The sequence below is a fragment of the Prionailurus viverrinus genome, chromosome E3, assembly GCF_022837055.1.
Source record: "Prionailurus viverrinus isolate Anna chromosome E3, UM_Priviv_1.0, whole genome shotgun sequence".
NCBI classification, from domain to species: domain Eukaryota; kingdom Metazoa; phylum Chordata; class Mammalia; order Carnivora; family Felidae; genus Prionailurus; species Prionailurus viverrinus.
The window spans coordinates 22,493,118-22,635,888 of record NC_062576.1 but is presented as its reverse complement, the minus strand read 5'-3'; the positions used below and the strand labels follow the sequence as shown (position 1 = coordinate 22,635,888).

Below are 142,771 nucleotides of genomic sequence, written 5' to 3'. Positions count from 1 at the left end.
GCTCTGGGCTGATGGCTCAGAGCCTGGAGCCTGCTTCCAATTCTGTGTCTCCCTCTCTCTCTGCCCCTCCCCCGTTCATGCTCTGTCTCTCTCTCTGTCTCAAAAATAAATAAACGTTAAAAAAATTTTTTTTTTTAAAATACAAATGTCTAGGCCCCACCACAGAGACTCTTATTTGATTGGTTTGAAGTGAGCCTGACCTTCAGAAGTCATCAACTGATAGTTTAAGGGTGAAAGTCCATTTACATTCTTGTGTAACTTGATCCATTGGATGTTTCTAAAAACTGGGAACTTATAAAGCCAATGAGGCAAAAGGTTACCAACGGTCGAATCTGGGTATAGGATATAGAAGCTCTTTGGGGCAGCTGGGTGGCTCAGTCAGTTGAGCATCAGACACTTGATTTCAACTCAGGTCATGATCTCACGGTTCGTGAGTTCGAGACCCACACTGGGCTCTGTGCTGACAGTGCAGAGCCTGCTTGGGACTCTCTGTCTCCCCATCTCTCTGCCCCTCCTCTGCTCGTGCTGTCTCTCTCCCTCTCAAAATAAATAAGTAAACTTAAAAAAGAAAAAGGAAGCTCTTCATACCATTCTTGGATTTTTTTTCTAGAGGCTTGACATTATTTCAAAATTAAAAGTTACCAAAAGGGGGGTGGGGGGGGGGGGGCGTCGGAACTTACACATAAAAGCCAGTCTCTTTAGCTTCTTTTGAAAATCAGAAAATCTGGGGAAACTGGGTCTGTATTCTTGCAGAAAAAAAAAAACAGGCCTGAGTAGTACCACCCAGACCTCTGATCGAGCGCGTCCGGACGAGGGCCTAAGCATCCGTGTTGTTGTCTAGAGCTCAGGTGAGGCTGAGAATCAGGCTTGGGAATCACTTCCTGAAGTCCTTTCATTTGTATCTATTTTCCTCTCTCCCGTTCCATCCTTTTCCAACCTCTAAGTATAGCTTGGATTATTTTTTGCCAAACGCGGCACCTTGTACTTGCCCACACTGAAGCTCATCCTTGCCCACTCACACAGCCTGGTGAGACCTTCCTGCAGCTTCTCACCAGTGGCTTGGCATTTCACTACCTGGCACAGCTAAGTGTCACAGGGAATGTGGGGCCCACACCCCTTACTCCTCCAGATCACTTAGGCAAATGTCAAATAAGACTAGTCCCAGCACTGACACCCCACTGTTTTCGATTAATTAATTAACTCACTCATGACAACCCAATCGCGTCTCTGGTTACGAGCAAAAGAAGCCAACTGTGGTTAACGTAAGCAACAGAGGAATTGCAAGAGGAAAGTCAGGGCTTTGCTCCAGCTGTGCTGTTGACATTTGGGCTGGTTAGCTTTGGGGGGGCTGGGGGGGGCGGGGAGACTGTCGTGTGCATTAGATGTTTGCAGCATCCCTGGCTTCTACCCACCAGATGCCAGTAGCACAAAGCCCCCTCCCCCCACCCGCCAAGTTGTGACAGCCAAAAATGTCTCCAGACGTCGCCAAATGTCTGGGATGGGAGAAGAGGAAGTAAAAGTCTCTCCCGAAAGGAAAACTGAAGCATCAAGTTTTAGAAAAAGTGGCAGTCTGAGTCATTCTAGGGTTCCAGACAGCAAGGACGCATAGATGGTGGCATTTGAATCCCGGCTCCTAGTTGTGTGACTTTGGAAGAGTTACTTAATCGCCATGTGCCTCGGTTTCCCCTTTCGCAAAACCAGATAATGGGGATAGGTTGGGTTACACAGTGGAAACAAACAGCCCCGAGATATCAGTAGCTGAAAACACATGCCGTGTGTCCAATGTGGTCAGCCGGGGGGCTCTGCTCACATCGCCCGCTCCAGGACACCCAAGCTGGTGGGGATATCCGTCTGGATATTGCTGGTCAAAGTGACAAGATGGAAGGAAAAAGAGGTGACAAGCTCGCTCTTAAATGTGCCGACCCGGAAGTGATAGACGTCATTCCTGCTCATGATTCATAGATCAAAACAAGTCACGTGGCTCTACTGAATTTGAAGGGAGTAGCAAAGTAAAAACCTACCATGTCCCTAGAGAAAGAAGAGGAAATACAGATTGATAAGCAGCACTAATGTTGGACACAAGTAATAATAATACTGACTTTATAAATGTGTTGGGAAGGGAAAGTAATTAACACATACAAACTTCTTAGAACAGTGCCTGACATCTATTAACTGCTCAATAAATACTGGCTTCTTGTTGCCTAATAATTCAGCAAGAGCTTTTTGAGCACTGTGACGGGCAGTTTTATGTGAATAACCCAGTTATTCCATCAAACACTAGTCAGGTGTTGCTGTGGAGAAATTGTGTGGTGTGATTAACATCTATGATCATTTGACTTTAAGTGAAAGGGCTTATTCTCAAGAATCTGGGTGGGCCTGGTGCAATCAGTTGAAGGGCCTTAAGAGCAGAACTGAGGCTTCCCTAAAGAGGAAACTCCACCCATGCACAGCAGCATCAGCCCCTGCCCAGGAGTTTCCAGCCTGCCCTTCCTTAACAGCCTGCCCTCCAGATTTCAGATTTGTCCAGCCAACCCCACACTCATATCAGCCAGTTTCCTTGCAATAAACTTCTTCATAGCTTTAACCCTTACCATCCTCTTCTCTCCCTGCCTCTTCTCCCACTCCCTACTGCCTTGTTATAAAACAATAAATCCTGGGTTTTATTCCCCACTTCTGGGGTTGATTCATCTCTGGTTGCTGACCCTCTGGGGCTGACTCCCAGCCTTCCTGATAGAAGCTTCCTGGCTTGACTCGCAAGTCTTCATCGTCCTAGTTCTTTTCCCTCTCCTGCTACCGCTCGTCTCTACAAGTCCTTCCTTTGTTGAGTGTCCTGAGGGGTAACGGGCTTGGAAGAGCGGAAATTCTGAGCTACATGACCTTGACCTCCTTGCACTTGGAGGTCTGCCCCTGCTGCCTCAACCCCACTTTCCTCTCTTTAAAACAGACCCAGTTCAAGTCCTTCTCTGTAATTTGATAGGCAAGTTACACTCTATAGCCCACTCAGCTGCGGGAGGGGCTCGGGATATGCCAAGTCAAAATATGCCCCACCCCCTAGCACACATAAGGATTATTTTGAGCTGAAGGCAATCAAGAAACAGCAGATATAAGAAAATCTCTCTACCCTCCCCCTTTCTGCCTAAAGGCAAGGCATAAATTTCCCTTTGTGAAGTTATCCCCCAAATGCCCACTCCCGTGCCACGAAAAGAAAAGGATTCTTACCACTGGAGATGGCACCAACTTGGATCTGCATAAACAAATCTTACTGAAATAACCTTCCATTAGTTACCCCGTATATTTACCTTCTTACAGTCTACTGCCATCCGAAGCCCAAACCTCTTTCCTTTTTGTTGTGTCACTTCTCCATAAACTTATCACCCTTTGTGGTCTAGCCACTTTGAGTTATTCCTTGCCTGTGAGATCTTGGAGTGCATGCAAAAAATTAAATAATTAGCATCTTCTCCCGTTAACCGATCTTTTGTCGGTTTAATTTACAGGACCCAGGGACAGAACCCAAGAGAATAGAGGAAAAGTTTTTTCTCTTCCTATATTCCAAAATGGGGTTAACAGTAGAATCCGCCTCACTGGGTGCGGTGTTTGTTTATTAACAAGGGAATGCTTGTGTGGCACTTAACACGACCAGCTCATAGCCAGTGCTTGAGAAAGGAAAACATTTAGTATTACAAAGTCCTATCCATCCTCAGCCCCAGTATCCCTGCCCCGTAAGGTCTCAGGACAATTTAGAGCAGGCAGAACAGCTGAGTTGCAGAAACTTAGTGGATTTTATTAACCACAAGGAAACAAGCAATCCCTACTTCCTGAGATGGAAAGAGAACTCCTAAAACTCCAATCTGGCCTCTGTTTTCTTCAAACCCACCCTCTCCCATCAGGTAATGAGACATTCCCATTCAGCAGGGAGCCCAGGGAGCCGGCTTGTCCCTCCCTACCCCCCACCATCCAGTCTCTGGCACCCTACGGTCAATGTGTTCATATCACCACCCCAGTGGAGGGGGATTCACAGGGAGGCTTGCGCTTTGGAGTGGGCTCGGTTTACCTCCATTTGCCGTATCTAGAGGGAAGAGGACGATCGTTATTGGCAAGAAAGATAGGGGAGTAGCAGAGGTCGAATATTCTAAAGCAATCAGTTGGGACCACAGAAGGAACAAAAGGAATGACATTATGCAAATGGCAGCCATTCCCCCCCTTGAGAAGATAATGTCCTCTTTGAACACAAAGGAAGATGGTGAAAGCAGTCCAGTTCATTCCAATTCTGTTTGAATAGTAAGCTTCCTCCTGAATAATATTAGGCCCGGGTAACATCAGTTCTGGGAACGTTAACACTTTCACATTCCTCAATAATTATGTTAGCCTCAACTGTATTAGGTTTTAAATATTTCACGTCATCGGCCGGGAATCAGTACAGTAATAAATCTTACGTTCCTCCAAAATAACTCAGAACAGGCTTAAGCCACACCTCTCTCCTATTTTGGCAGGCTTTCCCTGTGTAGCCTTTGGAGGTCTACCGATTTGATTAGGAAGTCAATCCTCAGGGAAGCAAGTAGTGTCTGATTTCGGCTGCCTTAGGAGGAAAGAAAGCTAGAGCTGAATTGGAAAGTATCCCCCTCTGTCCTTGTACCCCTCATCCATGGGGCCAGGACCCTTCCTTCTCTCCATGTTGGGAAACCAGGAGAAAACGAGATCAGAGCTCATCCTTCCTCACTGGCCAGAGTGCCGAGGACAGCGACCACCAGGATGGGCAGCTTGGGTGGCTGGGGCTTGGTTATAGGCTGGACAAGGAGAGCAGATTTTAAGGAAGGACGTCTCGGGACATAGGCAGGCTTCAGAGTGGGAGAAAATCGGGACAGGATTGAGGGCGTTAAAAAAAAAAAAGCCACGGGGCCAAAGTGGGGTCACTTGCCCCCAGGACAGCAAACCAGGACTTAATTGCAGGTTTATCCTCTCTCCAGAATTTTGAGCCAATCAACCTGGGATTTTTCTGATCAGTCCCAGTGAGGTAATCTGTCACATGGGCTCTCCGTCCTCCACGGGAAGATGAGGTAATCCACCTGCCCCCTGCGCTTCCCCCTAAGGGAAGGTGACCTTGCCCAAAACAATCTTTTCTTTTCTTTTGCTAATAACTCCCCATCCCTCCCTTCTACTTATAAAAATTTTCCATTTTGAACAACTCATCGGAGCTCCCCTCTACTTGCTGGATGGGACGCTGCCTGAGTCGTGAATCACTTAATAAAGCCAATTCGATCTTCACATTTACTCTGTTGAATTTTGTTTAACACTTGAGAAATAACAAACCTGGCCTTATTATGCTAAAGACACAGCAACCCCTTTGTCATACGATGCATTTACTTAAAGTGCCTCTCCTGACCTTCCAGATTCCTTATTCTCAACTTGGACTCAACAGTAGAACCACCTTAGGAAGTTCAAAAAGGCAAAACAAAACAAAACAAAACAAAACAAAGAAAAAAAACTATTTCCTGTCTGTAAATACTAAACATACACTAAACCTATGTCCCGGCAGTTTCCCTTCCAATTATATGCCCAACAAAAACATGTGCACCCAAAACATGAGTTACACCCAAAGATACGTACAAAAGTGACCACGGGGCTTTTGTTAGGATAGCCAGAGATGGAAAACAATCAAACTTCTATCATAAATAGAATGGATCGATACACTGGGGCATGTTCAGTCGATGGAATGAATTACTGCTGCCCCCTGCAAGGTAGATGAATTTCACAGACATTGAGAGAAAGTCACTAGATCTAAAAGACTGTGTACTGCATGGTGCCATTTAGATGAAGTTCAAGCGCAAGCAAAACTAAACGAGGTGATAGAAGTCAGAATAGTGGTATCCTGTGGGGGAGGGGCAGTTACCTCCTGGGAGAGGCATACAAGGAGTTGGGGGATGGGTGCCTGAAAGTTCTATAGCTTTATTGGGGTGGTGGTACATGGGTATATATTTCTGTAAAAATTAATTGAGCTATACACTTAAGATCTGTGTATTCTGATGAGGTTTTGGGGTGATGGGGGGAGCCGACGGCCAGGAAAGAATTCTTTGGTGCAAAACGGTGATTTTATTAAAGCACGGGGACAGGACCCAAGGGCAAAAAGAGCCTCATTATATACTATGAAGTTGGGGAGGTAAAATCAAAGGGAGGTCTCCAGAGGGACTTTGATGTGCTAAACAGGACTCCTAAGATACCCCAGGCCTTGCTATTGTCAAGCTAAGGCTGTTTTCCCTTCACTAAGGCGTTAACCTTAGTTAAATGTTACACATCAGTTCCAGGAGAAATGTTATACCCTGTATTTGCCTCAAGTATTTGTCAATGGGCTGCAGGTTATAAGGAAAGTTAATTTTCCCTGCCATTTCCTTCTTGCCTTTGTTCCCCATAACATTTTGGAGGGGTGATATTGGGGCTCCAGGAAACTGAGCCTACAGGTTTCTGGAGATTAGGCTATTGATAAGATTGCCTTTTTTTTTTTTTTTTTTTAATTTACTTAGATATTCGTAAACTGATGGAGACCCATGTCCTGTATCACTGTGATTTCTATGAGTTGGTCATTTGTTTTCTTTCCTTGTCTTTGTCCTTGGGCAGCCAGGACTGCCTGAGGAATATCACACATATCCCACCTGGTTGGGGAGTGGGGGGTGGGGGGGGCAGAACTAACCTGTATTTTGTCCTCATCCCACCCCATGCTCCCTCATCGTATTCTACTTTAAGGGGCACCTGGGTGGCTCAGTCGATTAAGCATATGACTCTTGATCTCAGCTCAGGTCTTGATTTCAGGGTCATGAGATCAAGCCCCATGTTGGGCTCCCTGCTGGGCATAAAGCCTACTTTAAAAAAAAAAAAAATAACTTCTACTGCGCCATGTCTGGGTGGCTCAGTTGGTTAAGCGTCCAACCCTTGACGTCTCCACTCAAGCCATCATTTCAGGGTTTGTGAGATCGAGCCCATCAAGCTCTGTGCTGACAACATGGAACCTGCTTGGGGTTCTCTCTCTCCCTCTCTCTCTCTGCTTCTCTCTCTCTCTCATAATAAGTAAGTAAACTTTAAGATTTGTGTATTCTAGGGGCAACTGGGTGGCTCATTCAATTAAGTGACCGACTTCGGCTCAGGTCATGATCTCACAGTTCGTGGGTTTGAGCCCTGAGTCGGGCTCTGTGCTGACAGCTCAGAGCCTGGAGCCTGCTTCGGATTCTGTGACTCCCTCTCTCTCTCTACCCTTCCCCTACTCGTGCTCTATCTCTCTCTGTCTCTCAAAAATAAATAAATGTTTAAAAAAAAGGTTTTTGGGGCACCTGGGTGGCTCAGTTGGTTGAGCGTCTGACTTAAGCCCAGGTCATGATCTCAAGGTTTGTGAGTTCGAACCCCACATCAGGCTCTGTGCTGACAGCTCAGAGCCTGAAGCCTGCTTCAGATTCTGTGTCTCCCTCTCTCTCTGCCCCTCTCCTGCTCACGCTCTGTCTCTCTCAAAAATAAATAAATATTTTTAAAAATGTTTAAGTTTTTTAAGATTTGCATATTCTACTGTAATATAACTCCATGCAAATGTTTATAAAATTAGCAAAATTATATGAAATACAAAATACCTATGCCAGGACCCACTTCCCCGAGAGTCTGATTCACTTGGGTATGGATGGGACCCAGACAAGGGGATCATCTAAGAGTCAGGGTCTGGGGGAGCCTGGGTGGCGCAGTCGGTTAAGCGTCCGACCTCAGCCAGGTCACGATCTCGCGGTCCGTGAGTTCGAGCCCCGCGTCGGGCTCTGGGCTGATGGCTCAGAGCCTGGAGCCTGTTTCCGATTCTGTGTCTCCCTCTCTCTCTGCCCCTCCCCCGTTCATGCTCTGTCTCTCTCTGTCCCAAAAATAAATAAACGTTGAAAAAAAAAAAAAAATTTTTAAAAAAAAGAGTCAGGGTCTGAGTATTCTTTTTCTTTTTTTCCAACTTTATTGAAATAGAATCGACATAACATTGTGTAAGCTTAAGGCATAGAACTTCACGATTTGATATATGTATATGTTGTGAAATGATCTTCACCCTAGGGTTAATTAACACATCCGTACCTCACAGGGTCACCATTTCTGTGTCTGTGTGATGAGAACTTTTGAGATCTACTCCCTTAGCAACTTTCAGATCTACAACACAGGATTAACTCTGGTTGCCACACTATATAGTACAGCAGGGGAGTTTACAGTTTGAGGATTCTGACCCGCATGAATGGACCTGTGCTGCGGTAGCTTCTCTCTGACCCTGCAGACCCTCTCTCCCCTCGCCATCATGGGGAGAAATGGGGAGAGTTTGGGCACGTGTAGGAATCTCTCATTAGCTGGATGGAAGGAGGACACTCGGCCTTGAGGCTTAAGCAGACCTTCTAGCTCCCCCGTGTTCCAGATCTTATCACGAGCTGATCTGTGAGCCAAAAGCAATGAGCTTGGAAGGAAGAAGAGGAGTATGCCCGGTGGGTGGGTGGGGGGCGGGGGAACCTACCCCAGGGAGGTCAGCCTCCGTTCCCTTTAACCTTTCTGCTGCAGAGGGGAAGCAGAAAGCCCCTGAGAGCAGAGCCAGCCTCCCAATCTGTAGGTCTTGCACTGGTTCCCAACCTTGGCTGCCCATTCAAATCATCTAGGGAGATTTTTTTTTTTAATTCTGACACCCAGGCCACACTGCAGACCAGTCATATCGACCTCTCTAGGGGGTGGGCATCAGCACTTTGTACAGCTCCCCGGATGATTCCATTCTGCAGCCAAGGTTGAGAACCGCACCCACCCCCCCCCACCCCACTCCCGTGAATGCCATGCTAACAGTGCGGTAGCCAAGGTCACCGGCTGAGAGTTCGACCCAGTTCTGTTAGCTTGGAGAGAGATGGACACAGAGTGAGATCCAGCCAGAGACCTCCACCTCGCACCAGCTCTGGGAAGGACCCTGCTCTAGGCGTCCTGCGGCTGGAACACAGACTCTCTCAAGGGCCCTACATCTTGGGGCTGGAGGACACGACCCCACGAGCCACAGCTGGTGGACACGGACATTTTTCCATTGTGCTGGATTGTTCTACCGTCAGCCTGGTTAGACTGGGGGCCATGCATCCCACAACCACCTTCCCTGCGTGGTTCCAGGTCCGAACTGGTGAAGCGAAGCTGTAGGTGGTGGGGGAGGAGGAGGGAAGAAGGGACACGGTACCATCGAAGGTTCCAGGTGGTGAGAGGCAGACGTTGACGAGCTACCAGGCTCCGGCTCGCCCCAGCCCTGCAATCCTCACGCCACGTCCAGCCTGAGCTCCGGCTTTGCTGATGCACAGGGACCTGATCCACCATCAGATGCTTCGGTGTGAAATCACAGAGACGGCAGCTCCGATGGGCCTACGGCCTTCCATGGTTTCTGCACCAGCCCCTCAGTGGTCTTGCTCCTCCAGCTGGACGTGACTGGCTTCCAGGCTTCCCCACACTATCTGACGTGTTCACCTGTGTCCCCGCTTCCAGGGAGTGCCTTTGCTCAATCCCCCGTGCTAAGTCTTGATCTGAGTGGTGGTTATTTGGGATCTACGTACACATTTAAAGGCTCACAAATCTTAAGATGCATACGCTTTCCCATTCATGTGCTGCATCTCAAGAAGTGTTTAGAAGGGTGACTTAAGAGACTCTACCAGCCAAATACATAAATTAAAGCACAACCCTAGGGAGACTGAATGCAAGCCCCCTGGGACGCCTGCATGGCTCACAGACCCCCAGCCCTAAGCCTGCCTGCTCACCTCCTCCCAGACCCCAGCCACACCTCTCCCTGCACCTCCTGCTGCTGAATGTGTAAGAGCCCCTGCAAAGCCCCCTCTGCCTGCTGGCTTGGACAATAACAGATCATGATTACAAACGCCTTTCGACTGGAGAAAGATCTTTGGTCTTCATTAAGGTTTATTTGTGACTGTTCCAATGGTGGTTTCTGAGAGAAGAGAAAGAAAGCCGATGGTAATTAGGCCCTCCTAATTGCAGTACTCGCTGATTGCCTGTATTAAAAACATTTGAGGAAGTGTAGCAATTAGAGCTTCGGGAAATATTTAAAAACAAAGTGAAAAGAGGCCTCTAAGTGCAAGGACACAGAGGCAGCCAGGAGCCCCTGCCCAGCTGGAGTGGACCCCAAGCAACCCTGGGCGTCTGAGTGGCTCACCCCCTGGGATGATAGCCTTGACAGGTCTGAGAAAGAGGCATGTTTCCACCCAGTCTCCCTCCAGAGGCGGCTGTGAATCAGCCCGTGCAGAGACAATTTTGCAAACAGGATAATAATGTCAGATATAGATATAGATATAGATATACACACACACACACACACACATACATACACACACTCATTAGCCTGCTAAATGCATACAACTAAGCTACAACATTGTTCCCATTTTAAAGATGAAGAAACTGAAGTCCTCATCAACAGAGAAACTACAAAACTTCCCAAGGTCACACACACAGCAGGCGGCAGACCGCAACTCAAACCCAGTTCTGCTGGATCTCAGGCCTATTACCAGTACACTATTCTGTCTTCCTTGGTCCCCAAACCCTGGATTCCTCTAGCCACCAGCACCTAGCAACGCAAGCTTGCTAGTGAGTTCACACCACGGCAACCAACCAACCCTTTACCGTGTCTCCCTCAAGAACCCACGTCCAGCCACCAAACTAGGTCACAGGTCCCCTTGCTCTCTGTCAGCCCTCCCCAGCCCTCCCCAGAAGCTCTCAGCCTCTCCTCACAAGCTCCTTGACCTCTTGGAATTTCTCCCCTCCTCTTGCTAGCCAAGATCAGGGATCTGCGGTCTTTCATTTGCCCCTACAGATCTACCTTGAAGAACCTACTCATGTTCATCGCTAATCTTGAAATGTTAACCACCGTCATCTAAACTTTCTTTTTCCTTTGGCCCCTTGGTCCTCCAATTCCCTCCAACTGGAATGTAAGAGACATGAGGGAAGAGACTTGGGTCTGTTTGGTTTCCAGCTATAACCCCTGCTCAATAAATAGTTGCAAATAAACGAGAGCTTTCTTTTATCCACCCAGAAATACATTCTCTACATTTCTTCTAGGCATCTCTTGGTATGTGATGCTTTCTTAATCGCCAGAAATCCAGAAATGCATCCTTTATGCTCTTTTTTATCAATCTCTTTCTCTAGATTCATAGCTTTGTGCCTTCCAACCTCGCCCAGCTAGATCCATATGGCTACTGTCAGAGCATAAGGAGCATTTGTACTTCTAAAGCGTGACTTGTAAGACGATGACCTCTATGTCTCCGCTCCAGGGCCACCACAGGTAGAGCTGTTCTCAAATTCACCTGTGTGGTACCCTGAAGAAAAGGGGTCTTGCCACATATTGTACTCTGTCCATCAGGGAACAAGATGAAAACTTTAGTTCCTTCTCCTAATCGGTACTGACACCCCAAGAGAAATACTGGCCCATTAAGTAAGGAATGCTAATTGCTTACTCACCCCCTGCTGACAGCAATGACAGCCTTGGTTAAGGGTTTTTATTAAGGCCCATTAAAGGGAAGACAATGCGGCAAGCTTCTGGGTTGCTTGGCCGGGAGAGCAGGCACACGAATGCGAATGCGATGTGGAGGGGTGGGGGCGAAGTGGAGGAAGGTGCAGGTGAATGGGGAAATAGACTTGGAGGAGGGAGGGCTGCTGGTAAGGTTAGATTGGCTTCAAGTAACACAGATCACATGACTTTTGAATAGTTTTGAATCTGACATGTTCACTGTTGCCTGATTTTTTAAAAATTATTGTTTTTAAGTTTATTTATTTTGAGAGAGAGAGAGAGAGAGAGAGAGAGAGAATCTCCAAGCAGGGGAGGGGCAGAGAGAGGGGGAGAGAGAGAATCCCAAGCGGGCTCAAACTCATGAACCACAAGATCAAGACCTGAGCCAAAATCAAGAGTCAGATGCTCAACTGACTGAGCCACCCAGATGCCCTGTCACTATTAAAAATATATATAATCCTTATTGATTAATATGCCATGAGTAACATCCTAAGCACCTTCTGTGCATTGTTGAATTTATCTTCATGGCAATCCCACCAGGTGAGAATTATTACCAGCCCCATTTCAAGAGTTGGAAAGTGAGGGCCAGAGAGATAAAGTAATGTTGAGAGTCCCCTAACTAGTCCATTTTTTTCCACAATACATCTCCTAAACATTATATTATGGTGGTCAGGACTGAGAGGCTAATGGGCTTTACGGTGTCCGGAATGTTCTCTACCATCCACCTGTCCCTTGATTTGATCTGAAAATAACTTCCTGAGTACCTACAGTGAACCAATTCCATGCCCTGTACTCAATACGTAAGTAGTGTGTTCGAAAGTTCCCTTGGAGATTGGTTCACATGAGAAGCTGAGTATAAGCACCTATATCTGTGTTCCCCTCAAATCCCATGAAGAAAATCTATATCAGCATGGGAAAACAGGCAAGTGTCATCAGATGGTCAGAAATTTTAAATCAAAGCTGAAAGCAGGGAGGCAGACAGCAATAAGGGTAAGCAAAACGGGAGGAAACCATCCCCAAAATCTGCAAGAGAATGTCCAGAGAAGGCGGAAATGTGGGGACAGGGACTCTGAGCTGCACGTGGATAGAAGAAGGAAAGGTGGGCCCAGGAGTACTTGCCAAGGTGATTAACTGGGGAGATAAAACAACTCTAGGAGCCCTTGTGGTAACAGTGAGCAGCTTACCAGATAAGAGCACTGGTGAGGAAGAAGAGTCAAAGAAGTCCACACTCAGATACATGATGGTGGAAACATCAAGAATAAAGAGAGGGGCGCCTGGGTGGCGCAGTCGGTTAAGCGTCCGACTTCAGCCAGGTCACGATCTCGCGGTCCGTGAGTTCGAGCCCCGCATCAGGCTCTGGGCTGATGGCTCAGAGCCTGGAGCCTGTTTCCGATTCTGTGTCTCCCTCTCTCTCTGCCCATCCCCCGTTCATTCTCTGTCTCTCTCTGTCCCAAAAATAAATAAACGTTGAAAAAAAAATTAAAAAAAAAAATAAAGAGAAAATCCTAAAAATTTCCAGAAAGATGAAAATGCTCACTTAAAATCGTTATCCCTCAGTAGAGCGCACAACTCTTGGCCTCAAGGTTGTGAGTTCAAGCCCCACGTTGGGCATGGAGCCTGAAATGAAATGAAGTGAAATGAAATGATAAAATAAAAAACATTTGTTAAAACCCTACGAGTTGGGTTTTACAGGTGAAATATCAAAGTTCAAAGGAGTCCAGATACCAGCCTACAATCACACAATGAGTGGAGGGGTAGAGCCAGAAATCATAGCCAGATCTGACTGAATCCAAAGCCCAGGATATACCTTAGGACAACTACATTAAGCCATTTCAAAACTCTTTTGCTAGGGCAATTAGATAAGAAAAAGAAATAAAAGGTAGCCAGACTGGAAAGGAAGAAGTGAATCTATCTCTATTTCTAGATGACATGATCTCATATATAGAATATTCTTAGGGATATGCAACAACTATTAGAACTAATGAACAAATACAACAACAGTAACATATAAAAATCAATTATTAAAAAATCAATTCTATTTCTATACAGCAGCAATGAACAATCCAAAAATGAAATTAAGAAAACCATTAGGGTTACAAGAGCACCAAAAAGAATAAAATACTTGAGAACAAGTTCAATGAAAGAAGTGCAAGATTTGTACACTGATTACTGAAGAACATTGTTGAAAGAATTAAGGAAGACATGGGATGCATGGGTGGCTCAGTCAGTTAAGCGGCCGACTTCAGCTCAGGTCATAATCTCATGGTTCATGGGTTTGAGCCCCGCATCGGGCTCTGTGCTGACAGCTCAGAGCCTGGAGTCTGCTTTGGATTCCGTGTCTCCCTCTCTCTCTGCCCCTCTCTTGCTTGCGCACTTTCTCTCTCTCCCTCAAAAATAAACATTTTTTAAAAATTAAAAAAAAAAGAATTAAGGAAGACCTAAAGAAATGAAAAGACATCCCAATTCATGGATCAGAAGACTTAATATTACTAACGTGACAATAATTCCCAAACTGATCTACAGGTTCAGCACAATCCCTATCAAAATCCCAGCAGCCTTTTTGCAAAAATTGACAGGCTGACCCTAAAATTCATATAGAATTCAAGAAACTCAGAATAGCTAGAACAGTCTTGAAAAAGAAGAACAAAGTTGGAAGACACACCTCCTGATTTCCAAACACACTTCAAAATTACACTATAAAGACTGTGTGATTCTAGCAAGAGGGTAAACCTAGATTAATGGAATCAAATTCGGATGCTAAAGATAAGCCCTTACATTTATAGTCAATTGATTTTCAACACCAATGCCAGGACAACTCAAATGGGAAAGATTAGACTTTTTTTTAAGTTTATTTATTTATTTTGAAAGAGAAAGAGTGTGAGCAGGGGAGGGGCAGAGAGAGAGGGAGAGAGAGAATCCCAAGCAGACCACGCAGGGCTCGAACCCACGAACCACAAGATCACGACCTGAGCCGAAACCAAGAGTTGGACGATTAACCGACTGAGCCACCCAGACGTCCCCATGGACTTTTTTTTTAAGATTTTATTTTTATGTAATCTCTAATTCCAACGTGGGGCCTAAACTCACAACCCCAAGATCCAGAGTCACACGCTCCTCCAACCTAGCCAGCCAGGCACCTGGGAAAAAAACAATCTTTCAACAAATGGTGTTGGGACAACTGGATATCCACATGCAAAAGAATGAAGCTGGACTCCTACTTCACACAAATACAGAAATAAACTCAAGATGAATCAGATCTAAATGTAAGAGCCAAAACTATAAAACTTGTAGAAGAAAATACTAGACTAAATCTTCAAGACCTTGGGTTAGGCAGGGATTTCTTAGATATGACACTAGAAGTATAAGTGATAAGAAAAAATATATATAAATATATATATATATGCATATATATACATATATATATATATCAGACATCATCAAAATTAAAAATTTGTGCTTCAAAGGACACTATCAAAAACACAAAAAGATAACCTATGCAAGGGGGGAAAATATTTGGAGATAATATAAGGGACTTTTTCCTAGACTATATAAAGGACTATTACAACTTAAGAATAAAAAGAAAAACAAATGACCTAATTATAAAATGGGCAAAGGACATTAGGATTGGAAAAGATTAGTCGTTAGAGAAATGTAAATCAAAAGCACAATGATAGAAGGACTAAAATATAAAAGACATAACAATCGCAAGCGTTAGTAAAGATACGGAGAAATCAGAATCCTTATACATTGTCGGTAGGGTTGTAAAATGGTGCAACCACTTTGGAAAACATTCTGGCAATTTCTCAAAAGTCCTGATGTGACTTACCTATTCAATGGTGACTCAGAAAGTTACCATGTGACTGAGCAATGGTACTCTTGAAATACATCTGAAAGAATTGGAAATATATCCACACAAAAACGTGTACACCAATGTGTACAGCACCATTATTCATAACAGCCCCAAACTAGAAACAACCCAAATGTCTATCAACTGATGAATGGAAAAAAACAAATACATGTCCATACAAAGGAATATTATTCAGCCATAAAAAGGAATGAAATGGGACGCCTGGATGGCTCAGTCAGTTGAACGTCATGATCTCGCGGTTTGTGGGTTCGAGCCCCACATTGGGCTCTGTGCTGACAGCTCAGAGCCTGTATCCTGCTTCAGATTCTGTGTCTCCCTCTCTCTCTCTCTGCCCCTCCCATGCTCATGCTCTCTCTCTGTCTCTCAATAATAAATCAACGTTAAAAAAAAAAAAGCAATGAAATATTGATACATGCTACAACATGGATCAATTGAGAAAACATCATTCTAGTGAAAGAAGCCGGTCACAAAGACCACATACTGCGTGAATTTCATTTATATGAAATATCCAGAATGGGCAAATCCTACTGAGATAATAGGTAGAAAATTAGATTAGTTGTTGCCAGAGACTATGGGGAGGGGGGAAATGGGAAGTACTTACTGATGGGTATGGGGTTTCCTTTTGGAGTGATAAAAATGTTCTAAAATTAGAGACTGGTACGTGGTTGTCCAACTTTGTGAATATAGTAAAAAAATCATTGAATTCTATAATTTAAAGGGGTGAATTTTATGGCATATGAATTATATCTCAATAGAGCTGTATTTTAAAAAATCAGCCTCTGGAGAGGAGGGCAGAATGGGGATGGGAGAGTGAGTATTGAGGGCTGGAGGTGAGTAATGAGGTCTGAAATCAACGGCAGTAAGCGTGTAATAGGATTGCTGAGCGGCGATAAGGCCCCTTCCGAGACGCAACACCACAAAATTGTAATGGCGCCCATCTGCGTGGTTGGCAGCGTCTCACATCTGTACCTTCCGGTCTCTAAGCCACAAGCTCAGAGGACCCAGGCACTAGAGTAGGACCCCCGGAGTGAGTGCCAAGCCTGGCAGGCTCCGGTAGGAAGAGGTGAGGCATATCTGCTGCTCCTTCCTACCCACATCCCAAACACCCCTGTCTTCACACCCAGCAAGAAGAAACGCTGAGGACTTGGCTAGCTATTTCTCAAGTGGAATTTCTAGAACAAAAATATCTCCTAAACCTGCTGCCTAAGCATCAGGCAGGGGACAGAATAAAAAGAAAAAAGGAAAGGAAGGCATTTTCCTTGTAATTAAATCTGAATTATTCACAACCTGTTAGACACTTTTTTTCCTCTGATGTAGAAGAATACATTTTCATTTCTCCCCTAAGTCCTAAATGCCTTTGCAGTCAAGTTGAACTGGGGGCTGAGGGCTTTCATTTGACAGAAGGAGCCAGGGGCAGAGACTACGTTCTCACCTTTGTCATCAACAGACCCTACTCCAGTTCAACCCCTGCCACCCCCCAAGCTGTTCGAAGAGGCCAGTTTTACCTAATGCCTTAATCCTCCCCCCTTGATTAATTCCTCCAAGGCTTGTATATTATGAGGGTTCTTTAAATTGTTGCAAGTGACCTAGTTTCAAGGAACTGAGGCAAAGTGGGGAATCTATTGACCAAAGTAACTAAACCTTGGGAAGACTAGGGATGCAACTGACTTCACGGTCAATAAAAGTGAGAACTTCCATACCTCCTGCTCTCACTGAGCGTGTGACTGCTCACTCAGCAACCCCCCACCCCCACTGTCCCCTGTACCTCCAGCACACACACACACACACACACACACACACACACACACCAGGTGGGTGGTACTTCCTTTTTTTTCAGACCTGTTTTCTCCACGAAGCTGAAAACATGGCAATTCATCACCTCTTGTCAGCTTCACCCAACGTTTCATAAGTTTTAATTCAGAAAATTGCAAGGAAGGCTCCGATTTTCTTGGTCAGGTCTGATGCCCTGAAGCCACAGGAGCCAGGCGTGTTGTGGTTGGCAATCCCCCTTAGAATGAGAGTAGGAGTTCCCCCTAAAGAAGACAGGTGATGCTCCTTGTCAGAAGAGAGTCCGGGGCAAGAAGAGCTATAGACAAGCACGCCCACGGCAGCCAGATTCCCACAGCCTAGTGGGAAGAGCTTAGGGTCTGGAGCCAGAACTCTTGCCTTTGAATATAGTTATGTCACTTACAAGCCATGTGATCTTGGGCTCGGTTTGCTTGTCTGTAAATTGGGCACAATATTTTCCTTATATGGATAATTATTCAAGGGAGCAGAGAAAGACCCCATTTTTTTGATGGCAAGAGTATGGGGGCTGACTTGGAAATCTACCAGCTTGGAATCAGCTGGAAGGGGATTCATCAGGTTGGGGGTGGGGAAACTGGGCAGGAGGGGGGAAAATGGGGTATTCCAGGAAAGATAGGACGGAGTCTAGGAGTGGAAAGAGGCGGTCAGTGACATCTGGAGCAATTGACCTCTAAGTTAAGGACAGGAAAATAGGGATGGACCCAATGAAAGAAGGGTGAGGAATGTTCTAGGCAGAGGTACTAACAGACAGAGAAATGCAAAAGCGAGGAAAACATAGTGCGTTGAGGTTGCTGAAAGTAGTTCCATGTGGCTAGAGCATGAAATACCTGTGAGTCTCAGAGGTAAGCAGGGGACTCAGCAAGTACCTTTTCCAAGTTCATGGTAACTCTGAGCTTCATCCAAAAGCAACAGAGAATTGCAGACAGTGGAGCAGGAAGAAGTATGAACAAACTTACAATTTATGCCAGTGAGATATTACTGACACGCCTAAAATTTTAAATGTAGACAATAGTGAGTGTTGACAAGGATTTGGAGCAACCGGAAGTCAACTGGAATTTTTTTTCCGGTACGGTGGCAAACTTTTGGTTTACGGTGCCTTTTCTGACAAAGTGAGATTCTGGACGTGGGAAAGATTTCTGGCTCATCTTTGTAATCCTCTCCTCCTAAGCGTGCAGCACCCACCTCAGTGGTTCTCAATGTTGACTACATCACCCGGGGAGCTTTTTAATTTTTATTTTATTATTACTTTTTTAATTTGAGAGAGAGTGTGTGAGTGGGGGAGGGGCAGAGGGAGAGAGAGAATCTTTGTTTTTGTATATTTACTTATTTGGGGGAGATCGCAAGCAGGGGAGGAGCAGAGAGGATCTGAAGTGAGCTCTGCACTGATGGGCAGACAGCAGCAAGCCCAACGTGGGGCTCAAACTCATAAACCGCAAGATCATGACCTGAGCCAAAGTCGGATGCTTAACCAACTGAGCCACCCAGATGCCCAGACAGAGAGAGACAGAGAGAGAGAGAGAGAGAATATTAAGGAGAATCCCAATCAGTCTCTATACTCAGCATGGAGGCCAACAAGGCGCTCGATCCTACAACCCTGGGATCATGACCTGAGCCAAAATCAAGAGTCAGATGCTTAACCGACTGAGCCACCCAGGCGCTCTGGGGAGCTTTTTTAAATCCCCAGGTCCACCTGCACCCAAACCAATTATCTCTCTACGGGTAAAACTCAGGCAGCAATATGTTCAAAAACTCCCTAAATTGTTCCATGTGACACCAAGGTTGAGAAACACCAATCTACCCCATTACTTATCACAGTGTTTCTCAACCCTGGCTCCATAATAGCATCATGTAAGAAACTTTTAAAATACACAGATGCCTGGGCCTCACCCCCAAAGATTCAATGCTAATTGGTATGAATTAGGACCCTTGTTTTTTTTTTTTAGTTTATTTATTTTTTTAATTAATCTCTGCACCCAACATTGGGACTCAAACTCACGACTCTGAGATTAAAAGTTACATGCTCTAGGGGAGCCTGAGTGGCTCAGTTGGTGAAGCATCTGACTTCGGCTCAGGTTATGATCTCACGGTTTGAGAGTTTGAGCCCCGCATCAGGCTGTGTGCTGATGGCTCAGAACCTGGAGCCTGCTTCGGATTCTGTGTCTCCCTCTCTCTCTGCCCCTCCCCTGCTCACGCTCTGTCTCTCTCTGTCTCTCAAGGATAAATACACATTTAAAAAAAAAAAAAAAAAAGAGTCATATGCTCTACCTACTGAGCCAGCCAGGTGCCCCTAAAAGCCCTTCTGGTGCTTTTAATGTGCAGTCAGGGTTGAGAATCACCAGCTTAGCACATGAAAAGCATTTCGACAAATGTTCACCACTGACTTCAAACAGCACTTCCATTCCTGACCTCTCTTCTGGGCCGTAGACATATCAACCCAACTCCTGCACATGTCATCCTATTCAGACTCAGTATGTCCAAGACTAAACTCAACCTCCTGGCATCCCCTGCAGGCCAATGAGGGACCCATGCCTTTCACTGGGACAGAGGTTCTGGGAGCTGAACCCAGGCTGGGTAGTACTATTACCCCGTGGCCAAGAGCAGAGAATAAAGGATAACTGAAGAGAATTTTGAGGATGGTGCAAAGCTTAAGGAGCTGAAGAATGAAGTCCCAGAGTCCCAGAGCTGGATTGCAGGCAAATAAACAGGAACCCCCTTACAAGGGAAGGACTTTCAGCCTCATAACCTCGTAGGCACCTCCTAAGTACTCAAGAAGAACTTGGTGAAAGACACACACGAACCAGAGGAAGATTCCGGAAGTGTCAGTGTGCCCACGATGGCAGATTTTACAGGAAAAAGTTAGTGGCATTTGCCCACAGAGGGAGTTCTCCATTTTAGCGCGCAGAAGAATGTTCTGGGGATCCTTCAGTCATATTGGCCTCCTCCTATTCATGGGTCACTCCAAGCAAAGTCCTTCCTCGGGGCTGTTGGGTTTTCTGTTCCCTCTGCCTGGAGCACCTTTCCCCCAGATATTCACATGACTCCTCTTCCAGTCTTTAATCAAACTTCACCTTCATACTTCCTACCCTCTCTCCCGGCTTTATTTTTCACCCTAACACTTATGACTGACTAATATGCTATATATTTTACTTAAATACCTTGTCTATTTGGTGTTTCCCCGTTAGCTATAACATCCGTGGAAACAGGGATTTTTGTCTGTTTTGTTCCCTGGCATATCCAGAGCCTAGAACAGTGCCTGGCAGACAGCAGGCCCGCAGGAGAAGAATGATGAATCAGTAGAGCAGTTAAAATTGCAGACTCTGCCCCCAGAGATTATAACCTGGTGGGCCTGGGTAGAGGCCAGGATTATACATGTGTGCCAGGTGGTTTTAAAGGAGATGGCTGGAGGCCACACACGAAGAGACATTTCTTAGAGAAAAAAAGAAACCATGGTTTCGTGTAGACACAACTCCCTTAACCGAGCAGGGAGAGCAGGAGGCTGACAACTCAGGGGCTCAGGATCCCAGCCATCTTTACCCATTTCTCTCCTGTGCCGAGACACGTCTCACATCTGGCGATTTGGCAGAGGGAAGCGAATGTGTGCAGGAGGCAGGGACGTGGGTGGCCAGCTCCTTGGAGGATGCCTCACTGTGAGAGCCAAACTGCACTTCTGGGCGAAGTCCCAGGTGAAGGAAGCCCGGTTCCAGCACAGGACAGGGCCTTCACGAGGCAGATATCCGAGCTTGGCAGGGACGGAGCTGGAAGCACCCTTTCCCCCCAAACCCTGCTCGGACAGCCAGGTTCAGCAGTGCCTCTAAATGCTTAATGACCAGCTTGGGGGCAAGGGTGAGGGAGTGCACGCGTGTATACACAAACCTAAGCTTATTACAAATTTTACTGATATAAAGAACGTGTATCACATACTTTGCAAATAATAAAATATGAAATATCTTCACTGACAATAACACATAGCCAATGGATTCTTTTTTTTTTTTTCTTTATTGCAGTGGTACGCCTGGGTGGCTCAGTCGGTTAAGCATCCAACTCTTGATTTTGGCTCAGGTCATGGTCAGACGGTTTGTGAGATCAAGCCTAATGCTGGGCTCTGTGCTGACAGCACAGAGCCTACTTGGGATTCTCTGTCTCCCTCTCCCTCTGCACCTCCCCCACTCGTGCTTGCTCACTTGCTCTCGCTCTCTCAAAGTAAAAACTAAACTTTAAAAAATAAAATGCAACAAAACACAATAAACACATTAAATTAAATTCAAATTTTATTGTAGTAAAAACATTTAACATGAGATCTGCCCTCTTAACAGTTTTAAGTGTACCACGTAGAATCATTATCTATCGGCACAATGCTATAGAGCAGATCTCTAGAACATTTGTCGAATCGCAGAACTGAAACTTGGTACGTATTGATTGAGAGCTCCCCATTTTCTCCTTCCCTCCAGCCACTGGCAACCACAGTTGTATTCTCTGCTGCTATAAAGTTTGACTCTTGTAGCTATCTCACATAAATGGAATCACACGGTCCTGGACTGGTTTATTTCACTCAGTGTCGTGTCCTCCAGGTTCAAACCGGGATTTATTTATTGCATTGTTGCATACAGCAGGATTTCCTTCTTTTTAAAGTCGAATAATACTCCATTGTATGTAGATACCACCTTTTCTTTCTCCATTCATCCCTCGAGGGACATTCGGGTTTTTTCCACATCTTGACCATTGTGGCTAGGGCTGCAAGGAACACGTGAGTGCTAATATCTCTTCAAGGCTCCTGATTTCACTTCTTTGGGATAAATACCAGAAATGGGATTGCTGAATCATATGGTAGTTCTATTTTTAATTTTTTGAGCTACGTCCATACTGTTTTCCATAGCAGCTGAACCATTTTACATTTCTAACAACGCTGTACAAAGGGTACAATTTTTCCACAACCTCACCAACACTTACTATCTTTTGATTTTTTTTTTTATAATAGCAATCCTAACAGGTAGGAGATGATATCCCATTGTGGTTTTGATTTTCATTCCCCTGATTATTAGTGATGGTAAGCAATTCTTCATATACCCATTGACCATTGGTATGTCTCAAGTCCTTAGTCCATTTTGTAATCTGGTTCTTAGTTATTTTGTTCATGAGTGGTAAGAGTTCCTTATATATTCTGGAGATTAACCCCTATTAGTTCTTTTTTTTTTTTTTAATTTTTTTTTTAACGTTTATTTATTTTTGAGACAGAGAGAGACAGAGCATGAACGGGGGAGGGGCAGAGAGAGGGAGACACAGAATCTGAAACGGGCTCCAGGCTCTGAGCTGTCAGCACACAGCCTGATGCGGGCTCGAACTCACGGACTGAGAGATCACGACCTGAGCCGAAGTCGGACGCTCAACCGACGGAGCCACCCAGGCGCCCCTAACCCCTATTAGTTCCAAGGCTTGCAAATATTTTCTCTCATTTTGTAGGTGCCTTTCACTCTACTGATTGTTTTCTTTACTGCGCACTTAATTCTTATGGAATGCTTTTGCTGGATCTTGCTGAACTCCTGTGTCTGTGCCCAGACTTTAGTTACAATTCAATCATGATGTCACAATATTTTGTGCTATTCACAGTGTAACCGCCACAGACATGACAATACACTTTTATGTTTAATCTGCATTATTAAAACTTTCTCTATCACCTTCTAAAGTCTAGACATTTAATCAACAAAACAATAAATCAACCTTTGATTTGATGTACTGGCTGATTTCCATGGCGTGAGTACTCAGTTGCAGCTGATTTCAAGCTACCGATATGATGTCATGGGATGTAGAGTTGGGGGTTGCAAGAGACATTCAGTAGTCCCCCATCTTATAGTATCTCCACAATATTTATGCAAATATATGTTAAATAATATGTAGTATAGATGTTTGATATATACATATATGCATAGAAGTACATATTTATATACTTCAAAGGCATGATAATAGCAAAATATAAAACTATCTGGAAGCAATAAGTTTGGAGTATTTGTTGCCTTTTAAAATATAATTCAGCTAATCCTAAGTTTATATAACTTAATTTTTTTTAAGTTTATTTATTTTGAGAGAGAGAGAGAGAGAGAGGGAGCACAGGCAGGGGCGGGGCAGAGAGAGAGAGGGAGAGAGAGAATCCAAGCAGAGTCTGCACGGTCAGCACAGAGCCCAATGTGGGGCTCCGTCCCATAAAGCGTGAGATCACGACCAGAGCCGAAATCCAAAGGTGGACACTCACCTGACTGAGCCACCCAACCGCCCCTATAACTTAATTTTTAATAAAGGCCGTGTGTAACAGCCAGCTTTCAAAAGTCCCGAAAACATGACCATTTCCTCTTGTGAGCTGGTACAAGCAGGCAGCAGCACAGCACGGGAGAGAGTCAGCGCTGGAAAGAACTCAGTCATACACTGGGAGGCACCAGGTCTCACTCCCTTGCGGGACTAAGGCAGGCTCACTTCAAAGCAGGATGGAAGGGGTGCCTGGCTGGTGGGGTCAGTAGAGCGTTGGACTCTTGATCTCAGGGTTGTAAGTCTGAGCCCCACGCTGGCTGTGGAGATTACGTAAACATAAAATTAAAACAAACAAACAAACAAACAAAAAAGCAGGCCAGGGTGCAGATTTGGGGTTTAGCAAATGCTGTGGTATTCAATACCCATATTCTTCTCATTGTGTTTCTCACCCAGAGCTGGCTGTTCCTCAGTCCAGAGAATCTTGGGGGATTAGGGACCCCAAGAGTGGGTTCAAACATGAATGGACAGATAAGAAAGAAGGGGGGGTCTTCCTCCATAAGGGATGTGTTGTTTTTTTTAGGATGAAGCAGAAGGAAAATGCAATAAAATTATTGCATAGCTGAGAGTATTTTTAAGGACTTAAACTGCCATTTTGTTCTAAAATTCAGGTTTTCTCGGGGCACCTGCGTGGCTCAGTCAGTTGAGTGTGTGACTCTTGATTTTGGCTTGAGTCATGATCTCACAGTCGTGAGGTCGAGCCTGCTTAAGATTCTCTCTCTCCCTCTCTCTCTGCCTTCCCCCCTCCCCCTGCTCATGCACTCCCATGCGTGCATGCACTCTCTCAAAAAAAAAAAAAAAATTAAAATTAAATAAAATTCAGGTTTTCTCAAGAGCATCTCGTAGAAGATAAAATGGCTTCAAACTTTGGCATCTGGAGACAAATGATAGTTTGTCAGGCATGGTGGGGATGGGAGGAGAAAAAGGAAGAAGGCACCTGCCTCTACAAAGAGTGTTAGCCCTACCCCAGTAAAGAGAAAGGAACCATCCTCCACAACCAATTTCACCTCAAAAAGCATAGGAAGCACCCAAGGGGATGGGGCTAGAACTCTAGAGGAAGAAGCATTGGCTTCTGCTGCAGGAATCATGTGGGCAAGAAAGAATACTCCCAGTACTACCAAAATAGAGAAAGCTTATTGAAGATTTTTTTATGTTGATTTATTTTGAGAGAGAGTGAGGGCGAGCAGGGGAGGGGCAGAGAGAGGGAGAGAGGGAGAGAATCCCAAGCAGGCTCTGTGCTGTCAGCACAGAGCCCATCACAGGGCTCAGTCCCACAAACTGTGAGATCGTGACCTGAGCCGAAATCAAGAGTTGGAAGGGGCGCCTGGGTGGCGCAGTCGGTTAAGCGTCCGACTTCAGCCAGGTCACGATCTCGCGGTCCGTGAGTTCGAGCCCCGCGTCAGGCTCTGGGCTGATGGCTCGGAGCCTGGAGCCTGTTTCCGATTCTGTGTCTCCCTCTCTCTCTGCCCCTCCCCCGTTCATGCTCTGTCTCTCTCTGTCCCAAAAATAAATAAAAAACGTTGAAAAATTTAAAAAAAAAAAAAAAAGAGTTGGACACTCAGTGAACTGAGCCACCCAGGAGCCCCTTACTGAAGATTTTAAAAGTCAAAGAACCCTCAAGGAAGACTTTAAGATACAAAGCAGATGAATATAAGGGAAGGGAAGCAAAAATAATATAAAAACAGGGAGGGGGATGAAACATAACAGACTCTTAAATATGGAGAACAAACAGAGGGTTACTGGAGGGGTTGTGGGAGGGGTGGATGGGCTAAATGGGTCAGGGGCACTAAGGAATCTACTCCTGAAATCATTGTTGCACTATATGCCAACTAACCTGGATGTAAATTAAAAAAATAATAATGAAGAAGAAAAGAAAAAAGAAAAAGCTGGAAAAAAAGAACACTCAAGAAGCCTTAAGTGAAGGTCTGTGTGGCAAGCAACTGAGGCATCCACCAACAGCCAGCACCAACTCACCAGCCATGTGAGTGAAGGGAGCCATCTTGGAAGGGGATTCTCCAGCCCCACTCAAACCTTCAGATGACTGATCTTCTGCTGACATCCCAACTGCAACGTCATGGGAGACTTCATGCCAGGATCACACAGCTCAGCTACTCCCGAACTCTTGACTCACAGATACTTACTGAGATAATAGATGTTTATCGTTATGGAAAAAAAAAAAAGCTATGGAGAAGCAGGGATGGAGTGCACCCTGTTCTTCAGGGGCTCCTGAGGGCACAACAGCTCTAGGCTGGAGAATTGTGGGAGGGAGCAGGGAGTGTCTCCAGCTTGGACAACTGTGGGAACAGGAAGGGACCTTTGGAGCAGAATGCAGAGGCCCCGTGAATTGGAGAGTAGGAAACAGTTGCATCCACTGCATCGCTGGGGAGCCTGGTGAGGATGAACAAGTGAAGTGATTCAAGTTTGAGATGGGGCTATGGAGGAGAGCAAACCCAGCAAATTGTAAGGAAAAGTTAACTTTCATAAATACAAAGCGTCCTGGTCATGAGACAGGGTGTGGCAGATGTTACAAGTACCCCTCGATGAGGACAGTCACATGGCTAGGAGATCATTTTCCCCTAGGACAGTGTCCTCATTATCCTTTTATAGAATGTTTGTCCCTGTTGGGTTTAACCTTTCTTTTTCCTGTGCCCTGCTTCCTGTCTGCGCCTCTGTGGCACATGGCTGGTGATGGAGCCACTTCGGCCCTTCCAGCCAACCCAGTAGTCTTTAAACTGTAGCAAATGCCTTTAGCTCACATGAGTGATTAACTAACCTTTCTTCATATATCTATAGATCACGCATTCTTTCCTAGAAAGAACAGAGCCCTCCTACACGTCATGAAACAGAAACTAGACCCACTTGCACAATCCCCGGGGCACTAAGGAACCAGACCAACACCCTTGCACAATGTCTGAGCACTGAGATAACCATCTAGAGCTGACACCAGTCTGCACGTAATCAAGAAATGTTATGGACCATTGCACTGCCTTTACTGATTAACTGCCTCAAACCCCTTTAAAAATTCCTGGGCTAGGCGGAAACCCCACAGTTGACCTTTGGACAAGAGGCCACCTTGTTTTCAAGTGGCCAGCCTCCCGAATAAATAAAGCTCATATTCCTTTCCAATCAAAGCTCATCTCTTAAGCACTGGCCTTTGGGCAACAGGCAGCAGAATCTGGGGTCTGGTAATATGTGTTGGGCTCTGAGAGACTGTGTGAATGAGTGGATCAATACTTACACTGTGAACTGCTTGGGAGAATCCATTCATTTCCAGGACATGTCTGTGCTTTGGACCAGAGCAGGAATCTCACTTGTCTTGTCCATCCTCTCAACCTGTGCTTGTGTAACGTGGTAACCAGCAGGCATAGGTAGGCATTTAAAGACAATTTAATTAAAATTCGATGTAATTTAAAATTCAGTTTCTTAGTCCCACTAGCTACATTTCACAGGCTCAATAGCACTTATGCTCAATGTCCTATATCAGTGTTTTCCCACCTTTTTTTCACTATTGCTTCCCCAAGAAGACTTTTCATTTAGACATTTTTCCCGATTGCCACCACCATGAAGTGTTAATAACACAGATGTAGTATGCATCTCTGTATGTGCTATATGTATATCTGTGCTTCAAACATAAAAACAGCAAGATTTCCCACCCCACCTCCAACCAGGAACCAATTTTTATCTCCTTGGAGGCAATATGGTCCCCACAGAGAAAGCATGTGCCATATTAACCAAGGCCAATATTAGGGTGAGGAACCCAAGGTCCAAAAGTTAAGGAGGCAGGATGCCTGGCTGGCTCAGTCAGTGCAACACGTGACTCTTGATCTCAGGGTTGTGAGTTTGAGCCTCACATAGGGTGTAGAGATTACCTGAAAATAAAATCTTAAAAAATATATATATTAAAGGGGTGCCTGAGTGGCTCAGTTGGTTAAGCATCCAACTTCAGCTCAGGTCATGATCTCACAGCCCGTGGGTTCAAGCCCTGCATCGGGCTCTGTGCTGACAGCTCGGAGCCTGGAGCCTGCTTCGGATTCTGTGTCTCCCTCTCTCTCTGCCCCTTCTCCACTTGTGCTTTGTCTCTCTCTTTCTATCTCTCTCTCTCTCTCTCTCAAAAATAAGTAAACATTTAAAAAATAATATGTATATATACATTTTTAAACTATGTTATTATATTAAAATATAAAATTATATATTTTATATATACATGTATTTTTTAATTTAAGGAGACACTCACTCCCAGGATCATGCAAGTGGAGAGTCTGAATCTGAAAGTAAAAGCTTCCTTAAAATTTGCCCCCTACCTGCCTCAGTTGCTTTATTCTCTTTCCAGTCCCTATACGAGTATTTCCATCATCATGGAATGTTCTATCAGATTAGGATTTTAGAAAGGTGGAACCAAGAGAGACTTGGAGAAAACCTGTTTGGAGGAGCTGTGGTGTAGCCCATGAACACGTCCAGGCCATAAGTGAGTGGTCCTCGACCCTGGCTGTCCATCGGAATCATCCTATGGGCTTTAAATCTCATGATGCCTGGGCCCTGCCCCAGGCCACTGAAGTCTGAATCTCTAGGGACAGGGCCGGGTGATGGGGCCTTTTCAAGTTCGCAGGTTGTTTTCATGTGTAACCTAGGTCAAGACTCTGCTGTGAGTGCAGAAGAAAGAGTCCAAGCCCCAGCCAGTGAATAAAGCTTGGGGAGATCCCCGCTGACTGCATTTGAGTGGAAAAAGTAGAAAAGGAGCTGTAATTACTCTGTGGGAATAAGGGATTACCTTGATAAAGGAAGATATGCAGTGTGAAAAATGTGGAGTAGTGGCATGTCTAGGGAATTTTATGTCATGAACATTCCGTGGTTTGGACCCTGTTTATTATATTAAACACTCTCTGGAGGGTCTGCCTGGACACTGTAACTGAGCTCCACTGAGATGATAATTAACCCACCAAGGCTCCCACGTCCAGTGAAGAGTATGGCCTTGTGGGTAATTCATTAACTTCTTTCCTGACCTTTTCCACAGCTTCTGGGGCCAATGCCAAAGAGACATTTTTAAAGGGCTCTTGTTAAATCTGGTGGTCACTTTCATTGGTCCCAGATAAATAGCCTCGAGAGAGTGTAGTGATTGAAGTCACAGGTCGGATTTACCTCCTCTGATGGGCGACTAAAGCGACACCACCCTTGGTTGTCCATGGTCTGGCTGTCAAACGAACTCCAGTTTGAAGGAGAATAAACTCGGGAGGGGATATTTGAATTCTAAGTGCCACCAACCATCACCCTCTCCCCAGGGCCACCTTCAACACACAGACATGCACACACATCCCAAGAGGATGAGTTTTTTGCACTAAGACCCAAGTAGTACAAGCCCCAGGGTGTTGGTGGAATGGGGGGTGGCATGAAGAAGAGAGAGCCAAGAAGTTCTTGCATCCACTTGGTGTTTGTCTCTTCTCTTGGGATTGTTATTAATGGATCCCAATCTTGGCTTATTTCTCTCTGATCCCAGGCTACTAGGGGGATAAGCCTTCTCCTAAGTAGAGGACCAAGGGGGATCCAGGGTGGGATGGAGGGAAAGGAGTCCTAAAGTAGGTTATTTAGGCAGGTGGCATGCTCTAGGCTCACATGTCTGTCAGCCTAACCCAAGAAAGGGATGACATTGGAGTCTTTGGCCGAAACTCTCATTGTAATAATAAATAATTCCCTGGGGAATTTTCATCTGTGTCTGTGGCTGGGGCAGGGGGAGGCTAACTAAGCAGGAGAGTCAAGGATTTGGGTAGATTTTCATTTTTCAGCCTTCTTTTAATTATTTCCCTAGATACAGGACAGGTATCGGTGACCTTGTATGCCTTAGCTTGGAGGTGGTTGTTAAGGAAACTGAGTTTGGACATTTATACCCCTCCTCCGGTTCCCCCCAAAATCTGTTGTTCATACTGTGTTCCCTAAATAAATGAAGGAAACCCTCATAGACTCCACCTAAGCTCAAAATCTGAAATCATCATAGACAACTCCCTTTCTATCAGATGCTTTAAGGTCTCTTGATTTGCACTCCTAAACACCTCTGCCATTTATCCTTTCCTGCCATATTACTTCTGGCCACCGTCCTCTCCCTCCTGCACTCACGACAGTCTGTTTCATTTAGTCTTTGAGAATTATTGTAAACTGCATAAAATATGAATATATTATCATTCTTTAAAAATTCAAACAATACAGATAATCAAAAATTCAAGATGTAACCATGGCAATCAGATGGGAGTGTTTTGTATATTTTCTATGTATATCTACTCAGAAAAAATCTTACTATTTTTTGTATGTTTTTTTTCTTTTTTAACATAAATGGTTCCATAAATGGTTTTGCTACTTCCTTTTTTCTCTTAACAATATGTCTTGGAGATTTTCCATGTCAGTATTCACAGAACTACCTAATTTGGGCTGCTACGTAGTATTCTGTGGTGGGACAGTCTCCCTCTAAGATAACTCCTTTCCTGTTTTCACAGCCTTGTATAATCCCCTCTGTGATCATTATGATTAATAAGAAGAACTATAGGAATGCCTGGGTGGCTTAATCCGTTGAACATCTGACTCTTGATTTCAGCTCAGGTCGCGATCCCACAGTTGTGGGATTGAATCCCGTGTCAGGCTCCATGCTGAGAATGGAACCTGCTTGGGATTCTCTCTCTTCCTCCTCTGCCTCTCTCCCCAGCTTGCTCTCTCTCTCTCTCTCTCTCTCTCTCTCTCTTAAAAAAAAAATTAAGATTAAAAAAATAAGAAGAACTATATATTTGGCCTTCATCCTAATTCTTGGCACAGAGCTCCTAAAATCCTTGGAATTTCCTATGATGACAGAGATCAAGGTGTCTTTTGTTATATTAATGAGAAGACTTTTGGAAAGGACCTAAGGATGGGAGCAGGTTGCCAGTGGAGCCAACCATGTGATTAGAAGGTTAGAAGATTCCATCCCACTGCTGCAGCCCCCAGCACCTTATCCTTCACCCCTGGCCTCCTGGGAGGGAAAAAGGGCTGGAGGTTGACTCAATCACCAATGGCTGATGACTTAATCAATCGTGGCTATGTACTGAAGCTTCCATAAAAACTCAAAAGGACAGGGTCTGGAGAGCTTCCTGGTTGATGAACACATGGAGGTGCTGGGAGGGCAGAGCACTCAGCATGGGAGATCCTCACCCCTTCCCACATACCTTGCCCTATGCCTCTCTTCCATCTGGCTGTTCTTGAGTTATATGCTTTTATAATAAACTGATGTTCAAGTAAGTATGCTGTTTCTCTGAATTCTGTGAGCCACTCTAGCAAATCAATCAATCCCAAGCAGGGATTGGTGAGAAACTGCCAATCTGTAGCCAGTCAGTGAGGAGCACAGGTGGCTAGCTGGACTTGTGGTTGGTTTTTGAAGGTGAGCGGTTGGCAGCCATGTCGTAGGACTGAGCCCTTAACCTGTGGGATCTGATGTGACCTCCAGTAGATTGTGTCAGATTCAAATTGAGTTGAGTGGTGGGACAGCCAACTAGTATTGGGTAGTTCCTTGGTGGTGCTAGAAAACCCACATATCAGAGTTGGTGTCAGAATCATGCCCTTACTTTGAGTAATTTGTTTCTGTCCAACAGCACATGGCAATGTTGAAACAGTGTCACTTCTGAGATTATGTTACAAGGGACTATAACTTCCATCTTGCTAGGTGACTCTCTCTCTCTTGCTGGCTTTGATGAAGCAAATTGCCATGTTGGAGAAACCCACATAGATACGAATAGGCATCAAGGAACAGAATCCTGCCAATGATCATGTAAATAGTTTAGGAATGGATCCTTCCCCAGTTGGGTCTTCTGATGAAACCCTAGCACTGGCTAACACCTTGACTGCAGCTTGTGGGAAATCATGAAGCAGAGTGCGAGGTTAACCTGTGCCCATAATCCTGACCCACAAACACTGGAAGATGATAAATGTACATGTTTTGGGGCACCTGTGTGGCTCAGTTAAGCACCTGACTCTTGAATTCAGCTCAGGTCATGATCCCAGCATTGTGGGATTGAGCCCCGTGTTGGGCTCCTCGTTGAGTGTGGAGCCTGCTTAGGCTCTCTCTCTCTCTCTGCACCTCCCCACTGCTCATGCTCCCGCCCTCTCCCTCTAAAATAAATAATAATAATAAATAAAAAAAAATAAAACCTAAAAAAAGGTGTATATTTTAAGCTGCTAAGTTTTAGGGTAATATATCACACAGCAATAATTAACTAGTAGACATAATATGGATAGACCATATTTTACATAATAGTTCCCCTTGTTATTTAGTCTTTTAAGTGGGGTTCTGTTTAAATGAATCACTTAAGCTTATTCCAGAAATACTTTGTAAAACATAAATCTGATAATGTTATTATTCTGCTTCAAAACTTTAGTGTGGGGGACACCTGGGTGGCTCAGTTGATTCAGCGTCTGACTTTGTCTCAGGTCATGATCTCATGGTTCGTGGGTTTGAGCCCCGCATCAGGCTCTGTGCTGACAGCTCAGAGCTGGAGCCTGCTTCAGTTTCTGTGTCTCTCTCGCGGCCCCTCTCCCACTTCTGCTCTGTCTCCCTCTCAAATATAAAACAAACATTAAAAAAAAAACCTTCCATGTGATGTGAATAAGGAGAGATGTGACAAACTAGGTAAATACCCCCAATCCCTCCCATTTGCAATCTGTCAGGGGAGTAACATAAACACCGAAGTAAGAGTTATGATGGAAACTATGTGTGTGAGGCCAGGCATTGTTCTGAGAACTCCAGAGAAGGGACAGGTATGGGGCTTCCTTTCTTGGACCAAGGTGAAGTTTTTATGGCTTCTTGAGAGGAGATGAATGATGAACATGGGGTTCCTTTGGATGCCCTTGGTGAGGATTGCCCTATCTTGTGATCCCAGCAGACCTGAAATGGAAGTATTTAGTTGGGCTGATTTGATCTGTTTGAGTGATTGAAAGAAAACCGTCTGTGCCTTCTTGGACCCCAAAGTAGGAAGGTATAGTCACCCCCTCCACAACCCCTAGTGGAGGTGAGAGCATTTATGGGCTCATTTCCCAGCAACACGCAAAACACACACACACACAAAGAAATCATTTTAAAATGATAAAGGTTATTTACCAAAAACAAGTAGCAACTTCAACATTAAGCTGAAGTCATTTCTGTCAAAATCACCATTTTTAACATTGCTTTAGAGACCTTAACCTAATGCAACACATTAAATGTTATTTATAATTATTAATTGAATACTCCATATACATATTGGAAAAATAAGAGTTAAAAACTACATCGTTTTCACCGTATATAATTGTGTTTTTAGAGAATCCAAAAGAACTCTACCAAGAATGATTTGAAATAATTACATTGGTAAGGTGAATGATAGCAGTTAAATATACAAAAATAAATAAATGTCATTGCAACCCTTATAAGAGGGAGGCAGAGTCAGAGTAGGAAATGTAGGAGTGAGTCAGGTAAGGTGCCAAGAGTCAGGAATGAAGGTGGCCTCTAACACAAGAAAAGGCAAGGAAACTGATTCACTCCTAGAGTCTCCAGAAGGAACACAGCCCTGCTGACTGCAGCCCTTGGTTTTCTGATTTCTGACCTCCTGAACTGTAAGATAATAAATCTGTGGGTTTTTTTAAACCCCTAAGTGTACGGTAATTTGTTACAACAGCAATAGGAAACTAATACATCATTTATACTAGTGATAAAAGCTATAAAACGCCTATGAATAAATTATTCATAGAAGGCACATGATCTATATAAAGAAAACTAAACTCTTATTGAAGGGCATTAAATAAAAGCTGAATAACTGGAGAGATAAACTACATTCCTGATACCTTAAAATGCCAACCCTTCACAAACTAATATATAACTTTAAGTGAGTTGCAATCTGAATTTCAAGAGAGCTTGTTTAGGGGAAAGACAAGGTGTGTAAGTGGCTAAAAATTATTCTAAATTTCAAATGGAGAAAAGAAGAATTCGAGAAGAGTCACGAAGATAATGAAAAAGTAGAGAGTGGTAGACTTACCTTACCAGACATTAAAATTTACGATAAAGTGACTGAAATAAAAATAGTACCATACACTACATCAAAAGAGAAATGAGATTTTGATATTGTGCTATAATTTTGTAAGACGCTGCCCTCAGGAGGAGCGGAGTGAAAGGAACACGAGACTCTGTACCCTTTTCACAACTACCTGTTAGTGTGTCATATTTTCACATTAAAAAGTTCTTCAAAAAAACAAAAACAAAAACAAAAACAAAAACAAAACATAGGGGCACCTAGCTCAGTCAGTTGAGCATCTGACTCTTGATTTCAGGTCAGGTCATGATCCCAGGGTCGTGGGACCGAGCCCTGCGTCAGGCTATGTACTGGGCATGGAATCTGCCTGGGATTCTCTCTCTCTCTCTCTCTCTCTGCCCCTCTTCCCTGCTCTCTCTCTCTCTAAAATAAGTAACACACACACACACACACACACACACACACACACACACAAATGAAAATCTGGGAAGGGAATGGAATCTTTGTGAAACATGTGGATAAAGATTAATGATTACTAACATTCAGAGAGCTCCTACCAATTGACAAGAAAAAGACAACTGGATGGGAAAAATGAATAGGCGATTCACAGAAGGGAGCACACGAATTGTCAATAAACATATGGTAAGATGCTCAGTGTCTGTACGAGTCAAGGAGATGCAAATTAAGTCAACACAGCCTTTTCAGGTCCATCGCATTTGCCAAAATTTACCATTGGAAGAGTGATACTGTCCAGTTCTGCCCAACAATGTTGAGAAATAGAAATTTCTACAACTTATTAGCAAGTAATCTGGACACATCTATTAAAATTTAAAAATGCAGGGATGCCTGGCTGGCTCCATCAGTGGAGCATGGGTCTCTTTTTTCTTTTTTAATATTTATTTATTTTTGAAAGGGAAAGAGAAAGTATGAAAGCGGGGGAAGGGTAGAGAGAAGGGAGGACAGAGGATCCAAAGTGGGCTCTGTGCTGACAGCAGACAGCCCGGTGCGGGGCTTGAACTCAAGAACGTTGAGATCATGACCTGAGCCAAGGTTGGATACTTAACCAACTGAGCCACCCAGGCAACCCGGGTGTGAGACTCTTGCTCTCAGGGTTGTGAGTTCCAGCCCCACATTGGGTGTAGAGATTACTTAAAAAATAAAACCTTAAAAAATTATTTTTAATGTAAACATGTATTGATCCAGATATCCTACATTTGGGAATCTATTTTGCTGAGGTGAAAGCCTCAGTCTAGCCTGATTCATCCTCAAGGAGACATTACAACAATGTTTTAGTAACCGCTAAAAACAGACAACTTGAATGCCCATCAATGAGAGAATAGTTGAAAAAATGAATGAGTTCAATCTAACTCATCTAGAAAGATGTGCCTATATTGTGAAGGGAGAAAAGCAGGTTGCAGAGGAATGACAATATTGTGCCATTTTTACACCATTTTTGCAATCCAAGCCAGATCAAATAAACAAACCAACCATCCCTGCCTAAGAAAAGAGTATGTCAGGATACCCTCCTGATCGCTAAGCCACAGCTAGCTCCAGGATAGAGAGGGCAGAAATAATGCCCCCTTTTTTCTTCCTTTTACATAATTTTTTAATTCTTTAAAACAAACATGTATTATTTTAATTCTTTCTTTCTTTTTTTTTTTAAGAGAGACAGAAAGAGAGGATGCAAGTGAGCAAGGGGCAGAGAGAGAGATAGAATCCCAGGAGGGTCAGAGAGAGAGAGAGGGAGAGAGAAGTGGGGCTCACCTGAAGCAGGGCCTGAGCTCACCCAATGTGGGGCTCAAACTCACGAATTGGGAGATCATGACCTGAGCTGAAGTCAGATGCTTCACTGACTGAGCCACCCAGGTGCCCTGTATTATTTTAATTCTTAAAAATCTAATAAAATAGGGGTGCCTGGGTGGCTCAGTCAGTGAAGCATCCAACTTCAGCTCAGGTCATGATCTCACATCCGTGGGTTCAAGCCCTGTGTCCAGACCTGTGCTGACAGCTCAGAGCCTGGGGCCTGCTTTAGATTCTGTGTCTCCCTCTCTGTCTGTACCCCGCCCTCTCTCTCTCTCAAAAATAAAACATTAATTTTTTTTTAAATCTAATAAAATAGGTGTGCCTGGCTGGCTCAGTCCACAGAGCACGCACCTCTTGATCTCAGGGTTGTGAGTTCGAGCCCCATGCTGGGTGTAGAGATTACCTAAAAATAAAATCTTAATTTAAAAAATCTAATAAAAGAAATAATGTTGATGGCTCCCAATCGCCTATAAAGGGCAAACTCCTCAGTGTAACATGGAAGGCCCCCATGGTCTAGCCCCTGCCACTTCTGTGACTGCCTCTCTGTTCAGATCCTTCCCATAGTCTGTGTTGCCACCACAACATAGGGCAGTGTACTCACTCCTTATGGTTTTCCTTTTATTTTTTTTAACGTTTGTTTACGTATTTATTTAATGTTTATTTATTCTTGAGAGAGAGAGCATAAGCAGGGCAGGGACAGAGAGAGAGAGAGAGAGAGAGAGAGAGAGAGAGAGAGAGGGAATCTGAAGCAGGCTCCAGGCTCTGAGCTGTCAGCACAGAGCCCAATGTGGGGCTCGAACTCACAGACCGTGAGATCATGACCCGAGCCAAAAGCAAGAGTCAGATGCTTAACCGACTGAACCGGCACCAGGCACCCCACTACTTACAATGTTCTAAATAGGATACATGTGTCTTCTCTATGAACCTTCACACATTCCTCCTGAAGAGCAATTCTTTCTCTTTTCCACCTGGGAAACTCTCACTCATTCTTCAACACCCAGCTTCCATGACCCCACCCTATTCTGTCTGTACCTCAGTGACAACATTTGACCTCCATTGCAATTATCTGTGTGTACATGTGTGTGCACATCTGTGGGCATCACCCTTCATTGTGCTTAGTTGGCGTAAAAAAGTGTTTAACGGTGAATAAATTAAAATTAATCGAAGTGATGTGCTACAACTTTCTGTGGCGTTTGTCCTGACCATAAGCACCATTCAGGCTGCCTTTGGATGGTTCGTCCTTTTGGTGGGCCAGTATGGGTGCAACATTTTATTAATAGGTTAATACAGGTTGATTGAATATTCTGTCAAAGGATGAGACACCTGTGAGTGTAGTTTTCTGAGTTAGCATTCATTTGTAGTTTGGGCTCAATTCCTGAGTAGGGAAGAGAATGTGAATAAGAGAATGCAGTTGTGCTGTTTGGAAAATTCAATCAGTAAACCACTTCCTTTCCGCTCTGGATGTGTAGTCTCAGTCCTGGGCCCGTGTGTGCTCAGCTCCGTCTCGGCCCTTCCCCCGCTCTGCTCTGTGTGGCACAAAGGCTGACTCTCCAGGCTCTTGTCCCCACCGGCTGCCAGCTGAGCCCCGCTGACTGACGGCAGGCCCTGGGGGGAGATTGGAGGTAGAAAACAGAGGAGAGAGGCCGGGGTATTTCTCTCCATCTCTGCTTCAATCAACTGCCTCTTCCAGCTCCCCTGTGCCTCTCAGCCTGCATGGGACGCGTTCCTTTTCTTTTGGGTGCTCTGGTTACACGGAGCCCCAGTTATATTGCCTTCTCCCTTTGTCTCTACAGCCTAAGGCAGTGGTGGCTCCCTGCTGTTGCTAATCTGTGGGTTACTTCATGTGCCAGTTGGCTTTTGTTGTGAAACAAACTACCCCAAACGTAGTGATTTAAAACCACCATTTATATGTAGCTCACAATTCACGAGGCAGCAATTTAGACTGGGATCAGCTGGGCAATTCTGCTGGTGTTGGCTGGGCGTGCTCAGGCATCTATAGAGAGCCGCCACGCCAACGGTGGGGGGGCTCTACGTTGGGAGCTGGCTGGCTGTCATCTGGGTGGCGGTGGGTTCATGTGTCTCTCTTCTTCCAACAGTCTAGCCCAGGCATATTCAGACAGCAGCTGGTTCCAAGAAAGAGTAGGGAAATAGGAAAAACCTCTTGAGACCCAAGTTTGGAACTTGGACAATTGCTTCCTCCCAAAGTCACAAGACCAGCCCAGCTTCAAGGGGTACAGAAATAGACTCTATCTCTTGACATAAGAGTAATAATTTGTAGCCGCACCTTACCATTATCTTCTCTGTCATCTGTATAACCAAGGCCCTGCAGAAATTTCCTCTGTGATAAGTCCTGGAAGTCAATATTGCTTCCCTAGTTAGACCCTGTGTGTATGTTTGGATGTGTTTGGGAGATAGGGGTAAAGGAAAACAGGAAAAATCTGTCCTAACAGGGTCCCTTTGGATTCAAATGTTTCTGTTATAAATGTCACCTGCTCAGGTTTCTTTTTTCAGAATGAACCAATATGACAATATACAGGTTCATTACAAATTCAATGAAGATGAATTGAGGGGTACCATATGGCAGGCATGATGCTCGGTCCCATGGGTCACGGGACGCGGGGTGGTACCCAGACTGCCTAAGTCATGGTGCCCGCCTTACATGAGTTAATATGGAGTGTGTGAAGAGCCCAGGCAGTGGGGTAGGGGTTTGGTGGGAGCAAGAGAAGGAGGGCCGCCATGATGGTAATGCAGCTCACAACTCAACGGGGGAGATAAAAACCTTGATGGGAATTTTTTTCATCCTGTCTCTACAACCTAGAAAGTGAGCTCGATGGAAGCCCAAGCCTCATCACTGTCACTGTGTCTTCCCTGCCTAACAAAAGACCAGCACACAGCAACTGGTGGATAAACATTTACCGAGTGTAGGAGTGAAAGGTGTTTACACAATGCTAACAGAGCGCAGATGAGAAAGCAGTTAATTCTGAGAACAGGGGAAAGCTTCATGAAAACAGATGATTTCTAAAATTTAGACTAAGAATGAGTTGTCAAATTTTGGCTGCAGAGAAGGGGATGGAAAGAGCCAACATGAGCAAGGTCAGGAGTGTTGGAGTGGGCTGACTTCCCGGAGAGGAGAGAGCTGCTGTAGGGATCATCCCGGCATAAGCATCACCCGTGCGCACACCCTCAGAGGTCGTCGGCGCTGTTCCTCTGTGCCCACCTCACTGAGGATTCTGAAAGCAATTCGGGGCCTGAACTGCTCGGATTTGGCAAAGGACAACTGCACTGACTTTCAGGCTGCTGCTGGGAAACGTCCCTGTCGGCAGAGCTGGGGGTAGAGCTGGGGGCAGCTCTGCATAGACGGGTACAAAGTGAGTTTGGGCAAATTTCTCCTTGTAGTTTGGGTGTTTTTGAATGTGTGCCCAGAGGCTGCTGCAATAAATCTCTTTTTAGAATCTAAGCAAACACACAGGGATGGGATAGGGGTGGGGGGAGCCAGAGGCAATGGAAATGCCTGGGGAGGTGGGGGGTGGGGGGGTGGCTGTCGACAGAGGACACCTGGACCAGAGGAGAAGAGAGGTCCTGGCAAGTGTCAGAGCCCTTAGCTCAATGTTGTCATTCAGCCTGCTTCTCCAGCAGAGAAATAAATCATCTCTCTCTCTCTCTCTCTCTCTCTCTCTCTCTCTCTCTCTCCTGTCTGCGACCCCAGAGAAGGTCAAAGAAAGCCCCACACAGGATAGCACGATTCAGCCTAGGGAGCCTGGAGCCCCTTCTCCTGCGTAGACCAGGCAGGATGTGAGAGTATTTAAAGGAAGGGCAACGTTAGCGGTTTGCAGTTTCATTTGAAACCAGTGCTTCAATTCAAGGTAATTCAGAGCTTTAAGTTCTCAACCTCGAGGATTTAACCTTAGAGTGATGTTCTGCCTTTATGCCGACTTTATGCTGCCAAACGCTTTTGCTTCTTACTAGTGTCCCTAACCCACTGCCCTTCACGTCTTCTGTAGGTTAGGGATCCATACGTTGGATGGGGTTTCTGGTCTTATACCAGGAGACTGAAACCAGAGAATGGAATAAGTGAGGGGGCTGATGAATAGTGCAGTGAACAGAGTGGAGCAAGCATGGTTTCCCTGACCAACCTTTCCTTGTCTGGAGCACTGGGCGGGGTTGCTTTGGGCGAGCAGGCAGCTCCCCCGGGGAAGCTCTTTGTTTGCTTGTCTGCTTGTTTACATGAGGGGATTTTAAGTTTATTTATTTATTTTGAGAGGCAGAGAACGTGAGCAGGGGAGGGGCAGAGAGAGGAAGAGAGAGAGAGAATCCCAGGCACGCTCCATGCTGTCAGCACAGAGCCCAATGCGGGGCTCGAACTCAAGAAGCTGTGAGATCATGATGACCTGAGTCGAGATCAAGAGTCAGATACTTAACCAACTGAGCCCCCTGGGTGCTCCTCATTTGTGAATTTTTTATGCAAGCAGAAGTAGGAAACAGCAGACTGGTGGTGGCAAAAAATTAAGTGACTTAACAACGAAGCTTAAGAAAATCTCCCAGAATCTCTTTATCTGTTTTAGCATAAAGAGAAAGAAATTCTTAGAAAACAGATAAGAGACACAAAACGTATTTGCTATCCAAAAATATATGTAATAGCGATTTCAGAAGGAGAAAACAGAAAAACCAGAATTGTGGCATTCAGCATTTCAGCACGGATTCTATGAGAACAGACTTCAGAACCAGAGATGCCCAAGCTTGGTTCTGAGCGAAGGCACTTATAATTGTGTGCACATGGACGCTTTCCTTGACTTCTCTGCTTCAGCCTTTTGGTTTCATAAAATGAGTTATAATAGCAGTATAGACTTTTCGGGTGGTTGGGAAAATCATATGAGGTGACATTTGTAAAATAATTCGCATGAGCCTCATACATAATAAGCACTCGGTAAATGTCATCTGCTATGGCCTGAATTGTGTCCCCCCCGCCAAAGTTCATACATCGAAGCCCCAACCCCCTGTCTCTCAGAATACGATTGCATGTGGAGATAGGGCCTGTAAAGAGGTGATTAAGGGGCGCCTGAGTGGCTCAGTCGGTTAAGTGTCAGACTCGTGATCTCAGCTCAGGTCGTGACCTCCCAGTTTGTGGGTTTGAGCCCCGTGTCGGGGTCTGTGCTGATGGTGCAGACAAGAGCCTGCTTGGGATTCTCTCTCTCCTCTCTCTTCCCTTCCCCGCCTCTCAAAATAAATAAACTTCTTTTTTTAATTTTTAAAAGAATAGAGGGGATTAATTTAAAATGAGGCCATTGCGGTGGGCCCAAATCCAATCTAAGTGGTGTTCTTATCAGAAGAGGACCTTTGTCTGCACCAACACCAGGATGCACCCACACAGAGGAAAGGTCATGTGAGGACGCAGCCAGAAGGCCACCATCTGCAAGTCAAGGAGAGAGGCCTCCAGAGACCGACCTTGGACTTCTAGCCTCCAGAACTATAAGAAAAGACGTTTCTATAGTCAGGTCCCAGCCTGTGGTGCTCTGTTATGACAGCCCTAGCAGACGAATACATCCCCTGTCGTTGCTATGGTTTGTTTGTTTGTTTGTTTGTTTTAATCCAGATGCAAAGCTGAGGACCAAGTTGCCCTTGATTTTCCAAGGACAAAGTCTCCCGAACCAATTGTACAGGGGAAGCCAAAGGCCACAAACGTCTCCGGCCTGCCACATCGGCCGCGTGGTTGCAGAGACCCTCACGGTAGGTCTCACATAGTTTCCGGTTTCATTGCAGGCTGCGGATCTCTGTACAGACCCACTGACAGTCGCTGTGATTCAACGGCCGGGAAATCCCTGAGAGTTGGAGGCCCTGCTTCGTTGCCCAGCCCTTAGCTCATCTGCGCAGGCTAACAGCACATCACCCAAAATAATGAGGCTCTCCCTTGGTTTGCAAATCATCACGATTGCCCCCTCTTGAGGGTCAGAAGGTCAGATTCCACCAAAGGCTGCCACAGATGTGGTTTTAAAATAGTCCCTTCAGAAGCCCACAATTAAAACCTCATTGCACATCCCTGCCAATTAGTGACGGAGTTGCCCTTTCTAGTGGTGGCAGGGTCCCCCAAACTCCATAGTCTGAAAAAAAGGATGTTTGCTCTCCCTTCTCCCCCAACAACCCACTCTTTCTTCAACGACAGAGACCTTAGGAAGCTCTCGTGTTATCTGTAACCTCATAAAAGCTACTTAACTTTTGACTTCAAAGAATTACCTAAAGGATGGTGCTAACAACACCTGCTGTTTGAAGGATCAAATGAGATCATTCATTCATTCATTCATTCATCCAAGACTTATTGAGTGACCTACTCTACACTCTTTCACTCAAACATTTACTGAACAGTTGCTACGTATCAGCCCCCTTGGGATACGGCAGTGAATAATAACATCTAGGAGGTCTCAGCTCCTGTAGAGCCTACCTTCTGGGAGGGAAACAAAGAACAAGGAAACAAATCAACAACATCACTTCGGATGGCGTGAACTGACAAGGGGCAGGTGAGGGATGGCATGTCACAGCAGCGTTCTTGGAATGACAGGTTGGACCTCCCAGGTCCTGGGGAAAGAATATGTTCCCAGAAGAGCACAAAGGAAACCACAGGTGCAGAGGATCTGAAAGCAGGGAAAGAATAGAAGGAGCAGGAAAGAAGAGAAGGGCAGAGGAGGAGAGGGCCTGGAGGTCCAGGTGAGACTGGAGAGGTGGGCAGAGGCTGGTTCGCATAATGTCTTCCAGGACACGATGGAAAGTTCTTCTGGTCCACACAGACGGAAGAACTATAACACCAGTAACTGACCCTGAGTTAAGACAGAGGATGGGCGTTTGAAGATGGGATCTGAGATCAGCCAAGGCCTCCCTGACTGGGGTCAGAACTTTGGATGTAATTCAGGTTCTAATGCAGTGGTTCTTTTTTTTTTTTTTTTTTTTTAAGTTTTGTTTGTTTGTTTGTTTTTAAGTAATCTCTACACCCAACATGGGGCTCAAACCTACAGAGTCTCACACTCTGCTGACCAAGCCAGGCAGGTGCCCCTCCAATGCAATGGTTCTTAACATCGAGTACACATGGAATCACCCAGGAAGCTTTAAACAGATACCGATGTGTGGGCCCCACCCTCACCAATTCTGGGGTGCAGCCTGGGTACTTGGGGATGTTTTTAATGCTTTCCAGGGACTCTAATGGCCAGTCAAGGTTGAGAAGCCGCCACAGGAGGCTTCTGTTACTGTTACTGTTTTTTTCCTTCCCTCCTTTCAGTCGTTCAGAAATTGGGAATTACTGATCATTCCAGAGAGAAGGCCCAACCAGATATTGAGGGGGGAGGTATCTCACCGAACCTGCCCTCAGCTACTGACTGGTTTTTTCTCCTTTCTCTGTTCTTGGAGTTGTCCATTCATCCCCTCCAGACCTGGAGCCTGGCCTGTTTTTCAAATCCACACCTTGTATCTTCTTCTTTTTTTTAATGTTTATTTATTCTTGAGACAGAAAGAGACACAGAATGCTAGCAGGGGAGGGGCAGACAGAAAGAGGGAGACACAGAACTCGAGGCAGGCTCCAGGCTCGAGCTGTCAGCACAGAGCCCGACACAGGGCTCGAACTCACGAATCGTGAGATTGTGACCCGAGCCAAAGTCAGATGCTTAACCGACTGAGCCACCCAAGCACCTACCAAACCTTTTAACCTTCTTTGGCAGCCCTAAAGACCCCCAGCACCCCCAAGCAGAGCAGCTCCAAGGAACACTCAGAAGCAACTTGGTGAGTTTATTTTGATGAAATACAACAATTATCGTGCTTAGCAGCTGTTGCTATTTAAAATAAGAAAAACCTGGGCTTGAATTTAAACTGTTTGGTAAAGCATGTGCCCCACCAATCTGGTCCAACGAAATCAGACATTATGAAACCCGCAGAACTGGAGCTTGTTACAGGAAGTTAAGATGCAAATCATATTTTGTTTCAAATGAGCTCGATGAATGCATAATTTTCCACAAAGAAATACTTTTGTGTCAGGATCCTTCTGCCAAGAATCGAAGTTTTGGAGATGCAGCTGTTAGCAGTGTCTGATTGTCCATTTCAAACTGCAGGCAGTTCTGCTTTTCTAAGGAGGATTTGGAGCAAAGACAGGAAGAGGACAGAGCTACGCTCGTCAATTGTCTTCCAGAATATTCACGATGAGATCTGCCTGTGCTTCCCAGACGATCACACTTGCCCTCAAAATTTGCAGAGGGGCACCTGGGCGGCTCAGTCAGTTGAGCGTCCGATTTCGGCTCAGGTCATGATCTCACGGTTCGTGAGTTCGAGCCCCGCGTTGGGCTCTGTGCTGACAGCTCAGAGCCTGGAGCCTGCTTCGGATTCTGTGTCTCCCTCTCTCTGTCCCTGCCCTGCTCGTGCTCTGTCTCTCTCTGTCTCTCTCCAATAAATAAACATTAAAAAAATTTTTTTTTAATTTTCAGAAACTGGACCCCAAAGGTGAATCAATAGCTACTCCCAACTTACCATTCATCCAGAAAGGGCCTCCCCCCACCCCCCACCCCCCCCCCCACCCCCACACACACACTCCCATTCCTCCAGCACCTTCTCTGAGCATGGGGTCTTTAATTCCATCTGCCAGTAGTCTTTTAATTTCAAGCGGAAGGAACCTGTGCTCGCTTCGGCAGCACATAGACTCAAGTGGAAGAAACCCAATTCAAATGAAATAAATACACAAAGAAAGGCAGGAGTGGAATGATCTGTTCTCTTACCTGGGAAGTCCAAACATGATTTGCCTTCTGGTACACTGGATGCAGGTTAAGGGGGGACAGGAGAAGGAATTGATCTCAGACAAGGGAAAAAATTAATGAGCAAACCTGTGCACTCTGCATTTGTTGCCATGGATTTGCAAGGGACCCCTTTCCAAGTTGTGTGATTTTTTTGCAGGTGTAGATGCAGAAATGACTGGGTGATGAATTTGGACTGTGTCGGGCTCGGCGGGGACAGTAAAAAGATAGAGTCAAGAAGTACAAGGGATGTTGGGATGAGCACGGGGTGTTGTATGGAAACCAATTTGACAATAAATTATATTTAATATAAATTTTAAAAAATAAAAACTTGAAGAAAAAAAAAAAGTACAAGGGAAATGAGCATTCAGATGACCACCCCCAAGATGGGTCTGAGTGGAGAAGGGAAGTAAAGAGACACCAGACAAGGGCCATCTGACCGCAGAGAATGGGGTGGAAAGACAGGTGCTGTAAGAGGAAGGGGAATGAAGCTCTGGAAGGATATTTGATGATGAACACTGACAGGTGTGCTAAGGACAAATCATATGATAATATTTGCAATCCCCCATGCATCCCCACCATCCACTTTCCAAGGATTTTTGCGAATGTCTGATCAGCTGGGATAGGGCAAGAGGTGAAGACATCGAACACGTGAACAGTGGTCCACAAGGGCATTTTAGAAAGATGGAGATCCAACTTGAGGCAGAGAAGAAAAAGATGACAGGAGGAGGAGGAAAAGAGGGGAAGGGACAAGGGAGACCGAATTAAGCAGCGGGGAGTTCTGAGCAGGAAAGAAGAAACACAGATAAGGAACTGTCCTAAGATTGGGGCTTTGGCGGGGGAGAGATGAGTAAAGGCCATTGTTAGGAAGTCTCCCCATATGGTGATGTGCCCTACGACTCTGACGCTGTCTCAAGACCCCTCCGAGAAGGACTCAGAGTATTTTTCGTGGCTATTTGGAGAAGGAGTAGTGTTTCTTTTATTTGTGATACCTGGCTAAGAAATCGGCTTGAGAAGCAATGGTTTTCCTGTGTTTAGGGTGAAATAGAGAGTCTTAAGATTTTTAACATGGAACCCATGTGGGTCCAGGCTGGAGCTGTGGAAAAGGACTGCAGTGGGGTGGAGGTGAAAATCAAAAGAATCAAGGTCAAAGAATTTATTTATTTATTTATTTATTTATTTATTTATTTATTTTAGAGAGAGAGCACGAGCCAGGGAAAGAGGCAGAGGGAGAGAGAGAATCTCAAGCAGGCTCTACGTTCATCATGAAGCTTGATACAGGGCTCAATCCGACGACCCTGGGATCATGAGCCGAAACCAAGAGTCGGACACTCAGCCAACTGAGTCACCCAGGCGCCCCGAGGTCACAGGACTTTTAAGCTCAAGCACCAGGTGAAGAATGCAGGTGATTGTCAGCATTTGAGTTGAACATTAAGATGGTGGAGCAGGTCCCAAAGTCTTCAGCAAACAGAGTGGAGGCTCTAGGAGGCAAGTAAATGGCAGCAATGAGAAGGAGGATGTGGTATAATCAGATGCCAGGAGCAGGACATTTAAACGCCATGGAGAGAGCACTACAAAAGGGCTCCAATTACTGCCCCCCTCCCACCCCGCCGACCCGCCGACCCAGAATTCATGAGATGTACAGAATGAGCAGTGACTATTTGCAAGAGCCACTAGGGGAAGTGACATCTTGAAAAGAGAGTCAATTTTCAGTTAAAACAGGTTCATGGAGGGGTGGAAGATGTTTCCCTTGGACTTGAGCACAGGATGAAGAGTTAGGAGGGAAGGGAGTCGTGAGAAATTGGGGTCAGGAAAGCAGAAGCAGAGAGTTGGCTTTTCACATGCTTGGCTCTTTCCCAGTTCAGATATTACCTCCTTGACCTTGCTACCTAAAAGTAGCCTTCCCTCCCCAGGTACCGTATAGCATTTCTCCCTGTATATTTCCTTCCTATTACTTCATAGTGAATGAATGAATGGTCTGGCTCCCCAGTCAGCAGCCGCCAGCATCACTAGAATGTAAAGTCCATGAAAGTAGGGAGCTTGTCTATATATTCACTGCCTTATCCCTAGTGCTTGGCACAGAGTAAGCACTCAAGAAATATATGCTCAATTAGTTAGTTAATGAACAGATGAATGAATGTGTGAGTGGCATCCCTCTGAGGTTGGGAGGATAGAAGACCATAGATGTGCACAAAGCTTCCACGTCTGGTGAGATGCCCTGGGATTAAGGGGTGTATGCCCTGGTGTGCCCGGAGTCTCCCATTTGACTCCTGGGGACAGATCCCCCCTGGCCTTGTCGCCATGTCCTGGGGAGTGAATCTTAAGGAGAGATACTTGCTTAAATCCGCACTCATGCATTGGGATTTGTTAGCTCCAAGTTCTAGCCTAAAAATACTCCTCTCTGATATCAAGGACAAAATTTATAAACATGAAAGTGGTTATTATGGTTTAATCACAGGCTTGGTGGTAGTGACTCTTGGCAGTCTCTCTGGGGTATTAACAAGAGCAGAGTAAATATGCCATGTAGGTGGTATTTTTAGTCTCACCCATCCTTCCAACCCAAATGGGAACATCCCTGCAGAAGGTCCTTGTGACTCCCCGGGCTGCACCCCAACCTCTGCTGCTGCCCAGAAAACTCAGTCGTGGGGGCTATAGTGGCAGCCACTAAACAGAGTGAGGCAGGCAGGTGGGTACTGCCTGGGACCCTGCTCACTCCTGGTCACATGGGCTCCAGGGTCACTAACCCAACCTATGCTTCCTCGTCCCTGCGGCCAACTCCCACACCTCTTCCCCAGGAGAAAGCCTCACTGAAAGTCAAATGTATCTCATGGGAATAAGAAGACCTATCTCTTAAAGGCCCCTTTCTGCCCCCCTCCTCCCCAGGACTGACAGCTTCACAATAAAAAAGGTGAATAATCCCTGACTGAGCCAGGAACCCAACCAAAAGAGTTTCTCAAACTACATGTTTTCCATTCAATGCCAGAAGGTTGTTTTTGTTTTTTTTTAATGTTTACTTATTTTTGAGACAGAGAGAGACAGAATATGAGTGGGAGAAGGGCAGAAAGAGAGGGAGACACAGAATCCAAAGCAGGCTCCGGGCTCCAAGGCATCAGCACAGAGCCTGATGCGGGGCTCGAACCCGCAAGCTGTGAGATCATGACCTGAGCCGAAGTTGGACACTGAACCAACGGAGCCACCCAGGTGGCCCCAGAAGGTTTTAAATATGAAGTTTACACTCCATTCTGAAGGTGGGTTCCACAGCTGGCACCATGCAGACATTAGGCACTCCGTGGCAGGTGGGATTCTGATCCTGGGCAAGCTCCCTCCAGAGCTTGAGCCTCAACACAGATGGGGTTCTATCTGAGCAGCCTATCCACACTTCCCAGAAGTTTGTGTTCCACAGAAGGTGTTGTTTTGGGCTGTACGACAATATTGACCTCACTTCCGTTTCCTTTTACTGGGCAACAAACTTTTCTCACTTGAAAAACATGTGGTTCTGACAGAGTTGACTCTCACCTCAGCTCCAGAGGTGGCCTGTGACCCAGTCCCAGCCAATCAGAACCTACTAATTCCCCGATCCCAGAGAGATCAGTGGGATTGGTCCCAGGATGGCTGCATGGTCCTAATGGAGCCCATACAGAGCCCTGAGGCCACTTTCTTTACTTGCTGTAAGACCTTACTGTGGGATACTTACCTCTGTGGGTGTCTGTTTAATTTTTTTTTTAATGTTTATTTATTTTTGAGAGAGAGACAGAGCGTGAGTGGGGGAGGGGCAGAAGGAGAGGAAGACACAGAATCCAAAGCCGGCTCCAGGCTCTGAGCTGTCTGCACAGACCTGGACACGGGGCTTGAACTCATGGACCACGAGATCATGAGCTGGGCCGAAGTCGTAGGCTTAACCGACTGAGCCACCCGGGCGCCCCTAAGGTAACATTTTTCAACAGACACCCACACAGGCGTCTAAATAAATAAATACATAAATACATAAATATTAGAGAAAATAAATAAATAAATAAATATTAGAGAAGTTAAAAATAAATAAAAATGTTAGATTTTTAGAGTCAGAGCTTCTCACCCTGTGACTACAGCAGCGTTCAGCATCACCTGGAAGTTTGATAGAGATGCAGATCCTTGGGCCCTACCCAGACCTACCCTATCAGAATTTCTAGGGGAGGGGTCCAGAAATTGTGTGCTTTGGCGAGTCCTCCAGTCGAGTGTGATGCCCACTGAAGACTGGGGAGCCCTGGCTGAGCTCGTTTCAGAGTCTACATGTCCGTCAACCACTTTGTAGAAAAAAATCAGGAAAAACAGATCAGGAAGGATCCATCATTGCCGATCATTCTCGCTCCCTCCTTTTTTTTTTTTTTTTCCTCTTCCATTTTCCCTTACTGTCATCTTCTACTCCCCTCGCAGAGGCCCTTCCACGCCTCTCCCGGGCTGCAGGATGTGCGTGGGGAGCCTCGTGCCCTTTCCACGCCGCCACTGCCAAGCTAGCATTCCTACTCTATGGCGGTCCCAGCGTGCCAGCCACCGCCCCCCCCCCCCGCCCGATACATCTGGGGGTGCAAGCAGGAACAGCATCTGGTGGCTCGTGGCTCTCTTCTTGGCTCCCACAACAGTGCCTGGTGTCTGGCTGGCCCCCGGGAAGTATCTGCTGAGTGAATAATAATGAGGCCTGCGTCCCCAAGGCCCCCTGGACGTGACAAATTCCCAGACTTGTCTTGGAGTGTATTACTCTGCCCACGTTGCCATAACAAAATACAGCAGACCGCGTGGCTTCCACAAGAGAAATTTGTTTTCCCACAGTTTTGGAACCAGAACGTCCAAAGTCAAGGTCCAACAGGGCCCGGTTTCTGGTGAGGGGTCTTCCTGGCTTGAAGACAGCCACCTTCTCGCTGTGTCCTCACAAGGCCTTTTCTCGGTTTGTGCACGTGGGGAGGGAGAAGCAAGCTGTGTGGTCTTCCTATGACACTAATCCTCTTGGATCAGAGCCCCACCCTTGTGATCTCATTTAACCTTATTTTATTTTGTTTTTACTTATTTTTTTACTTTTTTCTTTTTTCCTGATTTTTTACCTCTTTTTTCTTTTTCCCTTGTCATTTAACCTTCATTACTTCTTTACGCCAAATGTAGCCACATGGGGAATTAGGGCTCCAGCATGGGAATTGGGGGCGGACGCGAGCAGTCTCTGGCAGAGTCCCAGTCATTGCCCTGCTCCGCCTTAAAAGCCCACACCCCTGCCTCATTCTCCCTTTCTCTTCTTCCCTTCACCTCTGCCCCAGGCCAAGGAAGTTTCATCCTCTCTACAGCAGGAAAAATTGACAAAGCAAATAGTCTTCTAAACTATGGTATAGACAATGATCTCAGCCCAAGAAGCTTAAAAGCCCTTCCTCTGCTGTAACACTATCCCTCAGAGCAGCCCATGCTTCGTTTCCGATTGTCTAAATGGAAGAGGGTAAGAGCACCACAAGGGGGGAAAAAACCACATCAGAGCAGAAACCCCTCTAGGTAAATAATCAAAATATAAAACATGGACTAAGCCATGAGAGTGACGATTTTTATTCCACAGGAGAAAAATAAAGAAAACAAATTTTAAAATGATAATAGTCATGATACTTAAAAAGCAAAAACAGTCTGCAGAACATCGAGGTTAATGTGATCTCATTTTTATTAAAATAAATAGGGGCGCCTGGGTGGCGCAGTCGGTTGAGCGTCCGACTTCAGCCAGGTCACGATCTCGCGGTCCGTGAGTTCGAGCCCCGCGTCAGGCTCTGGGCTGATGGCTCAGAGCCTGGAGCCTGTTTCCGATTCTGTGTCTCCCTCTCTCTCTGCCCCTCCCCCGTTCATGCTCTGTCACTCTCTGTCCCAAAAATAAATAAACGTTGAAAAAAAAAATTAAAAAAAAAAAAAATAAAATAAATGAATGTGTGAGCAGTAATATGTTTACATGATTTATCAGTTTACAGGAAAAAAAAAAAAGAAAACCTGAATGGGGCAGACACCCAACTGTTCACAGTGGGTCCCGCTAGGGAATGTAATTAGAGAGGGAAGATTTTTAGTTTTTATTTTATACACATCTGCATTTCAATCAGTCTATTAAAAGTTGCCAGTGAATAATAAAATGCTAAAATGGGAAGACAATGGAAAGAAAAGACTCCATACTTCAGGTACAATGATTCTTTTATTAAGGTTCCAATAAAACAAAGCTGAGATTTTTTTTTTTTTAAAAATTTTCAACGTTTATTTATTTTGGGGACAGAGAGAGACAGAGCATGAAGGGGGGAGGGGCAGAGAGAGAGGGACACAGAATCGGAAACAGGCTCCAGGCTCTGAGCCATCAGCCCAGAGCCCGACGCGGGGCTCGAACTCCCGGACCGCGAGATCGTGACCTGGCTGAAGTCGGACGCTTCACCGACTGCGCCACCCAGGCGCCCCTGAGATTTTTTTTTTAAAGGCAAGATAGATGTGGTTTGAAATAAAAGAATGAAAATCAATGCGAAGAAATTATAGCAATCACACAAAGTTTAAAAAAAGAGAGAGAGAAGAGACACCCTACAAAAAGTGAAAGACGAAACAAGGGGGAAGGCAGTAGAAAAAAATATATGTAGGAGAAAATAAGAAAACAAGGACCATAGGTGAGAGGTGTAAAAGAAGGCAGAGGAAAGAAACTGCTAGAAGCAGCTAAGGGTTGAGGCTTTGTTGACATGAGTTTTGTTCCGCTTCCCTGGTGACGCGTCTCCTACCAGAATTACTTTGTCCCAAAGCACCTTCAGCCCCTTCCACCTCCACCTCTAACCCCTGTGGCTCCAACTTCTGTCCCCTGTGGACTTGTTGAGCACCTCCTGGTGAACACAGGGTATGGCTCCTTAAGTCAACAAAAACACAAATCAACCAAAACTGTGGTGGATCCCAAGCCAGAGAAAATGCAATTCTGTCCTCTGCAGTCTTAGCTCTCACAGGGAATGCACATTCGTCCACCCTGGGGGGCAAGGCAGAGCAGGTTGAAATCCTGGGCAAATGACCTCCCCGCACTTCTATTTTTGTAAAGTGGAGGAAGTAGGAACCTACCCCATGGAATAGTTAGGAGAACTGAACACACACAAAGAGCATTAGAAAACACTCAGATAAGACACTCGAATGCTCTCCTTTTGTAAAGGAGAATATGGTTTGAAGATTTCTCCAACAGCACACAGCAAGAATGGAGAGGGTTTATATTGAACTCAATGTCCTCTCTCTCCAGGGATTTTTCATTATGCTAGGCTTGGTGTGGAGATTACATTTTTTTTTTTTTTTTTTTTTTTTTTTTGCTTGTCGTCCTCACAGGACACTTTTGGTTTTATGCCTTCCAAGTTTCTAAAAGGCAGAGATTTTCAGAGAGAGGCTGTCACTTGCACCCCAAGAGTATTGTAGGCTCAGCTGAGTCCCTTGATGCCAGGATAGAAGTTCAGCTTTCACACAAAGGGCTTCTCCAACATCCAGGAAAGACTCATGTGTCCTCCCCTGGGGGTTGGGCTGGGGAGAGCACCCCGCCTTTCGTCTTGCTGTCATCCTACCTTTATTGGAAGACAGACTCAAAGGTTAGAAGGGCAGTGTAATAGAGCTGTCTTTTTGCAAAAATGAATTAAAATGATATTTTTGGCATATTTGGGCTGCCAAAAATGGACCGAATAACCATTAAGCAGTCAAGAACTGCCACCCGCCTACCGAAGACTGCTAGAAACCCTCTTAATGCCTGGCCTCACATCCAAGAATGGAATTAACATGGAAGAGAACAGAGCCAAGAGATGGAGAGTGTGAGTTGGAAACTTGATGATTCCCCATCTGAGTCACCAGAGCCAGATACCCCTGAACTCTTTCATTACATGAGCCAGTATCTTCCTTTTAAGCCAGTCTGCTTGGTTTCTGTCTGTTGCTATAGAAAAGATCCTTGTAAATATACCCGTCCTCCCCTACTTCTTCCTGCAACTGTTTTCAGGGTAAATTTCCCTCCCTCAATGGTGCTGTCTACCCACCCCCCACCTATACCCATTGTCTCACCTTGGAAATGGGATAAAATCTTAGTGGTTTCCAACATTGTCTCTTTCTTTGTGTGTGTGGGGGGGGGGGGGGGCGGGGGGGGGATCCCAAAGGCCAGCAGGGTCATCAGTTCACCAGTGGTACCATTCAGCTATTGATTTACCAACCATAATGAGAAGGGGATCCAGGCTCTCTTGTAGGTGTAGTTGTTAGTGATTGCATTAGAATTTGAATAACAGTAGATGAAGTCTCTAAAATAAAATTGGCCAGGCAGGGGTCCACCTTCAGTGTGTCCCTCATCCGATGGATGGCTAGCACCACCAATCAAATGACAAGACACTTTCTTCTCTAAGAGTTCTCAAAATGAGACAAGTGTCTCTCAGGTAAGATGGGCTTCCTCATGCAGCCTGGGAGTCACTTTGTGCCAGCTCCAACCCTCTCCGTTCCCTGTGTCTTTGCTGCCATTGCTTGGCCAGAGCATGACCTAGTGCATCGTGCTGCTGACAGAACGCTCAGCCACCTGTGCAGTGACCTGCCCACTCTTTACCACCATGCCACCTCACACCATGCAGTTAAGACATCTCTGTCACCCAACGTTTACAGAAAGACCTCCAAGGCAGTATTAGCTAATTGCATGTGAAGCCAAGGACCTCCTTGACTGATCTCTCGGGACCCCTCTGGGTCGGACCAGCCTGCCTGCATCAGAAATATCCTGCTACACACACACACACACACACACACACACACACACACCTATTTACATGGTTTGAGACCAAATAAAAGTTAAAAATATTTTGTGCCTTGGGATCTCTGGATGGCTCAGTTGGTTGAGCGCCCGATTCTGCTCAGGTCACATGATCCCAGGGTTATAGGATTGAGCCCTGTGTCAGGCTCCTCACTGAGTGTGGGGCTTGCTTAAAATTCTCTATCTCCCTCTGCCTCTCTCTCTGTAAACAATAAAAAATTTTAAATTTAAATTTAAATTTTTCTTCCTATCTCATTTTCTTAATAATATGCCATGGGCACTTCTCCCTTATCATTAAACATTCATCTGATCACACTGTGTGAGTGTACCATAATGTATTTTTTTTCCTTTTTGTTAAGCATGTAGGTCGTGCTTATTTTTGCTCTTACCAGAGCAATCATTGGTGAAGAGCTATACATAGTCTCTTTTAATATGTCTGTTTCTTTCCTCCAGATATATTCCTAGAAGGAGAATTGCTAAGCCAAAGGCTATAAACTTTTTCCAGGTACCTATTGCCAGACTGCGCTCCAGAAAGTTCCCAAATGTATACCTTCACCAAGAATGTGCGAGGCTGGATTCTACTTCAACTGCTTCAGGAACTTCTCCAAACGTTACACGGTTGGTTTCTCTTTAATCTTTGCTCATTTGATAGGAAAAAATTGTTTCTCGTTTTCCTATGCATTTACTTCATCACGAGCAAGGTTAAACTATTTTATTATGTTTATTACTTATTTACATGCACGCCGAGAATCTACGTTCTTTGCTGCTTTTTTGTATTTGGATATTATTGGGGTTTTCTTATTGAATTATGAGACTATTTTTTTTAGACTAGACATTTTTTTCCCACAGTGCCTTTTGCCCTTTCATTTTGTTTAACACAGATTTGATTCACAGACACTTGAAGAATAATGTAAGTAGAATCAGTCATTGCCTTCGTGACTTCTTCCATTATTTTTATGTTTAGCAGGGTTTTCCTTATTTCTTTGTAATTTTTCTAAGCATTGTTTTGAATTTATGTAGTAAAACCCAAGGGTATTCCTCTTCATGGCTTTTTGTTTTGTTTTGTTTTTGCTGTTAAGTGCCAAAAGGCTTTCCTCCTCCCTAGGATCTCACAAAATAATCACATGCATTTTCTCACGGTTCTTTGAGGATTTCATGTTTATGATTAACTTTTCTTGCATGAATTAGAACTAATAACATTTCATTATAAAAATAACATTTGTGACAAAATATGTATCTATTATGTGATATTTAGGAAAGATAAATGAAGAAGAAATTAAATGGTATATAAGCCCAATAATGAGATTTAAACACTCCTTTAGTGTTGTCTATTAAAGAGCACATATTAATTTTTTTAATAATTGTTTTGGGGCTTCTTAATGCCCCCTGACTAATGTTTAATTTTTTTAAGTTTATTTTATTTATTTTGAGAGAAAGACAGAGAGCACGGGAGGGGCAGAGAGAGAGGGAGAGAGAGAGAATCCCAAGCAGGCTCCATCCACACTGTCAGCGTGGAGCCCGATGTGGGGCTTAAACCCCCGAACCGTGAGATCATGACCTAAGCCAAAATCAGGAGTTGGACGGTTAGCCAACTGAGCCACCCAGGCACCCCTAATGTTTAATACTTTTATCTTGATATATAGAGCTCTTCTTAAATTTGGTCCTATTTATAATGAGAAATGTATTTGGTCTTTGACCTCGACTCCTGGCCCAGAACTCCTAAAACCTTTGGAATTTCCAGAGTGGCAGGAGTTCCTTTTATTACTCATAAAGAGCCTTTCTGAAGGCACCTGAGTTTATCCTAATGAGGAGGCAGGGTAGGGCCCCTAGATAACCTCAGGATGGGGCTGGTCACCAGAAAGGCCAAGAGATTAGAGGATTAGAACTTTCAGCCCACCGGCCAACTTCTAGGAAAAGGAAGGAGAGGGGGCTCTACAGAATCAGCTCTATTAAAAACTCCTCAACAATGCAATTTACAGAGCTTCCAGTTAGGAAACACATGCACCTCTCAGCAGAGACGGGGTGCACCCCAGTTCCTCGGGAACAGAAGCTCCTGTGCCCAGGACTCTTTCAGACTTTGCCTTAGGTACATCTGGGTGTCCGTCTGTACCGTTGGTCATATCCTTTATAATGAATGGGCCAATGTACATAAACGCTTCCTGAGTTCTGTGAGTGACACTAGCAAATTAATCAAACCTGAAGAAGGGGTCTAGGAACCTCCAACTCATAGCCAGTCAGAAGCACAGGTACCAATCTGGACCTGTCATTGGCATGAGAAGGGGGCAGTCCAATGGGACTGAGCCCTTAACTTGGGGGATCTGACGCTGGCTCCTGGTAGGTAGCGTCAGAATTGAATTGGATTCAATTTGTGGGGCACCATCTCAGGGGCCACTGAGAACTGGAGAATTGCTTGGTGGTGTTGGGAGAAATGCACCCGGAGGTCCCTTCTTACTTCTCACTACCAGATACCTACCTCTGCGTCAGTTTTCCACACTATTCATATTTCCTGATTCTTCAAGTCCTTTAAAGAAGTTTGCCCTAAGAAGACATCCAGATGGCCAACCAACACATGAAAAAATGCTCAACATCACTCACCATCAGGAAACGCAAATCAAAACCACAATGAGATACCACCTCACACCTGTCAGATAGCTCACATTAACAACTCAGGCAACAACAGATGTTGGCAAGGATGCGGAGAAAGGATCTCTTTGCGCTGCTGGCGGGAATGCAAACTGGTGCAGCCACTCTGGAAAACAGTATGGAGGTTCCGCAAAAAAGTAACAATAGAACTACCCTACGATCCAGCAATTGCACTACTAGGCATTTATCCGAGGGATACAGGTGTGCTGTTTCCAAGGGACACATGCACCCCAATGTTTATAGCAGCACTATCGACAGTAGCCAAAGTATGGAAAAAGCCCAAATGTCCATCGGCTAATGAATGGATAAAGAAGATGTGGTATATATATGCAATGGAGTATCACTCGGCAATCAAAAAGAATGAAATCTTGCCATTTGCAACTACGTGGATGGAACTAGAGGGTATTATGCTAAGCGAAATAAACCAGTCAGAGAAAGACAAATAGCATATGACTTCACTCATATGAGGACTTTAAGACCCAGAACAGATAAACACAAGGGAAAGGCAGCAAAAATAATATAAAAACAGAGAGGGGGACAAAAGGTAAGAGACTCTTAAACATAGAGAACAAACGGAGTGTTGCTGGAGGGGTTGGGGGTGGTGGTGCTAAATGGGTCAGGGGCATTAAGGAATCCACTCCTGAAATCATTGTTGCACCATGTGCTAACTTGGATGTAAATTTAAAAATAAATAAATAAATAAATAGGACAAAAATTTTAAAAATTCAATAAATAAACTAAACTAAACTAAACTAAAATAAAATAAAATAAAAATAAATAAAGAAGCTTGCCCTTTCCTCTACAGCAGGCTTCTCAACCTTGGCCCTAATGACATTAGGGGCCACATAGCGCTTATAGGGGCTGTCCTGCACCTGCCTGGTAGGATGTTTAGCAACATCCCTGACCTCTACCCACTCTTGGGTAGCTAACGCACCCCTGCTTGCCCCACCCCACACTCCACCAAATTGCAAAAACTAAAAATGTCTCCAGACATTGCCTAACAAGGAGGGGGGGGGGGTAGCCCTCCACTGAGAGCCACTGGCCTACAGTGGCCTTCCCCCTAAGGATCTCACCTGCCTATTTCACTCCTACTTATCCCCTGAGACTCAGGTCAAGCCTCGCCTCTGCCGAAAATTATTCCCTGACCTTCCCAGATAAGTGAGATACGACATGTCACATCCCTACAAGCGGGGTGCGACATCTTTTTTTTTTCCTCTCTCTCTCATGGAACTGTTTTTGTTAGCTTGGAGACTGTCTCTCCCACTGGACTGTAAACTCCCTGAGTGTCCGCATCCCCAAGCACAGTGCATAATGAGTGTTTGTAGAATATATGCAAAACTCCTATCCTGTTACCGCCCATTATGAAATGTCATCTGTTTGTACGCGGGAGGTGGGTAGGAGGCAATGGAATATTAGAAGTTTCTAGGCCCAACAAGATGGATGAGTTGACCAGCCTCAAGGCCATAAAATTAAATCTTCATATCTATGAAGATATGCTGGGGGCGGGGGGAGGAGGAGGGTGGAATCTATAAACTGTATTCAACTACGCCATGTTCACCTTGGTGACAAGGTGTCACCTTGGGTGACAATAAAGAGTTTGCCACCCAATCAACCAATGGAAAAACACCCCAGGAACAACCCCCTACAGAAATAACTTGTAATGAGAGCACACCCTGTTTAAAAATGTTCGTGAAACCTTGTTGCTACAAGCCTGTTGTGGTGGCGATCCATGAAATCAGACTTTATCAAAGAACTCCTCAACTTTACTTCCTGTGTCTGGGGCAAGCAAATGCCCTGGACATCACATGGGATCTGGGCTTCCAGAAAGTTAGCAGGAGGGAAGGGAGGTCTGCCTGGCTTGCCTGTTTGAAGATTCCCTCCTGCTGCTCCCCACCCTGAATGAACAGCTGTCTTAGTTGGTTTGGGGTGCTGTAACAGAATACCATAGACTGGACGGCTTTATTTTAACTTCTCACCATTCTGCGAGCTGAGAAGTCCAAGATCAAGGTGCCTGCACATTCAGTGTCTGGTGAGTGCTTGCTCCCTGGTTTATCGACAGCTGTCTCCCCGTTTGTCCTCATAGGGCAGGAGGGAACTCTCTAGAGCCTCTTTCATTAGGGCACTCATCTCTTTCCTGGGGGCTCCACCTTTGTGATCTAATCACCTCCCAAGGCCCCACCTCCTAAGGCCATCACACTGGGAGAATTTCAACATAAGAATTTTGAAGGGATACAAATATACATACAGCCTGTAGCAGGAGCTATCATGTCCCACAACACCCAGGATATACACCGTATGTGTTCCTTAAGTTCCAGTACAAGAAACGTTTTCTTCTTAAGTCAGTGCAGATACCTTTTCCATTTTTTGCTGTTACTGGAAATCCAAATGTAATACAACTTCTTTCTGAGTGGGTTTTTACCCACTAACAATGCTAACAATCTTAGCATAAGACTGAGAATAAAAAAATAAGACACAAAAAGCAGATGGGACACCTGGGTGGCTCAGTTGGTTGAGCATATGACTTCAGCTCCGTCATGATCTCACGATTCTTGAGTTCAAGCCCTGCGTCGGGCTCTGTGCTGACAGCTCAGAGCCTGGAGCCTGCTTTGGAATCTGTGTCTCCCTCTCTTTCTGTCCCTCCCCCACTCGTGCTCTGTCTCTCTGTCTCTCTCTCTCTCTCTCTCTCTCTCTCTCAAAACGAAATAAACATAAAAAAAAAAACCAAAAACAGATATTGACAAGTTTTTTTCTTTCCATTTTCATTTGTGTGGGAATTTGTAATGCAAAGCAGGAGCATAAAGCATTCATGCAAGTCAAAATGTTTAGTGAATAATTCTACGATAATCATAAATAAAACAGTTAAGTATTTTCTAGATGATGCCAGCATTTGGATTTTTAAGACAGGTACCTTTCTTTCGTTCTTTTCTCTCTCAATCTCTCTTTCACAGTAAAAGGATGGAATTATTTGAAGTTTAGAGATAAAACATATAATTTCAAAGAAATGCCAGACTTTCAGAGAGCAGTTGATCTGTTTTGCTGTATCACTCCCACTCTTGAAATATTAGAGACACATCCATGAAAATGTCCAAAAAGCATTCATACGGGACTTTAAAAGTTACCATTACAAAGAGCAATTGGTAAGTACTTCTAATACTGATTAGGGAGACCAGAAAAGAGTGCATCAAATTTAGTAAAATATGTATTAGCTGCTAGTGGTGCCCTACCCAGCTACTTTTTACAAGGAACACTTTTTACAAGGAACACTATACCCAGTTCCTAGAAGTACTAGCTGCCCACAGCTGCCCCCCTGTTGTGATAACTGCCTTCCCCACGGAGCGTCTTCTTAGCCAGGTACATTTCTTACCGATGACAACCAAATGACGTTTGAGGCGCTCTGATTGTAGGGTAGATTCCATTCATTCACTTTTATCTTTTTTTTTTTAAGCAAGTCACGTTACATGTAAGTACATGTTTGTAATGTACTTCTCTGTTATTCCTGTGGGTTTTTATTAAAATGCAGAATTGAATGCATGGATATTATTTTTAATGCCGTGTGGAAGCTAGACAGTTTTTATTTTACTAATAAGCTGAAACCCGGTGAGGTTGAGGACAGTGCTTCAAAAACTGTAATGTGCATCCAAATCACCAGGGAGTCATTAAAATGCAAATTCTGGTTCGGTTGGTCTGGGGTGGGACTGAAGATTCCCCATGTCTAACAACCTCCCAATTTGATGCTGATGCGGCTGGCCTGGGGACCACACTGCGAGAGTCAGGATTTATAATGACCAAACCCACACAGCTAGTTTGTGGCCTCACGGTGATGGGGATGTAGGTCTCCTGACCCTTCCTCTGGTTCTCTTTCAACAATGCCGCACAGATTTTAATAAGGTAACCACAAAATTTATCATCCAAACCAAAATATATGTACAGTACATTTTGTTAAATGCAAAAGGGGGCACTATTAACAATTACCAGGCGTAAAACAGGACGGTCCAAGGCAAACAGGGGCTTATGGTTACCGTGGCTTTAACACAAGTGGAAATTACCTTCCAATGGACAAATGAAGTTCAGTCCAAGAGGAAGTCAATCTGTTTCGCAGCTGCCAGAGATGTTTGGGAGGGTAAATAAAAGGAGAGAGGATAAGAGGGATGAATTTAATTTATGTAGTTGTTCAAAAGGCTATTGATAAGATTCTCCAGTAAACGCTGATAAAGATGAGTCAGCATAGGGGTGGAAGGAATGTTTCCTTGTGATAGGAAACTGACTTAGAGCCCAGAAACAAAGGCTGGGGATAAACAGGCACTTATCTCAGCCGGGGTGGGTGGCATGCCGGGTACAGCCGCCCGGGGAGAAAGGAGCGATGAGAGTGGGTCTAAGGAGCCGAAAACGTGCACTTGGCTTAAAATAAGGAAATGAGTGTTTTTAAAAAGGCAGTTTCAAGGTGCCGCAGTTTAGGAGTGGGTGAATGGGAAGCTGGAATAAAGGCCGGATAAGATACCATCTTGAATAGGGACAGGGCTTTTTTACTCAAAGGGAAAACTCACTTCAAGGCAAGTGCAATTAAAAATAAAATGCTCAGCTGGTCAGTTGGGATGAATATTTGGGGCAAGGCGTGTGAGTAAGGGGAGTGCCGCAGAAACGCAGCAAGACAGCATGGTTTAAACCGGAGATTGTCGATGGGGCTGCATGTCAACGTGGCTTGGGGAGGGGTCTGCAGACCCCCCAAGGCCTGCATCTGCTCAATCAAAATGTTAAGAGGACAGGCTCCGGCATCCGTGTTTTGGGGAAAGAAATACTCCACCAGAGATTCCGGTGCACAGCCAGGGCTGAATACCAATGAGTCGCCTAATAAGAATGATACAGAAATAAAGGTTAATGTTTGTCAACCCAAGACAAGGGTTTGCAATCAGTTAATGGGGCATAATAGCATAGTGCATGGTTCTTAATATTCATTTTTCAACATTTTATTGAGAAATAGAATGCACTCTTTGTGCATAACACACAAATATACAACTTAACAAATTGTGTAATGAATAGCGGTGAAACCACTATTCAGGTCAAAACATCAGGCAATGGCCCGCACCCCGAAAGTCCCTCGTGTGCCCCCCTCCCAATTCTACTCCTCTTCCCTACCCTCCAGTGATAACAGCAATCCTGGCCTTTTTTATTTTATTTTATTTTTTTTTTATGTTTACTTATTTTTGAGAGAGAGACAGAGCATGAGCAGGGGAGGGGCAGGGAGAAGGGGAGACACAGAATCCGAAGCAGGCTCCAGGCTCCAAGCTGTCAGCACAGAGCCCGACGCGGGGCTCAAACTCAGGAACCGAGAGATCATGGCCTGGGCTGAAGTCTGACACTTAACTGACTGAGTCACCCGGGTGCCCTCATCTTGACCTTTTAAATGATCAATTCCTTGCTTCGCTTGATAGTATAGCTACCTCATTCTGCACCCCTAAACAATATAGTTTCTTTTTTAATGCTTTTGAACTTTATATAAATGGAAGATTCTTTTGTGTCTTTCATTCAATATTTTTTAAGGATTTTTTTTTTTTTTTTAAGATTTAGCCATGTTGTTGCTTGTGACTGTACCCTTTTAGAGCAAGGCTTAGAAAACTCCGGCCCTTGAGCCAAATCCTGTCTACCACCTGTTTGTAAAGCACTTTGTACGAGAGACCTACACGACACTAAAAGGTCAAGACATAATAATATTTGAGTTGTGTGCACTTGCTTGTTCTTACATAACACTGTTGTTTTCAAATTTTATTTCATAATGGAAATATTTTTTCTAAAAAGCCCTTTTTTCGGGGCACCTGGACGGCTCACTTGGTTAAGCGTCCGACGTCAGCGCAGGTCATGATCTCATGGTTTGTGAGTTCGAGTCCCACATTAGGCTGTGCGCTGATGGCTCGGAGCCTGGAGCCTGCTTCAGATTCTGTGTCTCCCTCTCTCTGTCCCTCGCCCACTCGCATTTTCTCTCTTGCTCTCTCTCAAAAATAAATAAACATTAAAAAAAAAAAAGCACTTTTTTCAAAGCCTCCAGTAGAAAATAAATGATACCTGGGCTTGTTTACATTGAAGGAGGGTTGAAATAGTGGCAATTTTACATCTATCTCGGCCTCCAAATCACTCTTGAAGTTTCCTTAGAACATAACAGAGTTTCCAAAAGGAACCACATGGTTCTACAATTGCAGACCCGCTGAAAAAGAAATTCTGGGACATTTTGTAATGGAAACGGTCCTTGGAAGGATGAGTTTCTCTCTCTCAATCCCTCTCTGTCTCTCTGTCTCTCTGTCTCTCTCTCTCCCCCACCCACACCCTCCCTCTTTCTTTCCAGCTACTAAATTATGCCAAAATAATTTGCCCTAAGGGCACCGGCAGTGATGAACTCCAAGAAATGTTACTTGATGGTGGGGGGTTGGGGAGGAGGATTGAGCTCAACCAAAGTAGATACAATTTTGCAAAGTCAGAGAGAACTCTGAATGTTAAAGAAGAGAGCCAAATTATACTGCTCCAGTGCGTGTGTGCCTTCTGTCTCTGGTCAGCTCAGCAGTTAAGATGCAGTTCTTCTTGAAATGCTTTTATGTTCTAAGACTTCCTTTATTCCATAGCAAGAGGCAAAGGTGATTCCAGTTAAAGCCAAAAAACGGCAGTGAGCTTGATGTTTAACTGCTCCCAGTTCACTTTCCTAGGCAACTCTAGAAGAAACGTATCTTTTTTACATTTTAATCATACATTTTAAAAGGGCAAAAAGGATCCCTCTGTTCATGTTCAAGAAGAATTAACAAGTGTCTCTTCCTCTAGGAAAGGAATTGAAGGTGAGACGCTACCATGTGAAGTCATTGCTGCTATCAAACCCAGAGGCTTCCATAGTCGGCTACCACAGCTTGCCGGAAGGAGGTAATCCAAGTGGTTCTCAATGATAATGACTGTTCTCACTGTCTTCCTTTTCACAATCATGTGGCCACACTAACCTCATTTAGGATGCTTTTGGCTGCGGGTTAACATATTAATCTCAAATAGCTTTAACTTGGGGGATTTATTCTCGCTGTCACACAGCAAGAAGGGTGGAGGTAGGGTGGTCATTCCAGGAGTCCAACGGCATCATCAAGGACCCAGATTCCTTCTAGCTTCTTATCCCCAACTCACAGTGTGTCTGCTAGTCCTCAGCTAACCACCAGCCGTGCCCCCCATCCCAAGTTGCCTGCCATAGTTACGCTCGTGACCCGCATCAGAATGGAGACCTTCTCTTTTTAATGTGGAAAATCTTCCCAGATGCCCGCCCAATTGGACGACCCAGTGTTTCATGGCCATAAAGGTTGCATACAGCCATGCCTAAACCAATCACTGATATGGGAATGGGGCACAGTGGCCGGTTTGGACTAATCAGTATTTGCTTCTGAGTTGTGGGGGAGACGCCTGCTTTCCCTGAACAAATGACTGTACAGAAAGGGAGGACACCCAAAACCAGGATGGCCAACGGTACGTGCTACATGGTGCAACTCTGTGTTGCAAAACACGAATTTTCTTGTTTGTCTATAAATACCTGTTCGCAAAGTATCGCAACATATCTTGATAGCAAAGGTGGGAAAATCTTAATTTCCAATTAGGGTAACTCAGTCATCATTTGGAACAGTCTCTCTCAGGTTGGCTCGATTTCTTTGGGATAAATATTTAATCCAACTTTGGGGTCAGATTCGCTCCCAGGGCTATCTCTGTCATCTCCAGGCTTGGTTCCTCATTCTCCCTGTCAAGACGCCATCTAGTTGCACAGAGAGTCTTACACTTCCTCCTGATGATGGGGTTTGGGAAAGAAGGAGGTCCACATGCCCCTCATACTGTCTCTGGGACCCTCACTGCCTTCCAAAGAGATGTCCCTTGTTGCATCATCACTGGCACTTCTTTGGGTCTCTGCTGCTGATTACCAAGTTAGTAGAACTCATGGGCAGTCCTCCTACTTGGATTACACTCCTGGATGGCTGGGCATGAACCACCTTCGTTTCCACTGGCTTTGTGGATGCCTCTGGGACTTGGTTGTGACTTCATTTCAGTCTCCCTGTCCCACGGAATCCATCGTGCAGCTCTTAGCTACAGGGTCATTTTGACCTCGTAATAAAAGGACAGCTAACACATTCAATTGCTTTCGTTGTGCCTTTGGTGATGGTGGAGAGGGACGCGGGAGTGTTCCTAGACACTGGGAATTGACAGAGGCCATCACAGACTGTCTCTGCATAAGCACACCACACCACCAATGGTAATGCAGCCTCCCCAGATCGGCGTAGGGCTCCTTATGACTCACTGTCATCCCAGAGTCCCAAATAGGGCTTAGGGCCCAAAGCCACTGCGCTAGCATTTCCTCCAAATGCCTCTAGTTATTTCTAATTCACACCCTCCACTGACCCAGCAGGAGTTCTGGTCCAGAGCGAGTAAGAGGAACGTTCTGACCCCCTTGTCCTCCCTCTCTTCCTCTTACGTAAACCCCCCCAGACCAAACGTCAGACACTTGTCTGCTCCATCCCTGTCTGTTCAGAATGCTCCCACATATCATATCCCCTTTTTCCCTATCCTATGGCTACCAGGTGTCTTTACCCCTCCTCTTGCCTGGAAAAAGGAATATCATGGTCTAGCCTCAGCAGAGAAAATGGTTCCCCTTCACAGTTCCCTATGAATGACCCAGATTACTGAAAGAGGAAAAACACTTCTGTTTGCAAACCAGCATTCATTGGTATGGGTATTTAAAAAATGTTACCCCTGCTCCATCACTTGTCAATTGTCTGTGTCAAAACACGCTTTGCAGTTTGAAACAGGCAAAGTTTTATTAAAGAAGATTGCTTTCACAAACACACCTAGTAAGGATGGGCATTCAGAGCAGTGACTCAGAGGCCAGGGATTCATTCACAGGGTTCTTGTGTGCCCGGTACCAATGTATTCTACTAATTGGCTTAGTTTAATGGGTCTTTGTGATAGATATCCCTTTTGAGTACCTACTATGTGCCAAAATTTTTACTTTCATTCATTCAGCTACCTTAATGCTAACCCTTTACCCTCAAGGTAGTCATTATTTCCATCTTACACCTTCCGAAAGCTCAGAGAGATTAAGTAACTTCCCCAAAGTCACATAGAATTCAAGTCCAGCTTTTTCTGAGTCCTTTCTTCCCCAATAGAAGCTGCAGTGACAATATGGTGTGATGAGAAACACAGACTCTGGAATCTTGTCAACCTGAATTCCAGTACCTAGCCACCTACCTACCATGTGACCTTGAACTGGACTTCCTTAATCCTCAATTTTCTCATCTCTAAAAGGGACTGATAATAGTTCACACCTCACATAGTTGTTGTGAAGAGTCAATGAGATAAAGTACTAGACACATTAGAGTTTAGGGCAGTGTCCAGTGAGTACTTGATGATTGCTTTTGGCCATGACTATTGTTATACCATAGTACTGCCTCTCCAAAGGGCTTTCATGCTGAAAAAGAACTTAGCATCTATTTCTACTGCAAAATTTTACAAATAAGAAACTGAGACCCCAGGGGCGCCTGGGTGGCGCAGTCGGTTAAGCGTCCGACTTCGGCCAGGTCACGATCTCGCGGTCCGTGAGTTCGAGCCCCGCGTCGGGCTCTGGGCTGATGGCTCGGAGCCTGGAGCCTGTTTCCGATTCTGAGTCTCCCTCTCTCTCTGCCCCTCCCCCGTTCATGCTCTGTCTCTCTCTGTCCCAAAAATAAATAAACGTTGAGAAACTGAGACCCCAAAAGTTTACTTATCCATATTAAAGTATGTTATTTTTGGTATGTACAATTTTTGTCTCCAATATACACACACGCACACACACACACCACACACACACACATATTTGTATGTATATGTATGTATATCACAGGCTTTGGAGACAAAAAGTTTGTTGTTCTTTCAAAGACAAATATTGCAAGTTCAAAAATACCTGGCTCTCTGGGCACCTGGGTGACTCAGTTGGTTTGAGTGTCTCACTCTTGATTTTGGCTAAGGTCATGATCTTGTGGTTTGTGGGATTGAGTCCCTGAATTAGGCTCTGCACTGACAGTGCAGAGCCTGCTTGGAATTCTCTCTCTCTCCCTCTCTCTGTGCCCCTCCCCCACTCATGCTTGTGCTTGCATGTGTATTCTCTCTCTCACCCTTTCAAATAAATAAACATTAAAAAACAATACTGAGATCCCTCATGGGTTGCTCTTCATTCCATTGGTCTGGGGGTGTCCAATGAAGTTGTGGGTGAGAAAGACACCAACAATGCCATGGGGGAGCAAAACATTCACTGGCGCGGGCAAAGCAAGAAAAGGAAACTCTAGAAGTCAGCTATGGAGGATATGAAGGGAAACTGCCAGAGACCATGATTAGTTCATCTATCATCGGAAGAAATCAGTTCATAATTTCAAAAAACAAATCAAAATTGGGCCATAATTAGGCCCAATTAACTCATCCTTCAAACACATTCTTTGCAGTGGACATCTGTTGTTTGGGCTGTCTTTTTGATAACTACAACCCAGTTTCCCTCTGGAAGAGCTATAGACTGCGATATAGTTATTTGGGGGTGACCACATCCCTAGCTCCAGGAGTGAGTCCCATTAGCTTCAGCCAATCAGCTAACCTCATCCCCCAAGTGGAAGTTCAGAGACAGGCACATGACCTATCAGAGCCTATGGGACTTGAAGTGGTGTCTGGGGAAGTAGGAGCTCTTATCTTCCTCTGAATATGTCATAGCCATCTTGCCTCCATGTAGAGATGGCCCGAGGCTGAAGCTGACCTACAGAGAAAGACTGAGAGTCAGGATGGTCACACTGTTTGAGCCTGAATGTTGACTGCAGCCCAAACTTCTCAGGACTCTGAGCCAATACGGTTCTATGTGCTCAGGACACATATCATTACACAATCCACCCACAGACAGGAAACCCATTCTCCAGGAAACCCAGGATCCAGATCAATAGGAATTGTCTAGTGCCCCAGAAGCCAGGATTTGCACCCAGTTCTCTCTGCATGCTTCTTTCTTTTTTTATACGATACACTTAACCTTTCTTTTTTTTAAAAATTTTTTTTAACGTTTATTTATTTTTGAGACAGAGACAGAGCATGAACGGGGGAGGGTCAGAGAGAGGGAGACACAGAATCTGAAACAGGCTCCAGGCTCTGAGCTGTCAGCACAGAACCCGACGCGGGGCTCGAACTCACGGGCCGCGAGATCATGACCTGAGCTGAAGTTGGCTGCTCAACCGACTGAGCCACCCAGGCGCCCCACTCTCTGCATGCTTCTACAGTCCTCCCGACAAACTAAAACTCAGAGTTTAAGTGGCATTCCAAAGTCATACAGAAGGTAGATAAATGGAGCTAGGTTTCTCATTCAGAATTTTTTTTGTCTCCAAAGCCCATGTACTCAGCTCTGACTGCAGAGCAAACAAGATTAACACATGCATTTTATTTTATTTTATTCTATTTTATTTTATTTTATTTTATTTTATTTTTTGGATTAACACATGATTACATGATCTTAGGAGTAAGTTTCCACCCATGAAGCTGGTGCACTGAGACTAAATAAATTCAAGATGCCTTGTATTTTATTCTTAAATTCACCCGCTGATATGGTACAGGAAAAGAAACAAGAAAGAGAAGTATCATGATAACCTCACCAAACGGTGACAGACGCCCAGCTGGGTTTGTCTCCTGCGTGGAGGGCCCATAGGAGCCACTAGCTCCCTGGCAAAGCCACTCTCCCTTTCTTTCTGGGTGTGTGGCTGAACTACATTTCCCAGCATCCCTTGCAGTTAGATGCTATCACGTGAGTCGGTTCCCGCCAATGGAATACAGGTGGAAGTAACGTGTGCCTAGGCCTTCAGCAGTGGGCGTGGCTCCTCCGTGTCCTTCCCCTTCCCCAACTGGCACCGCTGACCGTGCCTACAAGGTTAGTGCCCTAGCATGGCAAGGCAACAGGATGGAAGGAACCTGGGTCCCTGGAAGGCTGTGCAGATTAGAGTCTTCCCAGGGATCAGAACTGCTCACCTCAGAGCTGTTCACAATGAGAGAGACTAAACCAGTCTTTAAGCCATGTTTTGCTGGATATTTTTGTTACAGCAGCTTAGCGTGTGTACCCTAAGACAAGGGTCCGGAGGTCTTGGAAAAGAATTAGTCAAACCCACAGGTGAGCTCAGGGCGAGTAAATAAACTTAGCTATCGCCCTCAGGTTGACAGCCAGAGTTTTATGCCTCTTTGTTAGTTTCTCAGCGAGAGCACCGCAGTGTGTGAATAAAACAAGCATCCGGCAGGAATGGTGGCAGGCTGCAGAGTCCTTAGAGCTTGGAGCCAGCATCTGCAGCAGGCGGGCGGAGGAAGAGGCCCGCAGGGCTTAGGAGCATTTCCTAAAATCCTGGTTCTGTGAACAGAGCCTTGGGGACAACAGGTGGACCCCAGGAACATTGGTTACGTGAAGACCAAAGACGAGAGGTCTCTGCTGCCTGGGGAAAGCTTCCAAAATATTACTGTGATGGGGTTTCTTAGAAAAGAAATCAAACAAGCCAACAATTCACTGGTGAGCAAGGACTAGAACTTCTTTTGTGTCTCTCACATAGTTGCACTGCTCAGAAACCACCTTTTGCTGACTCGATTTCCCCAGTCTAAACAGTAAGTATAATCATAATCCCTCTGAGCAGATAGATATACCTGTTGTGGAAAAGCACATAGAGAAATGACCACCTCGCCATCTGCGGCTCAGAGTGTTTGGAGAAGCAGCATAGCACAGTGGTCAGGAGCTAGGACTCAGAAGCCAGCTCTACCCCTTACTAGCACGGTGACCTGGGCACCTGCATGTGACCCAGCTGCCTCATCTGTGAAGTGGGGCTGGTAAAAATAGCACCTACTGCCTATCATCATGATGAGGATTCACAGTTCTCAGAATAGTGCCTGGCACATAGTAAGGAGCACGATGTAAAAGTTGGTCAAATGTAGATACCACCTTTCAGGACAGGATTTTGATAATGTGCATCAAAAACCCTGAGCGAGCAATTCCACGTCGAAGAATTTTTCCTCAAAAGATCAGTACGGATGTGTGCAAAGGTTTATCTTCAAAGAAGCTCATGCGGTAATAAGTGACCATCAGTAGGGGGCTGGGCTAGACAAATAGCAGCAGAGGACGGTCATATTTTATGCAAGGGATTGCATTGCTGAAGATCTCACGGAATGCAAAACTCACATTACGCAAGATTAAATTTCCTACAACAAAGAAATGCAAAGCAGGCCTCACATTATTTCTGATTTTGCCCATAAAGCAAGGTTTAATTAATATTTTATATCCCACTATTTCAAGCTGTGTAATTCAAATTTGCATTAAATGTAACTGTATATTTATTATGGAACCACACAAAAATGTATGTTACAGAAGAAAAAGCAAGCTGAAGAAGACATCCATGGTACATCAATTTTAAAGAGTGTGACCTCATTTTCTTCAGAAAGACATTTTTTCAATGCAGGGAAAATGGACATCAAAACTTAAGGGGTGCTGGATTACTGGCAATGTGGTTCCATCTTTTTATTTCCTTACATTTTCTAAATGTTCTACAAGGAACATATTATGTTGGTAATAAGAAACAATAAAAAGGAACTTTTAAGAAATAAATGTAATATTGGTACTAACCGAATTTTGAAAAAAATAGCTACTCAGACAAGCAGGTGCATAAAAGGAGATAATTCCAACCCATTAATTGATGTCTACTGCCTTAGCGAGCTGGAGATTGGCTTTTTTCTAATACTTGGTCCCAGTGACTGATCAGGAAATAGCATATCTGACCAGAGCTCAAACTAAAGTTCTAGAACCAGGTAAATCTTTCAGAATGCAACAAGGGATACTTTAGAACCCCATGTACACTGGATCATTTACTCAATATGCCTGTGTGTACTTCTTTTGAGATCTGACAATATTTTTTTAATTTTTTTTTGTTCATTTATTTATTTTGAGAGAGAGAGAGAGAGAGCGTGAGCAAGAGAGGGGCAGAGAGAGAGGGAGAGAGAGAATCCCAAGCAGGCTCCGCACTGTCAGTGCAGAGCCCAACACGGGGCCCTATCTACCAACTGTGAGATCATGACCTGAGCCAAAATCAAGAGTCAGACGCTTAACTGACTGAGCCGCCCAGGTGCCCCTGAGATTTGATAATATCCTTAAACAAAACAAAAACCATGCTGTTTTGGTGACTCAAAAAAAAGCAAAGAACATGAAGAGCCTTCGGTCAACTTCTCTTTGTTCAGTTTCTCTGACCATAACGGGCACGGCACGTTCCGTGTAAAGTGGAGGAGAAGGAAGCCGCACCTCTTCATTCACTTTCTCCTCTCCAGGGAAAGAGCCACAGGGGTGGGAAGATAGCCAAGGGACCGGAGGGAAGCCAAGTTCCTTCAGACAGCCCAGAGTAGGCTGTGGCCTCCTGAGCCTTCTGCTCCACTGTCGGTAAGTACAAGTGTTAATGCTCATTCCAGGCTTACCTCTCCCTACACCAGCCATTCTGAACCCACCTGAAGTTTTCATTTATTGTTTTTGCTTTGAACACTCTGTACTCAGGGAATGCATTCACATGGATTATCTGGTTTGGCCATCACGTGGTAACTATGGTTGATAACCTTGTATTCTCTAGTGGAAATTTGCGAAGAGAGTAGATCTTAAATGTCCTCACCACTGCTCCCCAAGCCACAAATATGTGAGGTGATGGAGGAGTTAATTAACTCGATAGGGGGAATTCTTTCGCAATGTATACAAATATCAGATCATCCTGTATACTTTTACAATTTTATTTGTCAGTTATACCCCAATAAAACTGAAATCTTAGGGGCACCTGACTGGCTCAGTCGGTAGCATGTACCTCTCTTGATCTTGGGGTTGTGAGTTCGAGCCCCACATTGGGGGTAGAGATTACTTAAATAAGATCTTAAAAAAAAAAAAAGAAATTAAAAAAAAAAATTTTTTTAAGGCTATTCAGCAAACACCATCATTTCCCCAAGCTTACAGCACTGAGAGAGGCAGAAACATATGGACGCATAAGAGCTTGGGCTCTGGTTTGAATCCTGGATCCGCCAGCTCTCTGTGCTATGTAAGCTTCAGCAAGTTATGTAAGTTTCCTGTTCCTCAACCTTCCGTTATCCTCATCTACAAAACGGAGACAGTGATAACAGTACCCACATAGTTTTGTGGCGGAAAGCTCTAACAGTGCCTGATACAGAACAAATGCTCAATATACATTAACTGCTATGCATCAAATGAGGAAATCTGGCTCAGACAGATGTATTAACTTGCCCATGGTTACACAGCAAGCATTAGAGCCAAGACTTGCTTGGGTTTCCTTGCGATGATCGGATCTTGAAGTTTGATTTGGGTCTGTTTCATATCTCCCACGCCTCCTGTTAACATGCTCGTGCTTCCCTGTCCCTTCCTGAGCATATGGAGTGTATTTCTAATGGTTGCTTTAATGTCCTTGTCTACTAATTCTATCATCTGTGACATTTCTGGATCTGTTTCTATTGATTGATTTCTCTCCTCGTTATAGCTCGTATTTTCCTGCTTTGCATGCCTGGTAATTTTTTACTGGATGCCAGGCATTGTGAATTTCACATTGCTGAGCACTGAAATTTTTGGTTTTCCTTTCAGTATTTTGGGTTTTTGTTTTAGGATGATGTAGTTACATTACTGGGAAGAATTTGAATCTTTCGAGGCCTGCTTTTAAGATTGTTGAGCAGGTCCAGAACAGCCTTAAGTCTAGGGCTCATTTGGTGACTACTGACTGAGATAATATCTTTCTCAGGATTCTGCTCAATATCCCACTTGTTGGGTGTTCTCCCTTTTCTGGCTGATGAGGACACAAATAATTCCCGGCCCTCTGTAAGCTCCACCTGATTCTTCCAGGTGGTCTTTCCCTGGCCTCCAGTAGTATCCTCTCTTGCATGAACTGATCAGTACTCAGCTGAAGATTTGAAGGGAGCTCTGCAGACCTCCTATGTCCTCTGCACAGACAATCTACTCCCATTTCCCCAGGACCTTGGCTAGCACTTGAATGGGGTCTTGAACCAATGAAGTTTTCAATTAAGTAGTTGTTGAATAAATAAATATTGTCCCGCTCTCCATGTGTTAAGCTAATTTGGGTCATGGCTTAGCATTTGCCTTCCAGAAAACATCTCACAACCCGGCAAACCAAGGGCAGATTCTTCACTAAAGGAGACCAAAGTTCATTTCTCCAGGAGAGATTAAGTTGGAGATAAACATAGCCCTGGGACTTAACCACCTGCCAACATCAGCAACCCTAGCAACCCTAGATTCCTAGTGTGGTCCCTCCAGACAAGAGATTCCAGAGCTGGAGAGCTGCTATATTCAATAAGTAGCTGCTAGGCATGTGTGGCTATTGAGCACTTGAAATATTGTTAGTCTAAATTAAGATGTGATTGTAAGTATAAAGTATGCACCAGTATTTTCAGAAAGATTTATCATGGAAAAAAGAATGTAATGAAGTTCTCTTCTGATAACGCATTGAAGCAATGATAGTTTAGACATGCTGGCTTAAATAAAACATTATTAAAATTATTTCACATGTGGGGCGCCTGGGTCCTCAGTCGGCTAGGTTAAGCATCCGACTTTGGCTCAGGTCATGATCTCAGGTTTGTGGGTTCAAGACCCGCTTCAGGCTCTGTGCTGACAGCTCAGAGCCTGGAGCCTGTTTCAGATTCTGTGTCTCCCTCTATCTCTGCCCCTCCACCACTCACGCTCTGTCTCTCTCAAAAATTTGTTTAAAAAATAAAAATAATAATTTCACTTGTGTCTTTTTACTTTTATTTTTTAAGAGAGAGAGAGAGCGTGTATTGGGATGAGCACTGCTATGAACCATGGGAATCTACCCCAAAAACCAAGAGCACACTTTATACACTGTATGTTAGCCAATTTGGCAATAAATTATATTAAGAATAATAATAAATGTATCTTTCAAGCAATCAGAAAAAAAATGATCAGGTTCAATTCATCATCTTGAAAAATGATTTAATTTTTTTTTCAACGTTTATTTATTTATTTTTTTTGGGACAGAGAGAGACAGAGCATGAACGGGGGAGGGGCAGAGAGAGAGGGAGACACAGAATCGGAAACAGGCTCCAGGCTCTGAGCCATCAGCCCAGAGCCTGACGCAGGGCTCGAACTCACGGACCGCGAGATCGTGACCTGGCTGAAGTCGGACGCTTAACCGACTGTGCCACCCAGGCGCCCCTCATCTTGAAAAATGATTTAAATAAAAACAATGAAGGATCAAAAAAACAAGGAGAGAGGGCAAGCCGGGGAGAGGGGCAGAGGGAGGGAGAGAGAGAAAGAGAGAATCTTGAGCAGTCTCTATGCTCAGCATGGAGCCCGACACAGGGTTCAATCCCACAACCCTGGGATCCTGACCTGAGCTGAAATCAAGAGGCAGAGGCTCAACCAACTGAGACACCAAGGCACCCCTCTTTTTACCTTTTTAAGGTGGTTACTAGAAAGTTTAGGGGCACCTGACTGGCTCAGTTGAAAAGAGCACGTGACTCTTGATCTCAGGGTTGTGAATTCGAGCCCCATGTTGGGTGTGGTGATTACTTAAAAATAAAATCTTTGGTGGCTCAGTAGCTTGAGTTTCGGACTTGGGCTCAGGTCATGATCTCGCAGTTTGTGAGTTCGAGCCTCGTGTCGGGCTCTGTGCTGACAGGTTGGAGCCTGAAGCCTGCTTCGGATTCGGTGTCTCCCTCTCTCTCTACCCCTCCCCCACTATGCGCTCTGTCTCTCTCTCTCTCTCTCTCTCTCTCTCTCTCAAAAAGAAATAGACATTAAAAAAAATAAAATCTTTAAAAAAAAAAAGTTTAAAAGGCCATGTATGGCTCACGCTGTATTTCGATTAGCCATGGAGGGAGAGGGCGGAAGGGCAGCTCTGGACTGGCTGCAGTCTTAAGCCACATCCCCAAGACTTGAGGCTGACAGGAAGACAGGAAGTAGACTATGGGATGGAGCAGGAGGCACAGAGACTGATGTGGTAGCTTCAGTTCCATGTCACCCTGAGGCAGTTCCCCACCCTGTTCCCCAAGCAACTTAACGTGAGTCACCGACCCGTTGCCTCAGGGAGACCGTTGTCAGCGTAAATCCAGAGAACAATGGCAGCAGTTGCCTGAGTTTGTAAGATCAAAGGGCGAAGAAGAAGTCCTACTCCAGACTAAAGAAAGCCACCACAGCCTCCATCTTTACCACATCCTAGAGGGGAGAGTTGGTGACCTTCTCCCAACGGCTCAGATTTGTGCAAGTCAGTTTCTCCTTCTGTAAAATGGGGCTGACAACAGCACCCGCCTCACCAGGCTGCTGCGGGGGCCCATTTATGCACGGAACTTCGAACAGTGCGAGCGGTTGGCCGTGAGTGAGCCCTGCCCAGCATCACAGCGGGAAGGCCACGTACCTGGTCTAGTAAGGAGAGCAGTAGAAGCCATGCTGACTGATGATCACCAGAGCAATGCCCGTTTGTGCCCCTCAGTCCTCAAGGTCCATCTCATCTGCCTCGTGACGTCAAGCTGCCCACCTTTCAGTGAGCCAGAACATGCACACCGCTCTCAAAGAATGCTGGGGCTCTGGGTTCCTGGTGGTAGGGGTCCCCTGGGGCAATCTCCTCCGGGGCCTGTGATACACCTCCTCATAATGAGACTTTCTCCCTTCAGTCCCCAGACTCCCCCTAATTCGCCGAAACCTGCAGGCCTTAAAACAAACAGGTGGGACTGGGTTAGAATGCTTCCGTGGGCATTTAGGATCTAAGGTTGCGTACGAAACGTCGGAGTATGGGTGGCTTTTTGAGCAATTTTAGGAGCATTAGCAGGTTACCTGGACCAGGGAGGCCTGGGTCCTTCTTGCCTCTCCATTCAAATAGGAGCCCGGACTCGAGGCAGCCTGTGCATGGCCTTCTCTCCATGGCAGCCTCAGAGAAGCTCCCAGGTCTTGCACTTCTAAGGCAGCTAATGAGACTGCCTAGCCCAAGTGGTACTCTTCCCTTAGCAGAAGAGGCCGCAGTGGGTTCTGCTTCTAAGGGGACAAGGTCAAGTACACAGGAAACGTTCACAGACAGTGGAGGCAGCAGAGGAGGAGACTACTGAGCTCTAACTCATCATTGCCAGCAGGTCTCATCCTGGCTTGAAGCTCTTAAGAGCAGGCATCTTGGGGCACCTGGGTGACTCAGCTGGTTAAGCGCCTGACTTAAGTGCAGGTCATGATCCTGCAGTTTGTGGGTTCGAGCCCCGCATCGGGCTCTGCACTGACAGCTCAGAACCTGCTTGGGATTCTCTCTCTCTCTCTCTCTCTCTCTCTGCCCCTCCTCCACTCAGGCTTTCTCTCTCAAAAATAAATAAACATTTAAAAAAAAAAAAAAGAGGGGCCGCCTGGGTGGTTCAGTCAGTTAAGCGTCCAGCTTCGGCTCAGGTCATGATCTCATGGTTCATGAGTTAGAGCCCCACGTTGGGCTCTGTGCTGACAGTTCAGAGCCTGGAGCCTGCTTCCGATTGTTTCCCTCTCTCTCTGCCCCTCCCCCAGCTCACACTCTGTCTCTTTCTCTCAAAGATAAATAAACATTTAAAAAACATTTAATAATGATAAAAAAAGGAGGTATCTTATGCTTTTTTATGGACCCAGAACTTATCAGAATAGAAGCTCAACAGTGTTTTGGGATGAATGAATGAATGAATGACTTAACAGTCATTAGGAAATGATTGAAGTCATGCACTCTCCGTGAGAATACAGAGGGGAGACACTGACACTTCAAGGGACATTCAGCGGAAGGGTCAGGCAACCATCCAGAAATAGTTCTGAGCACCTACTAGGTGCCAGGCCCTGTCCTATGCATCAGAAGGAATGTACTGAACAAGGACTCTTCTCTCCAGAAACTCACACTGCAGAAGAAACAAGAATCAGAGAGATTGGAGAGTGACCTGTGACAAGGTTCTACGTCTTTCAGTGGGGGAAACTGAGGCTCAGCAAGGTGCGGACTTGCCCAGGCCACGTGGCTGGCAAGTGGCAGTACCAGGATTTGAACCTCTGTCTGTGTGACCCCCCAAAAAGCCCCAGACAGAAAGGGAAGAGACAGAGATCAGGCGCCGGCCCTGGTCCAGCACACCGGGAGGACGCAGCCCAAAGACTGAAAGACTCAGCACCTGAGAAGAGCTCAGCCTTTATTGGTTTACAAATCCCAGGCCTGAAATAAGTCAGCTGGTTCTTAGTGGCAGTTGAGCCTCCACCCAGGCAAATCCCAGTCGCTTATGTCCCTATGCCAGCTTCTCACCTGTAAAAAAGAAACTAATGATACCCCCTCCCATAGAGCTTTATAAGCACTGAATCAGTTAATATGCATAAATCTCCTTTAAAAGTTCTCAACACATAGTTAACATTCAGAACCTGTTTTTATTACTTCCAGTTTTCTCTATCTTTTGTCCCCTTTCTTTCCCTGAAGACTTCTGGAAAGTAACTCAATGCATCTGCCCCCGATGGGACTGCCCATCCTCTCAGCTGAGTGATAAAATCCGGGTGCTGGTTGACAGGGAGAGACACATCTTGGAAGGCATCCACACACAGTTTCTTAGCACGGATCTGCTTTCGCTCCTGGATGCAGTTAAACGGCTTTGAACTTTGGAGTTAGCCTGACCTCTAGTGGTCAGGAAGAAAACTGAACAGACGGCTGGTTGCAGCCGCTCAAATGTGGCAAAACTAAGGCGGGACCCCAGCACGCGGCTTTATGTGGCAACCTTTCTGGAGAGCTCACGAAATGCTGAATTGTGCTAACAACAGGGAAGTTACACCCCGTGGTGAAGTCCACTCATTTATAAGTGACAGGGGTGGGGTTTTAGCCCAATCCTGTCTGGCTCCTGAACCTTCTTGTATTTATCCACCTGCCTTGGGCCCTACACTGGAGTCTGGCAATGTAAAGCAAAATGCATGATCCCTGCCCACAGGAACTTAGAGACTAAATGAGTCAGTTCCAGAACGGAGGTCCCCTGCTCCCCATTCAAATGCTCTTCTCGCTAGGACACTAGAAACGCTGCTATGGAAACAGCTCATTTTGGGATGCTGGGCTTCCCACCTGGACTAGAAGCTCAGCAAAGACAGGGATGCCTCAGGTCTCTGTCCCCTTACTGGGTCCATGGAGCCTCATCTGGGGCCTCACTTGCAGTCCACCAGGAGCTCGGGCTGCCCCTTTGGTTATACAGGGTTGGAGGGATTTAGGTTTGCAGCACTTTGCTGCCACTGGGATTAGCCACCATTTGTAAAGTATGCCCCCCCCCCCCCCCCCCCCCCCCCCCCCGCGAGCAGAGCGCTAAGCATTTCACATGCATTCTTAGTCCGTTCTGACAGCGCTCCCATGAGGCAGGTTCTACTGTAGTGTCGTTTTACAGAAGAAAAATCTAAGGCTTAAAAAATGGTAAAGCAACTCGTCCAAAAGACAGTAGAGCCAGGACTTGAGTTCAGTTCTGCCTGACCCCGAAACCCACACTTTGAGGCGCCTCCTGCCTGACTTCCGGGCACTGTGGCTTGACCTGTAGAGCTCCGTGTACCCCGTTCCCTACCCCGTTCCCACTGTCGGTCTGAGAGGTGGGATCTAAGTGCAAAGAGTTTATTTGGGAAGTGATCTCAGGGGGCACCGGGAGAAGACAGGGGAAGGGTATTAGTCAGCTCCGGCTGCCGGCACAAAATAGCACACACCAGGTGGGCTTACACAGCAGACATTTATTTTTTCACAGTTTTAGGGGCTGGAAGTCTAAAATCAAGGGGCCAGCAGTGTCGGTTTTTTTAAGATCTCTCTACTTGGTTTGCAAATGGCTACTGTTTGGCTGTGTCCTTCCTCACAAGGTCTTTTCTCTGTGCACACCTCTGGTGTCTGTGTGTCCTAATCCCCTCTTCTTTAAGGACACCAGCCAGATTGTATGAGGGCCCACCCACCCAAATGGCCTCATGTTAACTTAATCGCCTCTTTAAAGGTCCTCTGTCCCCAAACAGTCACATTCTGAGGTCCTAGGGGGTAGGGTTTCAACATAGAAATTTGGGTTGCAGGAGGGGACAGTTTGATCCATAACGGGAAGTAAGACCAGGGAGAAGGAAAGAAGCAAATGAGGCATGGTTAACGTTGTAGGCAGATGGGGCCCTGACCCCACTGAGGACACGAGGGAGATCGTGTCAAACACTCTCAGGATTATCCCATCCCGAGAGCAAGCCAACGGCTGCCCCGGAGCATTAACTCCCCAACACTCCCGGTCCAGGAGGAAGCCCTCAGGTTGAGATGCAGCTGCCCGCTGGAGGGGGAAGTCGCGAATGGGACGGTGAGTGCCAAGGGCACACGGGTGTCTGCTGCGTCAGCTGTGCCGCCACCACCACCCCATCTACTCCTGAGTCCACTGGATTCTCACGTGACAGCACCTGGCTCCAACCCAACCCTGGTTGGTTGCAACAGGCCCATCTTAAAACGATTTTTCTACAAGTGCATTTGTTAACAAGTAACAAAGTCAAGTCAGAGGGCTTCCATCAGAGTCTGCTCGGTTTCCAGTTTTTGCTGCCCTTCCCATCGTACAGCAGGAGCAAAGTCACCGCCACGCCTTCTGGTGCAACTTTGTAAGAGGCAGGGCTCTGACTGCAAATGGCAGAACCGCACTTCAAATTGGCTTAAAAATACAGGGCAAGGGTGGGGGGGAGGGGCAGTTCACAGGCTCACGTCACTGAATATGCCAGCGCTGCTGGAGCAGGAGTTCAAACATAACTTTGGGGACTGGTCTTTCTAAACCTCAGGGCTCAGTTTTTCTATGTTGACTTTTTTTTTTTTTTAATGTTTATTTGTGTGTGAGAGAGAGAGAGAGCAAAAGGGGCAGAGATAGAGGGAGACAGGGAATCCCAAGCAGGCTTTGTATCATCAGCACAGAGCCCGATGCGGGGCTCAAATCCACAAACCGTGAGCTTGTGACTCAAGCCGAAACTAAGACTTAGACGCTTAACCGACTGAGCCACCTGTGTTGGCTTCTTCTGAAAGCGGGTGTCTCTATATAATGATACAGGTGAGCTCCAGATCTATGTCCTACCAGTAGCTCCAGCAGTTAGGATGCTTTTTTTTTTTTTGGCTGCTAATAACAGAGAAACAGGCTCAACAATAAGGACAGAGCCTAGGCTCTAGAGGTGGGCTGGACGCCCTCCGTTTCACTCAGCCATTCGGTGAATATAGCCAAGCCTACTGGGCAACAAGTTCAAGTTTGAAGGACACAACAGATGAGCTTCTATGGAATCTCTTCTTGACCTCTCCTCCAATCTGTCCCCCACACAGAATGCCAAGTGACACTTTACAATGCAAATGTAACTATGTGACTCCCCCGACCAAAAGCCCTCAGGGACCGCCCCCTGCTTCACCTGCACAAACACACCCTCTGGCAAATGAGTTGTCTTCAATCCCCATCAGAAAGGAGGATCCGCTAGTCCAGAGCTATACCAATTCCCCTGCTCTTTGTCACACTGTGGTCTCAAGGGACCTTGATCTTCTGCACATCCCACAAAATATCACTCTGATCCACCATACCAGTGACACCATGCTGATCAGCCCTGGTGGGCAGGAAGTGCAAAATCTCTGCACATTCTGGGGCGCCACAGGATAGGAGACGCGGTCGAGAAAGATTCGGGAGGCTGCTGCATTGGTGAGGTTTTCCTTCCAGCCTGGTGGTCCAGGGTATCCCCCCAAGACAAAGGAAAGCACACTGCACTTGGCAGTTCATATCACTAAGAAGGATAGCACAAGGTAGGCTTCTTGAGGCTTTAGGGATAACTCACACACGCGGAGATGCCCTTCTTGTTAACTCAGAAAGCAACGCGTTTGGTTTTTGTTTTTCCTTTTGTTTTTTAAATATTTTCTTTTGAGAGAAAGAGACAATGGGCAAGAGGGAGAGGGGCAGAGAGAGAGAGGGAGAGATTGAGAGGGAGACACAGAATCCGAAGCAGGCTCCAGGCTGAGCTGTCAGCACAGGGCCGACGCGGGGCTCCAACCCACGAGACGTGAGGTCATGATCCGAGCCAAAGTCGGCTGCTTAACAGACTGAGCCACCCAGGCGCCCCCTCAGCGCGTTTTGAATTATGCCCAGAGAAGAACAGAGCTTTGCAGGAGGGTTTGCACCATACAAGTGGATCTGCACTTGGAGCCACAGAACATGGCAGATCCCATGGCATAGAGGTGTCCGTGATAGAAAGTGAGTCTGTGCAGAATCTCCAGAATCTCCAAAAGGAGAATTGCAGCACAGACCCCCAGGGTTCTGGTGCAACGCCATGCCACGTGCAGCGGAGAACTCTTTAATATTTGAGAAAGCGGCTCCTCGCATGCTACTGGACTCTAGGAGACGGAAACCTCACCATGGAACACCGTCATGAGCTGACTGCTGTCAGACCCCTGAGTCATGAGAGTGGGCAAGTGAGGCAGAAATTCATAGTACAGTGGAAATGGCACCTTTGGGATCAGTCCTGAGCAGGTCCAGAGAGCGCAATTAAGCTACGCTACACAAACACGTGGCCCAGACCTCCCTGTATCCACCTCTCTTGCTCCAACACCCTTCCTCGGCTCCTGCCTGTGTCCTGATGAAGGGTTTTCTACAGACCCCCTGGAAAAAGAGAAAATCCAAGCCAAGCTCATGGATGGATTGGCTCAATATATTGGTGTGAGCTAAAAATGTACTACTCCTGCACTGTATCCCCACTCATAGGCAGCTTTGAAAGAACGTTAGGCAGAGGACCTGGTCACCAACTTTGTGAGAAGAGAGAAGTAGCCCGAGTTAAGAACATACGCTAACTTCTTGCAGCGGTGAATGGCTCAAATGATTGGTCAGGAGCCTTGAAGGAGCAAGATCAGAAGGTCAGAGATCTTGAGGCCGAATTATGTCACTGGATCTGTGGGAGAGACACGGCGTGTGTGGGCCCTGGTGCCTCTGGTCAATAACCATCACAGGGTATCCATTGAAAGGAAGCAATTGGGCCACGGGGTGGGCAGCGTGACTTTTCCGGTGGAGACCAGCCGGCCTCTTCATTCAGCTACAACTGTGCCATAACTCTAAGCCTTTGAATGGAGCAACTAGGTGGCAGATTTGGAGGCTCAGCAGGGTCTCAACGACACGTGCTCCCTCCCACCAAGGCTGATCTAGCCACTGCCTGCATCATCTATCGACACTAAACCCTCAGTATGGTGCGGTCCCTGGCAGACCCAGCCAGCCAACGGGTGGCAAGTTGATTGCATTGGATCATTTCCACCCCAGAGTGGGCAGTGATGTCTCCCTACAAGGATTCACTTGGATTCCAAGTATGGGTTAATATGCCTTTCCTGCCCACGGTGGCCACCACTATCTGAAGCCTCACAGAGTGTCTGCTTTTCCATCATGGGATCTTGGGTAACAAAGTCTTGCACCAAGGGCCTCCTGTTTTATGATGAAGGAGAGGCCACCGTGGACATGATATTCCATGTCGCTCAGAAGCTGCCTAACGGCACCCAGAAATGGCTTCTTAAATGCAAAACTAGGGCGCTGAGGTGGCTCAGTCAGTTGAGTGTCCGACTCTTGGTTTCGGCTCAGGTCATGATCTCGCGGTTCTTGAGTTTAAGCCCCGCGTCGGACTCTATGCTGACAGTGTGGAGCCTGCTTGGGAGTCTCTCTCTCTCTCCCTCTCTCTGCCCCTCCCCTGCATTCTCTCTCTCTCTTTCTCTCAAAATAAATAAGTAAATCTAAAAATAAAATAAAATAAAATAAAATAAAAAATAAAAGCACAGTTAAGACACCAGCTTGGGGATGACACCTTGCAGGGGGAGGTCAGGTGCTGTCCTTCAAGACATAGTATGTACTTTGCCCCAGTAGCCATTATATGGCAGTGTGTTCCTACCAACAAAGTTATAATGCATAGATCTGAGAACCAAGAGTAGCATCACTACCCCTCCACCCTCACACCCAGTGACCCACTTAGGGAACCTGTGTTTCCTCTCCCTGCAACTTTAAGCTCTGCTGAACTGGAGGTCCTGATTCCTAGGGGAAGGACACTCCTGGCAGGTGACATAATAACCATTCCACCGACCTAAAGCAAAGCTGCTATCTGGTTATTTTGGGCTCCTTAGCCAGTAGCCCAGCAGGCAGAAAAAGCAGTTACTGTATTAGCTGAGCTAATTGGCTCTCATTATCACTAGGATATAGGATCACTGCTACGTAATGAGGACAGAGGAGAGGATTCTGAAGCTCTGAGGGTTTGCCGGGGTGCCCTTTGGTGCTCCCGTGCCCGATTTTAACCGTGAAAAGGCAACTACAACAACCCCAGCCTCCTCCAGGCCTGGAAACCAGGGGCTCAGAGCCCTTAGGGATGGAGATCTAGGCTAACCGTCCAGACAAGCAAAATCAGTGGCCAAAATAAGCACATGAAAAGATGCTCAGCATCATCAGTCTTCAGGGAAATGCAAATCAAAACCAAAATGAGATAGCACTTCCCACCCACCAGGATGGCCATAATCAAAAAAGAAGAACAGTGTTGGTGAGAAAGTGAAAAAATCGGAACCCTCGTACATCGCTGGTGGGAATGCAAAATAGCACAGCTGCTTTGGAAAACAGTTTGGCAGTTTCTCAAAAAGTTAAACTATGAGCTACCATTATGACTAAGCAATTCCACGCCTAGGTAGAGACCCAAGAGAGATGGAAACACCTGTCCGCACAAAAATCTGTGCATGAATATTCCCAGCAGCGTCGTCCAACAGAGCCAAAAAGTGGAAACAACCCAAATGTCCATCTTACACGGGTGAACAAAATAGTATATTCATGCAATAGAATCATCCAGCCATGAAGGAACACGGTACTGATATCTGCTACCACTTGGATGAGCCTTCGAAATACGCTGATTGAAAGAAGCCGGACACAAATTGTAAAAAAAAAAAAAAAAAAAAAAAAGCGGGGTGGGGAGCGCCTAGGTGGCTCAGTCGGTTAAGCAGCCGACTTCAGCTCAGGTCATGATGTGGCGGTTTGTGGGTTCGAGCCCCGTGTCAGGCTCTGTGCTGACAGCTTGGACCCTGGAGCCTGCTTCGGATTCTGTGTGTCTCTCTCTGCCCCTCCCCTGCTTGTGCTCTGTCTCTTTCCCTCTCTCTCAAAAATAAATAAACATTAGGGGAAAAAAATTTTTTTAAGTGGGGGGGGCACCTGGGTGGGTCAGTCAGTTAAGCAGCAGACTCTTGGTTTTGGCTTAGGTCATGATCTCCCAGTTTCGTGAGCTCAGGCCCCACATCAGGCTCTGTACTGGCAGCACAGAGCTTGTTTGGGATTCTCTCTCTCTCTCTCTCTCTCTCTGCCCCTTCCCCACTCATGCTGTCTGTGTCTCTCTCAAAATAGAAAAAGAAAGAAAGAAGCCAGACACAAAAAACCATCTAGTGGCTGATTCCATGTACATGAAATTTCCAGAAAGGCAAGTCCACAGAGACAAGACAGAGGGCGGATAAGGGGCTGCCAGGGTTTGGGTGGGAGCAAACAGAGGAATGAGGGGGGAGCCTCCCCTAGTGGTGGTGTCTTCTGGGGGTGATGCAAGCATTCTGAAATTAGACAGCGGGAATGGTTGCACAACTTTGTGAGTACCCTAAAAACCATGATGCTGCACAAACTGTTCAAAGAGCGAATTTTATACTTTGTGAGTTATATCTCATAAGAAGAAATCGATGAGACAAAAAAAAAAAAATTGCTGGCCAAGAAGTGGAGGAGACTTGAGAATGGATAGTAAAGATAGTCTGGCCTCAGGACCAACTGAAATAGTGGACGTGGGGCTTATCCCACCAATGCTCCTGTTGGCGATCTTTTTTAAAGAAATTGTGATAATGGGCTCCCACCCAGAGGGACAGAGGGACAAGACAGAGTGAGGAACCTAACAGGAAGTAGGAGGGAGTTAGCAGCCCCTGCGAGCAGCTGTGATTCTTCGCCTGGGGCTCTGTCTGGCCACTGAGGCCACTTGGCCCACCTGCAAGAGAGTCTCGGCATGCCCTCAAATGCTGATGAAAATGGGGGGACCAACACCCCATCTCTGTGGTCAGGATAACTCTATAATGCGTGTTCTAAATTTTTTTTTAATGTTAATTTATTTTTGAGAGATAGAGGGGGACAGAAGATCCTAGGCGGGTTCTGCACTGCCAGCAGAGAGCCTGATGCGGAACTTGAACTCACAAACCACAAGATCGTGACCTGAGCCGAAATTGGTCGCTCAACCAACTGAGCCACATAGACGCTCCTATGTTGCGTGTTCTACGCAATCTCCCAGAGTCCCCAGCGGGGTTCACACTCCAGTTGGCCACAGCAATAACCTGTTCCATTAAACACTTCTAACTGGCTGTCTTCCTTCCCTCTCTCATGACTCTAATTCCCTACTGGTGCTTCCTGGGATCAATTACCAAATTAGCTAGTTGCACTCACAACCTTGTTTTGAGATCTGCTTCTAGAGGAACTCTCTTGGAGACAACTCCACTCCAGGCAGGGTCTCCCCAATGGCCATCAGTAAATTCAAGTTTATGACTTATCTTTTCAGCAACTGTGGGGAAGAGATAGATTATTTATGGTCCTGGGAGGAGGGGGTGGGGGTAAAATAAAGATCTCTGAGGCATTTACCAGTAGAAAGGGCAACTCTTTGAGATTTCCAAAATTTCCTTGGCCCCAGCACATTTCCAGCAGCTGTCAAAGTAATAAGCCACTAGTGTCTTGAAAGAATCTTGGTGTCCCATTGGGGTGGAATCACGGCCTGTGAAATATTCCCCAAACTCTTCTTTTAAGGGGAACATTCCAAGATGTCTCTAGCATGCTGACAGATGTTTCTAGATACACCATATCTACCGTAAGCAGGACAATAGACATGATATAAAGCAGAGTATTTAAGTGAAGGGGCAAACAAAGTAAGTTATTGCAAGCCACCCCAGAAGCCTAGGCTTTTTTTTTTTTTTTTAATTTCTTAACGTTTATTTGTTTACTTATTTTTGAGAGAGAGAGACAGAGAGAGAGAGACAGAGCATGAGCAGGGAAGGGGCAGAGAGAGGGAGACACGAAATCTGCAACAGGCTCCAAGGGGACTGGAACCCACAAACTGTGAGATCGTGACCTGGGCCAAAGTCAGATGCTGGAGCCACCCAGGTGCCCCTGAAGCCTAGATATTTTGATGGCCCCACAAAGTTCATCTGAAATGTGGGGATGGGATGGGCGCTGAATGTGGGCTCGGAGGCTGCTCTGAGGCTGTGCAGGTCCTGGCTGACACAAAGGCCCTGTTCTCTTTCTGGTGGGGTTGGGGCTGGGGCGGGGCATGAACAGCATTTCTGCAGGGAGGAAAGTACTTAATAAACCAACTCTAATTGGCTGGGTATGGCTTTGTAGATAAATAAAGTGTTAGTTAGCTTCAGGCCCTGCTAAGGGAGGCCGGTCAGGGGATGCCCTCAGGTCTGAGTTCTCCTGGGGCAGTTTCTTTTGGAAAACAAAGATTCAAGATAAGCATGGAATGCTGTGACCATTTCTTCTGCTATGTGGGAGGGTACCTGCGGGAGGCTCTCTGAATCGCACACAAGACCTAGGCCAGCGTGACTAATATGTCATAAATATGGCCTCTTTGTATAAAGGTGATTCATGCACAGCTTGGCTGTTGTGGTTGCAGCCGTGTGGACGAGGAACAACAGAATCTACGTGCATGGGTACCGCTGGCCATCCTGATGAGATAAAGCTGTGCAAGCTGAATCTCATCCTTCTCAACTGGGGGCTGTTTTGTCCCCCACGAGATATTTGGCAATGTCTGGGGACGTTATTAGCTGTCACGGCTAGGGAAAGAATGCTACTGAAATCTAATGAATAGAGGTCAAGTATGCTGTTAAACATCCTAGAATGTGCAGGGCAGCCCCCCACAACAAAAGATTATCCAGCCCAAAATGTCACTAGTGCTGAGGTTGGAGAAACCGTATTGCGTTAAAGGCTGTTGTGCCTTTTCAATCTGATAGCCAACCCAAGCTTGTAACCAAAGCTATCATGCTGCACAGGCTGACCTTGATCAGTCCCCAAGAGTGTACTTATACTGCCGAGGTAAGCATGTCGTGGCGCTACTGAGGATTATCAACTTGTTTATTCTCTGCTGGAAGCAGATGCTAATGCTGAGGCCTCGCCCTCCAGCAGGGGAAAGCTCAGCGCGGCTGAGGGGGCTTCTTACAATCCAGCGGGAGCAGTCTTGCAGGAGTCCACTAGGGGGCAGCCATCAGCAGCATCCTCTTGCGAAGGTGGCTTAAAATGAAATCAAAAAATAAAATAAACCAAGAAAAGCTCTGCTGCCTGTCACCGTGCTGTCCTTAAGAGAAGCGAAAGAGCCTGGAGAAAGAGAGACACATGCGCGAAAATTCCAGTTCTGCCACGCGCCCGTATTTGCCAAGAAAATAATACACGCAGACAGACGGCACAACGTATATCTCCGAGGAAATTTTTGTCAGTGAAGATATATGTAAGCACTGTCAACATATCGGTATGGAAAGTTATTTTAAAGTGGCTTTGTAAAGACACATTTTTCTTTTTAAAAACATATAGTGTAAGTTTCATAAGTGCACGTGCACATGAAACAAAATTGCAAACACACAAAACAATACACGGGGATCTATATAGTAGATCTCTATCATACAGCTGCAAAGTCGGCAAGAAAAAAAAATTAAAAGTGTTGTCGTTCTACATGTTGGTATAAATGTAGAGCTGGAAGGGCACAAGTGGGTCCAAGCACTTTGGAAAACAGTAGGACATTCTTCAAGTTCAAGATGTGCAGTTCCTCTCCTCATGCAGATGGGCACAAGGAGACATGTTCAAGGTTATTCATAGGAACATTGTTCCTTTTTTATTATTTTTTAAGTTTATTTATTTTGAGAGAGAGAGAGAGAGAGAGAGACAGTACACAAGAGGGGGAGGGGCAGAGAGGGGGAGGGAGAGAGAGAATCTCAAGTAGACTCCACGTTGGCACACAGCCCAATGTGGGGCTCGAACCCACGAACTGTGGGACCATGACCCAAGCCGAAGTCAAGAGCCAGACGCTTAACTGACTGAGCCACCAGGCACCCCAGGAGCATTGTTCTTAATGCAGTCGGAAACATCCCATATGTCCATCTGCAGTAGAGTGCGTAGATAAATTGTGGCATATTCGTATAATGAATATGATTCTACAGTGATTGTCAATCTTTTTCGTCCCAGGACTTCTTTACTTCTTAAAATCTACCAACTGCCCTCAGAGAGCTTTTTTTTACATGGTTACAGCTCTATGTACTTGCCAGATAAGACATTTGAACTGAGAAACTTTTGATATATGTATTAATTCATCCTTAAAATAATAAACATATAACATAACAATTATATTGTTATGAACAATAACTTGGTTTAAAAAAAAACTAGCAAGAATGGCAGAATTACTTTACATTTTTGCAAATCTCTTTAATGTCTTCCTTTATAGAAGATAAATGAGTGGGGTGCCTGGGTGGCCCAGTCCATTAAGCGTCTGACTTCGGCTTGGGTCATGATCTCATGGTTTGTGAGTTCGAGCCCCGTGTCAGGCTCTGTGCTGACAGCTCGGAGCCTGGAGCCTGCTTCGGACTCTGTCTCCCTCTCTCTCTCTGCCCCTCCCCTGCTGGTGTTCTGTCTCTCTCTCTCAAAAATAAATAAACGTTAAAAAAAAAAAAAAGAAAAAAGAAGAAGAAGATAAATGAGTTCTTGAATCTGCTTCTGCATCCAGTCTGTTGCAATACTGCACACCGTGTAGCTCCTGGAAAGCTCCACAGTACCCTCGTGAGAGAATGGAGATTAAAAAAGGCAAACAACTTCTCAGGCAAACTTATATACTATGGATGCGTAGTTGGTAGTATGAAAACAGTTTTGACTTCTTGGATGGCCTGATTTTGAGAAGCACCACAATGTAGCGATGAAAATGTGCTACATCAGTATGTGGGATGTCATAGACCGCTCTCACAAATGTCATATTGAACAAAAGAATACATTTGGGGGGGAGGGGGGTAGAGAGGGAATGGGGAGTTATTATTTCCTGGGTACAGAGTTTTAGTTTTGCAAGATGAAAAGAGTTCTGGAGATGGATGGCGGTGAAGTTTGCACGACCCTGTGAAGCGCTCAATACCAGTGAAATGTATACTCACAAGTTGTTAATATGGTGAATCGTATGTCATGTGTATTTTACTACAATTTAAGTTTTTAAAAGAATATGCTTGGTTAGATTCCATTCATATAATAACGTTTCAAAACAGCCCAAACTAAACGAAATTATTTAAGTACACATACATGCATAGTAAATCTTTAAGAGCAAGGGGAATTATTATTGCAAAATCAAGATGGTCAGTACTCTTGGGAGAGAAGAATGGGGCTGTAATTGGAGATTGACGTGAATAGTACTGTACATACTCTTTTAAAGATTTTACTTACTTAATTTATTTATTTAAAAAAAAATTTTGTTTATTTAATTTTGAGAGTGAGACAGAGCACGAGAGGGGAAGAGGCAGAGAGAGAAGGAGACACAGAATCTGAAGCAGGTTCCAGGCTCCAAGCTGCCAGCACGGAGCCTGACATGGGGCTGGAACCCACGGACCATGAGATCATGACCTGAGCCAAAGTCAGACACTTAACCGACTTAGCCACCCAGGCGCCCCTTAATTTTTTTTTAATGTTTACTTATTCTTGAGAGAGACAGAGACAGAGCGTGAGCAGGGGAGGGGCAGAGAGAGAGGGAGACACGGAATCTGAAGCAGGCTCCAGGCTCTGAGCTGTCAGTACAGAGTCTCACATGGGGATCGAATTCACAAACCGCTAGATCATGATCTGAGCTGAAGTCAGACGCTTAACCGACTAAGCCACCCAGGTGCCCCAGATTTTTTTTTTTAAGTAATCTTTAAACCCAGTGTGGGGCTCAATCCCAAAACCCCGAGATCAAGAGTCACATGCTCCATCAACTGAGAGCCAGCCAGGCACCCTGTATGTAATTACTCTTTAAGCTGAATATATTTTATGCATTTTCTACATGTATATGTATATATAATGGATTACTCTCATTAAAAGTCAAAAGGCATTCAGAGAAGAAAGGACAGACTATTGAGCAAACAGTACCATAACAATTGCAAACCTATATGCAAACAAAAATAATCCTTGACCCATAGTCAAAAATTAACCCAAAATGGAGGATAGGCCTAAATGTAAAACCTTAAACTATAAAACGTCCAGAAGAGGGGTGCCTGGGTGGCTCCACTGGTTAAGCATCCAACTTCGGCTCAGGTCATGATCTCACAGTTCTGTGTGAGTTTGAGCCCTTCATCGGGCTCTGTGGTGACAGCTCAGACCCTGGAGCCTGCTTCAGATTCTGTGTCTCCCTCTCTCTCTGCCCCTCCCCCATTCATGTTCTTGTCTCTCTGTCTCAAAAATAAATAAAACATTAAAAAAAATTTTTTTTAAACGTCCAGAAGGAAACATAAGGGATTTGTTATCTCAAGTTATGCAAAAAATTCTTAGATAAGACAGAAAAAGCACAATCCACAAAAGAAAATTTTGATGTGTTGAACTTCATCAAAATTTTAAAACTTCTGCTCTTTAAAAGACATGAAGGAAATGAAAAGACAAACCTAAGAGAAAATATTTGCAAAACACATTCTATATATACAAGAAAAATACAAAGAACACATGAAACTCCATAATAAGAAAATGAACAACACAGTTTTAAAAAAAGTTAACATATTTGAATAGATAATTCACTAAAGAAGATACATAGACTGTCAGTGAACAATCTGAAAATGAAATTAAGGAAATGAAAAGACAAGCCACAGACTAGGAGAGAATACTTGCAAAACACATTCTATATATATACAAAAAATACAGTGAAACTCCATAATAAGAAAATGAGCAACCCAGTTTAAAAATGGGCAAAATATTTGAAAAGACAATTCACTAAAGGAGATACAGACTATTAATGAACAATGTGAGAATGAAATTAAGAAAATGATTGCATTTACAATAGCATGAAAAAGAATAAAACACTTAGGAATAAATTCAACAACAGAAGAGGAAGATTTGTACAATGACTATTACAAAACATTGTTGGAAATAAAGAAGACCTAAGTACATAAAAATCCACTCTGTCTTCACAGATTAGAAATCTTAATAACATTAAGATGGCAATACTTCTGGTTAACAAATTCAGTGCAATTTGTATCAAAATTCCAGCAGGAATTTTTTTTGCAGAAATTGATAAGCTAATCATAAAATTCATATCCTTGAATATCCAAAACAATCTTGAAAAAGAACAAAGTTGAAGGACTCTCATTTACTTCCTTCAAAATTTGCCATAAAGCTGCAGTAATAAGAAAGTGTAGTACTGGGTTTAAGGATACACTTATATAGATCAATAGAATAGATTTGAAGAGTTCAGAAATAAACTCTTATATTTATGGCTAATTGATTTTCAACGTTGGGTGCCAAGACTACCCAGTGAAGAAAGAATAGTCTTTTCAACAAAGAGTCCTGGGACAGTCACTCTCACACATAAAAAGGAGTGGAGTTGGACCCCTACCTCACACCATGTGCAATACTTAACTGAAGGTGAATCATAGAACTAAATATAAAAGCAAGAACTATAAAACTCATAGAAGAAAACATAGGAATAATTCTTTGTGACTATAGATTGGGCAATGATTTCTTAGATATGACACCAAAATATATATATATATAGAAAATTTTTTATCAAAATTAAAGCTTTTGTGCTTCAAAGGACATCATCAAGAAAATGAAAAGATAAATCACATAATGGGAGAGAAAATATTTGCAAATTATATGTCTGATAAGGAACCTGTATCCAGACTATATAAAGAACTCTTATAATTCAATAACAAAAAGACAACCCAATTTAAAAATATTCAAAGGATTTGAATACATATATGTCTAAAGAAAATATACCAATGGCCAATAAGCACATAAGATGCTCAACATCATTGTGTCATCAAGAAAATGAAAATCAAAACCACAATAAGATAGAATTTTATATCAACCCACCAGATGGCTGTAATCAAAAAGGAGGACAATCATGAGTGTTGGTGAAGATGCGGAGAAACAGGAACCCCCATACATTGCTGATGAAAGTGTAAAACAGCATAGTTGCTGTGGAAAATAGCCTAGTGGTTCCTCAAGAAGCTAAGCATAGAGAGACGCCTGGGTGGCTCAGTCGGTCATGACTGACCAACTTTGGCTCAGGTCATGATCTCATGATTCACGGGTTCGAGCCCTGCATCAGGCTCTGTGCTGACAGCTCATAGCCTGGAACCTGCTTCAGATTCTGTGTCTCCCTCTTTCTCTGCCCTTCCCTGGCTTTTGTTCACTCACTCTCAAAATAAATAAACATTTAAAAAACTTTTTTTTAAGAAGTTAAGCATAGGGGCGCCTGGGTCGCTCAGTTGGTTAAACATTTGTCTTCACCTCAGGTCATGATCTCATAGTTCATGAGTTCGAGCCCTGCATCGGGCTCTGTGCTGACAGCTCAGAGCCTGGAGCCTACTTCAGTTTCTGGGTCTCCTTCTGTCTCTCTGCCCTTCCCCTGTTTGTACTTTGTCTCTCTCTCAAAAATAAATAAACATTAAAAAATTTAAAAAAAAAAGTTAAGCATAGAATTACCACATGACCATGCAATTCCACTCCTGTACCCAAGAGAATTAAAAGATATGTCCCTGCAAACATTTGTACATGAACGGTCATACAGCGTTATTCATAATAACCCCAGAGTAGAAACAATCCAAATATTCATTACTTGATGGATGGAAAAACAAAACTCTATACAACGGTTTATTACACTGCCATTAAAAAGCTGGATAATTTTTTGGCGTAAGGTACCAACACATTTGAAAACATAAATGAACCTTGAAAACATTATGCTCAGTGAGGCACCAAAGACCACATATTGTATGATATCATCTGTATGAAAGGTCTAGAACAGAAAAATCAACAGAGTAAATTACTGGTTGGGGTGGGGCTGGGCAGAAAGGGTAGAGGTCAGGCGAGTATGAATGGGGAATGACAGCTAATGGCTTCAGGGTTTCTTTTGGGGATAATAAAAAATGTTCTGGAATTGATAATGGTGATAACTGCATAACTGTGGATATATTTAAGACACCACATTGCATATGTTTAGAAGGTAACTTTATGGTATAGGAATTACATCTCAATAATGCTGTAAAGAAAAAAAGATATATGGATGGCAAATAAGCATGTGAAAAGTTGCTCCACACTTTTAACTATTAGGGAAGATGTATATTAAAGTCACAGTGAGCGGGGCTCCTGGGTAGCTCCGTCGGTTAAGCATCCCACTTCAGCTCAGGTCATGATCTCACGGTTCATGAGTTCGAGCCCCACGTTGGTCTCCGTGCTGACAGCTCAGAGTCTGGAGCCTGCTTCAGATTCTGTGTCCTCCTCTCTCTCTGCCCCTCCCCTGCTGTGCTCTGTCTGTCTGTCTGTCTGTCTCTCTCTCTCTCTCTCAAAAATAAGTAAACATTAAAAAATTAAAACAAAGAAAAGAAAAAAGACTGACGATGCCATGTGCTAACAAAACTGCGGACTCACTGGACATCTCCATTGCTGGTGGGAATGCAAAACGAAGCTTTGGAAAACAGTTCGGCATGTTTTCTTTTTTGTAAAGTCAAACATCCTCTTACCAGATGGCCTGATAACCCATTCTTAGGTATTAACCAAAGAGAAATGAAAACTCATGTTCATGGGAAAACCTACACGTTAATTGTATAGCAGTGTTATTCATAAACGCCAGAACAAGAGGTAACCCAGAGAGTCAACTGATGAGCATGCCAACAGCGGGGCATGCACCCAGCGGAAGATTAGTCAGCAACAGGAGGGAATGGACTGCTGCTATTACAGCAAGAAGGATGCATTTCCAGAAGCCGGCCTCAAAAGGCAACAATCTGTATAGCTCCATTTACATGATAAGCTGGAAAAGGCCCATTTATAGGAACAGAAAACAGGTCAGTGGGTGCTAGGGGCTGGGAGTAGAGAGGGGCTGACTGCAAAGGAGCACACAGCAATTTTGGAAGTGGATGGAAATACTCTGTATCTTGGCTGCAGTGCTTGCTACGTGATTGTATGTCTTTGCCAAAAATCAGACAAGTGCAGGGGCGCCTGGGTGGCTCTGTCAGTTGAGCATCTGACTTCAGCTCAGGTCATGGTCTCACAGTTTGTGAGTTCGAGCCCCACATCGGGCTCTGTGCTGACCGCCTGGAGCCTGCTTCAGATTCTGTGTCCCCTCTCTCTGCCTGCCCCTCCCCTGCTCATGCCCTGTCTCTCTCTCTCTCTCTCTCTCTCTCTCTCTCTCTTGAAAATAAATAAACATTAAAATTTTTTAAGAAGTCAGACAAGTGTAAACTAAAAAGGAGTGAGTTTTTCTGTATGTTAATTATACTTCAATGAATCTTCCTTAAAAACAACAACAACAACAAAACGAGAGGCACAAGGGTGGCCTGATCTGTTGAGCATCCAACTCGGTTTTGGTTCAGGTCACAATCTCCCAGTTTGGGGGTTCGAGCCCCACATCGGGTTCTATGTGGAGCCTGCTGGGGATTCTCTCTCCCTCTCTCTCTGCCCCTCCTCCACTCACTCTCTCTCTCTTTCTCTCTCTCTCTCTCTCTCAAATAAATAAGTAAATAGGAAGGGGAAAAAGAAATGGTCCTTCCTCTACATCGCTGGACCAACCATTCGATTCTATTTTCCCTTCCCAGAAGATAGTCACTGTTACCAGTTTGTAGATCCTTTCAGGCTTCTCAGAAATAGTCTAGATATATACAAGTGCACATGAATACTGGTATGTGTATATACATTTACATGTGTATAAATTTACATATGTACTATGTGTATGTATATGTATATGTATAAATAACTTTGGGAACATATTATACACTGGTCTTTGCTTTGCACCTAACTATATGTTTTAAACATCCTTCCACATCATTTTATAGCAGCTGGTCTCATCCTTTTTTCTTTTCTTTTTGTTTTTTTTCTTTAATTTTTAAAAAATGTCTATTTATTTATTTTTGAGAGAGAGATGGTGAGCAGGGCAGGGGCAGAGAAGGAGGGAGACAGAATCCCAAGCGGGCTCGTGCTGCCAGCACAGAGCCTGAACTTGAACCCACCAACCGTGAGATCATAACCTGAGCCAAAAGCAAGAGTTGCACGCCCAACTGACTGAGCCCCCCAGCCGCCCCCTTTTCTTCTTCTTTTTTAAAGCAGGCGGGCAGTTTGGCTAACCTCGAATTGCAGACTGCCTCCACGGGGGTGAGGGACAACTGAAACATCGGCTCACTCTGCTTAGCTTTAGCCCCGAATACAAGCGTTCTGCTCGAGATGCGAGCAGAGCTCATACAGAGAATTTGGGGCTCCCCTCCTCTGGATGTTCCTCTTCCAGGACTCCCGACTCAACACCCCGGGGCTGTGTTTGCACACCCCCCTGTCCTCTGGCTCTTCCGGCAGGTAAAATCAGGTGTTCTGGCAGAGTTTGGGCCACCGTCTCTCGGCACAGATTCGCCACACCTTTGAAAACGGGACACTCACCCTGGACGACGTGTCCCTTTCTTCCAAGTGACGACATCCCTCTGGCACCTCCCTGTGTTGGGTTGTTCCCTGTGTCTTCAGACAGTTTGAGTTTGTATGGGGGGGTGGGGTTTGCGTTTTGTCCAGTTGAATGTTATTGTCTGCACAGGATCCGTCTGGGAGGAGATCCTCAGCCATGACTGGGAGTGGAATTTTGCCTCACTCTTTAACTGCCACATTTCACCTTCCAGACACCCCTGCAGGAAAGGTGTCATTCTGCCTCCTGTCTGCAGAGCAGTAGGTGATACGGGCCCATCGGACCCCAGATCATTTGAGCATTTGGGAATGGCCTCTGTTTTGGCTTTGTTTGTTTGTTTGTTTTCCTGTTTGTTTTGAAATAAAACACTTTCACTATGACCTTGGAAACGTCACTTAACCTCAGTTCTCATTTGTAAATCTGAATAGTCATGAGACTTTCCTCACAAGGCAGTCCCGAAGGGCAATGAAATGGGCAACCGTGGCCGTGGCCGATGTTTTTGCGGTACTTAGTCCGTGCAGGGACCGCCCTCAGGGGCTTTATTCCTTGCAACGGCCTATGAATGAGGTATTATTATCATCAGCTCCATTTGACGGTGAGGAGACTGGGGCACGGTGAGCTTACGCGACTCGCTCCGTGCCCTCCTGCAGGCAGTGGCGGAGCCCGGCTTCGGCCAGAGGCTGTGGCGTCTGCATCCGGGAGCTCAGCCACGTGCACCTGGAACGGGGGTCTTAAGCCTGCGTGCGTCAGACTCATGTGCCAGTCCTGCAAATACCTGCTGAGTCAGACTCCCCAGCCTCCGCGTTTGCAATCAACCTCCATGCCTCGGCACGGTCGGTGCTGGAACACAGGCATTCCCCACTCTGGCTTCCTTCTCCTGACTCACTGGCTCTTCACCAAGTTCTAGGACTGGACTATTAGGGTTGCCTCTGACCCATTCCTGACACATCTATGTCACCAGCCCGCATGTCAGGAGGAACAGGTTCTAGTTGCCTCAGGGGGAAACAGCCGTCCTGGGATCATCCTTCTCCACCTGTCTGAAGCTATACCCGGTCATGTGACCAGTGGGAGAGATACTGTGAGCCACGGTGGATGTGTCACCCAACGTCTCGGTCTTTTAAGTAAACTACACCTGACAACACTGTGTTATCCCGAGCTCCTTCAGTTTCCTGGAAACTCCCAGGATGTTTCAGAAGGCAGAGTTCAGCTGTAACTTGGATGGTAGGAACCCATGGAACCAGCCATAGTCGGATGGCCCTGAACGTTAAAATAGGCTGGCCCTGAGTTCTCATACCCCTTTAGGACATTCCTCTCTCAAATCAAAATTTGTTAGTATGGGTGGGGGTGGGGAGGGGCGGGGCGCTGGGCACCTGGGTGGCTCAGTAGGTGAAGCGTCTGACTCTTGATTTCGGTTCAGGTCATGATGTCACAGTTTATGGGTTTGAGCCCCGGAGCCTGCTTGGGATTCTTTCTCTCCCGCTCTCTGCCCCACCCCCACTCGTTTTCTCTCTCTGGCTCTCTCTCTCTCTCTCTCTCTCTCTCTGTCTCAATATAAATAAATAAACACTTTAAAAAATTATTTGTTTAGGGGCGCCTGGGTGGCGCAGTCGGTTAAGCATCCGACTTCAGCCAGGTCACGATCTCGCGGTCCGTGAGTTCGAGCCCCGCGTCGGGCTCTGGGCTGATGGCTCGGAGCCTGGAGCCTGTTTCTGATTCTGTGTCTCCCTCTCTCTCTGCCCCTCCCCCGTTCATGCTCTGTCTCTCTCTGTCCCAAAAATAAATAAACGTTGAAAAAAAAAAATTAAAAAAAAAAAAATTATTTGTTTAAAGAGCTTTTATGGTGCAACATGGCCCCTGCTTATCTCTCTGACCTGAGCCCAGTCAGTCACTCCCCATCACGAACCACGCTTGAGCCGCACCAGCCTTTTGACTGTCATGAATCTCACCTCAAGACTCTTACACTTGCCATTCATCCTACCTAGAGACTTCTTCCCCTGGCACCTCACATGGCTCGTTCTTTCTTGTCATTCAAATGCCAGCTTCAAGGTCACCTCCTCACAGAGGCCATCCGTCTGGTGTAAAGTCTCCCTTCTTCTCCCTGCCCCCTCACTCTCCATCTGGCTAACCTTGTCTGATTTTCTTCATGATACTTACGGCTTTCCATAACTGTCTCCCCTTTGCTCCTCTAGGTGTTTACTTTATCTCTCTAACACTAGGAGAGCGAACGCTCTGCCCGTCACCGTCCCTGCTGTGTCCTGAGTGCTAGAAGCCAGCCAGGAACCACGCCTAGAACACTCCGTAAGTATCTATGAGATGAATGAGAGCCTCTGCCATCAGCGCTTTCTCTCTCCCCACCCTTACCCCCCCATCCCCGTCCTCCAGACCAGTGTCCTCCAGCAGCAAAGCCAGCAAACTGAAGGCACATTGTGTCCCTGAGACAGGCACAGGTGTAACACACGCCACCAGGAACACCTGGCCGGGAGAGTAAGCTCACCAACTGGATTTGAATCCTGGCTCTGTCACTCCTAGCTGTGACCCCGGCCTCACCTCTGCAGAGTGTGACCTTGGGCTCCTCTCTGAGGGGCCTGTTGTCTTCCTGCGTGAAGTCAGGAAAAGAATCAGACCTACCTCACAGGGGCACGGAAGGTGAAATGGGGTAGGACCCGTGGAGCACGTAGCACAGTGCCAGGCCCATCAGATCGGGCGTCCCGGAAGCAGGGTCGGGGAGGGGCACGCACAAAGCCTGACAAGCGTCCCCATTTGCACTTCCTCAAGGGAGGTTCAGGAGTCTGAGGGGACTTTCGAGGCCACTGCCCTGCTTTAATCTGCCAAGCTTGTTACTGCCGGAGAAGCCACGCAGAACCACTTATCAAGAGTCCTTTTGGGGCTTCCCAAATAATTACCCAGCACCTGCCAGGTGCCTTACAAAAGACACAGATGAGGCAGATGAGGAGGTCTGGGAACTTCATCTAGGAGCAGGGACAAGATAAAAGCGCATGACCGAAGAGGATAAGTGGAAGACAGACAGAGGGGGGCCAACAGCAGTCCACCGGCTTTGCTCCTCGTATCTGAAGACAGGTCACCCTTCCATGGGCCCCTCTCTAGGATGTCTTGGCAATAAAACAGAGTCAGTGGTTTAGAGAATGCCCTTCCCATGCAGGCACACCCCTTTTTAAATCACGGCTCCTGTGTGACCTCAAGCACATGACCTCACCTCTCTGAACCTCACTGCTGCATTTATAAAATAGAGATACCAACTGGGACCCATTCACAGGGTGCTTGAGAAGATTTAAGGAAGTCTGTATTAAAAGTACTTGGCACAGGGTGGTGAATAGGAAACGCGAGTGGCAAATGCTAGCTGTTTTGTTTTTATGTTTATCCCAGTTGGAAGCGTTTCAACTTCAAAGAAACCTCTCTAGCATTTGCCACTTGCATTTATTATCCCAACAACACGTCCATGGCGCTTCTGTGCCAGGCTCTGTCATGGAATTGTCTTAACAACCTCATAAGGAAGGTGCTATTTTTTTTGTCTTTTTTTTTTTAACACATAACATAAAATTTACCATCTTAACCATTTTTAAGTGTACAGTTCAGCGGTGTTAAGCATATTCACGCGGTTATGCGATAGATCTCTAGAATTTTTTGTGTTCCTTTTTGTTTTTGCAAAAATGAAACTTTGTAACCATTGAACATCATCCCCTCACTTCCCCGTCCTGTAACCCCTGGTTTCTGTTTCTAGAAAGGTACTATTTTAACGCTGTTTCACAAGTCAAGAAACCAAGATCAGCTACAGAGCTTGAGGGACTCGGAGCAAAATGAAGACGACAAATGGAAATTATGAGGAATATCAAGATGATGAGAGCAGAGCATTGCACCAGGCACAATCACATAGGACCCATGAAACGGGCCCTGGAGGAAACCAAGGGCCAGAGAAGTTAAGTTACTTTCCCAAGGTCACACAGCAAGTTTTGGAGCCTCTAAAAATCCTTTATTTATTGTAAACTCCCTGCAGGCAGGGGCTTTGAGGTCACTGGCGGCATGTTCTGGTCCCGGGTCCTCAGGTCTCCACGAGTTTGACGGCCAAGTCCCCTCTCTGATTGTTTCTGAACGCAAGAAAACGAGGACCAAATTATAAATGGATAAGCTAAACACGAGTTTTATTTACAGCTATGGCATTCAGTGCTGCAAAAGAGTTTAAGGAGCTAACCTATTTTTTGTTTCTATGAAAGAGACTTCATTTTTTCTGTGAGATTCTTTGCTGGTGATGGGAAGAAAGGAGAGATAAAATCTCAGGGGCACATCAATGCATTAATCATGGTCCTAATCTCATGACCTGTTATTATTATTAGTATGCCCTTTTAGTTTAACTATTCTTTGTTTATTTTCAGTGCAGTAACGATTACCTCTGAACTCACCCAAGAACTAGCTTATTGCTGATAATTCCTATCTCCTCTGGGCTCCTTACCCGTATCATTTTCCCATCTCAGATGTGATCACTGTCCCGAATGTCACATGTCCTGGTTGCTAGTTTTCAGATGTGTTACATTTGCATGCCTGGCTAAATAATGTATTGTTTGCTTAAAAGCAAATTCATAGAAGGGGTATTTTGAAATTCATAGAAAGGGTATTTTATGCCGTCTTCTGAGACTTGCTTTTTTGACTCAAGAATAGCTGAAAAGAGTCCATTGCCGTGTCGTTACATAGACTGGTATTTTATTTATTTTCACTAGTATAGAACATTCCATTATCTGGACAGACTATAATGTAGTTATCCATTGCCCTCTCATGGGCATTCAGGTTGTTTCAGATTTTTGCTATTAAAAAGAGAGCTTCCGGGGCGCCTGGGTGGCTCAGTCGGTTGAGCGTCCGACTTTGGCTCAGGTCATGATCTCACAGCTTGTGAGTTCAGGCCCCGCGTCAGGCTCTGTGCTGACAGCTTGGAGCATTCTGTCTCTGTCTCTCTCAAAACTAAATAAACACTTAAAAAAAAGAGAGAGAGAGAGCTTCCATGAAATTCTCATGTAAGTACATGAGTCAAATTTAGCCTTGGGTATATACCCAGGAGTGCAATTGCTGATTCATAGGGTATAGTAATGTATAGTAATGCTAAAATTTGCAAGAGAATGCCAAATCACTTCCCAAAATTACTGCTCCGAAGTATACCCCCCGGTGATCATAGGGGATCCCACTGATCTCCATCTCCCACATATGGTATTGTCAACTTTTATAATTTTTCCAGTTGAATGAGTGTTGAATGAATAAATGATCGACTAATGGGGATACTATAGATTGTTCAGAAAAAATAAGTTCCTATGGTCAATCAATAACCTTTAACTTTAGGTCAATCAATAAACTAAGCAAATTAAGTGTGCTTTAAAATGTTGCCAAGAAGATGGGGCGCCTGGGTGGCGCAGTCGGTTAAGCGTCCGACTTCAGCCAGGTCACGATCTCGCGGTCCGTGAGTTCGAGCCCCGCGTCAGGCTCTGGGCTGATGGCTCAGAGCCTGGAGCCTGTTTCCGATTCTGTGTCTCCCTCTCTCTCTGCCCCTTCCCCGTTCATGCTCTCTCTCTCTGTCCCCAAAATAAATAAACGTTGAAAAAAAAAATTAAAAAAAAAAAAATGTTGCCAAGAAGACAAAATGAAAAATTTCAAGTAAACTGTTGCAAAAATCTTACAAAAACTACAATCATTCCATCTGTTAGGAAATGCCATAAAATATAAATAGTTAAAAAAACAAAAGATAGGGGTGCCTGGGTGGCCCAGTCGGTTAAGCCTCTGACTTCGGCTCAGGTCATGGTCTCTCAGTTAGTGGGTTCCAGCCCTGCATTGGGGCTCTGTGCTGACAGCTCAGAGCCTGGGGCCTGCTTCGGATTCTGTGTCTCCCACTTGCTCGCTGCCCCTGGCCTGCTTGCGCTCTGTCTCTGAATCTCTCTCTCAAAATAAATAAACATTTTTAAAAAATTATAAAAAACAAAAGATAAAAACTCCCTTTATAAAACACATGTATAATTTGCATCAAACCATAATACATGTTTTGTGCTTTTCTCCCTTTAACAACAATATATTTCACAATTTTAAAAGGGATAAAATGGTCTTTGCTTTATGTTATACCCTATACACAAATAATTCAAGGAGATTACGGAGTTTAATTTAAAATCATGATGTCCAGAGGCGCCTGGGTGGCTCACTCGGTTAAACGTCTGACTCTGTGATCTCACACTTTGCGGGTTTAAGCCCTACATTGTGCTCTGTGTTGACAGCTCAGAGCCTGGAGCCTGCTTCAGATTCTGTCTCTCTCTCTCTCTCTCTCTCTCTCTGCCCCTCCCCTGGTTGCACTCTCTCTCTCTCTTTCAAAAATAAACATTAAAAAAAAAGATTCCCTCTCTCTCTCTTCCTCTCTCTCTCTCAAATGCAAAGCTTTTTGTAGGCTTCAATATTAAAGAAAAGATAAAGGTAATCAACCATCTGGGGAAGATGCATTGGTGATATAAAGGATCTACTTTTTGTGAATTTGGGCTGACAACCTGGAGGCCAGACTCAGAATCTGGTAACATGACCACTGTTGGGGCACTTAGTGGGATTAGATTATAAACATATACAGCAGCCTGGGCAGGACAGATGCCATTCTAACTTCCAGAGCCTGGATCGTAGCACAAGTGTCCTGCAGGTGACTGCCAGAGTTTCTTGGGTCTCCCAGTTCTGTTCACTGAAACTGAAATTTTGGCATACTAAAATAAGGTAGGAGATCTACTAAGTGTATATGTTCGGTGGAGATGTGACAGTACAGTGGGTTTGGGGATGACAAAAGTTTAAAATCCTAGGAGGTGGGAGGTCCGGAGTTGCTACATACAAGAAGCTTGGAAAGGTAGGTACAGTACAAAAGGCTTTTCCAGGGCTTATAAGAATATTGCGGGGGGGGGGGGGGGTGGTTAAGAAGTGGCAGGGAAATCAGCTCCATATTACCAATGGAAATTTACAAAGTTGTGATTCGTTGAGGGATTTAATGAAATGAACCAAATGTAACATTTTGTCAATTAGGCCACCAACTGAGTGAAATCCCATCACAAGCGCCATTTAATGTGGCTGCGGGTGAATTTTGACCTGTTTGATGTGATGCAGAATGAGGGCTCCAAAATCTTTGTGAAGGGCTGTTGGCTGAAGAGAACCATTGGAACAAATCATAACGCGGACTATGGTTTTTCCAAGGACACATACTCACCTTCTGGCAGGATGCTAATACACTCTACCCTAAGGATGTGGTTCCCTTTGAGTTCTATCAGGCCGATTTAAATTAGCATTGAATTAAGTGTGAAGGGTTAGCCAAGGAGCAGTGAAAGAACACAGATTACCACTTTAGAGTGGTGACTACAGATAACAATACATCATTTCCTGTGCACCTTTTCTTTCATCAGATGTAATGTTCCCCCTTTCATTCAACAGATTTTTCCAGAAAAGCAGCCATTCTGACTGAAATGGACCCTAGAGCATGAAAATTTTGGTTACCAAAGAAGATAAAGGTGGGAGCAATTTGTTATTTGCGAAAAGCACTAATGCTAATGATGTGGTTGAATTAAATTGTATTTGTGTCTCCAGGGCTGCCCTTGACTGGCCAAAATCTTACTGCCATGATCTTTCTATGGATCACATAAAAATGTATTTATTTAACACATGTATTGAGTGCCCACTATATCCAGGCTGGGGTTCTTTTTCTATTTATTTATTTTAGAAAGAGAGACAGAGAGAGATTTGGAGCCTGAGCAGGGGAGGGGCAGAGAGAGAGAGGGAGAGAGAGAGAATCCCAAGCAAGCTCTGCTCAAAGCCCAACTCCAGGCTCAATCTCACGACTCTGGGATCATGACCTGAGCCAAAATCTAGAGTCAGATGCTCAACTGACTGAGCCACCGGGCACCCCAAGGCTGGGGTTCTAAGAATTGGGTATATCGCATAACCAAAAGAGATAAAATCCCTATGGGGAACAGAAAATTAAAAAATAAATATATACCATGTCAAGTAGTAATGAATGCTTGGGAAAAAATTAAAACAGTAAAGAGACAGAGAATTGTGGCCATCCTATTTGGATAAAGTGGTCTCAGGAAGATTTTCCTGACAAGATGATGACTGATTTAAACCAAGTTCAGGAATGGGCTCCTGGGTGGCTCAGTCAGTTAAGCTTCTGACCAGCTCCGGTAATGATCTCACCAATCATGACTCGTAGCCCCTTGTGGGGGTTTGTGCTAACAGCTCAGGGCCTGGAGCCTGCTTTGGATTCTGTGTCTTTCTGTCTCTGCCCCTCCCCTGCTTGGCTCTGTCTCTCAAAAATAAATAAATGTAAAAAAATAATAAACAGGGGCGCCTGGGTGGCTCAGTCAGTTAAGCATCCGACTTCGGCTCAGGTCATGATCTCACACTTCGTGGGTTCGAGCCCCCGCATCGGGCTCTGTGCTGACAGCTGAGAGCCTGGAGTCTGCTTCAGATTCTGTGTCTCCCTTTCTCTCTGCCCCTCCCCTGTTTACACTGTCTCTATCTCTCAAAATAAATAAACATTAAAATAAATAAATAAACCAAGTTCAGTAAGGACCATGTGTATGTATTTAGGAAATCCCTGGCAAACTTTGTCCCATCATGGCTGTGTGATGTTGTTCTCAGTGACTTAACTTCTCTGACCCCAACCCTGTAAAAATCCAGAGAGGATAAGAAAAATGCATTGTAAATTGCAGTGGTTACTGCAGTTTATGAATGCAATTTTGTTACAGTATGAATTTTATGGGTGTAATAATAACTTCCCCATGCCCCCAAGGAAAAAAATAATCCAATCCACTGAGGGGGTCCTCGGCACAGCTCCCTTCATTTACAATTAGGATTTTGGACCTTGCTACAGAGCAGGCATTATTCCCCCGATTCTGCGAAATCAGAAAGTTTTTGATTGCCAGCTTCAGTTCCCTCATCTATAAATCGGAGATAATGGTAGTGTTGAGCACTTAGGGGTTTTTATGATGTTGCTAAAATGACATTTATTGAGCTACATGTGAGACACAATGAACCATATGCCAGGCGTGGTCCTAAACAATGGAAACATATTCATTCATTTAATTCATAACAAGCCGGTAGACCGAGTACCATTTAAACTGCACTACAACCAAGGAAACTGAGGGACGGAGGAGTTAAATCTAGAGTCCCACAGCTAGGATTCCAACCAAGACAACTGGGTTCCGGGGCCGGCAGTTACACAGCGCTAACCACCACCCACTCCCCCCCCCGCCCCCCCCGCCCCCCCCCCCCCGTGCCTAATACATAGCAAGAGCTCAATAAATCTTTCTAGTGGTGGTCAGTTCCAGTTAGGGGGCTGCTCCAGAATTTCCATTTAGGAAGAGCGTAAGGTGGCTGGTTTGTTGGAAGGGGAGGCTAGGGGGCGCTTGCATAGCAACCATAGTTCATTGCATAGCAACCATAATGTTTACTTGAACTGGTGGACTTGGGGGAGTTGGTGGGGACTGCGGAGAAAGGGAGTTAACCCGCCACCCCAAGGCACTCCACTTTGCGGTGGAGACTAACCAGCACGGTAGCAGGAGAAATCCGCGCCCCACCCCCCGCCCTCCCCGGAGCCGCCCGGTGAGCCGGCCCTCCACGCATCGCCCCCTCCCTCTCGGGGCGGATGGTTTCTTCCGTTCTCCCGGCTGTTTCAGGTTCCGCGCTCCAGAGTCACAAAGCGCGGGGTCACGTGGGCGGGCCGGTGCGCTTTGTGACGCCACGGGCCCCGCCTCCCGGCCCGCCTATCCGCGCACGCCAGCCCCGCCTCGCGCGCGCCGCCCGTGCAATCCCTGCTTAAGAGACCCCGGAGTGGGGCGCTCGCCCGAAGCCAGGCCGCGTCCGCCATAGTGGCTGGCTTGGAGGTGTCGCCGGCGCTGGGTGAGGGCCCGAGAGCGGCAGGGGGGCAGAACAAAAAGAGAGCCCCGAAGCCCTTGCCGTTGCCCGGCCGTTTCCGGGCCTACTCTTGCGGTTCGGGGCCGAAAGGCGACGGGAGCGAAAGGCGAGAGAAGCGCGGAGCACACGGCGAGAGGAAGCATCGGGGAGCCTCGGCGGCGTCCCCAGGGTCCGCCAAAGCCACCCGGCCGCTGGCTGGGGCCCGGGGTGGTGAGGAAGTGCTTCGAGGCCTAGTTGAGGCCTAGTACCGGCTTTGTGTCTGAGGCGGCGGCGGCGGCGGCGGCGGCGGGGGGGAGGCGGAGCCGGGGGCGGCCTGCGAGAAGGCCTCTCCTCCGCCGACCGCGCGTTTTTGGCCTAGGCCGCGGGCCGCTCGTGGCCTCCGGGGAGCAGGCGACAGGGGTTTGTGTGTGGGGGGGCCTGGGCCTGGGGAAGCTGACGCCGGTCGTCCGGAAGCCAGGAGGAGGCGAGAGGCCGCTCGTGGACTCCGGGCCTAGGCCCTCTCCCCCAACCTTCTCCCGGGGCCTGGGTCACCCCAATCCACGGAAAGAGAGAACAACCGGGAGGTGCGGCCGCGCTATGGACCCCTGACCCCGCGGGGTCATTCGGACTCTAACGTGTGGACTGACCGCTACTGACTGCACCGCCTGCCCCCCGTCTCCTGCCGGCCCTTAGCATGAGCGAGGGGGACCCAGCCGGGTGACATTGTGCCCGTTGGCGGATTCTCGAGTTCCCCTTTCCCCGTCCTCGTCCGCTTCCTCCCGTATGAAGTGCTTCTGAGTACCGGGGTCGGGAGGGGCGGTTCTGAATTATTGTTTTTACGAACCCCTGCTTGTGGTTGGGGGGTATTTAATCTCAGGCCTTAGGGTCCTTCGGTGTCTTTTGAGTGTTTCTGTGTGTACATATTTTGCTCTTAAGTTTATAAATATACATATATTGAGAGTGTCCACGTCTCCTCGCTGAACCTTAGGAATCCTTTGGCACCATGTCCTGTGTGCATTATAAATTTTCCTCTAAACTCAACTATGATACCGTCACCTTTGATGGGCTCCACATCTCCCTCTGCGATTTAAAGAAGCAGATTATGGGGAGAGAGAAGTTGAAAGCTGCCGACTGCGACCTGCAGATCACCAACGCGCAGACGAAAGAAGGTAAGGGCCACATGGGCTCCAGATATTTGCTGGTTGAAGATAGATACCGGTTGTGCGAGGGCCTGGCAGGAGACTAACCGCCATTACGTCTCCTGTGGGACTGTTCATTCTAGTACTTTTGGAACAACTTTCTTGGAGACCCGAGGGTTGCTGCAGTCGGCCTGGGAGTTGAACTGGGTTGTTTGATTTCTGCGTTCTTGGGAGCATCGGTAACGCTAATCCAAAAACGTGGAAGTCTGATTATCCTTCTCAAATGTTATTTGAAATGAAGATTGGGGTGGGAGAGGCCTAGGGGTGTTACATCCAGGTTCTTGGGGTGCTTGTGCCTTGTGGCGTTTTCCAACTTGCTTTTTCCTCGGAAGGAGGGGAGGAGAGCATATTGCAGGCTTCTTTTTTGTTAAAGCAGCGTAGAGATACTTCTCTAACTTTGTAATCTGACAGCGGTTTGGGGTTCAGTGGCAAGTTTTCTGTACTCCTTTTCTTCCTGTTTTTGTGTACTTAATTTATTTTTATTTTGGAGTTGCCTGTGTCGTGGAGAAGGGACCTTCACTTAAATATTTTTTGAGGAATTAATCCAGCCTGTCTTGAATGTTTTTGGAATTGCTTTTGGAACTTGATATGTTCTGATGTCACCACTTTTGTGTGTAAATTGCAGAATTAGTAATTAAGTGGTTGAACTCTTAATTCATCACGGTAATCTTAAAATTCAGCAGTTTAGTAAGGATTAAAAGTAAAGGGTTTTCTTTTTAAAGGAGTAATTGCTAGACTTTACATGATTTTATTGTTACTAGGGTACAGAAAGTAGTAGGCTGCTACCGCATGAGTTTCAAACAAGCCACTGATTGGAATCTTTAAGTTCTTTATCCTTTTTAAAAGCATTTTATAATGTTGAGAATTTAACATTGGATATGACAATGTGATAAACTGGCTTTTCAGATTATGGCTCTGCATTTGTTTTGGCTTCTTTTTCTCGGTACTGTAATGCTGATGTGTAGTTTTCAGTAGGTCAGTCTTTTGAGTTTTATTAATGGGATGAGAGGAAATAATGTGAAGTTCTAATTAGGTTTAGGGTCTTTTATTGATCACTGAGTTTTTTTTAACCACCAACTTTGGCTTAAGTTGTGACTTGTGTTCTTTTAGTTGAAATTGGGGGGGGTCCCTCACTTCTAGCCTATACGAGTTTGGGGTTTTTGAGATTTTATTTTTAATCTCTGTGCGCAACATGGGGCTCGAACTCACAACTTCCAGATCCAGAGTCCTGCAGGCTCCACCAACTGAGCCAGCCAGGCGTCTCTAGCCTATTGTTTTTAATAGAGCACATCTTGTCATGTATAAGAGCTGTTTTCCATTTATATCCAGGCATAAGTATAATTGTGTTATGTTAAGGAATGGCACTACTGGCATGACTCAAAAATATTTATTAAGGAAGAACTTTATTTACTCACATGGTAACATCTAAAAAAATATTCTCCGCTCCCCTCCCCCTTTTAAAGCGTCCTAAGGGATTCTTCACATGAAACTTTGGTAATTGTAATTATGTGTAGAATCCTCTACTTAAGGAAAGGAAAAATTGCTGATCATCATGAACAGTTGAGAAACATCTGTTTTAAACTAGTATTCAAGAAAATACTTTAAAAATACTTTTTAAGGCCACCAAAAGTGTCCTTTAAGTATTCTCACACTTCACAGAACAGATGGATTTATGAGACTTTCAGGATATATTGATATGTTAATAATACTTGTAAGTAGGAGGAAAGAATATAAATGAAAGTAAAGAATACAAAGACAATTTTAATCATATGCTAGGCAAGTTTTGTCTTTTACTGGAGTATTAAATGATTTCATCATTTGAAACTTGACTTTGTCCATCTTCTCCACCTAATAATTGAATACAACTTTGTTAGATTGGAGTAAGAGTTGATGGAATTCTTGTCAAAAATCTAAGGGTTTTGTGGCATTGTTATATTTTTTCCTAAGCCAGGACATTATATGATGTATTATTTTTACAAACCCTGAAAACCAGGGAAGTGTTCTGCCTAGCAGCTTATTTTCTTTTATATATTTATGTGAACTGTCCTTACTGGAGAAAGCTTTGATGTTACATTGGTTAAGAGAAGGAGCTTCTGGGGCGAGAGCATGTGCATTTTGTTCAATCATCAGATTAGGGGTGGAAAAGATATTATTGATAGTAGTGCAGAGGGTAGTCACTTAATGAGTTTTATGGGAAATAACATCCAGTGTCACAGGCAGTTGAGTAAGAATGGGTTGGGTTTTAGCACCATCCAGTGAATTAAGAGAGTACAGAATTAATGTTTATAGCCTCATAGTTAGGAGATTGCCCAGGAGAGGATGCTGAACTGGATCACTTTAATTTGTTTGAATTAATGTTTAAATTACCCAGTGTATCACATTTCTGTAAAACACTCCTTAGAGGTTTGGAAATCTGGCCATGTTTAGGACCCTTAAATCTGATGAGACCAAAATGCTTGGATCAGAATTTCATAATATAGATTTAAGAGTCTTGCTCCTTTATCTCTAGACTATATTTCAAAACAAATCCTAAATGATCCTTCCTATATATTTTTTATAGCTTTCCCATTGTTTTTCTGTGTTTCAGTTTCCCCCCTCCAAAACAAAACAAAACAAAACAAACCTTCATTCTGAACTGAGTGTGAAAGATTTGAAAGCTGAGAATGAAGTATTTTTAAAAGACTCTTATTATCTTTATCCATTTCTCAGATTCATCTTGTTTTTCATTCCGAAATCCATGGTCTTTATATTTTTGGGTCAGAAATTACTTTGGCACCTGGAAAAGGTCTTTTGAACCTAACAGGCTACTTAGCAAGGTATTTTAAGGGTAGGAAGTCATCAGTGTAATTCAGGTACTTAAAAGGTCAAATCTGGTGTAGGGGCACCTGACTTTTAGTCTGACACAGTATTGTGCCGATCAGATTAATAAGTTGTGGTGGAAAGCTACAGTGAATGCTTTTGTTATGTGTTTAGAAACTTGTTGTCAAGTGTTTTTTGTTTCTAGAATTTACTTTTTGAACATCCCCCATCTTCCAATTTTTCTTACTCAGAGCTTGCTGGAAATTTGGGACTATCATGAACTATCAAAGCAATGATGATAGTCCTCTCATGGTATGCCTGAATCTGGGAAATTGCATCATATACAGTTTGCTACTTGAAATATACTGAAAAGAACCCTTTCTTGAACAATTTAGTTTGTAACAGGAAATAACTAATAGTGTTATGATTAAAATTAATTATGTGTGTGTACACACACACACACACACACCCATAAATATACATAAGCTTAAAATGCTTGTATGTGTGATAAATTGAAATAACTGGAAGAACAGAGGTAGTCGGCCACTGCAAGTCAACTCTGTATTCTTAAGAATGAACCCTAATGCCTGAATGTGTGATTTAGGGAGATGGGTACATTCTTGCATCTGTCTCCCTGTGGTGGGTTATTTTTCTTTTTGGTAATTTTACAAATCCCTTCCTCAGGAAATCTTTTTACCCATAGTTAAATTAATTGGTCCAGTTTCTCTTTTAATTTCATTCTTCCAGAAGTATTGCAAGTAATAGAGAATTAAAAGAGTAGAAAATAGGATCCATTCATCCTCCCTGTTTTCTTCTCAGAAAGTGACATCACTGTTCTTCCAGTTGCTTAAGCCAGGAACTCAGTTACTTATGCCTTATTGCTCTTTTTCCTTCATCTTCTCCCCCCCCCCCCCCAATTAAATCCATTGATTGCCTTATCAGTTCTACCTCAGAACATTCTGATTTCCATGTCTTCACCTGTCACAACCCAGCACAGACCATCATCTCTTACCGGGACTTCGCAGCAGCCTCCTCATTAGTCACCCTGTTTCTACTCTTGTTCCCTTATGGGTTCATTTTCCACATAGATACCAGAGTTATCTTTTTTGTTTGTTATTAGTGTAAATCATTGTCATTTTTGTTTAAAATCCTTCAATGACTTCCTGTTGTACTTAGAAACAAAATATAAATGAATATGTGACCTGTACTTTCTAACTGTAGTTCAAGTCATTCTTTTCCTTTCATTATCTTCCAGCTATGCTGGCCTTTTAATGATTTTTTTTTCACCTGCTTTTCTTTCTGTCTTTAAACACTCTGTCCATCTTTTTTGCACATCTGTCTGGCTTCTCAGTCTTTAAGTCTCAAGCATCAGTTCCTAGAGAGGCCTTGAATCAACATTTTATGCAAAGTTGCATCCCACTACTAATTCTTTTTATAAAACCCTTTTCCTCTATTCAAAACATGGCATAATTTCTTTTGTAATACTCTGTTGAGGGGCTAGGAGAGACAGAATGTCTTCATTTAAATTACATATTTTTTCTCATAGATCAGATGTTTAGCGTTATTGGTTAAAGTGGAGAATGACTTAGTCTTACTGAGATTTGGGGTTCCATAGAAGTAGAGGCACCAGAGCCAGGAACCTGCTGGCAGTATTTGGTGTCCTTTGAAGAGAACCTCCTTATGGATGCGGATATTTGTTCTGACATTATCAGTATTCTAGAGGCAAGGAACATGCTCTCTTAAATTTAAATTCCTTTTCCGTAAAATTTGTCTTTGGTTGAAGTTTTCTAATTCTTGAGGACTGACTTACCCAAATCGCCAAATAGAAATTCAACTCTTTATCTTTTTTACAGAATATACTGATGATAATGCTCTAATTCCTAAGAATTCATCTGTAATTGTTAGAAGAATTCCTATTGGAGGTGTTAAATCTACAAGCAAGACATATGTTATGTGAGTGTTTATCAAATCTCATGTATTTAAGTCCTCAAAATACTTTTTTATTTTGTGAGGAAGAACAAGTATTTCAGAACTGAACTCATTACTTTACCCTAATAAGTATATCTTCTTAATCCTTAAAACGGTGAGGATGGGTTTGTTATTTCCTATCTCTTCCCCCAGTTAACCTGTAGTTAGTGGTAAGAGCTATCAAGAAGAATTTTTTTGCTTTGTAATATTTACAGAGACAAAATGATGCTCAAATCGGTGAATAAGTATTTGCATACATACCCTTTTGTTTTTTATTGGCACACTTTTATTTCTGACTGTTCTTTCACTACAAATATATATACATATGTATACATACATGTATATATAAGTGTGTTGAGAGATTTGTCCTAAATATTTTGACAGCATCAGTAATACATTTGCTTCTCAACAAGGGGCTTTTGTGGGGAGGCTGTTGAGTATAGGATTTATTAGCACAGACTGGAATCAGGCTTAGGTTTGACTCCAGTTGCTGCTTCACACCAGTTGTGTGACTTTGGGTAAGTTCCCTAAAGCCTCAAAATAGATTCCTCAAAATAATATAGGGATATGAGTACTTCCCTCCAGAGGAAAGCTGTAAGAATTGAACAGCGCCTGGCGTGTGGTAGTTGCCCATGATTGGAGTAAGAACACTGCAGTATTTTAGCACTAGGCTAGAGTTTAAGAAATTCGGGAAAGGAGCAGGATTCACACTTAGTCCCTGCTTTCTTGTAATTTTAATGGTGATAGAATTATGCTAATGTGAAAAGGGTAGTGATTTGAAATTCTGGCAAATTCTACTTTTGGCCAGTGAAAAATTCTGGAATTTCCCAGTCCTCGGAAATGGAATGTGTTCTTGGAATTGAGGTAAAAGTTATTTCTTGGAGCTTTACCTTGTAGGGGCAAACACTCATTCTAAGACGGTTATTAGTTTGCTATAAAGTTATATACTCCATATCCCAGCATTGAGATCTTTTGTGTAATACCTTCTGTGTAGTAACAGTTTTAAAACCTGAATACTTTGTTTTTCTTGTAATTACAAGTGAACTGTGTGCTTTTAGCTGTGTAATTTTAAGAAATTATAAGGAAGTAATTCCTAGAATTTGTTGTGAAATTACATTTTAATTTACTAAGTGCTTTTTAAAAACAGTAAACACGTAGTTTTCAGTTGATTTTTTTTTTTTTTTTTGGACACTAAGAAACTTAGAGAATTATTTGAAGTACATGGGAAAATAAGTTGCCTCTTACAGAATTGCTTGTTAATTCACTGTGTGTGAGGTTGCCTTTGTAATATATTTGCCTTGTAAAATGGCTCTAAGTTTGTTGAGAAAAGGAAAGCTTCATTTTTATCTCAGGACTTCCAAATTACATGCAAACTTAGAAACTCCCTTCAGATGTTCCCTCACATTTCTCTGTAGTCAGGACAGCATAAACTTCAACGAAGCATTTGAGCATTGTATTCAGAAGCTCAACCCCCATCCCCTTTCCTGTGTGGACTTTTAAGAATTTCTTCTTGGGCTTTATTTGTTATGTACTTGAAAAAATCAATCTGTACATTTCTTCATAACCATCAGACTCATTCTTTGAACTAAAATAGTGTCAGAGTATGTTGCGTTTTTCTGAAACTTAGAATTCTTGTTTAACTTTGGTCATTGTTTTGAGACTTTTTAAAAAATTGAAGTAACTATCAACCTGTTTTTCTGGATTTGACATTTAGTTTTTGGAGCACAGCAATTTCTCAGGGATCCAAAGTATAAATGTTACCAGTGGTCTTCTTTCAAGAAGATCTGATGTGTGAAAGTTTACATTTGTTACCTATTAAAAAAAACTGGGGAATGATGTAATGTGGTTGTTCAGTCTATTAAATAACTACAAAGTTTCTTAACAAGATCTTCATGCTACCTTTGAGAAAACGTTTATTGTTCTCACGTATTCTAGAATTCCTTGGTATGGAATTTTTTTTTCCTGCAGATCTGTCTTAAATTGTTTAAAGGTGGTAAAGATTAACCTAAGTAATGTATTTATTACTCTTGATACGCCTATTCTAGAATTCCTCTGTACCAAGTTGTTTTGTTTTTTGTTTTGTTTTGTTTTGTTTTTGTCACAGGTATGTCTTAAGCTGTTTAAAGGTACTAAAGATCAAAGTAGTGTATTTATTACTTTGGAAATTGGCTGTTTTTAAATGTTTGTACAAAGGAAAGTTGTGTTCATAAAGACATGTAATTAGACATATGTGTTAAGATGTTTTAGCACAATTCATAAATAACAACTCATAATTAATGTTGTTTTTGTTTTTGTTTATTTTTTAGAAGTCGAACTGAACCAGTGATGGGAACTTCAAAAGCAGTATGTAAAAACACAATCTCACACTTTTTCTACACATTGCTTTTACCTTTATAATGTAGCAGTGAAGTGAATCATTTAGAACTTAATATCCAACTGATCATAGTACATATTGTAAATAAAATGTATTTTGATGACAGCTCAGTTGAATATGGATATATGTGGCATAATTTGCAGACTTATTTTGTAGAAATGGGTAATTTGTGCCCCCCAAAAAACGCTGTTTCATATTAAATATGATAGCATTCTCCCTGTATGACACTGTGTTGTACAGTTAATGTATGATTCTTTTTAGATCATGTAGGTTTTACACTAATGAACATGATAACATGTTCTACATCTGTCTGTCTATAGTTAGTATTTTGTATGTATGTACAGGCTGTTGTGTGCTTTTTGTTTCTTGCAATAAAAAAAATGTTTGGAGTGTATATTTTGCCATTTTTCACGTTGTATCACTTAGTTTTTGTTAGTTTTTTTTTTTTCTGCCTAATTGATGGCTTTAAAAAATGCATTAGCAACATGCAGAACTAATATGAAAGTTTGATGCTTTCTCCAAGTTCAGACACCTATAGAAAAAAGCTTTCCAAAGACTTTTGATGCAGCTTTATTATTCAGTTTTGCTTTATTTGGCAATTTCAAGCTTTTATTCTTTGTTGATATCTGTACTATAAAAGTGAGACCTGAAATTTGGGCCCCCTGAGTACATAAACGTCTCAGTGATGATTTCTACAATTCAGTACATTGTTTTCAAATTTTAATACAAGGTCTTCCAGTTCTAGCCTGTTTAGTTCTCCAAAATAAAATATTTCCCTCTTATAAGATATTAAAATGCTGCATTAATTATAACCTAATTGAAAGCTGTAGCTTATCAAAGATAACTCCCCTTAAGAGGAATAACATCTTAATTTTTATTATCATAGCTAAAGTACGACACCATGTTGACTTGAAGGTCTTAAATAAAAGGTAGTGGAAATACCTAAGTTGTGAGGTGAAATGTGTTTCAGAAAGTAGGTCTGTAGTAACGGAGTTCTGTAAACTTGATGGTTCTCTAAACATTTTACTGCTCAGGCTTGATTTGTACACAATACGAGATGTCTGAAATCTTCATTTTAGAATTCAAGGATACTGCTTGCTGTTTCACTTTATCCTTTTTAAATACTACTGATCTTTAATTGTGTATCAGGCATTTCACTAACCTTGGATCATTGCATCTTAAACATGATAATATAGAATATCTGAACTTTGGACTTGTTCTCTAAAATATATGGCCTTTAGTTCTCATGGAACTAAATACAGTGATTTGAAGATCAAAATTTAGAGATTTGGGTTTTTTTTCCCCACCCTCTGGGGTATATGGGCTTTTTTTTGTTTTGGGGTTTTTTTGTTGTTGTTGTTTTGTTTTATTTTTTTGTTTTTTGGGTTTGTTTTTGTTTTTTGGTGGTTTTTGGTTTTTTTTTTTTCGTTTTTTGTTTTTTTTGGTTTTTAAAGCATAATGCTGTAAAAAAAAAAAAAAAAAAAACAACAAACAAACTGTCCAAGTTTCTGTTTTGCTGGTGATTGGTTTAAAACTGATTTTATGTATCCAAATGCTAGCACAAATCAGAGTGACTATCCTGGTGACTGTAGTGGTTAATGTAACACGTTTTGTATAAAGTATTTTTATATAGTATTTAAACTAATTCAGATGAAGTTTTATTTCTTGAAAACAGTTATTTCCTTTTTGTTTATTAGCATGTGTATAAACACAAATCACATGTTCATAAATAAAGTTAACATTCTTTTAGCCTTGTGTGTTCCCTGGCATGTCTGTATTACACTTATAAGAAGCAGTTTATTTTATGCTTATTTAGGTTTCTCTTTTCTTTTCTTTTCTTTTCTTTTTTTTTTTTTAATACTTTAAAAGTGGCTTTAATTTTTAGGTAGAATTGTCTGAAATGGAGACATTAGATAACTTAATATCCCCACCACTTATTTGCTTGGGGTACATATGCTGGTGTTTAGGATGAGAGAATATATTCATTAAGCATAATTAATGCCCATCTTATGAATCACGTATTCTTGTACACATTCACAAAAGCCAAGTAAGATAGAGCCACTAAACCAGATTTCTAAATGCTGATTAATAAAAGTAAATGTGTGTACATTTTTGGTAACTTAAGCCAACTGTAATCAAGGATGGCTGTTTCTGTCTGTATTCCTTAGCTTATTTTATTTAGCCATCCTTCATGTTGGTATTCCAAAGCTGGATGTTCTTCCTGTTTACTAAATATCAGAATTGTATTTTGTAGGATCCTTTAATTTCAAGTGAGTGTAAGTGGCATAAAATATTTCAGATTCTTTCTCCCAGAAGGAAGACCACAAATTAGATGTGGGGAAGTGGGTTAATTTTAATGATGTCCACAGTATGCATTGATCAGTTTTTATGAAGACGACTTTTTTTTAATGTGGTGCATTTTTTAAATCATTAGTATCTGAGAGTTAATACATTTATTGCTGCCTAGTACATGTAAATTCCTAGTCATTTTTAAACCATTCCTTGTTAGCAATTTTCACTCATTTCTAGTACCTTGCTTTTTGTAGAAAACTATTGGACACCTTTCACAATTTATGGTAAATTTGACTTTCTCATGGACTTTAAGGTATTTAAGGTGCTAGAATGATTGGTGGGGAAAAAAGTGATATAGATGTTGTTGAGTATCTGAAACCACTTTATCCAGTACTAATGACAAATCAACAGAAAACTAAAAGGACCAGATGGCCCGACATAGGAACAAAAAACAGATATAGTGGGAAGAACAAAAAATGTTAGTATTTTAGTTCTAGCTGTAAGAAAGTTAATATAACTGCTTTCTCTTAAGGAAATGATGAGTGTTCATATTCTAGATAGTAATGGGCTGTTTTGAAGGGTTATTAGTTTCATTGGTTAGAAACAGTATAGATGATGCTTGACAGCATTTGGTTCTTGTTACTTGGATTCACATAGTTCCTAACTAATGCAAAAAGCAGCCCTTTTCAAAATCGATTGAGATGATCAGAATTTATTCTGGATAAAAATAGGATGTTTATGGTTTGTTTTTTTTTTTAAGCTTCCTTTGAGATTAGTTCTGTAATGAAAACACTTAAGAGCCAGATGAGAATAAGAACACATTGGTGAATTATATGATTGCATATTAGGAATATGGAATAGTGCATTACAAATTCTGGGGCAGCCCCTCAGTGGGGAGCTAAGAACCTTTTGTTGAAGTAAGCGTCCCAGTAATACTATCCATTAAACTGACTTTTAAAACCCTAAGATATTTATAAGATATATTTTAAATTTAGCAAACATGATTTTTATTGACTGAACTCCTGCTGTGGTAGGCATTGTGCTAAGAGCTTCATATTGAAACGTAACATTTCTATTTGGGGCTGTAAGTCATGCTGCTTTTATTTTAATTCTCTTAGTTCTCTGGAATATTTGAAAAATACCTGATGAAGACTCCCTTCATTGTTGTTATTTTTCTTTGATCCAGACATCTTGTTACATTCTCTCCATTTTAAACAAGAGTTCTGACCAATAATGCATGAGAAGCTTACAACATGTTGAATAAGCAACCCAAGTACTATATAGGAAGCAAATAATGTTTTCTTTTTGGTACACTTAACAGGGAAATCATATCTTTAGAGTTAGATGGGAAAGGGGTGTGTGTGTGTGTGTGTGTATACAGATACACACTTTTTAAAAACTGATATTAAAATCATTTCAGGGGGTCAAATAGTGAAAAATCTTAAAATACCACATTTGAAAATACATTTTTAAAATCTTATTCAATATAGAATACTTTCTCCATTTGATTAAATTAACTTTCTTCACGCGTTATTAAAGTCCATCCTCCTAATAGCCCTATTTGCCTTTGCTCCACACTACCATTGGTTTTCCTTTTTTTGGTTTAACATCTTTGCTCTGATAAAATTGTGGTTTCTTTGGCAAGAAGCCATTCTTACTCTTTGTATGGGAGAATAAACAAACTTATTCAGACCGAACAGTACATGCTTAAAAAAAGAGAAAAAAGTAGCAATTATGTGGGAGCTGTTTTATTAAAGCAATTATCTGAGCCTTTAAAGAGCTGCTTGTTTTTACCATGTTCTATAATGGCACTCCAGGAAAGTTAGATTTCTTATTCTCTCTAGTGTATATTCTCTTGAGCATTATCAGATTTAGAAACCATTGATAGACACGGACTCTTATTTAATATTCAGTCACTGCTCTGAACATATTTTCAGTGATATATTTTTCTTTACCCTGTTTTTTGTTGTTTTTTTTTTAATATTGTAATTGAGTCCCCCTCAACTTAAGCCTTTATTATATGTGTGAAATATGTAGAGAAGGGTAAAGTGGGGTGAGCAATTTCAGCTTAAAAACAGGGAATAACATTCTTTAGAAAACTTCTAAGAAAATGCCCAATATTTGAACATTAATTGGCAATAGGGACTAAATGATCACTTTCAGATGTTTTCAGTGTGGAACTTGAATGTGTGTTTAATTTTTTGTGAACAGATTGATGACTCTTCTGCATCTATTTCTCTGGCCCAGCTTACAAAGGTATATATATATATATATATCTATTCTTGCAAATATAAATCTTTTTCTAACATCGTATTTTTTAAAATGTGGAACAATTGTTTAAAGAGGGGTTGGGGAGGATATGTCTTACAAAAATATTGTACACATTGTTACTATCCTGTAAAGAGTAGTTGCCGCTTTGAGAAGATAGGGGGAGTGTTTTGTCAGCCTCACCATAATGTTGGAGTATTGGTCATCTTCAAGACAGAAGAAACACATGAAGCTACACTTATTTGGTGGGTTTTTTTCCCCCCTTACACATTTTGTTTAATTATACATTGGAAACTAACAAAGTTCTGGAGGAATTCCCTGGTTTTGGCTGTAAATTATGTGGACTTTCTTTATGCAGCCAAAATAGAAGCTTTCCTTTACATGGACAATTGCACGGCTATTTCTTGAATATTTGAATTGATCCCATGAAGGTCAACATTTTAAATGTGTTACGATTGTTTCTTTATGCTCTAGACTTGTAGTCTGTCTGCATTAGAAAAAGTTTTAGACAACCTAATTTGTTTGAACACAGACTACAGTGAATTGTGTAAATGTGTAAAGCTGTTTGCAGGAATATACCAATGTGTATGTTTGGCAGAGGGGCAAATTGTTACCTCCTGAAATAATTGTATATGCCATGTTTTGCGATAAAATTGCTTGCATTTTCTGCTCAACAATGTGTACCTTTTGTTTGGGAAAGCACTAGTGATGGATTACTTTTTAAAGCAATAGACGTAGCTTGCAAATCATGCCTTTAAAAAAAAAAAAAAAAAGAAGACATTACAGATTAGACAGATTTTTGAGGACCAAGAAGGAAGTCTTCCAGTTTTCCAAAAATCCTTTTTTCCCTACTATCAAAGTAAAACCAGACTTAGCAACCAAGATTAATGAGTTAGATGGATTTTCCATTAGTGCTGTCCCTATCTTATCCTTGACTTTGTTATAGGTTGTATCCTCTTCCCCTAGAATGTATCCCAAAAGAAATGTCCTAGTAACAAATACAGCTTTTTAAGCTTTTGTTCTGGGGAAACTAAACATTAAAATCGATGATTCTAAAACATGAAGTGGGCTGAAACCATCGTCTCTTAACAATTTTCTAATGCAAAAGTGGTCTAGCATAGAGTTTACATCTTAAGCAGTTTATAGTTCATGGTTTTAATTCTTATGTGCTGTAAGGACCCTATTTCAGTTTTGGTCTGTTCCTACCATTGTTTCTTTGTGGGAAGCAGTTGGGGAATTTTGGAGGTTTGGGAGATTTTTTTTTAACTACTTGTAAATTAATGTTTGGGTTCAAACAAATTAGTTGTTCAACATCTGTAATCCAGTTTTCTGTAAATGTTGCTGTTGTTCTAAGCTCTGTTAATGTTAAGCATTCTTTGTATATAAAATTACAATAAAATGTTAAAACTGGTTGCTTGTTTTGTGGATGAATGTAAAGATAAAACCCAATGAATGGCTGATGTGAGTGCTAGATGCTTGAAGCTTCAAGTTATCAGGACTCACTCCCTTAGACCCTGGTTATATCTAGGCTATTCTATATAATACCTTAAAGATGAAGTTCATAAAACTTCGGAGAATCGGATTTAAAATGATGAGTGCTCCGTTGCATGTGCTTTGCACTTAATTTAAAACTGATTCTACTTCTTAAAGAGCCTTCTGACTTAATATCATCTGCATAATGTTCAATTGTTTTACCCATAACCCTACCTCCAAGTTGTAAATATAAAGTCTTTATGCTACGACACTTGAATTATTTTTAAGGCTTAAAATGTCAAGTGTTTCCTTAATCTGTTTTAACTCTTAGAGGAGTCATATGTAAATCTTAATGTAAGGTACAAACAGGGTCTAAGGTTTGAGTGCCCCCAGCAAGACCTTCAGCCCTGCAGACACCCAAACGTCATGTAATGAATGACCTAAGGAACTCCTGATGCCTCTTCTAGGTTATACGTGTAAATAGCTTTCAGTTTTAGGTTTTATGCAAGATTAGATACTGCTCTTTACAGGATGAGTGGTGTTGTCTTTGGCTGTGTGGTCTTAAATGTGTTTCTAATGTGTGTGTCAAATAATTACCTGTTAAACAGACTGCCAATCTGGCTGAAGCCAATGCTTCTGAAGAAGATAAAATTAAAGCAATGATGTCGCAATCTGGCCATGAATACGACCCAATCAAGTAAGTCCATAAATGCTTCATACTAACAGGTACATTGGGGTGGATTTTCCCCCCCAATCAGAAGCTTTATTCTTTCAAGGTTTTGTGTACATGTAATTCTGTTTCCCTTTCAGTTACATGAAGAAACCTCTAGGCCCACCACCTCCATCTTATACCTGTTTTCGTTGTGGTAAACCTGGCCATTACATTAAGAATTGCCCAACAAACGGGGTAAGTCCAAAGTAGAAACCATGGTACACCTTATTTTTCTTACAATGATTTCTTAGCTATCGGATTTTTCTTGGTAAATACTGCCTTCTCTATTATAATGGCAAATGAGCTCAGGCTGTGGAGCCAGATTGCCAGGCTTCAGATCCTGGCTCTGCTGCTCAACGGTTGACTGAGCTTGGGCAGGCCACTTGACTTCTTCAAGCCTGTTCGGTCTTCTCTATGAAACGGACATGGTAATAACAGTATTTACCTCGCATGGCTGTTGTGAGGTTTAAATGAGATCATATATGTAGAGCACTACAGAAGCTATAAGCAGTTAATAAGCACTGCGTGTTAGCTAATATTAAACAAAGGATAACTGCTTTCTTTCTTCCTCCTTTCTCCTTTCCCCTCCAAATAGGATAAAAACTTTGAATCTGGTCCGAGGATTAAAAAGAGCACTGGTATTCCCAGAAGTTTTATGATGGAAGTGAAAGATCCTAACATGAAAGGTGCAATGCTTACCAACACTGGAAAGTATGCGATACCGACTATAGACGCGTAAGTATGCTAGTTACGTATGACCTGTGAGGCCACAGCCCGTCTGGGCACTGGTGTTTTATGTAGGCTTGGGGTCGCCACTTGGCTACTTGGATTTCTTGTGAGCATTGTATAGCAAGACTGTTGGTCTCCACATGTTGCGTTTCTGTGTGAAGAATGAGAGGCTGCAGTCTGCTCCATTAAATGCAAATTTAGAATGGATTTGGGGGTTTTTGTTACCACTGAGTGCCACTTCCCTTGTGGGCTTCTAATTTTTTCTTTTTCTGTCATACCCTGCTTTCTTCTTCATTCACATACATACTCCCACATGATCTTCTATGCTATCTACATGTGTTCAGTGAAAAAGACCAATGTCTTAATCATTCTGAGAAACAGAAGCACAAAAGTTGTATAAGATGTCAGGGCAAATTTAAGTGCCAAGAATAAATGAAGAACTGAGTCCTCTTGAGTAAGTTTGGATGTACCGTGTGAGTCTTAAACTTCTAAAATAACGATTTATTTTACAAACCCATTAGTTCAGATGAGCTACAGCTCTATACCCTACAGCTTAATGCTTATTTGGAATGTGTTTTCAGATCTTATTTTAGGAGCCAATTCTTAATGAAGTGGATAGACCTGAAAACCTACTAGTGGTATAATTCAACTGACAACTTCTCATTTTATTTGCTTTTATTAATCCCGCTAATTACCTTTGTGGTTACCCTCACCAGTTATGAACTCACATGATACAGAGCACAGTATTAACTGTCCCTTTGGACTGGGTTCTCCAACAAGTCCTCCAGTGGGTTATGAAGTGAGGGCATCCTCAGGACATACCTTGAGAAACATCCATTTAGAGAATAACAGTGCCCTTGTTCATCGTGACATGAAGAGAATGAGTAAAAGAACAGTTGTCCTCAGCCTCCTGCTGTAGCGTTGAAACGCAGCATAGTGCGCAGATGAAGGTGATGAAAACGGCAGTGCCGTGGAATGATCTTGAAAAGATTTTATGGTTTTGAGTATACACTTTAGTAAATAGATTGTTTTCATTCACAGATAAGGATTAGTGTTTTCCTGAACTCCCAGCCCTGCTCACTTTCTCCGTTTCACCCCCATCAATTTTTGATCAGTCACCATCCTTTGTCTTGTGATTCATCTTAGAGCAGTCTGTTTTTACGCTGTTTCTGATTCAGACATTTCATACGTGCTTCCAAACAACTTAGGTTGAAATGGATGGTTTTTACAGACACAATTTAAGAGCAGACCGCTTCATCTTAATATAATATATACAAGTATAAGTACTTAAATGGAAGCTTGTGTCGGAAAAATTAACATCACCCTTGTGAACCCTAACTAATAATTAACTTCATTGTTTTTGAATGCTGAAATGCAAAAGCCCATTTGTGCCAGACACACAGCAAATACTGGGGAAATGGGAGCCCAAATATTTTAAATGAAACTTTCACCCTCTCCACTAACACCACTGATAAGCAACTCAGACTCTTCTTCTGTTTCTTTTTCTATCCTCTGTTCTTCTTTTTTTTTTTTTTTTTCTTTCTTTTCTCTCTTTTGGGCAGTGGGAGACTCCTCTTTCACAAATTGGGAACAATGGGGCATAAGCAAATTGATACTTATTTCTGGAGTCGTGGTGATGTCTATGGAGCAGCTGCAACACAAATAACACACCTCAGGTACCCTCCTCTGTACAGCTGAGATGCTTTCATTTTCAGCAGTGAGATTGACACACTCTGTTCCTAAATGAGATAGAATTTACCTAGGAATTCCTATGTTATACAAATCTGCCTGATTAGAGAAGATGTGGGTGTTGGAAGCAGTGGTGACAAATCTGAGAATAGTGTACTTTGGTTTTTTATTTTATTAAAAAAATTTTTTTTAATGTTTATTTTTGAGAAAGAAAGCGAGCGAGCAGGGGAGGGGCAGAGAGAGAGGGAGACACAGAATCTGAAGCAGGCTCCAGGCTCTGAGCTGTCAGCACAGAGCCTGACATGGGGCTCGAACTCACAAGCTGTGAGATCATGACCTGAGCCAAAGTCGGACGCTCAATTGATCCATGCAAGCACCCCTAGTGTTTTATTTTCAATATGTTTAATATGCAACATTTCTGCAAAATGTATTTCTACCAGAAAACGGACCCAAAATGACCAAAGTGTTACTTTATATTCTTGTAACACATATTCTAATCATTGAAGTCATTTGTATTTCTTAGTTGGCTATAAATAGATTAATCTCTCTTTTAAAATACTAATTAGAAGTAGACCACTGGTTTTGAAGTCTGATGATTCTAGCTACTAGCTACTGGTGTGGTTGGTTGCATAATATTTCCCTTGAACTGTCCCCCTCGATTGTATGATGTCAGCACCAGTTTCCATTTCCTATATTATAGCATGCTCTCTGATACCTTCACAGGTTTTGGGGACTGTTGGTCTATGGAAGGGAATTCCCTCCGTACCCCCCACCCCCTCAAGAAACATGGTAGGATAGAGAAAATTGTGGTTAGGGTGTTGTCATGTCCAAGTTCAAATCCTGTCTCTGCCACTTAAGCATAAACTTGTGGCATTGAATGTGTCCCTTTATTCTCTAGCCCTGAGTTCTAGAGTTGTGGATTCTTAAGATCCTTTTAGCCACTTTTATAGCATTTGTTTCTTTTTGTTATACTTGTTTAGGATTTTGTTTTGTCTTTTGTTGCTTAGGGGGAGGATGTTCATAACTACTCCCTTATTTTGGAAGGTATTATACTTGTGTAAACGAATTTGGCATCGTACTGAATTATAAGCTCCCATTATGGTATAGTAGAACATGTACTATCTTAGTAATACTTTGTTTTCTTAACAATGTTAAAACAGTAAAACCTTCTTTTACAGAGAAGCATATGCAATTGGGAAGAAAGAAAAACCACCTTTCTTACCAGAGGAACCATCTTCTTCTTCAGAAGAAGATGATCCTATCCCAGATGAATTATTGTGTCTCATCTGCAAAGATATTATGACTGATGCCGTTGTCATTCCCTGCTGTGGAAACAGTTATTGCGATGAATGTAAGAAATGTTGAACCTTCAGAGATACACATCTTAGAATATGTGTATTTATGTGGAAGGGCTCTTTAGCAACATTGTATGTTTTAATAATGCAGTATGAAATGTTGATAATTGATCATTTAGTTCATCATTGCACCTTTAATAGCAAGAACTGTATTTGTCTCTACATTTTTTTCTTTAAACAACAGCCTCTTTGTCCTTTTAAATATTAGAATTGACCATTTCTTATACCTTCATTAGGGTGACTGTACTAAGGTTTTATAAAATGTAGGACTTTTGTTTCCTACACATTTTATTTTAGTTTTTAAAGTTTATTTTTGAGGGGGGGACGCACAGAGAGAGGATCCAAAGTGGGCTCTGTGCTGACAGCAGAGAGGCCCATGGGGGGCTAGAACTCACGAACTGTGAGATCATGACCTGAGTAGAAGTCGTACACTTAACTGACTGAGCCACAGACATACCCCTGTTTCCTACACATTTTAAATGGTATGCAGAATTTTGAAAGCCTTTTGGGCATTAGATATTCTGGAAATATTTTTAAATGGTACCTAAAGGGTTCCACCCTTTCCTGGATGGTGGAAAAATAGTTTATTCTAAAATTCCTAAGTGTAATTGAGAACTGCTCTCTGTAAACATACTACCCAACATTTGCCTTTGTGGTTACTTGTGATTTTTTTCTGATCTTTTATATTGGGTTGGGTTTTTCCCACTTGGGTTTTCTGCCGCTTATTTCTTACCAAGATGAAAATGGCATCATCTGAAAATTTCACTGCTTAGTCCTGTTTTGGCCTTTTTCATTTCATAGCTTTGGAATACAAATCTTTATTTCGGGGCCTCTCCAGTGAAGACCAAAGTCAAGAAGAGGTCACTTAAGATTTGTTTCCAAGTGTCTTAGATTTAACAAACCACTTGCATTACTGAATTTTTTACTACACTGAAGCATAAGCAGTGAATCTGTAATTTAATGTTATTCCTCTGTACTGTGCTGTAGGTGTTGCTGATTTCCTTGCCTGAACAATGTTTCTGTTTTTTATAATTCCCTTTTCTCTTAAGTTATTTATGTAATCTCTATACCACATGTGGGACTCAAACTCACGACCCTGAGATCAAGAGCTGCATGCTTTTCTGATGGAGCCAGCCAGGCACTCCTCCTCCTGATGCTCTTTTAAAAATCCTGTTAGCCCTGTAAATTTTTTACCTTTCTAGACTATATATTATTTCTATTTTTTTCCCCTATAATATTCCAATTTTTAGCTAAACAAAGAGAATAGTATTTAGGAAAGAGTGCTTTTTCTCTCAATTTAAATTTTTGTTTAAATTCTATTTATGACTTTTTTTTTTTTAATGTTTGTTTATTTTTGAGAGAGACGGAGACAGAATGCGAGTGGGTTGGAACAGAGAGAGAGGGAGACACAGAATCTGAAACAGGCTCCAGGCTCTGAGCTGTCAGCACAGAGCCCGACGCGAGGCTCGAACTCACGAGCCACGAGATCATGACCTGAGCTGAAGTCGGACACTTAACCGACTGAGCCACCCAGGCACCCCAATGACTTCTGTTTTTAAGGTAGAAGTTACAGCAGAGGAGTGCTATCAGGCGAGAGTCTGTACTTTTAAGTTTTTCAGTCTTAGAAATGATAAGTAATGTGTGCTTGGGAAGAGTAATGTAATATTTAAAATATTTCACATAGGTATAAGAACAGCACTCTTGGAATCAGATGATCATACATGTCCAACATGCCATCAGAATGATGTCTCTCCTGATGCTTTAATTGCCAATAAGTTCTTACGACAGGTAACTGACTTTGTATCCCTTTTGGAAAATTTTTAAAAATTTTTGGTGGTTTAAACTGTGCTTGAGGAAATACCACCTTACATTTTCCTGCATCTTTCTGTTTGGTATCTATAGGCTGTTAATAACTTCAAAAACGAAACCGGTTATACAAAAAGGCTACGAAAACAGTTACCCCCACCACAGCCCCCAATACCACCTCCGAGACCACTCATTCAGCGGAACCTACAACCTCTGATGAGATCTCCAATATCAAGACAACAGGATCCCCTGATGATTCCAGTGACCTCTTCAACTCACCCAGCTCCTTCTATATCTTCATTAACTTCTAATCAGTCTTCCTTGGCCCCTCCTGTGCCTGGAAATTCATCTTCTACCCCGGCTCCTGTACCTGATATAACTGCCACAGTGTCCATCTCAGTCCACTCTGAAAAACCAGATGGACCTTTCCGGTAAGTCTGTGTATCTCTCTGGTTTTTCATTGTTGTTTATTGCTTTAGTAGTTGTTATAGTGACTGGTAAGTATCATCCTTGTGAACCACTGTGCTCAGTTAAGGCGGGTGACTCCATAAAGTAACCCATTGCTAAACGGGTACTTTTAAGAGATGACTCAATCTTATTGGAGGAACAGGCAAATGAAGGAGTTTCACTTGGCAAATGATTAAGCATCCCAGGATAAAGAACTGTACGAGTTGCCAACCACCCCTGTTAAGTGGTGAATTAAAACTCACTTAAATCCTACTGGTTCAGACATGAAAAGGATCTTTGGACATGTAGTCCAGTAGTTCATATATACTTTTTTTTTTTTTTTTAAATTTTTTTTTTTTCAACGTTTATTTATTTTGGGGACAGAGAGAGACAGAGCATGAACAGGGGAGGGGCAGAGAGAGAGGGAGACACAGAATCGGAAACAGGCTCCAGGCTCTGAGCCATCAGCCCAGAGCCTGACGCGGGGCTCGAACTCACGGACCGCGAGATCGTGACCTGGCTGAAGTCGGACGCTTAACCGACTGCGCCACCCAGGCGCCCCTACTTTTTTTTTTTTTAATGTTTGTTTATCTTTGAATGACAAGAGTGTGAGCACACATGACCACAAGTGGGGGAGGGGCAGAGAGGGAGAGAGAATCCTGAGCAAGCTCCGCTATGTCAGCGCAGAGCCCAGCTGGGGGCCTGAACTCACCTTGAGATCATGACTAGAGCCAAAACCAAGAGTCGGACATTAACCAACTGAGCCACCCAGGTGCCCCAGTGGGCTCATAAATTCTTGAGGAATCAGCCACTTTAAAAAAAAAAAAAATAGATGCCAGGGGTCTGTGCAGACATACTGAAGCAAAATCTTGAGGACTGGGACCTTTACATTTATATTTAAGACCTCAGTCAGAATTCATTGGCTTTTCAGTGGTGGAGCTGGAAGTAGAATTTACTCTTAATCCTGTATTCTTTTGGTCCCACAATTTGATTTTCTTCCTTTTTAAAAAAAAAAAATTTTTTTTAACGTTTATTCATTTTTGAGAGAGAGCATGAGCAAGGAAGGGGCAGAGGGAGAGAGACACAGAATCTGAAGCAGGCTCCAGGCTCTGAGCTGTCAGCACAGAACCCAACATGGGGCTTGAATTCATGACTGCGAGATCACGACCTGAGCTGAAGTCGGACACTCAACCGACTGAGCCACCCAGGCGCCCCTCTTCTTTTTTTTTTAAGCTTTATTATTCTTACAACTGATTTCTCTCCCATCTATATAGATGGGACTTCTTAAAGAGATTTCCTTTTTTTTTTTTTTCCTTATCACTTTTGTATCCAAAGAGCTCTCCACTTGACTCAGAACTTTTCATCAACGCATCTTCATGCAGGTGGTGGGTGAACAGACTTACTAAATTATGTACTGTAATTTGCTTACTCTTACTCCTCCATTTCTGATGACTTTTTCACGTATTGCAAATTCTCTTGTCTTCTAGGGATTCTGATAATAAAATATTACCAGCTGCAGCCCTTGCATCAGAACATTCAAAGGGAACCTCTTCAATTGCAATTACTGCTCTTATGGAAGAGAAGGTAAGTTTTATTGGCTTTTAAATGTGAGATTTATCTTACAGTTTTCTGATGGGTTTAATTTTTTCTTTTTTTAACTCTCCCTCTTTTTTTTTTTTTTTTTTAACTGTTCCTTTTTATGCATGTTTTTTTCCTAAAGGGTTACCAGGTGCCTGTACTTGGAACCCCATCTTTGCTTGGACAGTCACTACTGCATGGACAGTTGATCCCCACAACTGGTGAGTAAAATCATTTTGGGTTGAACATTTTCTCCTTTAAAAAATAATTTTAACTTGGGGCGCCTGGGTGGCGCAGTCGGTTAAGCGTCCGACTTCAGCCAGGTCACGATCTCGCGGTCCGTGAGTTCGAGCCCCGCGTCAGGCTCTGGGCTGATGGCTCAGAGCCTGGAGCCTGTTTCCGATTCTGTGTCTCCCTCTCTCTCTGACCCTCCCCCGTTCATGCTCTGTCTCTCTCTGTCCCCAAAATAAATAAACGTTGGGAAAAAAAATTAAAAAAAAAAATTTATAAAAAATAATTTTAACTTTATTTAACATGCAATTTCATATTTACCTACTGTTCTTGTTTCCAAGGTCCAGTAAGAATAAATACTGCTCGTCCGGGTGGTGGTCGACCAGGTTGGGAACAGTAAGTATATGTTTAAAATAATCTCCAGATGATTGCTTTCAAACTAGATAATGGGAATTATAATCTAGTGTGTTGCTGAATGTTTCTTATTGTAAACTCCCCTTTTTTTATGACATGTTAAGACTGAGCTGAAGTTGGATGCTTAACCAACTAAGCCACCCAGGCTCCGCTTTTTACTTTCATGTCTTAACAAAGTGATCTTGACAGGATCTCAGTTAATGAATAGGTAAGATTAATTGAAATACTATTTTCTTTGAAAGAGTATTTGAAATACTGAATCATTCATTGTGCTAATAGATGGGGGGGTGGGGAGCACGAGAGCATGGGGGAGGGACAGAGAGGGAGACACAGGCTCCGAAGCAGGCTCCAGGCTCCAAGCTGTCAGCACAGAGCCCCATGTGGGGCTCAAACTCACAAACCGTGAGATCCTGAGCTCAGCCAAAGTCGGATGCTTAACTGACTGAGCCATCCTCGTTTTTCCTATCCTTAAATGGATTTTCGAATTTTCATTTAACACATAGTAAGATTAAAGGCTACCAAACATAGAATTTCTCATTTTGAATAATCTGTGTTAATGAGATTTTATTGCATATCAAAATGTATAGGATATTATTTTTTGCCCTGTGAAATACAAGGAATTATGATCTTTATAAGATGTTCTATGGTATTAAAAATTAGTATGTTTACTTATTGTCTGTGTATGCAATCACTTGTGTCTTAGTCTATATCAACAGGCTTACATATTTGCATAAACTGGCTTCTATTCTAAAACTATGATTTTTCTTTTAAAGATAAATCAAATATTTTATTTAAACAAATAGACTAAATGAGAGACTTAGCAGATTCTTTCAGTAGAAGGAGCAAGGGATTTGGAGACAGGTAGGCCTGAGTTGGAATTCCAACCCCTGCACTTGGCAGTGCCATGACATTGAGCATGCAATTTTACTCCTCGGCCCCACTGCCTCATCTACAGAATTGGAACAGTGCTAGTTCCCCACCGGCATGGCGCCTAGCAGATGAAAGGGCTCTTCTCTCTGTAACAAGTTCACAGTCACTTGTAGGATGCTAAATGAAATACCATATTGTGGAAAATAGTGTACATTGAGGTTTAGTTACTGTCAACAGTAAATTAATGAGGAAAATTAACTCAAGTAAGTGTAATGCTTGCTCATATCTCCTCTATCTGGAGCAAGTTTCCGAATGGGGATCAGGGAGAGGAAAAATCTTCTAGAGTAGTTAAAATAGGTATCTTTTAAAGTCTACACACTAGGAGGTTGTATATTATACTCAAGCCCATTTTATCTTTCTTTCTACACAGTTCCAATAAGCTTGGATATCTGGTTTCTCCGCCACAGCAAATTAGAAGGGGGGAGAGGAGCTGCTACAGGTATGCTTTTTAAAAATTTTGAAAAATTAATCTGATGACACTGCTGAAAAATAGAACACAAAGAAACGAAAGCATGGCAGTGGCAAGGGAGGGAGATTACTTGCTTTATGCTTATGTCACTTCAGTCCTCAGTAGTTGATCTTGAGGCCTAGAGAAGAACAGGTTACATTTAGTGTTTTAAATGATGCTTTTTAGGCTGCATCTTTAATACTCCTTCCCAATGACTACTTTCCTCCAGCACACAGCAGAATATTAGGTTACATTTACTCTTTTGAGGGTAGAAGGAAGTCACTAAGGCCCAGACAGTATTTAAGGTGTCAGTTTAATTTAAGGCAAAAGTTAACTAACTTACCTCTCAAGCGTGAGAAAGAATTGCATTTATTTCTCTTCTAGACTCAATTGTCCCAGTCTTCTCCCACCTTCTCTTTTCCAAAAGAAGAGACAAAGAGATTGTTCGGGGCTCCTGCCCTGGACAGGCAAAAACCATGTTATTCTGCAAAGTAAGCTGTAGGTCTTATCGAGGTCGTTCTCGCCACCAGGGTAAAGGGCCTCCAAATGAACTTTATAATAAGAATATTAAGGGTGTCTTCTAGTGCTCTACTGAGAATTGCTAAGTAACTCTGTTACTAGATCACATGTTAATAGAAGATAATAGTTACCAATTCAGATTCTGAAGAGGCTTAAAATCTAAACCCTGGCTGCTGCTGTTCTTTGTACCAGTTACCTAGAATTTAAAGAACCGTTAGCTTAACAGAAATGAGCCCATGTTTTAAAGAAGCCACTGTTTTCTTTTAAGAGCGACAGTTTGGAAACTTTGGCCAGCACTGTAATTTTCACCTAACCCTTTGAGAGAAAATAATCGAGATTTTTAGCTGTTGATTACAGATGTTAAAAGTGGAACTTACTTTCTTGAGGATGAAAGAGCATAGGGAATGTAATCTGTGGTACTGTGATGGTATGGTGTGGGGACAGATGGCAGTCACACTGTGAACATGGTAACATGCAGACCTAACTGAATTGCTGTGTTGCACACCTGCAACTAATAATGTAACTGTGACTATACCTCAGTGTTTAAAAATGTAATAAATAAAAAGTACTTTAAGTACAGAACACCCCACAAAACCATGAAGCCATTTAACAACTAGGTTTCCAAAGACATTTTAATGACATAGAGACATGCTCATGATATAATATCAGGTGAGAAATAAAATTATGTAAAACTATAAAAATAAAGAATACCTAATACTTCTTCTACATTGAAGGATCTTTCTACACTTCCTACCTCAAAAGATTACAGGAGGTGGTTTTTCTTCATTTAAAGTTTTGATCTTGGAAGGCTTTTGGGGGAGGCCTAGGTCAGAGAGGCATTAGCCTTGTTAGTTCCTTTAAATGACAGATTGGGAAGTCACCAGAGATCATTGTGGAGGGGTAATGAATCTGAACTTCACAAAAGAGAACTTCTAAATATAGCAGCACCTCATGGAGAAGGCCCTGTAAACTTGGATCATCTCAATCCCCAGGTGGCCTTAAAAATTTTATTTACATATAAATATCAGTGTTATTTGAATAGCTGATTCTATTCCATTGTTTGTAAGTTTGAAGATAATTATGGATAGAAAAGACAAGCTTACTTGTCTCGGGTGATGTTAGTTTGAAGGAATAATATCTTGGAATTTATTTCTCCAGAAGTATAAACCGCGGACGACACCACAGCGAAAGATCACAGAGAACTCAAGGCCCATCACTACCAGCAACTCCAGTTTTTGTGCCTGTCCCACCCCCTCCTTTGTATCCACCTCCTCCCCATACACTTCCTCTCCCTCCAGGTGTTCCTCCACCACAATTTTCTCCTCAGTTTCCTCCTGGCCAGCCACCACCTGCTGGATATAGTGTCCCTCCTCCAGGGTTTCCGCCAGCTCCGGCCAATTTATCGACACCTTGGGTATCATCAGGAGTGCAGACAGCTCATTCAAATACCATCCCAACAACGCAAGCCCCACCGTTGTCCAGGGAAGAATTCTATAGAGAGCAACGACGGCTGAAGGAAGAGTGAGTGTTTCAGTGTGAAATTATCATACACTTTCATTTTCTGATGTAACATTAAACAGGTTATCTTTGGAAACATTTTCTACTGTTTCCAGTTAGTACAAAAAAAAATCACCTAAAAATTAAACCAAAGCCATACAAGCAACTTCCTCAGGGACTCCTAGTTATTTATAGTTTTAAAGTGGAAAACTAATGGCAATTTCATTCATTTCATTCATGATCTAATTACATTTGTCTTGTTAGTTTTCTTAAATGGTTTTTGTTAACTTTCACTCTTTAACTTTATTTTACTAGGGAAAAGAAAAAGTCCAAGCTAGATGAGTTTACAAATGATTTTGCTAAGGAATTGATGGAATACAAAAAGATTCAAAAGGAGCGTAGGCGCTCATTTTCCAGGTTAGTGTTTTGCAAGCCTTCACAACAGAATTACAAATGGGACTTTGAATATCCAGGGATTAGCTATGGATATAAATAACATTGCACTTACGGAATTTTTCTGATTCGATCCAGGCTTATAGAAATGGAGATGTAGCTTATTTCCCAATATTTGTTTATTGAAATATTGTCTCAATGTAAATTCTATTGTGTAGAACTAGCAGTTATGGGGATTAAATTGCCCTTGTCCCCTGAAGTTACTTATAGTGTGAAATAATTGGGAAATGTTTGTGGAAGGAAAGAAATAGAGGACTAGCCAAAGAACATTTCTGAGGACGCTTTTACCTAAGGCTACAGCTTCTTGCTGGAACATTAACCTGTGTAATTATGAAGCAGTGTTTTTTCGACAAATTGTTTTATCGACAGAAAAAGTGAATTATAAAAATTCCCTGGAAGTTTGTTTAAAAGACTTACTTTTTAAGCTTACATTTGTGGTTCCTTTCAAAGTGCTAGACTGTTGGCCAACAACGTAGGACAAAGAAATTACTCCTGTTTAAATAACCAGATAGGAAATAAAATTTAAATTTAATTGGAATTTTGTTTAATGTTAAGTTAATTAGCTCATATAACTCACGGTACATGAATGCGCTTCACTCTAATTGTCAAGATTTCACTTTTGTTTTGTAACAAGTGATTGCTCTGATCTTTGTGTACTTTATTCCATTCCAGTAGAGGTCACTGTGCCTCTCTAATCATCTAAGATGAAATTTGATATAAAGAAAGATGGAACCGTGAGGAGATCATGCTATAGAATCTGAGTCTGTATTTTATTTTGCAAATATTTCTCAACTATCAACTATTGTTTTGTTTTTTGTTTTTAGGTCTAAATCTCCTTATAGTGGTTCATCATATTCAAGAAGTTCGTATACTTATTCTAAGTCAAGATCTGGTTCAACACGTTCACGTTCTTACTCTCGATCATTTAGCCGCTCACATTCTCGTTCCTATTCCCGATCACCTCCATACCCCCGAAGAGGCAGAGGCAAGAGCCGAAATTACCGTTCACGGTCTAGATCTCATGGATATCATCGATCTAGGTCAAGGTCACCCCCCTATAGACGATACCATTCACGGTCAAGATCTCCTCAAGCATTTAGGGGACAGTCTCCCAATAAACGTAATGTGCCTCAAGGGGAAACAGAACGTGAATATTTTAATAGATACAGAGAAGTTCCGCCACCTTACGACATGAAAGCTTATTACGGGAGGAGTGTTGACTTTAGAGACCCATTTGAAAAAGAGCGTTACCGAGAATGGGAAAGAAAATATAGAGAGTGGTATGAAAAGTATTATAAAGGTTATGCTGCCGGAGCACAGCCTAGACCATCAGCAAATAGAGAGAACTTTTCTCCTGAGAGATTTTTGCCTCTTAATATCAGAAATTCTCCCTTCACGAGAGGCCGCAGAGAAGATTATGCTGGTGGACAAAGTCATAGAAGTCGAAACTTAGGTGGCAACTATCCAGAAAAGCTTTCAACAAGAGATAGTCACAATCAGAAGGACAACACAAAGTCAAAAGAGAAGGAGAGCGAAAATAATCCCGGAGATGGTAAAGGAAACAAACATAAGAAACATAGGAAAAGAAGAAAGGGGGAAGAGAGTGAAGGCTTTCTAAACCCCGAGTTATTAGAAACTTCTAGGAAATCAAGAGAACCTACAAGCAGTGAAGAAAATAAAACAGACTCATTGTTTGTTCTCCCAAGTAGAGATGATGCTACACCTGTTAGAGATGAACCAATGGATGCAGAATCCATCACTTTCAAGTCGGTGTCTGAAAAAGACAAGAGGGAGAAAGATAAACCAAAAGCAAAAGGTGACAAGACCAAACGGAAAAATGATGGGTCTACTGTGTCCAAAAAAGAAAATGTTGCAAAACCTGCTAAGGGACCCCAAGAAAAACTAGACGGAGAGCGTGAAAAATCTCCTCGATCTGAACCTCCACTTAAAAAAGCCAAAGAGGAGACTCCAAAGACTGATAATGCTAAATCATCATCTTCCTCCCAAAAAGATGAAAAGACCATTGGTACCCCCAGAAAAGCTCACTCTAAATCAGCAAAAGAACACCAAGAGATAAAACCAGTCAAAGAGGAAAAAGTGAAGAAGGATTACCCCAAAGACGTCAAGTCAGAAAAGCTAACTAATAAGGAAGAAAAGGCCAAGAAGCCTAGTGAGAAAAGTAAGCCACCTGATAGCAAGGGAGAAAAAAGAAAAAGAAAAACTGAAGAGAAAAGTGTAGAGAAAGATTTTGAGTCCTCTTCAATGAAAGTCTCTAAACTGGAAATGACTGAAATAGTGAAACCATCACCAAAGCGCAAAATGGAACCTGATATTGAAAAAATGGATAGGACCCCTGAGAAAGACAAAATTTCATCATCAACTGCCCCAGCCAAAAAAATTAAGCTCAACAGAGAAACTGGTAAAAAAATTGGGAGTACAGAAAATGTATCTAATACGAAAGAACCCTCTGAAAAATTGGAGTCAGCATCTAGCAAAGTTAAACAAGAAAAAGTCAAAGGAAAGGTCAGACGAAAAGTAGCTGGAGCTGAGGGATCCAGCTCAACTCTTGTGGATTATACAAGGTATCTGATTATGGGTGGTTGGGTATGGATGTTCGTTTTCGGAAAGAGTTTCTTTTAATTTTATCCATGTTTATGCTTTTAAAATGTAACCTATAAATTAAGAAGGGGTTAGGTTTGGGACACCTAGGTGGCTCAGTCATTTGAGCGTCCAGCTCTTGGTTTGAGCTCAGGTCGTGATCCCAGGGTGGTGGGATTGAGTCCCATGTTGGGAAAGAGAAGGCCTGGAGCCTGCTTAAGATTCTCTCTCTCTCTCCCCTTCTGCCCCTCCCTCCCGCTCGCTCTCTCTAAAAAAGAAAAAAAAGAAGGGTTTAGTCTGGTTTACTCCTGTCTTTAAAGAAAGGAGTTGAATTAAGTAGATTTTGTGAGCCAGCATTTATTAATCCTGACTTTAAATCATTTAATCTCTATTAGAGTAGGGTAGTTGGGTTTTGAGAATTAAAAGGACACTTATGTTTAAGTTATTAGCCTTTATGTATTTATCAGTGTTTAGGGGAACCTGAGTGGCTCAGTCAGCTAAGTGTCTGACTCGAGGTCTGCTCAGGTCATGATCTCTTGGTTCATGAGGTCAAGCCCTATGTCGGGCTCTGCAATGATAGCTCAGAGCCTGCTTGGGATTCTCTTGCTCTGCCCCTTCCCTGCACATGCCGTGCACACAGGCTCTCTCAAAATAAATATTTTTAAAACTCTTATTTATCAGTGTTTAGTAATAGCAGATTTTTCATTAACAACATTTTAATTCTTTTTAGCACGAGCTCAACTGGAGGCAGTCCTGTGCGGAAATCTGAAGAAAAAACAGATACAAAACGGACTGTCATTAAAACTATGGAAGAGTATAATAATGACAATACAGCTCCTGCTGAAGACGTTATTATTATGATTCAGGTTCCTCAGTCCAAATGGGATAAAGATGACTTTGAATCTGAGGAAGAAGATGTTAAGGCCACACAGCCTATGTCAAGTGTAGGAAAACCTGCCAGTGTTATAAAAAATGTTAGCACTAAACCGTTAAATACAGTCAAGTATACTGAAAAAGAAAGTGAGTCGTCAGAGAAAATTCAGAAACTCACCAAGGAAGTTGGCCATGAAATTATACAGCATGAGATCAAGAGTTCAAAAAACTCTGCATCCAGTGAAAAGGGGAAAGCCAAAGATCGAGATCATTCGGTGTTGGAGAAGGAAAACCCCGAAAAGAGGAAAAACAGCACTCAGCCAGAGAAAGAGAGTAACTTGGACCGTCTGAGTGAACCAGGAAATTTTAAAAGTCTGTCTCAATCTTCCAAAGAGACAAGAACTTCAGAAAAGCATGATTCCGTTCGAGGTTCCTCGACTAAAGACTTCACTCCCAACAGAGACAAAAAAACAGACTATGACAACAGAGAGTACTCAAGTTCCAAACGTAGAGACGAAAGGAATGAATTAACAAGAAGGAAAGACTCCCCTTCTCGAAGTAAAGATTCTGCATCTGGACAGAAAACTAAGCCAAGGGAGGAGAGAGATTTGCCTAAAAAAGGAACAGGAGATTCCAAAAAGAGCAATTCTAGTCCCTCGAGAGACAAAAAACCTCATGATCACAAAGCCACTTACGATACGAAACGCTCGACTGAAGAGACAAAATCTGTAGATAAAAATCCTTGTAAAGATCGTGAGAAGCACACGTTAGAAGCAAGGAACAATAAAGAATCGGGTGGCAACAAATTACTGTATGTGCTTAACCCACCAGACCCGCAGATTGAAAAGGAGCAAGTTACTGGGCAGACTGACAAGAGCGCTGTCAAGCCTAAGCCACAGTTAAGCCACTCCTCCCGACTTTCCTCCGACTTAACTAGGGAAACTGATGAAGCTGCTTTTGAACCAGACTATAATGAAAGTGACAGTGAAAGCAACATATCTGTAAAAGAGGAGGAAACTTCGGGAAAGATTGCTAAGGAACTGAAAGATAAAGTCGTGGAGAAAGCAAAAGACAGCCTGGACACGGCAGCAGCCAGCCAGGTAGGCACCGCCAGGAGCCAGAGTCCAAGCAGCCCTAGTGTTAGTCCAAGCAGAAGTCATAGCCCTTCTGGCAGCCGGACCCGGAGCCACAGCAGTAGTGCCAGCTCCGCAGAGAGTCAGGACAGCAAGAAGAAGAAGAAGAAGAAGGAAAAGAAGAAGCACAAGAAACACAAAAAACACAAGAAGCATAAGAAGCATGCAGGCACTGAAGGAGAGTTAGAAAAAAGCCAAAAACACAAACACAAGAAAAAGAAGTCAAAGAAGAGCAAAGATAAAGAAAAGGAGAAGGAGAAAGATGACCAAAAAGCGAAATCTGTCCCTGTATAAAGGGACAGATTTTAAAAATTGACTTAATTACTAAGTCATCTGTATTAAATTTTGTTATAATGTAAAGAGATTCAAGCCTTGTAAATAATGATATGGAAGACCCTGTGCTGCACTTAAAATATTGCTGCTTGATTATTTGATTTTTACATCAGAGCTTTATAACACGAACTTTTGTACAGAATTGTGAGTTGTGACCATGTAACATGAGAGGTTTTGCTAGGGCCTATTATTTTTAACCACCATTAATTAGTTGGGGTGGAGTTTACTGTACTGTGAAATTTTCACATTTGAATTTTTTTAATTGCCTGGCAAAAGCTGATATCAGTTCTAAAATATCAGCAGAATGATTTGCTGAATTCATTACAACCCCGTTATGTCACTTTTTGATTACAATAAAAGTTTTCAGTAAACTTTTCAAATGTCGAATATTTGCATTACTTGGAGAAAGTGTGTCCTGTCTCTGCCCCCCTCCCATTTCCTCATTTAAAATATCCTTGAGCCTGTAGCATAAGCTGAACTGAGTGTACAAAATTAGGAAGCAAACATGGTGGATAGACTTCATCAGTGGGCTGGTAGTGGATGGCCAGAAATAAGAAATCAGGATTAACTGGAGTTCTGGGTGGGAAAAAAATCTAAAAGGGCCTTAAACATATAAAGTAATTACAAGTTTGGACTTGCATTTTAGCCATGAGGAATTGTGATTTGTTTACATGGTCATGTATTTTTCTGGAAACCCTGATAAAGGAGTATGAAACTCATTGATGAGTTGTCAGCTAGAGAGCACACACCGGTGAGCCTCTAAGGCCTACTTGGTTTGCCTGGTTGACAAAAGCAAGCTGCAGTAGGTCCGGGAGCACTAGGTTAGACTCTGATGGGCTCTTCCTTTGTGTCTGCCGATCAGGAAGTATTGTAGGCAATGAAAAGCTATCGAAAGGTTTTGGTGGGGTTGGGGTAAGAATAGAAACAAGGCAGCACGAACAGGGATCAAGACGACAGCTGCTAGGAGGAGGAGAAAAAAGATCAGCTCCGGTCTGAGGGTGGCCCTGGAGTACCACTGGACTGTGATCATGGAACAGGAAAGGATTTACATTAGCAGCAACTTGCTTCTGTTAACCTCGTGTCTCTGTGCCTTGTCGGGATTTCCAGACTCTGCCATGTGGATAGTAATGCAGACATACATACTTCATTGAATGTGTTTTTTAATGCAGCATTTAATATTCAAAGAAAAATTAATGTGGGTGACACATGTTAAACAGCGTCATTCAGAACTGAGTTAAGTTTATTGATTGTTTCTCAAAAGTAAGTTTGTTAAAATAAGTTAAACCCAACTTTCCTTTAAAGGGCTCCATCACTGGGGATGAGGATGTCTGTTCTGCTCGCTCCCAGCCCCACCCCACCCCCACAACACATACTGCTGTTTCTACTTTCAGATACTCCAACTAGGCTACCCTCTTAACTCTTACTGTAAATCAGGACCCCAGATCTAGATCATATCTCCCCCATTCATTGAGGATTTTAGCACCCAGAATTCTTCAGCATAAATTTCATCATGTGAGGTCAGTTTCTTTACCAAGCCTCTGGTCTTTGATTTTAATCTCAGCTGACTTTTTTTTAACTGCGGTGCACTCGTATGACAGTTTTCCAGAATTCCTCATCTGTGATGATTCTGCTCATAAGTTGAAACCAGTATTTCATAGATAGCCTGGTCTTCCAGCTCCATCCTCAACTTAGGCCCGAGGTTTTAACTTTTCTCTTACTCTTTCTACTGTCTGTGGTTGCCTAAGCCCTGCCATTTCCACATGACATTCCCCAAACCTGTCCCCTCTTCCCCATCTTCCTGTTCTAAAACAGTGGAACTCCCAAACCTAAACAAGGGTGCTGAATGGGGTGTTTAGCAAAATTAAAGGCTTGAGAGAAATGTTAAGGAATGACTGCCAGGCACTGTAAGGTGCTTGTGTCTATTTGATCCTTAAAAATTCTAGTGGCTTTGGATGTCTGATACCCCTTTGAGGAGGAAATTCCACTGCCTATGAAGCTGCAGGCCAACCTTGGGTGCTCAAACCTCAGTGCCTAACTAGTCCAACTACCCCCGCCATGGGGCAGAGTTGGGCAACATGGAAGGCCCAGCTAGAAAGTTGGGCAACATGGAAGGCCCAACCAGAAACCCCTAGTTTTGCTGGTCCCCAGAAAGTCCACATTCTGTCTCCTTACCTAATGCACTCAGCTGTTTTAATCTGGCTGGAATTTTCTTCCGCCTCTGCCCATCTCACAATTTCCTACTCATTGTTCAAGAGTTAGCTTGCCCTTTTTGAACTACTCCCTTGCAGTACCTGCCCGCCCACCCCGGTGCACACCTGGGATACAGTGGCATCGCTGAATACACTGTGGTGACACTCCAGTTGTTTTCTATGGGTTTTGATCATCTTCCTCACGGGACTGAGAGTCTCGAAAGGAATGTGTGGTTTATATTCCAGAAGCCAAACCACGCCTTGCACATAATGTTTGATAAGACAAAGTAACTTTTTTTTTTAGATTGAAGTTAAATTTTGCAATCTTCCTGGAAACCAGCGATGTGTCAACATTTGTAAGGGAGGAAAATAATTTTTGAGCTACTACAGATTTGGAAGATAGTAGCCTTCCAATAACCAGCTGCCTCACTGTGCCAAGGATATTGCAAAGCCTTACAATCAGAGGCCTAAGAATAACTCCTTTGCTAGTCTCAGCATGCCAAGTGAAGAGTGCTAAGTCCCCTCCAAAATGTTTAAGCCTAGGATTTCAGAGAAAGCCAGTTAATGGTTTATTCATTCCGATTTGTGCAAGTGTCCCCATCTGTCTTGTCCACTTTTTCCTGTCTTTAACTCCTTCAATGAATGCTGTTCTTATTGTACAAAACTACACAGAACAAAACCTCTGATTTGGAGCATGCTCGCTCTTCTTTAAGTCCTTTTATATTACTGCTATTTACGTAAGCCAGCTTCAGCTGGTCTCTTAAACAAAGCCTTGCTAATACATAGGTATGTATAGATAGTGTGCCCTACTTTTTCTATTTATGTATCCTAAATACATCCTTTGGCATTGACATTTTTCATCAACATTTTTAAGAATTGTAATCATGAAAGAAATAAAGTAAGCCACTTAAATCCTTGATAAAGGGTAGTGTGGCACTGGTATATGTGGATAACAGTACACACTAATAAAAATGGGGTTACCAGGAGTGTTCAGAAATTTCATGAGAATTCTTTTCAGCAATGTAGTCTCAACACTTCATCAAGGCTTCTCTTTGTTATAGGCTTTTGAGATTATTTTTAAGATCATGTTAAAAGGACTTGTAAAGAATAGCTATTGCTAATTTGAAGGGGGGAAAAAAGCCATTGCTAATTTATGCATTTCTAAAAAACTAATGGTGGGTGAACAGTGCTCCCGTATTAGAACCAACACCAGAATGAATCTTGCCTTCCCACACAGAAATGTAGCTACGTAGTCATTTGCTATGAAGTTGGCTTGGCCAGTGTGGATCTTTTTCAATTTAGTTTTTCATTTTTAAAGTCTTCAGTACTAAGAGATACTAGTAAAAGAGTGGATATTCACTGAAAATTCAAAATAGTTTCTTTTTGTAGAAACATTGACACTGTAAATTTTTTGATATTATAAATACGTTTTAACCTAGGCTTAATAACACACAAGGAAATATGGTAGACTGATTCCTTTTCATGTCCTGAAACTTAAAACTAATAAATTGGATGAAGGATGCCTGGCTGGCTCAATTGGTGGAGCATGCAACTTGATCTCTGGGTTGTGAGTTAGAGCCCCACGTTGGGTGGAGGGATTACTTTAAAACTTAAAAACAAATTGGATGAAAAGTGAACATAGGAGAAAATTGTATCAGTGCTAGAACCCAGGGAAAGGATGGGAGGAGCAGACAGAAATGGGGGAACTTTGCCACAATGCCACATTTTAAAAGTTGTGTTTTTGTTTGTTTTTTGTTTTTGTTTTCAAACTAAAGACAGATGCCCAGAATTCTCTTCCTTGACAAAGCAGATGGCCTTTTGGGAAGTGCAAATAGAAGATCTTGAGCATTATGAATGCTTCACAATCGGGAGGGACAATGGTAGGTTATGGAGCATATGAGGACTACTCCCTCTGTGGTCATTTTAATATGGGAATTGCACAAAGGAACCCTGAAACCTAGGCTGCAATGTTAATGGGGATAGGAGAAGATTCCACCCGAAACCAGATTGGCTGTATGTGGACTCATTGCCAGGAAGGGGGTTAGACCACAGAGGCCTCATTCCCCCGGCTATTACAAGTTGGGGTTAAAAACCAAAGATACACAATTTTCAACTCATGATAATATTGGTACTAGAATAGGTAGATCAGAGGACTTGAGTAAAACTCCAGAAATTGACCCACATAAGTAAGTAATAACAGTTGCAGCATAAATAAATGTGAAAAAGATCAATTTTTCAGTAAGTAGCTTTGAGAGAGCTGGATTACCATTTTGAGAAAAAAATTTTCACATCTTAAAATTCTAGATGGATTAAATAAATATCCAAAATTTTATTTTACTACCCAACCTGAGTATTGGTCAGTTTTCCTTTTTCGAGGATCTTTGATAGTTTAGGTCTTTATTTTTCAAACTGACCAGTCACCTGGAAACCCAAGATCTTCCCCAATATTTCTGATAATACTTGTGAGATGTGGTTTATCGTAGTTGGCTCCTTTCTGACTCCCTGATGCCTATTCCTGGTGCTGATTCTTCTCTTCAGATCTCACTACAGTAGAGTCTCAAGTCTTCATAAGTTTTATGACATTTCCCTCAGAATACATCACACCCTCTCATCTCCCTGTGTCCAGTGTCATTACTTCTTTTCTCTCCTACACCATCAGCTCTTCCTCTTTCAAGGTATTTTTCTGAGGCAAGAAACCATCGCCCTGTGATGAATTATGCCATTAGAGAGCAGAGGACGCTGCTGGCATTTCTTTAGAATAGCAATGCCTTTCTTCCCTGTACAATTTTTAAAAATTACAAACTAAACTATTGTACAGAAATACAAATGGCCAATTGACATTTGAAAAGGTTAAATGTCACTGGCAATAAAAACACCAGTGAGATGAAGTTCCTCTGCCTTCAGGTATTTAGAGTTGCCTGCAAGTCCCAAACCAACCCAATTCTCCCTTGTCTCATCCCCTTGGCATTTCCACCAGCATTTGTCCCGTGGTTAATGTTTCACTAAGTTTGCTTAGATCGTAATACACATCCTCAGTTTACAGGCTTTTAAATTCTTTGTTTATTTCTGACAAAGTCTTGCATAGTTTTTAAAAGTCTTCAAGTTGTTCAAGACCTAAAACACCACAGTCTCCTGCCCCCACCCACTGCACCCTGACTCCAGACTCCAGCTCTTCAGATGCAATCAGTTCCAACTCTTCTTCCTTTGAAAACAAAACAGAAACACTTGAACATAAAAAGTCTTGATTTTTCAGTTTCAAGTATTAGCTACTACTGACTCTAGCCCCTCCCCATCCCCCCACAAGTCTCTTCTCCCATCCTCTAAATAAAAGTTCTCATCTGGACTGAATTGAAATGCTATGGACATTCTTAGGCCTTTACATCTGTACTTCAAAATCAAATCATTTGGTATATTAGGATTCTTTTTCCTGTAAAATTTTGGTTTCCCCAGAATTAATAACTGGCTTATTTTAAAAAGTGTTTCATTTCCTAAAGATTACTCAAAAAATGTAAACCTCTTCCTCAGTATATTCAAATAAATCAAGTGGTCTTTTAGTTCATCTTTTTTCGTGTGATACGTCTCCTATGAAAATTGGTTGTCCTCTAGGCCAGCCACACAGCTATGACCCTGCAAGCTTCTTTACCACCATCCCGGGAATTTTCCTCACCCTCTCCCTGCAATGGATCTTTGTGTCTTCCATTCTGTGTCTTTCTCTTTCCAGGTTTTCTGCCTTATTTGCGGTGAAGGGCACATTCTCTGGTAGATTCTTGAGAAAGGCTGCGTGAAAAGGTAAGTTGTTTGAGAGCCTGTAACATCACGAATGTTCTGACTCCACCCCCACACCTGATTTATGGTTTGAGTCAAGAATTGTAGGTTGCAAGTTATTTTCACTCATACTTGCAAGCATTTCTCATAATCTAGCTTCTAGCATTGCCGAGAAGGAGTTCAAAGCCATTGTGATTCCCGATCCGTTTTTGTGATAGCCTTTGAAGCAAAGGGCTGGAACTCAAAAACCTTGAGATCGTGACCTGAGCTGAAACCAGGAGTCAGGTGCTCAACCAACTGAGCCACCCAAGCAACCCCACTTTGGCGGTATTTCTAATCTTTGTCTAACCCAAATTCAAAAAGCTCCTCGCAGATTTTCTTCTAAAAATTTTATAACTTTGGGTTTGCACTTAGATTGATGATCCAGTTTTTAATACCAGCTTTATTGAGATCTGTTTCACATACCATAAAGTTTACCCCTTTGTCGTATAATCGTATACAGTTCAGTGGTTTGAGGGTATTCACGGAGTTGTGCGACTATTACCACCATCTAATTAGAACACTCTCATAACCCTAAAAAGGAACCCCTTACCCATCGGTCATTCCCCATTCCCTCCTCACCTCAACTCCTGGCAACTACTGAGCTACCTTCTGCCTCCATGGATTTGCCTTTATGGACATTTCGTATAAATTGAATCATACAGTATG

General features: G+C 43.4%; 1 protein-coding gene and 1 long non-coding RNA gene across 3 annotated transcripts; both read left to right on the top strand.

Moving 5' to 3' along the window:
• Positions 1–69,797: 69,797 nt before the first annotated feature.
• Positions 69,798–98,016, top strand: LOC125154715 (uncharacterized). Its single transcript, XR_007147894.1, has 3 exons — positions 69,798–69,908; positions 96,281–96,389; positions 97,831–98,016. It is a non-coding gene; the product is annotated as an uncharacterized LOC125154715 (long non-coding RNA).
• A 5,885-nt stretch (positions 98,017–103,901) lies between these two features.
• On the top strand, positions 103,902–136,489 carry RBBP6 (RB binding protein 6, ubiquitin ligase). Of its 2 annotated transcripts, XM_047837839.1 has the most exons (18): positions 103,902–105,160; positions 109,843–109,942; positions 112,264–112,300; positions 116,835–116,879; positions 118,973–119,061; positions 119,175–119,271; positions 119,672–119,811; positions 122,673–122,845; positions 124,534–124,637; positions 124,752–125,086; positions 126,590–126,686; positions 126,823–126,901; positions 127,253–127,307; positions 128,626–128,694; positions 130,381–130,743; positions 131,035–131,136; positions 131,997–133,754; positions 134,501–136,489. In XM_047837839.1, the coding sequence occupies exons 1-18, from the start codon at positions 104,995–104,997 to the stop codon at positions 136,068–136,070; spliced, it is 5,379 nt and encodes a 1,792-aa protein (XP_047693795.1). In that variant the 5' UTR covers positions 103,902–104,994; the 3' UTR covers positions 136,071–136,489. The 2 variants fall into 2 exon arrangements, with proteins under 2 accessions (XP_047693795.1, XP_047693796.1); XM_047837840.1 differs by lacking the exon at positions 131,035–131,136.
• Positions 136,490–142,771: the final 6,282 nt, after the last annotated feature.

Coding starts and splice junctions, on each gene's coding strand:
- RBBP6 (XM_047837839.1), top strand. CDS start 104,995: ATGTCCTGTGTGCATTATAAATTTTCCTCTAAACTCAACTATGATACC. Junction 109,943..112,263: donor ACAAGCAAGACATATGTTAT/GTGAGTGTTTAT, acceptor TTTATTTTTTAG/AAGTCGAACTGAACCAGTGA. Junction 119,272..119,671: donor AGAATTGCCCAACAAACGGG/GTAAGTCCAAAG, acceptor CCCTCCAAATAG/GATAAAAACTTTGAATCTGG.